This window comes from Argopecten irradians, chromosome 12 (genome assembly GCF_041381155.1).
Source record: "Argopecten irradians isolate NY chromosome 12, Ai_NY, whole genome shotgun sequence".
Lineage (NCBI taxonomy): Eukaryota > Metazoa > Mollusca > Bivalvia > Pectinida > Pectinidae > Argopecten > Argopecten irradians.
In genome coordinates, this window is record NC_091145.1 from 38025457 (window position 1) to 38169635 (window position 144179).

Below are 144179 nucleotides of genomic sequence, written 5' to 3' on the forward strand. Positions count from 1 at the left end.
AGTTTTCCGCATTGTAGAGAAACAAGATGGAAAAAATTGAAATAATCCAGTTGAATATTTCTTTCTGACCTGTATATGACGACTGCTAGACACAAATATTGAAGAATAGCATTTACTAAAAATAAATGATCGGACTACAAGTTAAAACAGTTTTAATCTGAAGTTATAATCCTAACTACATTTACATTTTTATAAGTATTTGTAGCTGCGCTCTTCTGAGGCTTTGCCTTAAATTCAAGTTAACACGTGTGTGTTTCATATATTTTAATTCTATTGGTGCAGATGCAAAAAGATTCAGCTATTAAAACGAGGAAAATGTAGGTAGCCTTGCATAACTTGACTAGAACTCATCACATATTTCATTTCCTAATAAGAGCTCTACTAACCATAACACATGTGTGAGCATAGGGATTCCAATACATTCCAGTTCCCCTTGTACTTTGAAATTGTGTCTCGCGCCTCCATGCAGGCAGCCATGTTTTAATTCTCGTTATCAGCACGACGAGATTTGAAATTTTCTTTACTAGACGAAATGTGTCATCGGGATACACTTTAAAATTACTGTCAGTAGTTTTAATTTACACTTATACAAAAACAACGCAATAAATGTACTGGTCCAATATTATTAGTTACATAGTCATAGTCAGTTACTGACCCCCTATAAAGGCATAGAGGGTCAGTAAGATTTATAGGGGGCGAGGGCGTAGCCCGAGCCTCCTATACTTCTTACTGACCCTCTATGCCTTTATAGGGGGTCAGTAACTGACTATATAACGAATTTATCGCATCGAGGACCATTTATTTGTTTTATTAATTCTTTGTTTCCTATTTGTTTGGTCAAGAATCTGAAATCAAACTTAAATCATACTGGCACGAATGATACCAAACAATCATCAATACGGTTCATCAATTAATAGAAATGTATAATACTATCTGTTGTTCACTTGAACAAAAGAAACATGCCTGTCTTATATTTTGTGATATCTCCAAGGCATTTGATCGAGTATGGCATAAGGGTCTGTTATTTAAATTGAATGCGTATGGCATAAAAGGTAATTTGCTTAATTGGATGAAAAGTTATATATCAGGTAGACAACAGCAGGTAATTGTTAAAAACGAATATTCCAGCACAGGTTGCACCAATGCTGGAGTCCCACAAGGAAGTGTTTTAGGGCCTCTTTTGTTTTTAATATATATTAATGATATAGTTGACAATTTAGATAGTGTATCACGTCTATTTGCTGATGACACTTCTTTGATGTATTCTTCATCCTCTGTTCACGATATTGAATTAAATCTTAATAGAGATTTAGATAGATTAAACAGATGGTCTCTAGATTGGCTCACTAAATTTAATCCTCAAAAAAACGGACGTTTTACTAGTATCCAACTCTGAAAACCTGTATTCCTTGCAACTTTCTTTTGGTGATGAAATTTTAAGGTGCGTTGACAGTCATAGGCACTTGGTGTGACATTTAGTGCAGATGCTAAGTGGTCGTTACACATTTCAGAAATTCAAAAATCGTGTATGAAAAAACTTTCGGCATTACGTAAGTTAAAATTTTTACTCAATAGGAAAACTTTATTAAGGATATATAAAGCATTTGTGTTGCCTGTGTTGGAATATGCGTGCGAAGTATGGGATGGTTGCTCTCTGGGAGATGTTAACAAACTCGAACAAGTGCAGCTTGAGGCGGCAAGAATCATAACGGGTATGCCATCCTTCTCAAGTAAAGACTCACTCTATTTCGAAACCAATCTTGTACCTCTAGTAAAAAGAAGAAAAAAATAAAAAACTTATTCTAATGTATAAACTCCATAATAACCTAACCCCATCTTATCTGACCAATATACTTCCTTCTAAAGTTGGAGAGCGATCCGCCTACAACATGAGAAATAGAAAAACTATGTTATTCCGAAAGTTCGTTTGTCATGTTCACTTGAATCTTTCTTGCCATCTTCTATTAGATTATGGAATGATTTGCCTAGCAATGTCAGAGAGCAGCCATCCGTTCGTACCTTCAAAACATTGATACAATATGATGTAAATTCTTTACCCGTTTATTATTTTACTGGGAAAAGGAAGTTTAATATTTTACATACAAGATTGCGACATTCGTGTAGCAGTCTGAACTATGATTTGTACAGAGTAAATATAATTAACGACCCATCATGCGCATGTGGTAATCAATGTGAAAATGCAACTCATTATTTTTTTGAATGTAGTCTTTATACTAGGCAAAGGAATGTTTTATTCCGTAATGTTTCACAATATGGTAATATTTCAATTAATATTTTGCTTTATGGTGCTCCACACTTGTCCAACATGGAAAACCAAATGATATTTCAATGGGTACAAACCTTTATTAAAGATAGTGCTAGATTTTAGGTAAAGTCTGTAACAACAAACTCATTTTGATTTTTTTTTCTATTTCTTCTTCAATATTTTCTGTATACATACATAATTATATGATTGTATGCTGTCAAAGTATTGTATATATATGTATTATGGAGAAGGCATTATTAAGTTGTGATAACTTGTGCCTAATCCATTATTGTATTTTTGACAATAAAACATATGTTTGAATCGAAAAAACCAAACAATAGCCACCTTTAAAATAATTGGCCTAGGCTAAATACTTATCAATGTATTTCTTTCAAGAATTTTCAAATATACATTGTACTGTATAAGGAACCTACAGAATAATAATGAATATTTCATAAATCAACAACAATAATTTCGACATTTCTATGTGCACAGTAGGCCTACCTCAATACGACACCAGACCGTCTGTTATATCACAGGTGTTCGTTTCTAATATAAGTATAAGTATAATACTGGGTCAAGGTCTATAACTCGGCCGGCCATATAACACTACCCAATTTCAGAAAAAGTATGATTATTAACCAACCGTATAGGATATAATAATAGGAATACTCTCAATCGACAGCCAGATAATTTATCTTTATTTTGGTATATGATACAATATATATCATGCCGTATAAATGTCACTAGGTATCCAAAAACATCGGAAAACAGCCAGATTTCAACTGGTCGGACACTGTGGTGTCCTCCGATGAACACGCCAGGGCTCTGATGGGTAGCTCAAAAACCACTGCATGTCAACACTTCAGCGTCATAAGAATGAAAGTTTGGTAGAAAACAAACTTACCGGTTAGTAAATCCCTGGATAAATACCATCCATTTGCCTAACGTAGCCCTTTGAAATTTCCGATTGAAAAAAATTATGTCTCTAGCCGCCATGTAAGTATGTGTGCAATAGATTTGTTTTGTCGGCGTTGATTGGCTCTCGAAAATTAATTGACCAATCAACGCCGAGAAAACAAATGTACTACACACATATCAACATGACGGCTAGAGACACACATTTTTTCAATCGGAAATTTCAAAAGGCTGTATTGCGCAAATGGATGGTACATAGATAAACACTAACATACCGGTAAGTTTGTTTTTTACCAAACTTTAATTCCTATGAAGCTGAAGTGTTGACATGCAGTGGTTTTTGAACTACCCATTAGAGCCCTAGCGTGTTTATCGGAGGACACCACAGTGTCCGACCAGTTGAAATCTGGCTGTTTTCCGATGTTTCTGGATACCTAGTGACATTTATACGGCATGATATATATTGTATCATATACCAAATTAAAGATAAATTATCTGGCTGTCGATTGAGAGTATTTCTATTATTATATCCTATACGGTTGGATAATAATCATACTTTTTCTGAAATTGGGTAGTGTTATATGGCCGGCCGAGTTATAGACCTTGACCCAGTATTATACTTATACTTATATTAGAAACGAACACCTGTGGTTATATTGAAAGCATCACAAACAAGAGTGACACAAACATCCATCTAACATTTTAAGCACAATCTCCTTGATCATCTGTGCATTCTCGCTGAGATAATCACTTAAAAGTTATGCCGATAAATTGATTGTATAGTGAAGATTGATCTGTAGGTACGAACACCTCCATTTGTTTATAATCACAGTCTAGAAAACGCTTGAATTGTTACGTTTGACTTTCGCCGCGTCATCAACTTTCAAACTGGCGTAGGGGAAGCAACTCGTATTTAAAAAATGCATTTCTTGTAATTTGAAGTATTAAAACGATAAAGTTATTTATACACAAAAATTAACAAGTAATATATAGTTTTACGGTAATGAAGTGGTATATTTAGTTGAAGATAACGTGTTTAAATTTTGAAGTGAGGGCGAGAGCCGCCATATTGCACCATAATAAAATTTACTGACCCCCTATAAAGTGATGGGGGTCACCACGTGACGGCTCTCCGCCAATCATTTAGGGACATTTCTGTCCGAGGTGCGATAAATAATGTTATGTTCTCAACCGAGCGGCACCGTCAGCAGTGACGTCACTAAATCTGACGCCAAAGATGACGGCACAGATCCGCACGTATTTGATAACATGGCATATTGCCAAGTTTTCTATGCATCTGATAAATTAAGATTGTAGTATATTGAACAATTCTATTTGGATTATTTCGAATTCTTTCTAACTATTCATATTATGTGCATGTCAATGAAATATATTTTATTTTTAATCTCGTAGAAATATGTAGACAATATAAAGTTATGATGTTATAATCTTTTACATAAAGCTGCGCTCTTCTGAGGCTTTGCCTTAAATTCATATTAGTTATCTGTAATACCAAAGAATTTGTTTGACCGTTGTTTCCATTTTGAATCGAATCAGCTACTGTTTTTAAAAGTTTGATTTGCCATAATTACGAGATATACTTGAAGCGCGTTTCAAAACAAATCTCATAAAATATAGCTATAGAGACCGAATCGTGCGACGTCATATTTTAATTAAGACTTCAATATTTGTATGTCGATGGTGTCACAATAATGTTACGTTTATGATGTGTTTGTTGAGCACAAATACATGAGGTCATGAGATATATGTTGTGACGTAGCACTTCTTGTGTGCTACGTCACTCAGTTCTTGTCTGATGCGTATTTTTAACGATTTGACTTTTTAATATTTTTAATTATTTTAACAATTTACACGCGGATGAGGGGCTGATAGCGGCGTTATTTATTGTTCATAACAATATTAGCGAAACGAGACCTAATAGTGATTCTGCATTTATGACTTTCATCTGTTTACCAAAATAAGAATAAAAAAGCCATGTCAGGATCCAGTAAGCATATGTTGATCGGTAAACACTTCGAACAATATATCACATGTGACCAAAGGCGGAAATAAAGCCCTGTTTATGACGGACCTGTCATTCGGAATTTCTCGCACCTGTCGGTGTACCAACACGTGTGTCTGATTCCGTCCACTGTCGCCTTCAGGACCCCTCGGTACTGAGAAGTATAGTGCATAAGTATGGTGACTTAGTACACAAGCGGTCCCAACTTCACACTTCAGCGAAATAATTATTGTATTATCACTCTTATAAAACGGCACAATGACAATGGTCTATGGACGTAAAGACCAGATCCCTCACCAAAGATGGCGGCGAAATAACAATATACTGTCATTTTATAGTAATCGTATCATGTATAATAATAAAAAATAACGCACGCTTATAGATTACTCATCGATCAGCATAATAAGATACTAAAGTAAACTGGAAATTAAACAAAGATTAGCCGCCTACACGAGTAATGGTGTATTGTTAACATGCACCTGGATCTCATGGAACAACCCTAATTCGGGATCAAATGTCTAAATAATGAATATCGTTTGCAAGTCTAGAGCGTTTTCTCTTTATTGCTTTATTCTAACAGAAGAGTTCGAGATAAAAGCAGAAAGGAACTAAGTGTCAGCATAAAAGGTGACATTAAAACATCGTTATCTGTTATCTCATTGGCCAATAAATTGATTATCATTTGCATATCGGAACCATGAATTAATCTGTTTCTCGTCATTTTTTTTCCAAATTATTCCTATTCTCTATTTGCATATTACAGAGTTATCTGTCCTTGTGTGAATGAAAGAAATATTACTTCGTGTTTTTATGAGTGTTATATAATATTTTCCCCGGAAAACGTCGTAAGTTTTTGTTCTCAAAGTAATGACGTCATAATATCTACCTACAAGGGAGATAACTTTGTAATATGCAAAGACAGAATATGGAATATGGAATGCAATCCGATTCTCATTTTATATATATTGTTGACTTATAGCGTTTTTAAGATTTATCTCATGTGTTGTCTTTAATGTTGATCCTAAACGACCCTGGCTGTCGATGTTAAATCAAACAAAATACAAATGACAGTCAATGTCATTAGAAAGTAAAAACTATACCTGACATCTCTTCTTAGACGTAAACATAAATTCACAAACTGTAATAAATTTCTATCATTTATAGTTTCTCCGAGAAAACAAATGTCCGTTTGTTGTCGCACATACATGTAGTCCTGGAGATTTATAGCAGTTTTGATCACTACAGAAACACCTCTAGGTTAAAGAGGTACACATGCGTCAGTTCGACGTCGGCAGTTCTCGGAGATAAACAGTTATGGCGATATGTCTACGAGGGTTATGCATTTAAATGTTTTAATACAATGGCATGAAAAAAAATGCAAAACATGAAATATTGGTATGTACTTTCTTTCGTTGCCTGGATCGAGCTTTGATGAATGTCGCGGTTAGAAATATTCATGGTAAGCCAATTGAGCAGCAGTGGTTTTATTGATTTATATTTTCGTTATATCAATATTTGTGGTTCCACAGCAAACTTGAAAACAACAGAAGATAGTACTCATCGACTGTTTCATTTTATACAGTAATGGTATCAATTAACGAATGATGGATCGCACAGTGACTACAAAACATATAGAGTAGTCAGGAAATACAATCATACATTGTAGTTTCGTATACGACTTTAAAGACAGTATTATCTTACCTGGGTAATAGTGTGCCAGTTCTAAAGATCCCGACTGTTGATACCATTTAGTCTCATTCCGTATTCATTGATACCATGAATACATTCACAGTACACGTCCGAGTGGTCAGTTTATTTGAGTGATTGTACGTGTGTACGGTCACTGTCAGCTACGATTGAAATACGTCATACACTTGTCTTTTTGTCCCGTACATTCAAGTGGTGACCGTCTAAATGACGATACACCTGTATGAAGGTAACAAATTAAATACTACCAGTAACACACGTATCGTCGTTATCTGTGGTTGTTCTCCTCCTCTTCGTCGTCAACCTCTTCTTCATCATCGTCATCATCATCATCAACAACAACATTTATTGTTACCAGTACACTTTGTAACTATAATTTCACGACAATAAGATGACATAGTGTTAAGTTTGGTGTTCTGGTGACTATCACCGATAGATTTTATTTTTCTGTTTACCGATCAAACGCATTTTGACGGTCGTGATATGTTAAATAATAGTATTAGTGTCTTGTCTGAAACCTTATTGAATTATGAAAAGATACAGCAAGGATATCCTTTGGTACACTGATGGATCAAATTTCTTTTTTTCAAATTTAAAGATGCTCCACCGCCGACAAATGGTATTTTTTCACTATCAAAAACAGGAGAAGACGATTTATTATTTTTCTTCAGTTACAAAGGTTACTTACTTTACACCATTACCAACATTGAAAAGTATGAGCTTCTAATTTAACTCAAAGTTAAAAATATGAAAAATGATTAATTGCATCCCGAAAAAATTCCGTCGTACTATATCCTTTATGGAATGAAATACTGATAGCGCATGCACCAAAGGCAAAATAAATTATTTTATATTATTTTTTGTGTTGATTAGACATATATATACACGATAATACACCAATCATTGTTCAAATAATGAATATCATTTATTCTATGTCGGCGGTGGAGCATCTTTAAAGATGCTGCACCGCTGACAGACGGTATTTTTTCTTTATAAAAAACAAGAGTAGACGAATTATTATCTTTCTTCAGTTATAAAAGTTTACTTACTTTAACACCATTTCCATTTACTTCAAGACGGAAATATTCAAAAATCATTAATTGCGTCCCGAGAAACTTTCGTGGCACTATGTCCTATATAAAATGAAGTACTGATTAAGCATGCACTGAAAGCAAAATAAATTATCTAATATATTTTTTCTGTCTTAATTAGTCTTTCACATGATTAAACACCGATGCGGCTTTCAATTATAATTTGGTTATTCTACATGCAGAGTATTACCTGATGCTTTAGAGTTCATATTGCGTTATGTAGTCGTCTCATGTTTAATATTATTAAATAGCAAATTCGCAAAATAAATAGCACAGTTGGTGTTTGTCAGGGGGCAGCAATTCAACTAATTATTTTTCGCAACATCCTTTCAAATCATCTATCTATTCCTTGGTATGTCTAATACTGAGCAGGATATTTTATCTAATATTGCAGATTATTTAAAATTAGTAGATATAATGCTGAATATTGTATATACCTCCATTATACCACCTCTCATTGCTCGAAATGGATTCTGACTTGACCTTAATTTCAGGTCATAATATTGCGAACTGACACAAAACATCTACATTCTGTATATGTCACCCGAGGAATTGACACCACCTTGTTTTGATTGCAACAACAGCCATGAAAAATGGAAAGTTATAAATATGAAACCCATTCTTCTGTCTTTGGTTTCACCTTGTTTTTTAATGTGCCTATAGTTGAATGTGTGTGTCTATCGTTACAAAGACAGAAAGTTGTGACAATTTCGAAGCCATAACTATTTTATAAACATGAGAAAGGAATAATTTTATGTGACATCTAATGTTCTTCCTGTACATTCCAGACAGTCTATGCATTTAGATGTGTTCAGATGTTGTTTTAATTATGAGCAAAGCATTGTGTATTATCGTACTTTTAATGTAGATTGTGTTTTGTACTGTCACATTATTCCGTAACTGTGCATATGACTCACTGGACAGTGGTCATCACAGAACATTGTGTGACATGTCTGGACGTCCAGAGGGTCAATTGTCCGCTGTAGGACATTAATCACTTATTCACCTGTCGGATATATACAGTATACATGTACAGGCTAACTGCTATAGCCACGGAATACGTGCACAGAAAACAAACGTTTAGGGAATTATACTTGAAAAGACTTTTGTCATTAATCTATTACGCACCACAATGAGTGGATTCCACATAAACCTCGAATTAACTTAAAAATAAAAATTTTTCTGTTATAATTCAATAACATGGCGTCTATTTGATTTAATCAGTGAATCAAAGACTACATTATACAAACGGATATATTATTTTGTTAACATTATGGGATGATAACGGAGGAAAGGCTAATCAATATCCCCAATGCAAGCAATATTGATTTATAATTTCATCTTGAAACTCCATTTCCATTGACTTAGATTTATCATATAGAGATTTGATAGAAAAAAAAACCTGGCTGGATAAGACAGAATTTTAAATATCAACTTGGATAGATTGATACGCTACTTGTATTACACAAAGTTTGTAGTACCGGATCTGACTCGTATCATTTGGAACCTTATTTAAACGATGGAATTCTCTATACGATATTTCCGGGTTTAAAAGTAGCTAGATAATGTAATGGAGAACCACATACACGTATCATGTTGTTGGATGAACTAGATTGTTGACAGCGGCTCCGGAATAATATAAGGGCGTTATAAATACAAGACAAAGTATCAACAGTTAAGGATTTACTTGGATAGATTGTTTATGTCTTGGATTGTACTCTAAGTAACCAGGAAGCAGTTATGCTGGGAGTTCAATTAAAATTCCATGTAGGTTTTTATCTCCATTACATACAAATCTAAACTAAACTTTATACATGTAATTCCGTTAACTCAAGATCTTCTCTTAAGGATGTACTCCTCTGAGAAGTCAAAATTTTCTTGTTTTAAACTTTTTTTCTCATATAGATTTTTGGAAAGAGGAGTTCATAGCATGAAAGAAAATGGAAGAAAAAACATATGTCCGTGTGCTCGTTTTTGAGCTACAATGTACACTTGTATTGTCACTCAAAGATACCAAAATGACAAAATAGTGGATTTTATTGGAATTTCGCCGTTTTGACCACATACACTAGAATTTAAAGCCATAATTCCCTAATGAGGTGTTTGATATGTATGGATGTTTGTAGACTTTATTTCAAATAGTCTTCATTAAAAATATACCAGTTATGATTAATAAGAGTCATATTTTTTCTCAAAATAACAACATATGCTACCCCTACCCCTTAATTTTGAGCTCCAAAATGCACCATTTTTAGCCATTTTTGTCAAATTTAATCCTTTATAGAAAAAGTTCTGGTATTAAACTTTTGTCAATAGTTTGCATATCAATAGGGAAAGGGTTGTTCTTTCTAAATCAGGCAGAAAAATGAGGGGTCCGTGTGCTTACTTTTTTGCCCCATTTAAATATATGTTATTTTTCAATATTTTTGACTAAAAAATAAAAGTGCTCAAATTACCATTAAATGTAAAAATAAAGTGACAAAAGTGTATCATTTCACACATTAATGTTCAATATTTTAATTAACATGAACCCAGTGAAGATTTACAGCAAAAATTGACTTGATACAGCTGAAAATGCTGACGCGGTGATGATTTAAGTAAAAACAATTTAAGTAAAAAATGGGAAAACGGTGGCTCTTCTCAAAGCCAAAAAAGACACAATTTCAAAATGGCCGCCAAATGGGCCATTTCTAAATAAATAGAAATGTAATTTTTTGACAAAAGCTATAGACCACATGCTACAGATATTGATAAATCGTATTTGAAAATCTCATAACGTTTTTGATCTATGTCGAAACGAGATTTCAACGGGACTGAAACCACAGAAGAATACATCCTTAAGAATTCCAAATTAATTAATTTCATAAAATACACATCCAGTTAAGGAAATATCTTGTTATTTAAAACACAATGACACGTGTAATAATCTATGTAGTAATACTTTTATGATAGGAGTTGAATTTTTATGTTAAAAAATGAATGTCCCTTTAAAACAAAGATGCAACGATAAAAGGATGCGAGTACAACCCAAACTTTCAGTTAATATGGTTGACGAATGTCAGTGTACATGTACATTTATGTCACAAACAGTTCTTCGTTAATTCACTCTGACTCTAAAACAAATATACAGGAAAAACGTTATATAAATATTTCAAGATAGAAACACCGAGAACGGTATTAATATGCTTTGATCTAAGTATAAAACATCAAACATTTATATCTAAGCTAGGTGTATGAAGTAATTTAGCAAATAAAGTCATAGATACGATGGAGGGCGTCATACAACATTACATATGCATTTAAACGGTCGCGAGAAGTCAATTTAAAACCCAACATCTGTTAATAAACGATTGCTGTCATTGGTGGATTTACAAATATCTATGTAGGAATTTGTATTGAGAAGAAAACTAAACCAATGCTCTTTCTAATTGATACAGTAATATCGCCTACACAAATTATGAAGTAAAATGCATGTGAATCCCAAAACATTAATAAATAGAAAATGCAATTACAGTTTACAATCGATACTATTCCAAACCAGAAGAAAATCACATGGGTCAATGTCATATTGTTTTTCTGGAATGTCCAGTGCTGTCCCCAAGGCTTTTACCGCTCTATAATCCTGCATTTGTTTGATAATACATCTTATACATTAACATTTTGTTATGTTGCTTTCACAAGTAGGTAAATAATTTATTCTGACCCATCCAATTGATTTTGTTACTATACTCAAACAGATTAATTGAAATAGCGACATTTTTCCGCGGAAAATGATACTGCAAGGTTAAGTTAGGTAAAAGACGCTCAACCGCTGACAAATGTTTTTTTATCTCTAACAAAAACAGAAGCAGACGAATTAGTATTTTCTTCAGTTACAAAAGTTACTTACTTTACACCATTACCACCATTGAAAAGTTTGAGGTTCTAATTTTACTTAAAGATAAAAATATTATAAATTATTAATTGCATCCCGAAAAAAATCCAAGGGTATTATGTCCTATATGAAATGAGGTTCTGATTGCACATGTACCAAAGGCAAAATGATTTATTTCATATCATTTTTGTGCTAATAAGTCATATATATTCACGATTAAACACCAATTATTGTTCAAATGCTGAGTATCGTTTATGCCCTGTCGGCGGTGGAATATCTTTAACAATGATTATTAGTTTAAGCTAAACCTAGATAAAGATAGGGTATTGTAGATTACAAATATGATCATTGAAGACGTATCTTCATATTATATAATATGCTAAACGAAAGTGTTTTTTTTTTTTGAAAACTCATATTTTTGACTTTCTTAGAAAAATATGGTCCAACGCAACTGTCTTCATAAAAATATAAATGTCAAACACTACTTCCTTTCATGAAATCCCGGTGGTGAGAGTGCTTGTAATGTCCCATACAAGGTTTGTCTATCGGGATCATGTGGTACCACTGGACCTAACTAAAGCCCCATATATAGAATCAAACAAGGAATGTTCTTACCTCTAACACATTTTTTCACATTTATGGTAACTTCATAACCACGAATGGCAGAAAGTCTTAAAAATAACCTCTGCGAGATATTTTTCTTTACGTTCGTGTTAATGTCTGTTTCTTGCTTAAAAATTCAAGTACCTGGGTGGAATGTGTTAAATGTTCATAAATACAAAAGATATTGGGAATAATCATTAAATATTTTTATGTATTTTTGTGTTAATTAGACATATATGTATGCATGCATATAAACGATAAAGCATAAGTAATTGCCCAAATGATAAATAGTGTGTATTGTCTGTCGGCGATCACTCGATCCTGTTGTCCTTATGACGTCACAGGCCAGGTGTCACCGACTAGGAGTGAATGGTTTGGGACTTCAGGTGTGTTTTCGAGAAGTCGCATTATCTCTAATACCATAATCGCTATGAAAATCGGTCTTTCTCAATTCTGCGTTTATCCAATTATTCGACGCATTAATCGAGCATTAATTCATTTTGTTATATGTGAAATCATTCCGTGAAAACTTTAAGACGCATAGCCTCTGGTGTGCTAATGACATTCACAGCTTGGTAGATATCCAAATCTCACCTCTCGATTACACTAACGCACCGTATAATTAACACTATACATGATGTAATACTGCGATTATATGGCTGCCATCGTAAGGAACATAATCTAACAGTTATATTTTACCCTTAAAGGTAACAAATCACAAACTATTTTCATGTCCTCTTCCATAGCCCCTCCCCCTACTCACACATATTAACAGTCGGAGAACAGGTGGCGTTTTTGTAGCCCATTATATAATTTTCAATGATTGACACGAAAGTTGATATTCCAAACACAGACCATTTAAAGATAACAGCAAGATGCAATCGCTTGTCATTTTAGTAAAACTACCACAAATTCATTGCATGACCTGGAGATAAAAAAATCCATGTTCCTTGCGATGACATGCTATAAATCAACAAACAGTATGCTCTTAAGGAAACGTTGTCTAAACTACCAATACACACTAAACAATCTAATTACCGTGATAATATCATCAGCGCTCTCCTGGTAACATTTCGTGGAGTAGTATCACCAAAGTTAAAATATACAGAGAGAATGAAACGTCTGAGGTCAGGAGTTATCGGGTGATGGTTCCGGTTACAGTCATCTGTCTCAGAAATTAACTGTTTCACCAACAGCCAACTAAATACAAAACTACCTAAAAACTTTAAAATAAGACGCGGCCTATCGAAATAGCGTTTTAACAGATATTCTTAGTCCTTTACAACGGTGTGCAGCAAGGAACCTTCTAAGCATAGATAGCGGTGAAATAAAACAAAAACAATAATCATGTTGCATTCTGTTTAATATAATTTTAAAGATATGATTGAAAAAGGAGTATGTTACAGTAAGAATTACGGATAACTATGATAATACATGTATATATTAATTGATATTGGAAAGAAAAACAACGTTTGTCATTGAAGCTGGCCCCTGATGTCAAAGGGCACGGTAGGTATTCGTCTTGGATGACTTCAAGGTGCTGAAATATATACAAAAAAAATGTGAAAGCTACAGCAATATACAACATTTTACCTAGATAAAGTTATAATGACATTAATTATGAATAAGTACGGAAGATCAACTGATGATCTTACAACAATAATTGACAATTTGTCATCGATTATGTTTAGAATATTTAGATATATTCAGAGCACATAATAAAACCATTCACAAACAAATCATACATTAAAAAAATCACAAGAATAACGAGTCAGCAGAGTTTGTACAATTGTACTTACAACAGGTGCCTCTAGTTATTCGAACATTATCAATCGCTATGTCACCATCAGTTGATTCACCCTTCCATCCGACAATGTAAATCTGTAATAAAGGCAGCAAAAACTACAAATGTTTTTAAACCCCGTAAGCAATCCGACTCTGTAACTCTAGATGGCATTTGACTAGAGAGAATAGGACGGGACAGGAAATGGCAGGATAATACTAGATATTACCTTCAGATCAGCATATTTCATCTAGGTTTCGTCCTCTCAATAAAACCCCCCTTTTTCATCACCTGTTAACTGTTAACCTTTTCTAAATCTTCTCTTTTCCTCATCTTCTTCTGTGTGTAAGTGAGTGTATGTGCATTGTAAGATTGGCTTTGTATGTCTCTTACAGTATTGTAATAAATGGATATAAAAATTAGCCGACGTCTGTCAGAGCTTGTGTCATTTATTTGTATTCTTTCATAAACGACTTGCATTAAAAAGCACTACAAGAAAAAAAAGTGTTTTAATGTCATCTAAATATGACGATTCTGTGTTGTCGATTCCATTTTTCTAGTCTAGTAAATGTACTAAAGACATGCTACTAGATTCGCGCCTAATTGGCATACTTAGCAAACATATTGTATTTGTTTGTTTTCCCTAGGTAGTAATTATATATAAGTCCTTTTAACAGCCAGGTGTAAGTGAGGACTACCTCCCGTGTATGTGATGTCTTGCGTGTGTGAAGTACAAGGTGCATGTTTTGGGAGACTGTGGTACATTCGTATTGTGTCTTCTTTTATAGAGCTATATCCCTGAAGCATGCCGCAGTTAATAGAATATATTTTTTCCGATATTTATTTCATATCTGTATCATGATTGATTAAGATTGCAATAGTTATAATGCAAGTTAATTTACAATGTTCGGAATCCGATTTAAAAACAAAGGATATTACTTATATAAGTAAATAAAAATGGCGGGTTTCTTTAAATGCATTTAAAAATTGTGGAAAAATAATCATATTGGTGAATAATAAATCTGATGAATTTCAATGTGAGCAGTGATCTGACGAATTAATGAATTAATTACCGATGTGAAAGCTCCAGCTGGGATAGGGATGGTTGCTGTCCGCCAGTCCTCGCTCTGGAAGTAGGACAACTCCCAAATCAGGGTGACGGGATACGGTCTAGATGCGTATACTTGGAGAAGGTATGGTTCTCCCCGCATCCGGTATTTAAACTCAAGGCACTTTTCAACAACTGCAAAACATTGGGAAAACACCAATGGAGTGCTCTGACATTTTGAGTTAGATTTAAAATAAAGTAACATGTTTTCTAAAAGCTGAGTGAAACCATACACTTCAAAATTCAAAAACGTATTAAAGAAACAATGGCAGTAGCATTATGCCAATTTAACAGGATTGGTAAAATAAATAGGAATAATGATAATATCTGTCTATATCAGGGAGTTACAGTTACCTCCCCTCACCTATAATGAACCCCGCCATGTACATATGTTTCATTTGTATTTTGTTTGTTTGTATCACCCGTATCAGGAGAAGATTAACACTAGTTTGTATCACCCGTATCAGGAGAAGATTAACACGATGGCTGATGTCCAATCCTATTGACAAATTAATATATTGTTATCAATGAAATATTTAACAAATGGATATTGAAATGATGAAATATATTTGATTTGGCAATCAGTAATAATAATGATTTTACAATGAAATAACAGTTCAACATCACTGTCAAAGTGGAATAATTTCGTTTTTAGTATTACTGATACAACGAATATATCCACGAATGTACATATCACATCTTTACTTCAAAATACCGGTAATACCACAAACAATTTGAAAACTAAAATTTGTCAGTGTTTGCAGTATACACATAACACAAATGTTAGAATAAATCTGGTCGACCGCAGTGTTTTTTTCATGACTTTGGGAATGGGGCCCATGGCTTTGAACTTGAGAAAATGTGCGAAGAAACCGATATGCTTTGAGGAAAATAATACAATATAAAAGAAAGCATTATGAATAGGGTTATTAATTTCCAGACTAGTGCAGTTTATGTATTTTTCTGACACAAATACACCAATATATAAAGTCTTACCAACTATGTTCATCAAAATGTTTTAATAGTTTTCGTGTAACTTTAATTTTGGGAAATTCAAAGATAATATTAAGAGATTTTGCCAACGGAAATTGAAAGAAACTCGGCCACAACTCATGCTGAAAAGCCCTGAAGATCGGATCATGTTTATGAAAAAGTATTACATACAAAACACTTAAGCACTATTCTCAATCGTTTATGGAAATTAAAGTAATTCTTTTTTTTGACTTTTACTTGACATGTGTTCTGCTCAAATTATCTCGGAAATAATACTGAAAATCGATTTTAAATAAATCAGTAAGGTTACTTTTTAGATATATAATTTCATTTTATTATTACTTTTACAAGCTAACCGATACTTACATTATATATATAATTGGCTTCTTAGGTAAAATATGTGTTTTCGTTTAAATATCACATACAGTGTATTTAAGGATTAACTTGAATAGATTTTTTATGTTATGGAGATATAACACAAAAATCTGAGTGTACTCTAAATAAACCGCGAAGCGGTTTATGATGAGAGTACACTCAGATTTTTGTGTTATATCTCCATAACATAAAAAATATATTCAAATTAATCCTTATAATTCAATTTACTAAAGATAATCTCTTCAATATTCAAAAATCATTTTGGAACTCTTTTGTCTATGAAATCATTACGCCGTCACCTTAGCCAATCAGAAGCAACGTTATAAACGGCGACGCCATTTTTTCCTTTATGGGCTGATAAAGTAAATTTTTAAGCCAATGAAAATGCTCGTAACAAGCAAAATTGAATTATATAACAATAATGACAATAAAAAAGCTAACCGAATTTTATAACATATATAATTCATTTTTCACAAAAAAATAATACGGGCAGAAACGTTATGATATATACACGTGCATATCAAAAGGTCTCCAATACTTTAAAATGACATACGTATCAAATTACTAGTAAACGTTTCTGTCATAATTTGCGTGCCCCGGTGTTTTGGCTGAGGTGATCAAGATTGCATTTTACGGCCTCGGAATAGCAGTTGAAACTGCTTGTTTTACACATGTTCATAGAAATTTAACTGTCGAAAACAGATATATCTAGATTTAATATCCCATGAAAAGTTACATAATATAAGACCACGATCGAGAGCATCGTGACTAGCGATAGGCCAAGGTCGTCTCCTTGCAGGCGGTGTATGGGATTCGCAAATTATTTAGTCTAGATGAAATAAATGATTATTCTAATTACTGGTTTATGTAAATAATGAATGTACTTGCAATATTTCCAACGTTGGACATTTTTATTTTGCTATAATTAATATCGATGCTGCTATCGTTTTTGCGATGAGATGAGATGAGGAGGTTTTGCAGAGTTATCTCTGTTTTCCCTGTCGACACCAAAATAAAACTTGTATTGTAAGATAGTGACCGTGCATTCTGTTTATCCTGTAACTTTTTCATTATACATACAGAAGATGGTATTCAAAACGAAAGCAAATTGTCTGTTATTTACACGATTTCGCTTAAAGCGGAACGCTTCTTTGATGATCAATAAAAGTTGCATTCACTAAACCGAATGAGTGTGTACTCCTTTTTACTACCGTGGGAAATATGTAAGCGACGTCATTCCGATGATTGTGACGTCACTGTTTGGCGGGACTGACTGCCGTTTCATTCACTCCTACTAAAAGTGACGTCACTGGAATGTTGGGGTTCAAGTCAACAAATTTAGAAATTGAATCAAACGAAAGAAATTAAACATTTAATTACTGAAATCGTAATATTTTCCTATTGCAACTATTACAGGAAATTCTTATTATACGATATCGGGTTTTGTGCCCGACTAATGTCGATATTACAGCTAAAAATGCATTGTTTCTTGATATTATTCCGCTCCTTTTGTTGATTTTAAATTCGTAAAATGAACTTAACCCGCGAAGGGCGTCAGAACGCTTGTTTTCAACGTGAATAAACACCGTAGTGATAAAGACCTTCCAAGTGAAAATTTGCATCAGGGAAATTGGGACACAAAAAGACGATTTTCTCCAAAAGTAAGTAAGTTACACTACATTAATTTTGCTGGAACACTTAAAAAATCGTTCTGATTTCAGAAAAATTGGAATTATGAAGATATCTCTTACAGTATTTTTATTATTATTATTATATATAATGTAAGTTAACAAGCTAACCGATACTTACATTATATATATCATTGGCTTCTTAGGTAAAATATGTGTTTTCGTTCAAATATCACATACAGTATATATAACAATAATGACAATAAAAAAACTAACCGAATTTTATAACATATATATGTATGATTCCTTTTTCACAAAAAAATAATACGGGCAGCCACTTGAAACGTCATGATATACACGTGCATATCAAAAGGTCTCCAATACTTTCAAATGACATACGTATCAACTTACTAGTAAACGTTTCGGTCATATTTTGCGTGCCCCTGTGTTTTGGCTGAGGCGACCAAGATTGCATTCTACGGTCTCTGAATAGCAGTTGAAACTGCTTGTTTTACACATGTTCATCGAAATTTAACTGTCGAAAACAGATATATCTATATTTAATATCCCATGAAAAGTTACATAATATTAAGACCACGATCGAGAGCATCGTGGGTAGCGATAGGCCATGGACGTCTCCATGCAGGCGGGCGGTGTATGGGATTTGTAAATTATTGAGTCTAGATGAAATAAATGATTATTCTAATTACTGGTTTATGTAAATAATGAATGTACGTGCAATATTTCCAACGTTGGACTTTTTTTATTTTGCTATGATTAATATCGATGCTGCTATCGTTTGTGCGATGAGATGAGATTAGGAAGTTTTGCCAAGTCATCTCGGTTTTCCCTGTCGACACCAAAGTAAAACTTGTATTGTTAGATAGTGACCGTGTATTCTGTTTATCCTGCAACTTTTTCATTATACATACAGAAGATGGTATTCAAAACGAAAGCAAATTGCCTGTTATTTACACGATTTCGCTCAAAGCGAAACGCTTCTTTGATGATCAAGAAAACATGCATTCACTAAACCGAATGAGTGTATACCCCTTTTTACTACTGCGGGAAATATGTAAGCGACGTCATTCCGATGATTGTGACGTCACTGTTTGGCGGGACTGACTGCCGTTTCATTCACTCCTACTAAAATGACGTCACTGGAATGTTCGGGATGAAGTCATCAAATTTAGAAATTGAAACAAACGAAAGAAATTTAACATTTATTTACTCATACCGTTATATTTTTCTATCGTAACTATTACAGGAAATTCTTAATATCCGGTATCGAGTTCTGTGCCCGACTAATGTCGATATAAGAGCTGAAAATGCATTGTTTCTTGATATTGTTCCGCTTCTTTTGTTGACTTTAAATTCGTAAAATGAACTTAACCCACGAAGGGCGTCAGAACGCTTGTTTTCAACGGGAATAAACACCGTAGTGATAAAGACCTTCCAAGTATGGCAACAGTGAATATTTGCATCCGGGAAATAGGGACACAAAAAGACGATTTTCTCCAAAAGTAAGTAAGTTACACTAAATAAATTTTGCTGGAACACTTAAAAAATCGTTCTGATCTCCGAACAATTAGAATTATGAAGATATCTCTTACAGTATTTTTATTATTATTATTATATATAATGTAAGTTAATAATTACTTTTATAATAACAACAAATTGGATTCAGCTGTGATTATCTCTTAGTCAGTATTTCTGTTTGGCCACTGACTGTTCCACTTTTAAAAATACTATTTGACGTGCGCTTCTTTCAGACCATGCTAAAATTAAATAATCCCAGATTATAAGAAATAGAAATTAATGTAACATATGAAAATAAAGATATTTTGTTGTAACAATCTACAAAGAATTTATTTGTGACGTACTTGGCAAGTCGCTTCCAATAAGTATAGCGTACGTATAAGAGTCCATCTCACTGGTATCAACGTACACGAATGTGTCACCGTCAGGTCCCATGCTGGTGTTAGGTTTGTCCTCTGGAACCTTTCATACAAAACATACAATAGGTCATCACCACTCATTGTATACACTTTGAAATATCGATTAGAAGTCTTAGCATCCTTACAGAAAAATGTATTGCCTGTAACAGATTCTATAATTCTGACATTTCCAACAAATTGGTCCAAGAAGCTATGATAAATGCATTTCTTATAACATTCACCGTATTTTCACTTGTATTGACCGCCATTTTAAATTTGAATAGGGGTATTGAGGTTTTTTGAAATTTAGGAGTAATCTAAATGTGAACGCAAAACAAGCGGAAAGAAGTAAGCCTCATTTCCATTATGCGTTTCGATAAATATAATTTTTGTGTTTTGTTACGTTTAAACCCAGCGACAAATAACCGGGCGCTGCCAGCAACATGGCGGACATACGGATCTCGTATGAGGTCGCATATCCACCCAATGTAATCAGGTGGGATAAGACCTCATATACCTGTAGAGAACCACGTGACTCTATACCGGGAACTGCTCTTGTGAAAAGTCAGAGTTTTCTGGTAACTAACTCTTTTTCTTCTGATATACATTTTTAGAAATAGGTATTCATAATTCATTAAAATGTAATTATGATAATATATATATGGCTGTGTGCTTCATTTTGAGCTTTTATGAATCAAAGATAGCTATTTGATTTTAATTGAGATTTTACCAGAATTTCACTGTATTGAGCATACACACGACAAACTAAAGCAATATTTTGCAAATTTATTGTCTGATAAGCATATATATTCGTAAAATTGCCAAATCCAATAATATTAATATTAATAAAATAATAATACCACACAGTAAACCTATTATTTCTGCTCAGAACAACTGTATTTGTTAGCCCTACCCCCTTATTTTTGAAGATGAAAATTCCTTTGTTTTTTCACAATTTTTGGCAGAATCAACGCCTGACAGAAAAAATTGTGATGACTAACTTTTTCTAAAATTTTGCAGTTCAAAAGACAATAAGTTGCTGTTTCTTAAACTATCATAAAATATTGGGTCCTTGTGCAATATGCACCTTTTCAAAACATTACTTCTTAATATTTCTCCAAATTTGTGTATAAAAATTTACATAATGTCCCTAAATGGTAGCTTGCTACAAATTGAGACAATTAGTTTTTGAAAATCACAAAAAATCTTTGATTATTGCTGAAACGAGACTTCAATGAGACCGAAACCAGAGCAGAGTAGATAACAACTTATACCCTATTATGGCATGTGAGTGTATTTTATTATAATGCTTTATCGTAACATTATAATGTATCAGTCAGTGGTACTTACAACTGATTGTTCCTCCCAGTCCGCGAAGTCATCAAACGGCCTATGTTCAACACCATCGAAATTCACACCCTGGACTAGCCTGCAGTTCGGCTCATCCGTCTCAAAAGAACAGGTCATAATGTCGAGATCTAACAGAAATAGACTAGTTTAATTAAAATGTATTTGCAACCTATTGAAATACTTTTGTAACACCAAATACACAGTTCTAGTACATAAAAATCTATAATATGGAGCCCAGTTTTATTATTATTCCTATCTAATGCCTCTCCATAATACCAGCTACGTTAGTACATAACATATATCGAACACGTAAAGGACTATATATGAATTTGGTCCATTTTGGCCCCCAAATCCGTCACTTTTTCAAAACTGTTAATCCTCTTTTTAATTGTTAGATTTGACATATTTACTATATCCATAATTCAAAGGTAAAGATAGTTATCCAATGTTGCAGTTTCAGTTAGCATGGTAACCACTCGGAATATGCAAAAATTAATAAGATATGAAAATTTGACAATGTGTGCCATTTTTGCAAAGTATTTAAGTCAGAAATCATTGACGGCATCCCTGAACAAACTTTGTATTTCTTGAACAAACTCGTTATTTCTCCTAAATATGTATTTGACGTGCAAACATATTATCAAGGATAGATGCGCTCTATAGTTTCATAGACAAAATCTTAGCAATATATAAAATACAACAAAATAATCACTAATTTAAATTTTAAAAAGTTCATAAATAATGGGGCCAAAGAGGGCCAAAACTATATATAGTCTTTCAAAAAATGAAAACAAGACTCTTTATTAAGAATGCTGATGTCTTTATATATATATATATAAATGTGTATGTTTGATGTTTGTAATTGACCAAACAGACAGAAATGATAGAATACCATTTCCTATTTAGGATACAAATGACAGAGGTCACCTGCTTCAGTAGCACTACGTTGCGGAGTGATACCAGCTATACTCACCCTCGTTTTCACAGTTGTTTCCTGAGTAACCAGGAGCACACTGGCATGTAAAACTGCCATCAGATTCCGGTTCGCATGTTCCGTCATTTTGACATGTGTCCGGGAAACACGGATCTAAAACACAAATATTTGTCCAGTTGAAACTTTGGGTGTCACGTGTATTAATTTATATAAAAGAAATACCTTATCATAGCTGATAAAACTTATTATGGCTTTATAACCGTAGCACCATCCACATAGATTATACTTCTGAAGAACGTGTGTCGTTATACAATAAATTATCTGAATTAAGATATGTATAACAACATTTAGTATACTAAATATACATATACAATTACAAAGTTTGATAACCATAAAAAACTATATTTTTCTCCAAAGATTCGAAAGGTTTGAAAAACTAATTTATCAAATATAGTGATTCATGTTTCATCTTCACCTAAATATATCAACATACTGACTCAGCCTGCTGTGCTATGTGTTTTGTAATTTTGTTTTGTGTGATATGTAATTTATATGTCATGTCATCTTTGGTGTTTATGTTTTCATGTATTTGTAAATATGTTATATGCAAAAAATGAATAACAAATATACATACAAAGAAAACAATAAAAAAGGTAGTTATACATAACATCTTAAGGGCGATATTTATATCATTCTGTGTTGAGACAATTTTATAATAGAAACATCAAAAATAGTCCCAATATAGGGTACTGTAACGGAACTAATTGCAGAAGCGCCTTGATGTCGTGTTTTTATACTTTTATACATTAAACCTTAATTTCACCATCTAGAATTAAGGAGTTCTATTTTACACGTTTTTGTTTCCGATTGCTCGGACGCAAAAATAAGCTGGTTTAGAGTATTGTGGTACTTACAACACAGAAGGTTCCACTCAAATCGGAAATGGAACCTTAAACCGGAAATGGATAGCTGTAAGTGTGAAGAAGTAATTCCTCGATACTTGGACTTTCTATGTTCAAGATACCTAAAATGTTTTCCCTAATTTTAATTTTGATACAATTTTTCACATAGACTGAAAATGTCCAGATGGTACTTGTGATGCATTGTAAATTGTGGACAAAATCTTAACATGGTAAAATGTGAGATCAAGCAAATATTAAATGTAAGTTTATTATCACAAAAATGTTTTTTTAAATGATTATTTTAAACAAAATGATCGAATTAAATTTTAAAGAAATGACTCCGATACAAAGTGTTTGATCTGTGGAAATGAAATATGGAAAAAAGAGGAGGAGGACTTTAAAGCAAACAATATAATAATACTAACATTAACAAAAGAAAAAGAAACAAAACAGATAAGATGGAGTAGCATTTGATTAATTTTCTCTTTTGAGTCCTAGTCTCTGGTCCGAGGATTTTGACTAACTCATACAAAATTGACCGATCGCAAACTGTCAATCAAACAGCACGTAACGTTGCATTTTGTATTATGTAATTTCATTGCAATCCATGCGAACGTTGCGGATGAGCAGAATTTAAAGATTTTTCTTAGATACGTTCCATATTGGGGGCAGATCCAGACTCATTTATATGACAATTCACGTCAATTTAATAGTTGTGGTATTTATTATTGTTAAGGTGGATTATACTTTTGAATGAAATAGCCTTACACGCGACATTTCAATGTGTTAACTCCTTCAGGGGGCACTGCGTCCATTACGGATTACTAGACCTCTTGAATACTATTATCCTGACAATATTATTATATTCGATATGCCTCAATAAAAACCTGACAATGATTTTTCTGATATTGACGATGCTTTTATTTTTTTTTAATTTGACCTTTTAGGGGAATTACGGCCATCATTGGGTGGGAAGATCAATTATCCATTGCATTTCAACGTTCTATTAGCTGCTAAAATGTGCAATGTCAAAACGGTTGGCATTTTGATAACTACTGCCGGACGAACTTGTGCTTTATCCGTCAATACGAAATGCTTTATCTGTCAATACAATCACATGAATTTTTGAATATATAACGGAACTTTTTCTATCTTGACCAAGAACTTGAACCTTCCGGTGAATGAAACGTTATTCAGTCCCGCTAAACCGTGACGTCACATTGACACGGCAAAGCCACGTCATCTCGGCTTTCCTAAGTCTCGCACCAAAATAAACCAGGTATTGAAAGATACTAAACATGTATTCTCTATACATATATATATGGCCGGGGTGCTCTTATCATTGAATATTTTACACGTCTAAATCTTTAAAGAAATCTAACCACATCGAAACCATTATGTAAATTGAACATTATTGAACGCACAAATGAAACAATATTACCAAAATCATCAATGTAATAATAGAATAATAGAGAAATGTGCATGGTGTTTTAAAGCACAGAAAATATCTAAATCTAAAGTCGAAATTAAAATTACGAAATCAACGTTCTTGACACTGAAACAAAGTTGCATGTATTTTAGGCCCATTGCATCTTAGATAATTTGGTACTATAATAGTCTCAGGAAAAAATAGATAATGTTTTGGGGGAACATGGCCATGATTATACATCAGATATATATTTATGTAAATACTTACCAATTTCAGAACAAGTATCACCCCGGAATCCAGCATAACAGGTACAGGTAAAACTGCGTGTGTTCCCAGTACATAGGCCGTTACTTCCACAGGGAGAGGACGCACACAAATCTGTAGATATGTATATCGTGCTTATTTCAAAACATGGTTTAAAAGGGTGTAAATGTAACATAACCACGAAATATGGATTTACTCCATTTGCGCGAACCATGGGTCGGCACATACGTGTAAGACGACGCACCACTGTTGTGTAATGGCAGGCAAGTAAAACTATTTAACATTAATACACATTACTTCTCTCGATTTCAATTGGAATTGATTTGTTTTTGATACACATGTATATATATACACATTTTAATGTGCTATTAGACTAAGGTTATCAATTTTGCTTTTTGGTCAAAGTATCGTTATTTGCACATGTTTAGTTATCTTTATCAACTGTTGTATTGCAAAGTGATCCGCCTGATTGGCATTAGAGAGTATACTCACTCAGACTGGAGCATGTTCCCAATGTCAGTTGGATATCATCGATTGACACCCTTCTCCATCGTCCTTGATACGCGACAATGGCGATCTGTAATATATGGCATTGGTTCTTCAACTCAAAGATAACGTGATAATGGGATATGCATAAACCTAATATTTGTAGACTTCTTAATAAAGCTATATAAGTAACGTGAAATGACAATTAGATTTGAAAACAATACAGATTTAAAGTATATAATATCTCAGAATTCCAAATGACCGAAGAGAACAAAGTATGACTCGTGTCCTATACAGGCCGCAACAGCACGATCAAGTAATGACAATCACTTAATAGTTCTATACCAAAACTGGATATTGAATGATATGCTACCATTTATGATCTTTCTTGTTATGTTTTTCGTCAATCTCATTTGATGTCACTATCCCACGTGACCTCTTATAATACAATGATCGGCTGCTAAAAGTTGATTGACAAAACGTTGATTGACCAATTTTACAGTACATTACAACATTCAAGTCATTTGGCTTCGTAACGCATAACAACTTTGCTCAAGCGTTTAGAAAATGCCGTTATTAGTATTCTTCAAACCTAGCAAAATGATAGGCAGGCAGCTAGGTATTAAGTTATTTTGCTTTTCTGTCTGGGGTGACCGAGTGGTTAAGATGTCCCGACATATTACCACAAGCCCTCCACCTCTGGGATGCGGGTTCGAATCCCATGTGGGGCAGTTGCCAGGTACTGACCGCTGGCCGGTGGTTTTTTCCGGGTACTCCGGCTTTCCTCCACCAACAAACCTGGCACGTCCTTACATGACCCTGGCTGTTAATAGGACGTAAAACTAAACAAACCAAACCAAACCAAACCAAAGCTTTTCTGTCGCTAGAGCAAAAAGAATCATTTCATTAAGTGAACGCTGCAATTACAAAGACGTAACGATAAGAGCAGTGCAGCCGGTACAGATATTAAGACATCGTATCTTAACTAAAAACTAAAAGACATTCGTCGGACTTTGAAAACTCTCAGTTTTATGATAACATCGCAAACTTCTTTTCCGAAATGAGGAATATATAAGCAATCATATGGTTTGATATTTGTTTGATATTTACATAGTCAATTGCTCGGAAAATATCCTGATACATTTAGCCGCGCTCATCTTAATTTTAGATGTTCAAACTAGACTTTTTTATTATTATTATTTACTACTTATAATGAAAAAGAAAACAAAGTAAAATATTAGACACATTGTATCAATTTGAAATTTTATTTGCAAACTGTATGAAACCGCGTATCGATTTCTCACAAAGGTTTTCGAATGAAATTTATATAGCGGATTCAAAAAGTTTGAAAACAAAATTTCTTTCATAACACGATGAAATTAGAATATAGTGATATCAATGTCTATAATTAATATTATAGACTAGATCTGATAAACAAAATACGTTTACACGCACGATTTTCATCGGTTTTCCAAGTGCTTTTTATCCAATCAATACACAACGTCAATGTTTTGTGTTGACGTTATGATGACGGATTTCAGGGATTTTTCTTCCATTTAAGCGTTGATGCTCAAAATTAATTTTATATTATATTTACATATTAGGACATTCTACTGAAAGGTATATTATAAGAAAATAAAAAATAATACTACCTAAAATAAATTAGATAGATACTCTAAAATAAACAGAGCCAAAATATATATGTCCTTAGTTCTCTTTAGTTGTATTTCTTATAGTTCTTTATTGCTTTATTTTATTATAGCATATTGTAGATAATTGATGCTTCATATGTTAAAAGAATAATTGTTTGCTAGAGATAAATGTAATACATAGGTAATTGCTTGTTTTAAAATAGTTTACTATAAAATGCTGAATCTATAGTTTAACCTTACTTTAAATTTATAGCTTGTTTGTTTATTTGTTTGTTTGATTAATTAACGTCCTATTAACAGCTATGGTCATGTAAAGACGGCCTCCAATGTATGCGGTGTGTTGCGTGCATGTTGTGCGAGGTGCGTGTTTTAGGAGACTGCGGTATATTCATGTTGTGTCTTCTTGTATAGTGGAACTGTTGCCCTTTTTATAGTGCTATATCACTGAAGCATACCGTCGAAGACACCAAGCAATACACTTTATAGCAATTCACATAAAAAAAACTGAAACAATTTTTAAATGCTCTGTGTAAGAAGATGGTAAATGTATCTTTCTCCATTTTGACACTTGCAATATTGTTACCACATTTTCGAAGAAAACAAAATATGCATGTTTATTTAACTCTTCAAGAACCGGTCTTTCACGTATCAAGCTTGCATCCAAGTTGTTCGGCCTTGGTATCGCAAATATTCTGTATTGAGATATTGGAGTTATCTACCCTTGGAAGTACGTATCGGTTCTGACGTCATGTGACATTTTACCTTTCAGATTGACGTGGATAATGACGTCATAATCGAGGTAATTCTGTAATGTGCAAAGACGGAATATAATTGCGAGAGAACGTTACTGTAATACCGAACCTGTAAAGACGCCACATCCACTTCCGCATAGATCCATGTCTGATGCTGGACAGAGGTAGGCGACCTCCACACACGAACAAAGTCGCCGTCGTGAAGCTCGTAAATACTAAGTGAGGCACGTCGTCTTTGGCTCATTTGATAATAAAACGAAAGGCATCTGTCTTCATCTGAAATTGTGATAGAACTTTTAGGGCAACTTCTCTTCACATACAAATAGGTGGAGCGTTTGCATAGGTGTCAGATTTAAAAGATCATATACTCCTTCGATATTAACATGTTCGGCGCCTGTGAGCTACGATATTTTGAACCACTTGGAACACATCTTGGTCAGCCTGGACATATGAAAATATACATAATGCAAATGCAACACATAAAAATAATCCTAAAATTAAAAACAAAAAGAAATAAACAACAACATTTAGTTCGTGTACTTAGGACACATACCAGTAGCCAGATCTGCAACTTGCACAGCAAATCCGTAACGTCTATCTGCTTTCGTAGATAGATAGTAGTCTCCCTCCTTCGCCTCACTTGGTCCGCCCTCTAAACCTCCCTTAATAAATTAACAATGGTTTCCCTATCATTATACATACGTGTAGATATTAATTTTATACAAAGAAATAACACGTTTTTTTAAATAGTACAGCTTTTTTGTCTATTATTTCTATCGTGGTTATGAAACTATCCTGATAATTTCAGTTGGCAGGCCTCCGAACAATATTTCACGACTGTTTCAATACTGTTCCGTTGTATACATATTATAGTTATCTCTCATTGCGGTAGGTATCGAATGTGACATCGTCATTTAATGAGCAAATTATATGTTGTTTGTCATGGAAAAAGTTATGTAGCACTCCCAAAAACATGACGTACATATTTAACAAACAATAGTAGTTACTCTTAGACTGTAATATGATATTACAGAATAGATCAACTTCGATAAATGAAATATGTAGAAAAGCAGTCTTGTGTTCTTCATTACTGTCGGTCTACTGTCGTCATGAGAGTAAACACATAACCATAATTTGTGTTCATTGCATCATATCTGTGTTTACCTTAGAACACACTGATTACATTTGAGAGAGAAAGACATTTCTCAATATCACAACAGATTCTCACTATGATGTTATTTTCGTATCTGACACATTCAAGACTTTATGGCCTATAACACTCTTGTAGAGAATCTATCTTACTCAAATCAAGAGGTATTGGACTTCAGTGTCACGTGGTGATAACTTTGTAGCAATTCCTTTGTTTTTATTTGGTTAAATATTCAAAGTCCTAAACCGTTTGATAAATTAAAGTAAAGGTTTACATGTCAAATAAAGAATCCTGAAACAAGAATTTTTTAAATTATTAAGCCGTTCAAATAAATATGTTATCAAATACTACGCGAGATTTAGTGTGATATTTTTAGATTGATGAAATGACAAATAAACCCACCTGTGCATTTTCCCATTCATAAAGGTAACTGTCATCATTCTCAAACGGGCATTCTTCCCCCTCTTCAAACTGACATCGTATCGTATCGGCATCTGAAATGAGAGAACACATCTTTTCAAACCGATTCTTATAGAATATAATTAATTAAATAATTTCATCTGTCAAAATATTTTTCCCATACAAATATCTGCCATATAAGAGGTAAATTGGCACATAGTTTCATTGAAATGCCTTGTGTGGTTTAGGAGAAATAGCCTTTTAATCGCTTTGAGATTAAAATTCATCCCTCGACATCAAGTGGAGGCATCTTGTTTCGATAGATTACGTAAATTTACGATACTTATTTATCTTAAATATAAGTTTTTGTACCGTTTGTTTCACAAGTAGTTCCTGTAAAGCCGGCCGCACAATTACAGGTGAATGATGACGGCCCCGAGTTGGTACAAGTTCCATCGTTCTTACATGGCGATAGCGAACATTGATCTAATGAAATGGTAAATATTAACAAATTGTTAGAGTATCAAAATACGTGATTGATTTGAATTATAACATAAAACGTTAATCCAAAAGCTAATAAATGTTTTGGTGTTGCTATAAATACCTTACCTGACCCTGAGAAATGAAATTGCTTGCATATAAAGATCTGTACGGTAAATGAGCAGGTTATTCACAAAAATAAAACTCACAAATAAATCATGTACCTTTACATATGTTTTTGTCGATGCAAAAAAATAGATATCAGCTTCTTTAAGTCATATGTTATGATGTTTGTCCCAACTAAATGTCTTTTGTTTAATGAATAATTAGTGCTTGATATTATGATCATGAAGATGCAAAAACGCTGGAAACGGGACAAACTATCTTTTTCAGCTGTTGTAGGCAGAATAGAACATACAACTAGAACTGACGTTACAAAGGCGAATTTTTTCACTTTTTTTACACCAAGACCATGCCTTCATTACGCGAAAAAGTCAAGCAATTTAGATTTACTCGTTCCAAAATAAATTGCACAAATCTTTACTATATCTATGTAATTGTTACCACGTTTCAGTACTGAAATCTCCCATATGAAAGGACCTGTGGTCATATTAAACGTTTTAAGCAGAAGAGCATCACTCAAAGGAAGACGGAATTATTTTATCCTTATCAATAATGCACGTTTACATTATTAACGACTTTTTGCCACCAAGTTTCTTTATAATGCCTTCTGTGGTTCAGGAGGAGTTGCCTTTTAATCATTTTCATATCAAGATGTATCCCTCGACATGTTCCGACAGATTACGCAAATTTACACCACAGAAACAAAACGAATAAATACAAGTTTTTTTACCGTTTGTTTCACAAGTAGTTCCTGTAAAGCCGGCCGCACAATTACAGGTGAATGATGATGGCTCCGAGTTGGTACAAGTTCCATCGTTCTGACATGGCGATAGCGAACATGGATCTAATTAAATAGTAAATATTAACAAATTGTTAGAGTATCAAAATACGTGATTGATTTGAATTATAAAATAAACATTAATCCAAAAGCTAATAAATGTTTTGGTGTTGCTATAAATACCTTACCTGACCTTGAGAAATGAAATTACATGCATATAAAGATCTGTATGGTAAATGATCAGGTTATTCACAAAAATAAAAATCACAAATAAATCATGTACCTTTACATATGTTTTTTGTAGATGCAAAAAAATAGATATCAGCTTCTTTAAGTCATATGTTATGATGTTTGTCCCAACTAAATGTCTTTTGTTTAAGGAATAATTAGTGCCTGATAATATGATCATGAACATGCAAAAACGCTGGAGACGGGACAAACTATCTTTTTCAGCTGTTGTAGGCAGAATAGAACATACAACTAGAACTGACGTTACAGAGGCGAATTTTTTCACTTTTTTTTTACACCAAGACCATGCCTTCATTCAGCGAAAAAGTCAAGCAATTTAGATTTACTCGTTCAAACATCAATTGCACACATCTTTACTATATCTATGTAATTGTTACCACGTTTCAGTACTGAAATATCCCATACGAAAGGACCTGTGGTCATATTAAACGTTTTAAGCAGAAGAGCAGAAAATGCCTTCGGTGGTTCAGGAGGAGTTGTCTTTTAATCTTTTTCATATCAAGATGTATCCCTCGACATGCGGCGGATGTATCTTGTTCCGACAGATTACGCAATTCAAACCACAGAAACAAAACGAATTGATCTTAAATATAATTTTTTTTACCGTTTGTTTCACAAGTATTTCCTGTAAAGCCGGCCGCACAATTACAGGTGAATGATGATGGCCCCGAGTTGGTACAAGTTCCATCGTTCTGACATGGCGATAGCGAACATTGATCTAATGAAATAGTAAATATTAACAAATTGTTAGAGTATCAAAATACGTGATTGATTTGAATTATAAAATAAACATTAATCCAAAAGCTAATAAATGTTTTGGTGTTGCTATAAATACCTTACCTGACCGTGAGAAATGAAATTACTTGCATATAAAGATCTGTATGGTAAATGATCAGGTTATTCACAAAAATAAAACTCACAAATAAATCAGGGACCTTTACATATGTTTTTGTCGATGCAAAAAAATAGATATCAACTTCTTTAAGTCATATGTTATGATGTTTTGTCCCAACTAAATGACTTTTGTTTAAAGAATAAATAGTGCCTGATATTATGATCATGAAGATGCAAAAACGCTGGAGACGGGACAATCTATCTTTTTCAGCTGTTGTAGGCAGAATAGAACATACAACTAGAACTGACGTTAGAGAGGCGATTTGTTTTCACTTTTTTTTACACCAAGACCATGTCTTTATTCCGCAAAAAAGTAAACCAATTTAGATTTTACTCGTTCCAAAATGAATTAAACACATCATTACTATATGTAATTGTTACCACGTTTCAGTACTGAAATCTCCCATATGAAAGGACCTGTGGTCATATTAAACGTTTTAAGCAGAAGAGCATCACTCAAAGGAAGACGGAATTATTGTGTTCCTTATCAATAATGCACGTTTACATTATTAACGGCTTTTTGCCACCAAGTTTCTTTGAAATGCATTCTGTGGTTCAGGAGGAGTTGCCTTTTAATCATTTTCATATCAAGATGTATCCCTGGACATGCGGCGGATGTATCTTGTTCCGACAGATTACGCAAATTTACACCACAGAAACAAAACGAATTTATCTTAAATATAAGTTTTTTTACCGTTTGTTTCACAAGTAGTTCCTGTAAAGCCGGCCGCACAATTACAGGTGAATGATGATGGCCCCGAGTTGGTACAAGTTCCATCGTTCTGACATGGCGATAGCGAACATTGATCTAATGAAATAGTAAATATTAACAAATTGTTAGAGTATCAAAATACGTGATTGATTTGAATTATAAAATAAACATTAATCCAAAAACTAATAAATGTTTTGGTGTTGCTATAAATACCTTACCTGACCTTGAGAAATGAAATTACATGCATATAAAGATCTGTATTGTAAATGATCAGGTTATTCACAAAAATAAAACTCACAAATAAATCATGTACCTTTACATATGTTTTTTGTAGATGCAAAAAAAAAAGATATCGGCTTCTTTAAGTCATATGTTATGATGTTTGTCTCAAGTAAATGTCTTTTGTTTAATGAATAATTAGTGCCTGATATTATGATCATGAAGATGCAAAAACGCTGGAGACGGGACAAACTATCTTTTAGAGCTGTTGTAGGCAGAATAGAACATACAACTAGAACTGACGTTACAGAGGCGAATTTTTTCACTTTTTTTTACACCAAGACCATGCCTTCATTCAGCGAAAAAGTCAAGCAATTTAGATTTACTCGTTCCAAAATAAATTAAACACATCATTACAATATGTAATTGTTACCACGTTTCAGTACTGAAAATCTCCCATATGAAAGGACCTCTGGTCATATTAAACGTTTTAAGCAGAAGAGCATCACTCAAAGGAAGACGGAATTATTGTGTTCCTTATCAATAATGCACGTTTACATTATTAACGACTTTTTGCCACCAAGTTTCTTTATAATGCCTTCTGTGGTTCAGGAGGAGTTGCATTTTAATCTTTTTCATATCAAGATGTATCCCTGGACATGCGGCGGATGTATCTTGTTCCGACAGATTACGCAAATTTACACCACAGAAACAAAACGAATTTATCTTAAATATAAGTTTTTTTTACCGTTTGTTTCACAAGTAGTTCCTGTAAAGCCGGCCGCACAATTACAGGTGAATGATGATGGCCCCGAGTTGGTACAAGTTCCATCGTTCTGACATGGCGATAGCGAACATTGATCTAATGAAATAGTAAATATTAACAAATTGTTAGAGTATCAAAATACGTGATTGATTTGAATTATAAAATAAACATTAATCCAAAAGCTAATAAATGTTTTGGTGTTGCTATAAATACCTTACCTGACCGTGAGAAATAAAATTACTTGCATATAAAGATCTGTTTGGTAAATGATCAGGTTATTCACAAAAATAAAACTCACAAATAAATCAGGGACATTTACATATGTTTTTGTCGATGCAAAAAAATAGATATCAACTTCTTTAAGTCATATGTTATAATGTTTTGTCCCAACTAAATGACTTTTGTTTAAAGAATAAATAGTGCCTGATATTATGATCATGAAGATGCAAAAACACTGGAGACGGGACAATCTACCTTTTTCAGTTTTTGTAGGCAGAATAGAACATACAACTAGAACTGACGTTTCAGAGGCGATTTGTTTTCACTTTTTTTTACACCAAGACCATGCCTTCATTCCGCGAAAAAGTCAAGCAATTTAGATTTACTCGTTCCAAAATGAATTAAACACATCATTACTATATGTAATTGTTACCACGTTTCAGTACTGAAATCTCCCATATGAAAGGACCTGTGGTCATATTAAACGTTTTAAGCAGAAGAGCATCACTCAAAGGAAGACGGAATTATTTTATCCTTATCAATAATGCACGTTTACATTATTAACGGCTTTTTGCCACCAAGTTTCTTTATAATGCCTTCTGTGGTTCAGGAGGAGTTGCCTTTTAATCTTTTTCATATCAAGATGTATCCCTCGACATGCGGCGGATGTATCTTGTTCCGACAGATTACGCAATTCAAACCACAGAAACAAAACGAATTGATCTTAAATATAATTTTTTTTACCGTTTGTTTCACAAGTATTTCCTGTAAAGCCGGCCGCACAATTACAGGTGAATGATGATGGCCCCGAGTTGGTACAAGTTCCATCGTTCTGACATGGCGATAGCGAACATTGATCTAATGAAATAGTAAATATTAACAAATTGTTAGAGTATCAAAATACGTGATTGATTTGAATTATAAAATAAACATTAATCCAAAAGCTAATAAATGTTTTGGTGTTGCTATAAATACCTTACCTGACCGTGAGAAATAAAATTACTTGCATATAAAGATCTGTTTGGTAAATGATCAGGTTATTCACAAAAATAAAACTCACAAATAAATCAGGCACCTTTACATATGTTTTTGTCGATGCAAAAAATAGATATCAACTTCTTTAAGTCATATGTTATGATGTTTTGTCCCAACTAAATGACTTTTGTTTAAAGAATAAATAGTGCCTGATATTATGATCATGAAGATGCAAAAACGCTGGAGACGGGACAATCTATCTTTTTCAGCTGTTGTAGGCAGAATAGAACATACAACTAGAACTGACGTTAGAGAGGCGATTTGTTTTCACTTTTTTTACACCAAGACCATGTCTTTATTCCGCAAAAAAGTAAACCAATTTAGATTTTACTCGTTCCAAAATGAATTAAACACATCATTACTATATGTAATTGTTACCACGTTTCAGTACTGAAATCTCCCATATGAAAGGACCTGTGGTCATATTAAACGTTTTAAGCAGAAGAGCATCACTCAAAGGAAGACGGAATTATTGTGTTCCTTATCAATAATGCACGTTTACATTATTAACGGCTTTTTGCCACCAAGTTTCTTTGAAATGCATTCTGTGGTTCAGGAGGAGTTGCCTTTTAATCATTTTCATATCAAGATGTATCCCTCGACATGCGGTGGATGTATCTTGTTCCGACAGATTACGCAAATTTACACCACAGAAACAATACTAATTTATCTTAAATATAAGTTTTTTTTTTACCGTTTGTTTCACAAGTAGTTCCTGTAAAGCCGGCCGCACACAATTACAGGTGAATGATGATGGCCCCGAGTTGGTACAAGTTCCATCGTTCTGACATGGCGATAGCGAACATTGATCTAATGAAATAGTAAATATTAACAAATTGTTAGAGTATCAAAATACGTGATTGATTTGAATTATAAAATAAACATTAATCCAAAAGCTAATAAATGTTTTGGTGTTGCTATAAATACCTTACCTGACCTTGAGAAATGAAATTACATGCATATAAAGATCTGTATTGTAAATGATCAGGTTATTCACAAAAATAAAACTCACAAATAAATCATGTACCTTTACATATGTTTTTTGTAGATGCAAAAAAAAAAGATATCGGCTTCTTTAAGTCATATGTTATGATGTTTGTCTCAAGTAAATGTCTTTTGTTTAATGAATAATTAGTGCCTGATATTATGATCATGAAGATGCAAAAACGCTGGAGACGGGACAAACTATCTTTTTCAGCTGTTGTAGGCAGAATAGAACATACAACTAAAACTGACGTTACAGAGGCGATTTTTTTCACTATTTTTTTAAACCAAGACCATGCCTTCATTCCGCAAAAAAGTCAAGCAATTTAGATTTTACTCGTTCCAAAATAAATTAAACACATCATTACTATATGTAATTGTTACCACGTTTCAGTACTGAAATCTCCCATATGAAAGGACCTGTGGTCACATTAAACGTTTTTAGCTGAAGAGCATCACTCAAAGGAAGACGGAATTATTGTGTTCCTTATCAATAATGCACGTTTACATTATTAACGGCTTTTTGCCACCAAGTTTCTTTGAAATGCATTCTGTGGTTCAGGAGGAGTTGCATTTTAATCTTTTTCATATCAAGATGTATCCCTGGACATGCGGCGGATGTATCTTGTTCCGACAGATTACGCAAATTTACACCACAGAAACAAAACGAATTTATCTTAAATATAAGTTTTTTTTTTACCGTTTGTTTCACAAGTAGTTCCTGTAAAGCCGGCCGCACAATTACAGGTGAATGATGATGGCCCCGAGTTGGTACAAGTTCCATCGTTCAGACATGGCGATAGCGAACATTGATCTAATGAAATAGTAAATATTAACAAATTGTTAGAGTATCAAAATACGTGATTGATTTGAATTATAAAATAAACATTAATCCAAAAGCTAATAAATGTTTTGGTGTTGCTATAAATACCTTACCTGACCGTGAGAAATGAAATTACTTGCATATAAAGATCTGTATGGTAAATGATCAGGTTATTCACAAAAATAAAACTCACAAATAAATCAGGGACCTTTACATATGTTTTTGTCGATGCAAAAAAATAGATATCAACTTCTTTAAGTCATATGTTATGATGTTTTGTCCCAACTAAATGACTTTTGTTTAAAGAATAAATAGTGCCTGATATTATGATCATGAAGATGCAAAAACGCTGGAGACGGGACAATCTATCTTTTTCAGCTGTTGTAGGCAGAATAGAACATACAACTAGAACTGACGTTACAGAGGCGATTTGTTTTCACTTTTTTTTACACCAAGACCATGTCTTTATTCCGCAAAAAAGTATACCAATTTAGATTTTACTCGTTCCAAAATAAATTAAACACATCATTACTATATGTAATTGTTACCACGTTTCAGTACTGAAATCTCCCATATGAAAGGACCTGTGGTCATATTAAACGTTTTAAGCAGAAGAGCATCACTCAAAGGAAGACGGAATTATTTTATCCTTATCAATAATGCACGTTTACATTATTAACGGCTTTTTGCCACCAAGTTTCTTTGAAATGCATTCTGTGGTTCAGGAGGAGTTGCCTTTTAATCATTTTCATATCAAGATGTATCCCTCGACATGCGGCGGATGTATCTTGTTCCGACAGATTACGCAAATTTACACCACAGAAACAAAACGAATTTATCTTAAATATAAGTTTTTTTTACCGTTTGTTTCACAAGTAGTTCCTGTAAAGCCGGCCGCACAATTACAGGTGAATGATGATGGCCCCGAGTTGGTACAAGTTCCATCGTTCTTACATGGCGATAGCGAACACTGATCTAATGAAATAATAAATATTAACAAATTGTTAGAGTATCAAAATACTTGATTGATTTGAATTATAAAATAAACATTAATCCAAAAGCTAATAAATGTTTTGGTGTTGCTATAAATACCTTACCTGACCGTGAGAAATGAAATTACTTGCATATAAAGATCTGTATGGTAAATAATCAGGTTATTCACAAAATTAAAACTCACAAATAAATCAGGGACCTTTACATATGTTTTTGTCGATGCAAAAAAAATAGATATCAGCTTCTTTAAGTCATATGTTATGATGTTTTACCCCAACTAAATGACGTTTGTTTAAAGAATAAATAGTGGCTGATATTATGATCATGAAGATGCAAAAACACTGGAGACGGGACAATCTACCTTTTTCAGCTGTTGTAGGCAGAATAGAACATACAACTAGAACTGACGTTTCAGAGGCGATTTGTTTTCACTTTTTTTTACACCAAGACCATGTCTTTATTCCGCAAAAAAGTAAAGCAATTTAGATTTTACTCGTTCCAAAATGAATTAAACACATCATTACTATATGTAATTGTTACCACGTTTCAGTACTGAAATATCCCATGTGAAAGGACCTGTGGTCATATTAAACGTTTTAAGCAGAAGAGCATCACTCAAAGGAAGACGGAATTATTGTGTTCCTTATCAATAATGCACGTTTACATTATTAACGGCTTTTTGCCACCAAGTTTCTTTATAATGCATTCTGTGGTTCAGGAGAAGTTGCTTTTTAATCATTTTCATATCAAGATGTATCCCTCGACATGCGGCGGATGTATCTTGTTCCGACAGATTACGCAAATTTACACCACAGAAACAATACTAATTTATCTTAAATATAAGTTTTTTTTACCGTTTGTTTCACAAGTAGTTCCTGTAAAGCCGGCCGCACAATTACAGGTGAATGATGATGGCCCCGAGTTGGTACAAGTTCCATCGTTCAGACATGGCGATAGCGAACATTGATCTAATGAAATAGTAAATATTAACAAATTGTTAGAGTATCAAAATACGTGATTGATTTGAATTATAACATAAAACATTAATCCAAAAGCTAATAAATGTTTTGGTGTTGCTATAAATACCTTACCTGACCGTGAGAAATGAAATTACTTGCATATAAAGATCTGTATGGTAAATGATCAGGTTATTCACAAAAATAAAACTCACAAATAAATCAGGGACCTTTACATATGTTTTTGTCGATGCAAAAAAATAGATATCAACTTCTTTAAGTCATATGTTATGATGTTTTGTCCCAACTAAATGACTTTTGTTTAAAGAATAAATAGTGCCTGATATTATGATCATGAAGATGCAAAAACGCTGGAGACGGGACAATCTATCTTTTTCAGCTGTTGTAGGCAGAATAGAACATACAACTAGAACTGACGTTAGAGAGGCGATTTGTTTTCACTTTTTTTTTCCACCAAGACCATGTCTTTATTCCGCAAAAAAGTATACCAATTTAGATTTTACTCGTTCCAAAATAAATTAAACACATCATTACTATATGTAATTGTTACCACGTTTCAGTACTGAAATCTCCCATATGAAAGGACCTGTGGTCATATTAAACGTTTTAAGCAGAAGAGCATCACTCAAAGGAAGACGGAATTATTGTGTTCCTTATCAATAATGCACGTTTACATTATTAACGGCTTTTTGCCACCAAGTTTCTTTGAAATGCATTCTGTGGTTCAGGAGGAGTTGCCTTTTAATCTTTTTCATATCAAGATGTATCCCTGGACATGCGGCGGATGTATCTTGTTCCGACAGATTACGCAAATTTACACCACAGAAACAAAACGAATTTATCTTAAATATAAGTTTTTTTTACCGTTTGTTTCACAAGTAGTTCCTGTAAAGCCGGCCGCACAATTACAGGTGAATGATGATGGCCCCGAGTTGGTACAAGTTCCATCGTTCTGACATGGCGATAGCGAACATTGATCTAATGAAATAGTAAATATTAACAAATTGTTAGAGTATCAAAATACGTGATTGATTTGAATTATAAAATAAACATTAATCCAAAAGCTAATAAATGTTTTGGTGTTGCTATAAATACCTTACCTGACCGTGAGAAATGAAATTACTTGCATATAAAGATCTGTATGGTAAATGATCAGGTTATTCACAAAAATAAAACTCACAAATAAATCAGGGACATTTACATATGTTTTTGTCGATGCAAAAAATAGATATCAACTTCTTTAAGTCATATGTTATGATGTTTTGTCCCAACTAAATAACTTTTTTTTAAAGAATAAATAGTGCCTGATATTATGATCATGAAGATGCAAAAACGCTGGAGACGGGACAATCTATCTTTTTCAGCTGTTGTATGCAGAATAGAACATACAACTAGAACTGACGTTACAGAGGCGATTTGTTTTCACTTTTTTTTACACCAAGACCATGTCTTTATTCCGCAAAAAAGTATACCAATTTAGATTTTACTCGTTCCAAAATAAATTAAACACATCATTACTATATGTAATTGTTACCACGTTTCAGTACTGAAATCTCCCATATGAAAGGACCTGTGGTCATATTAAACGTTTTAAGCAGAAGAGCATCACTCAAAGGAAGACGGAATTATTTTATCCTTATCAATAATGCACGTTTACATTATTAACGACTTTTTGCCACCAAGTTTCTTTGAAATGCATTCTGTGGTTCAGGAGGAGTTGCCTTTTAATCATTTTCATATCAAGATGTATCCCTCGACATGCGGTGGATGTATCTTGTTCCGACAGATTACGCAAATTTACACCACAGAAACAATACTAATTTATCTTAAATATAAGTTTTTTTTTACCGTTTGTTTCACAAGTAGTTCCTGTAAAGCCGGCCGCACAATTACAGGTGAATGATGATGGCCCCGAGTTGGTACAAGTTCCATCGTTCTTACATGGCGATAGCGAACACTGATCTAATGAAATAATAAATATTAACAAATTGTTAGAGTATCAAAATACTTGATTGATTTGAATTATAAAATAAACATTAATCCAAAAGCTAATAAATGTTTTGGTGTTGCTATAAATACCTTACCTGACCGTGAGAAATGAAATTACTTGCATATAAAGATCTGTATGGTAAATAATCAGGTTATTCACAAAATTAAAACTCACAAATAAATCAGGGACCTTTACATATGTTTTTGTCGATGCAAAAAAAATAGATATCAGCTTCTTTAAGTCATATGTTATGATGTTTTACCCCAACTAAATGACGTTTGTTTAAAGAATAAATAGTGGCTGATATTATGATCATGAAGATGCAAAAACACTGGAGACGGGACAAATCTATCTTTTTCAGCTGTTGTAGGCAGAATAGGACATACAACTAGAACTGACGTTACAGAGGCGAATTTTTTCACTATTGTTTTTACACCAAGACCATGCCTTCATTCCGCAAAAAAGTCAAGCAATTTAGATTTACTCGTTTCAAAATAAATTGCACACATCTTTACTATATCTTTGTAATTGTTACCACGTTTCAGTACTGAAATCTCCCATATGAATGGACCTGTGGTCACATTAAACGTTTTTAGCTGAAGAGCATCACTCAAAGGAAGACGGAATTATTGTGTTCCTTATCAATAATGCACGTTTACATTATTAACGGCTTTTTGCCACCAAGTTTCTTTGAAATGCATTCTGTGGTTCAGGAGGAGTTGCCTTTTAATCATTTTCATATCAAGATGTATCCCTCGACATGCGGCGGATGTATCTTGTTCCGACAGATTACGCAAATTTACACCACAGAAACAATACTAATTTATCTTAAATATAAGTTTTTTTTTTACCGTTTGTTTCACAAGTAGTTCCTGTAAAGCCGGCCGCACAATTACAGGTGAATGATGATGGCCCCGAGTTGGTACAAGTTCCATCGTTCTTACATGGCGATAGCGAACATTGATCTAATGAAATAGTAAATATTAACAAATTGTTAGAGTATCAAAATACGTGATTGATTTGAATTATAACATAAAACATTAATCCAAATGGAAAACTAATAAATGTTTTGGTGTTGCTATAAATACCTTACCTGACCGTGAGAAATGAAATTACTTGCATATAAAGATCTGTATGGTAAATGATCAGGTTATTCACAAAAATAAAACTCACAAATAAATCATGGACCTTTACATATGTTTTTGTCGAAGCAACAAAAAATAGATATCAGCTTCTTTAAGTCATATGTTATGATGTTTTGTCCCAACTAAATGTCTTTTGTTTAAATGAATAATTAGTGCCTGATATTATGATCATGAAGATGCAAAAACGCTGGAGACGGGACAAACTATCTTTTTCAGCTGTTGTAGGCAGAATAGAACATACAACTAGAACTGACGTTACAGAGGCGATTTTTTTTTCACTTTTTTTTACACCAAGACCATGCCTTCATTCGCGCAAAAAAGTCAAGCAATTTAAATTTTACTCGTTCCAAAAAAAATAACACTCATCTTTACTATATGTAATTGTTAACACGTTTCAGTACTGAAATCTCCCATATGAAATGACCTGTGGTCATATTAAACGTTTTAAGCAGAAGAGCAGAAAATGCCTTCTGTGGTTCAGGAGGAGTTGCCTATTAATCATTTTCATATCCAGATGTATCCCTCGACATGCGGCGGATGTATCTTGTTCCGACAGATTATGCAAATTTACACTACAGAAACAATACTTATTTATTTTAAATATAAGTTTTTTTACCGTTTGTTTCACAAGTAGTTCCTGTAAAGCCGGCCGCACAATTACAGGTGAATGATGATGGCCCCGAGTTGGTACAAGTTCCATCGTTCTTACATGGCGATAGCGAACATTGATCTAATGAAATAGTAAATATCAACACATTGTTAGAGTATCAAAATACGTGATTGGTTTGAATTATAACATAAAACATTAATCCAAAAGCTAATAAATGTTTTGGTGTTGCTATAAATACCTTACCTGACCGTGAGAAATGAAATTACTTGCATATAAAGATCGGTATGGTAAATGATCAGGTTATTCACAAAAATAAAACTCACAAATAAATCATGGACCTTTACATATGTTTTTGTCGAAGCAACAAAATAGATATCAACTTCTTTAAGTCATATGTCATGATGTTTTGTCCCAACTAAATGTCTTTTGTTTAATGAATAATTAGTGCCTGATATTATGATCATGAAGGTGCAAAAACGCTGTAGACGGGACAAACTATCTTTTTCAGCTGTTGTAGGCAGAATAGAACATATTACTAGAACTGACGTTACAGATGCGATTTTTTTCACTTTTTTTTACACCAAGACCATGCCTTCATTACGCGAAAAAGTCAAGCAATTTAAATTTACTCGTTCCAAAATAAATTGCACAAATCTTTACTATATGTTATTTTTAACACGTTTCAGTACTGAAATCTCCCATATGAAATGACCTGTGGTCATATTAAACGTTTTAAGCAGAAGATCAGAAAATGCCTTCTGTGGTTCAGGAGGAGTTGCCTATTAATCATTTTCATATCCAGATGTATCCCTCGACATGCGGCGGATGTATCTTGTTCCGACAGATTATGCAAATTTACACTACAGAAACAACACTTATATATTTTAAATATAAGTTTTTTTACCGTTTGTTTCACAAGTAGTTCCTGTAAAGCCGGCCGCACAATTACAGGTGAATGATGATGGCCCCGAGTTGGTACAAGTTCCATCGTTCTTACATGGCGATAGCGAACATTGATCTAATGAAATAGTAAATATTAACAAATTGTTAGAGTATCAAAATACGTGATTTTGAATTATAACATAAAACATTAATCCAAAAGCTAATAAATGTTTTGGTGTTGCTATAAATACCTTACCTGACCTTGAGAAATGAAATTGCTTGCATGTAAAGATCTATATGGGTAAATGATCAGGTTATTCACAAAAATAAAAATCACAAATAAATCATGTACCTTTAGATATGTTTTTGTCGATGCAAAAAAAATAGATATCAACTTCTTTAAGTCATATGTCATGATGTTTTGTCCCAACTAAAAGTCTTTTGTTTAATGAATAATTAGTGCCTGATATTATGATCATGAAGGTGCAAAAACGCTGTAGACGGGACAAACTATCTTTTTCAACTGTTGTCGGCAGAATAGAACATATAACTAGAACTGACGTTACAGAGGCGATTTTTTTTTCACTTTTTTTTACACCAAGACCATGCCTTCATTACGCGAAAAAGTCAAGCAATTTAAATTTACTCGTTCCAAAATAAATTGCACACATCTTTACTATATGTTATTTTTAACACGTTTCAGTACTGAAATCTCCCATATGAAATGACCTGTGGTCATATTAAACGTTTTAAGCAGAAGATCAGAAAATGCCTTCTGTGGTTCAGGAGGAGTTGCCTTTTAATCATTTTCATATCCAGATGTATCCCTCGACATGCGGCGGATGTATCTTGTTCCGACAGATTAGTGCAAATTTACACTACAGAAACAACACTTATTTATTTTAAATATAAGTTTTTTTACCGTTTGTTTCACAAGTAGTTCCTGTAAAGCCGGCCGCACAATTACAGGTGAATGATGATGGCCCCGAGTTGGTACAAGTTCCATCGCGATGCGACATTGATACATGGCGATAGCGAACATTGATCTAAACAAAAAAAGTAAATATACTAACGAGAAAATTGCTTGCATGTAAGATTATATGATGATCAGGTATTACAAAAATAAAAATATCTTAGATTGTTTTTGTCGATGAAACAACTTCTTTAAGTCATATGTATGATGTTTTGTCCCAACTAAATGTCTTTTGTTTAATGAATAATTAGTGCCTATATATGATCTGAAGGTGCAAAAACGCTGTAGACGGGATAAACTAAATCTTTTCGGCTGTTGTAGGCAGAATAGAACATACAACTAGAACTGACGTTACAGAGGCGATTTGTTTTCACTATTATTTTTCACCAACACCATGCCTTCATCCCGCGAAAGAGTCAAGCAATTTAGATTTTACTCGTTCCAAAATAAATTACACACATCGTTACTATATGTAATTGTTAACACGTTTCAGTACTGAAATCTCCCATATGAAATGACCTGTGGTCATATTAAACGTTTTAAGCAGAAGAGCAGAAAATGCCTTCTGTGGTTCAGGAGGAGTTGCCTTTTAATCTTTTTCATATCAAGATGTATCCCTCGACCTGCGGCGGATGTATCTTGTTCCGACAGATTATGCAAATTTACACCACAGAAACAATACTTATTTGTTTTAAATATAAGTTTTTTTTACCGTTTGTTTCACAAGTAGTTCCTGTAAAGCCGGCCGCACAATTACAGGTGAATGATGATGGCCCCGAGTTGGTACAAGTTCCATCGTTCTTACATGGCGATAGCGAACATTGACCTAATGAAATAGTAAATATCAACACATTGTTAGAGTATCAAAATACGTGATTGATTTGAATTATAACATAAAACATTAATCCAAAAGCTAATAAATGTTTTAGTGTTGCTATAAATACCTGACCTGACCTTGAGAAATGAAATTGCTTGCATGTAAAGATCTATATGGTAAATGATCAGGTTATTCACAAAAATAAAAATCACAAATAAATCATGTACCTTTAGATATGTTTTTGTCGATGCAAAAAAAATAGATATCAACTTCTTTAAGTCATATGTCATGATGTTTTGTCCCAACTAAAAGTCTTTTGTTTAATGAATAATTAGTGCCTGATATTATGATCATGAAGGTGCAAAAACGCTGTAGACGGGACAAACTATCTTTTTCAACTGTTGTCGGCAGAATAGAACATATTACTAGAACTGACGTTACAGATGCGATTTTTTTCACTTTTTTTTACACCAAGACCATGCCTTCATTACGCGAAAAAGTCAAGCAATTTAAATTTACTCGTTCCAAAATAAATTGCACACATCTTTACTATATGTTATTTTTAACACGTTTCAGTACTGAAATCTCCCATATGAAATGACCTGTGGTCATATTAAACGTTTTAAGCAGAAGATCAGAAAATGCCTTCTGTGGTTCAGGAGGAGTTGCCTTTTAATCATTTTCATATCCAGATGTATCCCTCGACATGCGGCGGATGTATCTTGTTCCGACAGATTATGCAAATTTACACTACAGAAACAACACTTATTTATTTTAAATATAAGTTTTTTTTACCGTTTGTTTCACAAGTAGTTCCTGTAAAGCCGGCCGCACAATTACAGGTGAATGATGATGGCCCCGAGTTGGTACAAGTTCCATCGTTCTTACATGGCGATAGCGAACATTGATCTAATGAAATAGTAAATATCAACACATTGTTAGAGTATCAAAATACGTGATTGATTTGAATTATAACATAAAACATTAATCCAAAAGCTAATAAATGTTTTAGTGTTGCTATAAATACCTGACCTGACCTTGAGAAATGAAATTGCTTGCATGTAAAGATCTATATGGTAAATGATCAGGTTATTCACAAAAATAAAAATCACAAATAAATCATGTACCTTTAGATATGTTTTTGTCGATGCAAAAAAAAATAGATATCAACTTCTTTAAGTCATATGTAATGATGTTTTGTCCCAACTAAATGTCTTTTGTTTAATGAATAATTAGTGCCTCATATGATGCTGAAGGTGCAAAAACGCTGTAGACGGGACAAACTACCGTATCTTTTTCAGCTGTAGTAGGCAGAATAGGACATACAACTAGAACTGACGTTACAGAGGCGAATTTTTTCACTATTGTTTTTACACCAAGACCATGCCTTCATTCCGCAAAAAAGTCAAGCAATTTAAATTTTACTCGTTCCAAAAAAAATAACACACATCTTTACTATATGTAATTGTTAACACGTTTCAGTACTGAAATCTCCCATATGAAATGACCTGTGGTCATATTAAACTTTTTAGCAGAAGAGCAGAAAATGCCTTCTGTGGTTCAGGAGGAGTTGCCTTTTAATCATTTTCATATCAAGATATATCACTCGACATGCGGTGGATGTATCTTGTTCCGACAGATTACGCAAATTCACACCACAGAAACAATACTAATTTATCTTAAATATAAGTTTTTTTTACCGTTTGTTTCACAAGTAGTTCCTGTAAAGCCGGCCGCACAATTACAGGTGAATGATGATGGCCCCGAGTTGGTACAAGTTCCATCGTTCTTACATGGCGATAGCGAACATTGATCTAATGAAATAGTAAATATTAACAAATTGTTGGCGTATCAAAATACGTGACTCATTTGAATTATAACATAAAACATTAATCCAAAAGCTAATAAATGTTTTGGTGTTGCTATAAATACCTTACCTGACCTGAGAAATGAAATTGCTTGCATATAAAGATCTGTATGGTAAATGATCAGGTTATTCACAAAAATAAAACTCACAAATAAATCATGGACCTTTACATATGTTTTTGTCGAAGCAACAAAATAGATATCAACTTCTTTAAGTCATATGTCATGATGTTTTGTCCCAACGAAATGACTTTTGTTTAATGAATAATTAGTGCCTCATATGATGTCATGAAGGTGCAAAAACGCTGTAGACGGGACAAACTACTATCTTTTTCAGCTGTTGTAGGCAGAATAGAACATACAACTAGAACTGACGTTACAGAGGCGAATTTTTTTCACTATTTTTTTACACCAAGACCATGCCTTCATTACGCGAAAAAGTCAAGCAATTTAAATTTACTCGTTCCAAAATAAATTGCACACATCTTTACTATATGTTATTTTTAACACGTTTCAGTACTGAAATATCCCATATGAAATGACCTGTGGTCATATTAAACGTTTTAAGCAGAAGATCAGAAAATGCCTTCTGTGGTTCAGGAGGAGTTGCCTATTAATCATTTTCATATCCAGATGTATCCCTCGACATGCGGCGGATGTATCTTGTTCCGACAGATTATGCAAATTTACACTACAGAAACAATACTTATTTATTTTAAATATAAGTTTTTTTACCGTTTGTTTCACAAGTAGTTCCTGTAAAGCCGGCCGCACAATTACAGGTGAATGATGATGGCCCCGAGTTGGTACAAGTTCCATCGTTCTTACATGGCGATAGCGAACATTGATCTAATGAAATAGTAAATATTAACAAATTGTTGGCGTATCAAAATACGTGACTCATTTGAATTATAACATAAAACATTAATCCAAAAGCTAATAAATGTTTTGGTGTTGCTATAAATACCTTACCTGACCCTGAAAAATGAAATTACTTGCATATAAAGATCTGTATGGTAAATGATCAGGTTATTCACAAAAATAAAACTCACAAATAAATCATGGACCTTTACATATGTTTTTCTCGAAGCAACAAAATAGATATCAACTTCTTTAAGTCATATGTCATGATGTTTTGTCCCAACTAAATGACTTTTGTTTAATGAATAATTAGTGCCTGATATTATGATCATGAAGGTGCAAAAACGCTGTAGACGGGACAAACTATCTTTTTCAACTGTTGTAGGCAGAATAGAACATATAACTAGAACTGACGTTACAGAGGCGATTTTTTTTTCACTTTTTTTTACACCAAGACCATGCCTTCATTACGCGAAAAAGTCAAGCAATTTAAATTTACTCGTTCCAAAATAAATTGCACACACCTTTACTATATGTTATTTTTAACACGTTTCAGTACTGAAATCTCCCATATGAAATGACCTGTGGTCATATTAAACGTTTTAAGCAGAAGATCAGAAAATGCCTTCTGTGGTTCAGGAGGAGTTGCCTATTAATCATTTTCATATCCAGATGTATCCCTCGACATGCGGCGGATGTATCTTGTTCCGACAGATTATGCAAATTTACACTACAGAAACAATACTTATTTATTTTAAATATAAGTTTTTTTACCGTTTGTTTCACAAGTAGTTCCTGTAAAGCCGGCCGCACAATTACAGGTGAATGATGATGGCCCCGAGTTGGTACAAGTTCCATCGTTCTTACATGGCGATAGCGAACATTGATCTAATGAAATAGTAAATATTAACAAATTGTTGGCGTATCAAAATACGTGACTCATTTGAATTATAACATAAAACATTAATCCAAAAGCTAATAAATGTTTTGGTGTTGCTATAAATACCTTACCTGACCCTGAAAAATGAAATTACTTGCATATAAAGATCTGTATGGTAAATGATCAGGTTATTCACAAAAATAAAACTCACAAATAAATCATGGACCTTTACATATGTTTTTGTCGATGCAAAAAAAATAGATATCAACTTCTTTAAGTCATATGTCATGATGTTTTGTCCCAACTAAAAGTCTTTTGTTTAATGAATAATTAGTGCCTGATATTATGATCATGAAGATGCAAAAACGCTGTAGACGGGACAAACTATCTTTTTCAGCTGTTGTAGGCAGAATAGAACATACAACTAAAACTGACGTTACAGAGGCGATTTTTTTCACTATTTTTTTAAACCAAGACCATGCCTTCATTCCGCAAAAAAGTCAAGCAATTTAAATTTTACTCGTTCCAAAAAAAATAACACTCATCTTTACTATATGTAATTGTTAACACGTTTCAGTACTGAAATCTCCCATATGAAATGACCTGTGGTCATATTAAACGTTTTAAGCAGAAGAGCAGAAAATGCCTTCTGTGGTTCAGGAGGAGTTGCCTTTTAATCATTTTCATATCAAGATATATCACTCGACATGCGGTGGATGTATCTTGTTCCGACAGATTACGCAAATTCACACCACAGAAACAATACTAATTTATCTTAAATATAAGTTTTTTTTACCGTTTGTTTCACAAGTAGTTCCTGTAAAGCCGGCCGCACAATTACAGGTGAATGATGATGGCCCCGAGTTGGTACAAGTTCCATCGTTCTTACATGGCGATAGCGAACATTGATCTAATGAAATAGTAAATATTAACAAATTGTTAGAGTTTCAAAATACGTGATTGATTTGAATTATAACATAAAACATTAATCCAAAAGCTAATAAATGTTTTGGTGTTGCTATAAATACCTTACCTGACCGTGAGAAATGAAATTACTTGCATATAAAGATCGGTATGGTAAATGATCAGGTTATTCACAAAAATAAAACTCACAAATAAATCATGGACCTTTACATATGTTTTTGTCGAAGCAACAAAATAGATATCAACTTCTTTAAGTCATATGTCATGATGTTTTGTCCCAACTAAATGACTTTTGTTTAATGAATAATTAGTGCCTGATATTATGATCATGAAGGTGCAAAAACGCTGTAGACGGGACAAACTATCTTTTTCAACTGTTGTAGGCAGAATAGAACATATAACTAGAACTGACGTTACAGAGGCGATTTTTTTCACTTTTTTTACACCAAGACCATGCCTTCATTACGCGAAAAAGTCAAGCAATTTAAATTTACTCGTTCCAAAATAAATTGCACACATCTTTACTATATGTTATTTTTAACACGTTTCAGTACTGAAATCTCCCATATGAAATGACCTGTGGTCATATTAAACGTTTTAAGCAGAAGATCAGAAAATGCCTTCTGTGGTTCAGGAGGAGTTGCCTATTAATCATTTTCATATCCAGATGTATCCCTCGACATGCGGCGGATGTATCTTGTTCCGACAGATTATGCAAATTTACACTACAGAAACAATACTTATTTATTTTAAATATAAGTTTTTTTACCGTTTGTTTCACAAGTAGTTCCTGTAAAGCCGGCCGCACAATTACAGGTGAATGATGATGGCCCCGAGTTGGTACAAGTTCCATCGTTCTTACATGGCGATAGCGAACATTGATCTAATGAAATAGTAAATATCAACACATTGTTAGAGTATCAAAATACGTGATTGATTTGAATTATAACATAAAACATTAATCCAAAAGCTAATAAATGTTTTAGTGTTGCTATAAATACCTGACCTGACCTTGAGAAATGAAATTGCTTGCATGTAAAGATCTATATGGTAAATGATCAGGTTATTCACAAAAATAAAAATCACAAATAAATCATGTACCTTTAGATATGTTTTTGTCGATGCAAAAAAAAATAGATATCAACTTCTTTAAGTCATATGTAATGATGTTTTGTCCCAACTAAATGTCTTTTGTTTAATGAATAATTAGTGCCTCATATGATGCTGAAGGTGCAAAAACGCTGTAGACGGGACAAACTACCGTATCTTTTTCAGCTGTAGTAGGCAGAATAGGACATACAACTAGAACTGACGTTACAGAGGCGAATTTTTTCACTATTGTTTTTACACCAAGACCATGCCTTCATTCCGCAAAAAAGTCAAGCAATTTAAATTTACTCGTTTCAAAATAAATTGCACACATCTTTACTACATCTATGTAATTGTTACCATGTTTAAGTACTGAAATCTCCCATATGAAATGACCTGTGGTCATATTAAACTTTTTAAGCAGAAGAGCAGAAAATGCCTTCTGTGGTTCAGGAGGAGTTGCCTTTTAATCATTTTCATATCAAGATATATCACTCGACATGCGGTGGATGTATCTTGTTCCGACAGATTACGCAAATTTACACCACAGAAACAATACTAATTTATCTTAAATATAAGTTTTTTTTACCGTTTGTTTCACAAGTAGTTCCTGTAAAGCCGGCCGCACAATTACAGGTGAATGATGATGGCCCCGAGTTGGTACAAGTTCCATCGTTCTTACATGGCGATAGCGAACATTGATCTAATGAAATAGTAAATATTAACAAATTGTTAGAGTATCAAAATACGTGATTGATTTGAATTATAACATAAAACATTAATCCAAAAGCTAATAAATGTTTTGGTGTTGCTATAAATACCTTACCTGACCCTGAAAAATGAAATTACTTGCATATAAAGATCTGTATGGTAAATGATCAGGTTATTCACAAAAATAAAACTCACAAATAAATCATGGACCTTTACATATGTTTTTGTCGTCGATGGAAAACTTCTTTAAGTGATATGTTATGATATTTTGTCCCAACTAAATGTCTTTTGTTTAATGAATAATTAGTGCCTCATATGATGCTGAAGGTGCAAAAACGCTGTAGACGGGACAAACTACCGTATCTTTTTCAGCTGTTGTAGGCAGAATAGAACATATAACTAGAACTGACGTTACAGAGGCGAGTTTTTTCACTATTGTTTTTACACCAAGACCATGCCTTCATTCCGCAAAAAAGTCAAGCAATTTAAATTTACTCGTTCCAAAATAAATTGCACAAATCTTTACTATATGTTATTTTTAACACGTTTCAGTACTGAAATCTCCCATATGAAATGACCTGTGGTCATATTAAACGTTTTAAGCAGAAGATCAGAAAATGCCTTCTGTGGTTCAGGAGGAGTTGCCTTTTAATCATTTTCATATCCAGATGTATCCCTCGACATGCGGCGGATGTATCTTGTTCCGACAGATTATGCAAATTTACACTACAGAAACAACACTTATATATTTTAAATATAAGTTTTTTTACCGTTTGTTTCACAAGTAGTTCCTGTAAAGCCGGCCGCACAATTACAGGTGAATGATGATGGCCCCGAGTTGGTACAAGTTCCATCGTTCTTACATGGCGATAGCGAACATTGATCTAATGAAATAGTAAATATTAACAAATTGTTAGAGTATCAAAATACGTGATTGATTTGAATTATATATTAACCATATTGACATTAATCCAAAATAAAACATTAATCCATTTTGTCGATGGAAAACTTCTTTAAGTAATATGTTATGATGTTTTGTCCCAACTAAATGTCTTTTGTTTAATGAATAATTAGTGCCTCATATGATCCTGAAGGTGCAAAAGCGCTGTAGATGGCACAAACTAAATTTTCGGCTGTTGTAGGCAGAATAGAACATACAACTAGAACTGACGTTACAGAGGCGATTTTTTTCACTATTATTTTTCACCAACACCATGCCTTCATCCCGCGAAAGAGTCAAGCAATTTAGATTTTACTCGTTCCAAAATAAATTACACACATCATTACTATATGTAATTGTTACCACGTTTCAGTACTGAAATCTCCCATATGAAATGACCTGTGGTCATATTAAACGTTTTAAGCAGAAGAGCAGAAAATGCCTTCTGTGGTTCAGGAGGAGTTGCCTTTTAATCATTTTCATATCAAGATGTATCCCTCGACATGCGGCGGATGTATCTTGTTCCGACAGATTATGCAAATTTACACTACAGAAACAATACTTATTTATTTTAAATATAAGTTTTTTTACCGTTTGTTTCACAAGTAGTTCCTGTAAAGCCGGGCGCACAATTACAGGTGAATGATGATGGCCCCGAGTTGGTACAAGTTCCATCGTTCTTACATGGCGATAGCGAACATTGATCTAATGAAATAGTAAATATTAACAAATTGTTAGAGTATCAAAATACGTGATTGATTTGAATTATAACATAAAACATTAATCCAAAAGCTAATAAATGTTTTAGTGTTGCTATAAATACCTGACCTGACCTTGAGAAATGAAATTGCTTGCATGTAAAGATCTATATGGTAAATGATCAGGTTATTCACAAAAATAAAAATCACAAATAAATCATGTACCTTTAGATATGTTTTTGTCGATGCAAAAAAAATAGATATCAACTTCTTTAAGTCATATGTAATGATGTTTTGTCCCAACTAAATGTCTTTTGTTTAATGAATAATTAGTGCCTCATATGATGCTGAAGGTGCAAAAACGCTGTAGACGGGACAAACTACCGTATCTTTTTCAGCTGTTGTAGGCAGAATAGGACATACAACTAGAACTGACGTTACAGAGGCGAATTTTTTCACTATTGTTTTTACACCAAGACCATGCCTTCATTCCGCAAAAAAGTCAAGCAATTTAGATTTACTCGTTTCAAAATAAATTGCACACATCTTTACTACATCTATGTAATTGTTACCATGTTTCAGTACTGAAATCTCTCATATGAATGGACCTGTGGTCACATTAAACGTTTTAAGCAGAAGAGCATCACTCAAAGGAAGACGGAATTATTGTGTTCCATATGAATAATACACATTTGCATTATAAACCGCTTATTGCCACCAAGTTTCTTTGAAATGTCTTCTGTGATTCAGGAGGAGTTGCCTTTTCAATCAAAGATGTATCCCTCGACATGCGGCGGATGTATCTTGTTCCGACAGATTAAGCAAATTTACACCACAGAAACAATACTAATTTATCTTAAATATAAGTTGTTTTTTTATCGTTTGTTTCACAAGTAGTTCCTGTAAAGCCGGGCGCACAATTACAGGTGAATGATGATGGCCCCGAGTTGGTACAAGTTCCATCGTTCTTACATGGCGATAGCGAACATTGATCTAATGAAATAGTAAATATTAACAAATTGTTAGAGTATCAAAATACGTGATTGATTTGAATTGTAACATAAAACATTAATCCAAAAGCTAATAAATGTTTTGGTGTTGCTATAAATACCTGACCTGACCTTGAGAAATGAAATTGCTTGCATAAAAATCATAATCAGGTTATTCAAAAAATAAAAATCACAAATAAATCATGGACCTTTACATATGTTTTTGTCGATGCAAAAAAAGATATCAGTTTCTTAAGTCAGATGTTATGATGTTTTGTCCCAACTAAATGTCTTTTGTTTAATGAATAATTAGTGCCTCATATTATGATCTAAAGGTGCAAAAGCGCTGTAGACGGGACAAACTATCTTTTTCGGCTGTTGTAGGCAAAATAGAACATACAACTAGAACTGACGTTACAGAGGCGATTTTTTTCACTATTTTTTTTTTACACCAACACCATGCCTTCATCCCGCGAAAGAGTCAAGCAATTTAGATTTTACTCGTTCCAAATAAATTACACACATCTTTACTATATGTAATTGTTACCACGTTTCAGTACTGAAATCTCCCATATGAAATGATCTGTGGTCATATTAAACGTTTTAAGCAGAAGAGCAGAAAATGCCTTCTGTAGTTCAGGAGGAGTTGCCTTTTAATCATTTTCATATCAAGATGTATCCCTCGACATGCGGCGGATATATCTTGTTCCGACAGATTATGCAAATTTAGACTACAGAAACAATACTTATTTTATTTTAAATATAAGTTTTTTTACCGTTTGTTTCACAAGTAGTTCCTGTAAAGCCGGGCGCACAATTACAGGTGAATGATGATGGCCCCGAGTTGGTACAAGTTCCATCGTTCTTACATGGCGATAGTGAACATTGATCTAATGAAATAGTAAATATCAACAAACTGTTAGAGTATTAAAATACGTGATTGATATGAATTATAACATAAAACATTTATCCAAAAGCTAATAAATGTTTTGGTGTTGCTATAAATACCTTACCTGACCTTGAGAAATGAAATTGCTTGGATATAAAGATCTGTATGGTAAATGATCAGGTTATTCACAAAAATAAAACTCACAAATAAATCATAGACCTTTACATATGTTTTTGTCGATGCAGAAAAATGGATATAAACTTCTTTAAGCCAGATGTTATGATGTTTTGTCCCAACTAAATGTCTTTTGTTTAATGAATAAATAGTGCCTCATATTATGATCATGAAGGTGCAAAAACGCTGTAGACGGGACAAACTATCTTTTTCAGCTGTTGTAGGCAGAATAGAACATACAACTAGAACTGACGTTGCAGAGGCGAATTTTTTCACTTTTTTTACACCAAGACCATGCTTTCATCCGGGAAAAAAGTAAAGCAATTTAGATTTACTCGTTCCAAAATAAATTGCACACATCTTTACTATATCTATGTAATTGTTACCACGTTTCAGTACTGAAATATCCCATATGAAAGGACTTGTGGTCATATTAATCGTTTTAAGCAGAAGAGCATCACTCAGAGGAAGACGGAATTATTGTGTTCCATATGAATAATACACATTTGCATTATAAACCGCTTATTGCCACTCGAAATGCCTTGTATGATTCAGGAGGAGTGTTGCCTTTTAATCAAGATGTATCCCTCGACATGCGGCGGATGTATCTTGTTCCGACAGATTACGCAAATTTACACCACAGAAACAATACTAATTTAATCTTAAATATAAGTCTTCTTACCGTTTGTTTCACAATTAGTTCCGGTAAAGCCGGGCGCACAATTACAGGTGAATGATGATGGCCCCGAGTTGGTACAAGTTCCATCGTTCTGACATGGCGATAGTGAACATTGATCTAATGAAATAGTAAATATCAACAAACTGTTAGAGTATTAAAATACGTGATTGATATGAATTGTAACATAAAACATTAATCCAAAAGCTAATAAATGTTTTGGTGTTGCTATAAATACCTTACCTGACCTTGAGAAATGAAATATTGCTTGCATATAACGATCGATACGGTATATAATCAGGTTATTCATAAAAATAAAAATCACAAGTAAATCATGGACCTTTACATATGTTTTTGTCGATGCAAAAAAATAGATATCAGTTTCTTAAGTCAGATGTTATGATGTTTTGTCCCAACTAAATGTCTTTTGTTTAATGAATAATTAGTGCCTCATATTATGATCATGAAGGTGCAAAAACGCTGTAGACGGGACAAACTATCTTTTTCAGCTGTTGTAGGCAGAATAGAACATACAACTAGAACTGACGTTTGCAGAGGCGAATTTTTTCACTTTTTTTACACCAATACTATGCCTTCATCCGGCAAAAAAGGGTCAAGCAATTTAGATTTACTCGTTCCAAAATAAATTGCACACATCTTTACTATATCTATGTAATTGTTACCACGTTTCAGTACTGAAATCTCCCATATGAAATGACCTGTGGTCATATTAATCGTTTTAAGCAGAAGAGTATCACTCAAAGGAAGACGGAATTATTGTGTTCCATATGAATAATACACATTTGCATTATAAACCGCTTATTGCCACCAAGTTTCTTTGAAATGTCTTCTGTGATTCAGGAGGAGTTGCCTTTTAATCAAGATGTATCCCTCGACATGCGGCGGATGTATCTTGTTCCGACAGATTACGCAATATTATACCCCAGAAACAATACTAATTAATCTTAAATATAAGTCTTCTTACCGTTTGTTTCACAATTAGTTCCGGTAAAGCCGGGCGCACAATTACAGGTGTATGATGATGGCTCCGAGTTGGTACAAGTTCCATCGTTCTGACATGGCGATAGTGAACATTGATCTAATGAAATAGTAAATATCAACAAACTGTTAGAGTATTAAAATACGTGATTGATATGAATTATAACATAAAACATTTATCCAAAAGCTAATAAATGTTTTGGTGTTGCTATAAATACCTTACCTGACCTTGAGAAATGAAATTGCTTGGATATAAAGATCGATACGGTATATAATCAGGTTATTCATAAAAATAAAAATCACAAGTAAATCATGGACCTTTACATATGTTTTTGTCGATGCAAAAAAATAGATATCAGTTTCTTTAAGTCAGATGTTATGATGTTTTGTCCCAACTAAATGTCTTTTGTTTAATGAATAAATAGTGCCTCATATTATGATCATGAAGGTGCAAAAACGCTGTAGACGGGACAAACTATCTTTTTCAGCTGTTGTAGGCAGAATAGAACATACAACTAGAACTGACGTTGCAGAGGCGAATTTTTTCACTTTTTTTACACCAAGACCATGCTTTCATCCGGGAAAAAAGTAAAGCAATTTAGATTTACTCGTTCCAAAATAAATTGCACACATCTTTACTATATCTATGTAATTGTTACCACGTTTCAGTACTGAAATATCCCATATGAAAGGACTTGTGGTCATATTAATCGTTTTAAGCAGAAGAGCATCACTCAGAGGAAGACGGAATTATTGTGTTCCATATGAATAATACACATTTGCATTATAAACGGCTTATTGCCACCAAGTTTCTTTGAAATGCCTTCTGTGATTCAGGAGGAGTTGCCTTTTAATCAAGATGTATCCCTCAACATGCAGCAGATGTATCTTGTTCCGACAGATTACGCAATATTATACCCCAGAAACAATACTAATTAATCTTAAATATAAGTCTTCTTACCGTTTGTTTCACAATTAGTTCCGGTAAAGCCGGGCGCACAATTACAGGTGTATGATGATGGCTCCGAGTTGGTACAAGTTCCATCGTTCTGACATGGCGATAGTGAACATTGATCTAATGAAATAGTAAATATCAACAAACTGTTAGAGTATTAAAATACGTGATTGATATGAATTATAACATAAAACATTTATCCAAAAGCTAATAAATGTTTTGGTGTTGCTATAAATACCTTACCTGACCTTGAGAAATGAAATTGCTTGGATATAAAGATCTGTATGGTAAATGATCAGGTTATTCACAAAAATAAAACTCACAAATAAATGATAGACCTTTACATATGTTTTTGTCGATGCAGAAAAATGGATATAAACTTCTTTAAGCCAGATGTTATGATGTTTTGTCCCAACTAAATGTCTTTTGTTTAATGAATAAATAGTGCCTCATATTATGATCATGAAGGTGCAAAAACGCTGTAGACGGGACAAACTATCTTTTTCAGCTGTTGTAGGCAGAATAGAACATACAACTAGAACTGACGTTGCAGAGGCGAATTTTTTCACTTTTTTTACACCAAGACCATGCTTTCATCCGGGAAAAAAGTAAAGCAATTTAGATTTACTCGTTCCAAAATAAATTGCACACATCTTTACTATATCTATGTAATTGTTACCACGTTTCAGTACTGAAATATCCCATATGAAAGGACTTGTGGTCATATTAATCGTTTTAAGCAGAAGAGCATCACTCAGAGGAAGACGGAATTATTGTGTTCCATATGAATAATACACATTTGCATTATAAACGGCTTATTGCCACCAAGTTTCTTTGAAATGTCTTCTGTGATTCAGGAGGAGTTGCCTTTTAATCAAAATGTATCCCTCGACATGCGGCGGATGTATCTTGTTCTGACATATTACGCAAATTTACACCACAGAAACAATACTAATTAATCTTAAATATAAGTCTTCATACTGTTTGTTTCACAATTAGTTCCGGTAAAGCCGGGCGCACAATTACAGGTGTATGATGATGGCTCCGAGTTGGTACAAGTTCCATCGTTCTGACATGGCGATAGTGAACATTGATCTAATGAAATAGTAAATATCAACAAACTGTTAGAGTATTAAAATACGTGATTGATATGAATTGTAACATAAAACATTAATCCAAAAGCTAATAAATGTTTTGGTGTTGCTATAAATACCTTACCTGACATTGAGAAATGAAATTGCTTGCATATAACGATCGATACGGTATATAATCAGGTTATTCATAAAAATAAAAATCACAAGTAAATCATGGACCTTTACATATGTTTTTGTCGATGCAAAAAATAGATATCAGTTTCTTAAGTCAGATGTTATGATGTTTTGTCCCAACTAAATGTCTTTTGTTTAATGAATAAATAGTGCCTCATATTATGATCATGAAGGTGCAAAAACGCTGTAGACGGGACAAACTATCTTTTTCAGCTGTTGTAGGCAGAATAGAACATACAACTAGAACTGACGTTGCAGAGGCGAATTTTTTCACTTTTTTTACACCAAGACCATGCTTTCATCCGGGAAAAAAAGTAAAGCAATTTAGATTTACTCGTTCCAAAATAAATTGCACACATCTTTACTATATCTATGTAATTGTTACCACGTTTCAGTACTGAAATCTCCCATATGAAAGGACCTGTGGCCATATTAATCGTTTTAAGCAGAAGAGCATCACTCAGAGGAAGACGGAATTATTGTGTTCCTTTTCAATAATGCACATTTGCATTATAAACAGCTTATTGTCACTCGAAATGCCTTGTATGATTCAGGAGGAGTGTTGCCTTTTAATCAAGATGTATCCCTCGACATGCGGCGGATGTATCTTGTTCCGACAGATTACGCAAATTTACACCACAGAAACAATACTAATTAATCTTAAATATAAGTCTTCTTACTGTTTGTTTCACAATTAGTTCCGGTAAAGCCGGGCGCACAATTACAGGTGTATGATGATGGCTCCGAGTTGGTACAAGTTCCATCGTTCTGACATGGCGATAGTGAACATTGATCTAATGAAATAGTAAATATCAACAAACTGTTAGAGTATTAAAATACGTGATTGATATGAATTGTAACATAAAACATTAATCCAAAAGCAAATAAATGTTTTTGTATTGCTATAAATACCTTACCTGACCTTGAGAAATGAAATATTGCTTGCATATAACGATCGATACGGTATATAATCAGGTTATTCATAAAAATAAAAATCACAAGTAAATCATGGACCTTTACATATGTTTTTGTCGATGCAAAAAAATAGATATCAGTTTCTTTAAGTCAGATGTTATGATGTTTTGTCCCAACTAAATGTCTTTTGTTTAATGAATAATTAGTGCCTCATATTATGATCATGAAGGTGCAAAAACGCTGTAGACAGGACAAACTATATTTTTTCAGCTGTTGTAGGCAGAATAGAACAAACAACTAGAACTGACGTTCAACAGACGAATTTTGTCATTTTTACACCAATACTATGCCTTCATCCGGCAAAAAAGTCAAGCAATTTAGATTTAATCGTTCCAAAATAAATTGCACACATCTTTACTACATCTATGTAATTGTTACCACGTTTCAGTACTGAAATCTCCCATATGAAATGAGCTGTAGTCATATTAATCGTTTTAAGCAGAAGAGCATCACTCAGAGAAAGACGGAATTATTGTGTTCCATATGAATAATACACATTTGCATTATAAACGGCTTATTGCCACCAAGTTTCTTTGAAATGCCTTCTGTGATTCAGGAGGAGTTGCCTTTTAATCAAGATGTATCCCTCGACATGCGGCGGATGTATCTTTTAAGCTTGTTCCTACAGATTACGCAAATTTACACCACAGAAACGATACTAATTTTTCTTACATATAAGTTTTTTTATCGTTTGTTTCACAATTAGTTCCTGTAAAGCGGGTGCAAAATTACAGATGTATGATGATGGCTCCGAGTTGATAAAAGTTCCTTCGTTCTGACATGGCGATAGCGAACATTGATCTAATGAAATAGTAAATATTAACAATTGAATGTTTTAATTTACCTCAAATTATTAGAGTATTAGAATACGTGATAGATATGAATTATGATAGAAATTAATAATCCAAAAGCAAATAAATGTTTCGATGTTGCTATAAATACCTTACCTAACCTTGTGAAATGGTAATTGCATGCATGTTAAGATCGATAATTAAATAATAAGATTATTCATAGAAATAAAAATCACAAACAAACCACGGACCTTTTTCTCTATACAAAAGCCAGATATCAACGTCTTTTACTCAGATGTTATAATGTTTTGACTCAACTGAATGTCTTTGGTCAATATATATATAGTTCCTTATGTTATGATCCCGAAAATGCAACAAGCGCTGTGCACATGACACACTCTCGTTTTCAGCTGATGTAGGCATATAAAGAACATACAACTAGAACTGACGCTACAATGGTGAAATTAATCACTTTTTGCACCAAAACCCTTATTTATTCCCGCATTAAATGTCAAATATTTTAGATTTACTCATTCAAAAATAAATTGCACTCTTCTTTACTATATACATGTAATTGTCACCACGTTTCAGTAATAAAATCTCTCATAAATAAGGACCTGTGGTCATATCAATTGTGTTGAAACAGAACGGAATCATTCAGTGAAAGATGGAATTATTGTGTTCTAGATATCATTATTCATATTTGCATTGTAAACGGGTTATTTCCAGCAAGTTTCAATGAGGTTTAGCAGGAGTAGCCTTTAAATCGCAATGAGATTAAAAGTCAATCCCCGACATAAGGTGCAGGTATCTTGTTGTGATGAAGATTACGCAAATTTACACCACAGGAACAATACTAATTTATTGTTTCACAATTAACAGATTATGATGATGACCCCGAGTTGGTACAATTCCATCGTTCTGACATAGCGATTGCAAACATTGATCTAATAACATATTAGATATTATTAAAGAAAGGTTTTAATCAAATTATCTGAGCTTTAGTATACGTCATTGATATGACTTATTACATAAAAGAATAAATCAAAAGTTAATAACTGTATCGGTTCCCGCATAAATACTTTAAGTGGAGTTGTAAAATGATCAGGGCTTGCATATATAGTTCGTTACGTGGAATACATTTGGTTATTCGCAAAAAATAAAAATCATATACATATCAAATATCTTTACACCTGTAATGTCCAGAATTATGTTTTTATATTGATATTAAGTCAGTTTATATAATATTTGTTCTGAATGTTTAAAAAAATGTCATCTGTAATCGCGCTCCATTGAAGTTTGTAAATATCTAAAAGTTTGGATTGAAAAAAAGAGATACGGTGGCCTTAGGAGAAATCTTTAGCTCTGGTTTACATAACAGTTATACCAGATTAACACCTGATTAAAGGTAAAACAGAAGTAATTGAATTGAATATTATAAGTATTTCTTAAGCATCACTTCATCTCTGTTTGTCGTGTATGATGTGTACGGAGACGGTCTGACAGTTGTTTAGATTTTGGGACATGCAACATGTATCTATGGTAATGGTATATTCTCTGTTGCGTTAGGCCTAAACTTACAATTAACACATTATATTACCGTCCGAACGATTTTCAACATTTTCGATGATAAACAGATTATTAAAATCTTCATTGTAAATGCCCTCCACCCGTTCCAAACCACAGCTTCAACATATCGGATATATAATAGCCATGTACATGTACTATAATAGTATACCTACGTGTATACGTGTTAATCTGAATAATCCCGCAAGCTCAAAAAGCACGGAAAAACATAGTAAATCTCGAAAACGATAGTTACAACACATACTGAATGGTTTGTTTGTTTTGTTACATTTCTCATGTTTTAAACAAGTTGTAGAATTATTCTGCTACCTATCAATTGTTGTGTGAAGACCGATGTTAACCTGGTATGAACATTTGAAACTTTTCATATTTTCATAAAAGTCCAATCTGAAATATTCGTATAATAAAACAATGAATGCCCCAGTGATGGAGGGACTTGACGATTTGCCGAACCTCGAGTATCGCCCGAGACTCTTGCGTGGTCAAATCGTCATCACTCCATCACGGTGGGATCAATTGTATAGTTGTAAAATCTTTCACATGATGTCTAATTTTTAAAGAAGCTGTCACGACAATTTATATTCTGATCAATTACATGCATGTAGTTAATTCAGTATTGAAATAATTGTCTTATTTTTTTGGACATGCAAAACACGAAAATTAAAATTAAAAACAATCTTTTCCCTTCCGGAGGAGGAGGGTGTTATACAATATAGGCAAATATACATCACAACGGTATTTCCGGTAATTGTAATATTTTCCTTGTCACGGTATAAAATACAAAGACGTTGACTAGTTGTCCAATTACGAATTTATTACATTATTTTCTATCAGTCGGAAGGCGATTTCCGGAGTGTCCGAAAATCGGCTCGTAGAGACCGAGCTCTAGATCCTAACTAATGACAAAATATGAGACGTGGAATTGAATGTACAATTGATACAATGGCTGACACCTGGCATGTATATGGCTCTATTATGGCTGGTCGGTACTCGGACAGGTGAGATAATTAAATTAGCTCATCTACTGTCCGAGTCGTAAGTGCCATAGTACTAGTAAGACCAGACGGGATAATTAACTTTAAAGGGTAGATGAGCTATATAAACATAATGAATAAATTACAATTAAACATATATTATATATAGAGTAATTAACTGAAACAGACATGAATAGATACATGTAAAAAATGTAGCTTTAAATTATAACATGTCACTAGACGAAAAAAAAGTTACGAAAGTTTGTGGAAATCATATTAAATAATACAGAATTAAAATATTAACCAATGTTCACAAATACCATATGAAGCACTAAGATCATAAAATTCTTCATGATATATATACAACGAAAATATATAGTATTGACTTAAACACGTATGACTGTTCATAGGCAACAAAAAAAAACGGATTCTCTAAGTAATTTGAATGTCAATAAAAATATATATGATTGTGCGTGTGATCAATTTAATGCTATGCCTATATATCAATTACATTCGTCAGACACTATTGTTGGAGAAACAAAGAAAATCAGCTGATAAAAATATCAAAACCAAATCTCAATAGGCCATATTAGAAAATTGCGCAACTTCATATTATTGTTTTGTAAACGTGTGTACCTTGTGACGTCACGCTATTTGTGACGTCAGTAATTTGTTCTGTAAAAAATAAACATTTACATTCCTGAAGAGCCATTATGAAATGGCGAAAGTACTAGAGGAAGGTCGTTGCGTTTTTTGAAGAAAAATCTTTATGGACGAAATTTATAAGAAAGAATAAAAACGATAACGACTGAGTTGTGGGCGCTTTCGCCCCATTCAATGTAGCTCTTCAGACTGAAGAGCTCCCTTGAGGCTGTATCTCCATTTGCCAACCTTTTATTATCTGATAATTAGTAGAATGTTTTGACAAAGATTAGAGTCTATTTCAGAGAAGTTAACCTAGATTTACCTGTGCTTTACGTGTGAATTTCACCTGTACTACAGTACTTTTTCCATAAGGGTATTGTTTAAGGATTAAAGTCTCTTTCTGGTGGTTCTATAGAAGGATAAAGTTGAGTAGGGTTTCGGTATTTGAAATGGACCTTCTATTTACAGTCTTAACTATTCTTTTCATAGCTCAAAATTTACACTAATAGTGTTTATGGTATTTATAAGGCTAAAATTGGATTATATCGTTTGGTTCCGACAGGCATTTGGAACAGCCACTCGAAGTGACGGAAATTCCCGCCAATTTATCAATGAACATACAAATAAAATGAGTTCCGTCTGATGAAGCATATATCTGGGGTTTTCCCGGTATGAAACTATAAATCGTTTTATTTATCTGTTGTTAAAACACCATGGTGCAAAGCACTTTGGTTTTAATCTTTTACTTCGTATGATTACACACGCTTACACAAGTCATAACGTGGCAGGATATTTAACGTAGTTTTGACGCGGCGTCCGATTCAAACCGCCTGTGTCAAGTAGGTGTGACAAACAGATAATTTCTTCAATTTTGTGATCACTTGCGTTCTACTTAATCAGTTCACGTTTGAAATTACTTGAATACATGGATGTTTACATAGTTCTATATCATTATTTCCGGATTTTGGAAATTTTCAAATGTATCGGACGTCGATTCGAGGAACATGTACAAACACAGGTAGGCCAACTACTGTAAACATTTACCGCTCTCAAAATGTTAGCTAATATTTATATTGTTGTTTCAACCACTTCAATAAATATTAGAGATATCTATTACAAGTATTATAAAGCTACAATTGTAGGATTCCGTTTCATTGCTCTTTCGAAACACCCAAACGTACATTGTGTATGTAAGGCCTAGTAGATAACGTACATGACTTGTCTGTCCCCCGAGGTGAACAAAAATGCATTGTCGTGCTAGGTCGTTTTGGTTAAACTTATCCAACTCAAAGACTGATGTTGTCCTGACATACATGTATCTTATCCATTTGCGTACAACCAAAGATGTTGAAAATACAAATAGGATGTAGATCTACATGTTGTAGCGAACAACACAGACTCACCGACACACAACATGTAAACATTGCGACGTCATCGGAATGTGCAAAACTGTATATTGTACAACATTGTTTATTTATCATACGCACGGAAGCATTGCTCAAAGAGGTACGATAGTAACATAAACAATGTAACTTTTCTACATTTGTCTTTACACACGTACATGTATATATATGTTCAAACTAATTTTGATGCATGTACATGTTCATCGAACGTACGTACGGTACTGAAAACACCAAAAGTTTCTGATTTGGACCATCATAAATTCATCCGCGCGGCTCCAAATTGCGCGTGACATACTCAATCTATCGAGAAATAAAGTTGAGTAGCCTTTGGTTGAAATCAACGGGGTTTATACTATCAATTCACCACTGACTGTAAATATTTATGTATAACACGTATATGTATGATAACTATATTACATGGGAAAATCTTTTAATTTGTTACTTTTTTGTGATGTCAGTTATGTTCTTGTGTTTTTTATATGAACTAATTGAACACATCGAACGTAAAATCCTTATTTGGTCCTAACTTAAAAAGTCCTTTCTCTTTTTTGACAAACATATATATGTACATATGAACACATAAATGATAACTAGTTGTTAGTTGTAGTTCAATCAAAATAGACCTTCTTGGATATAGAGCTATAGGTATTGAGGTACATACATGTATAAACGTTAGTGGCATAAATAAGAAAATCAACATCCCACGTTTTTACAAAATAGTTTAAGGTAATATGTAATCATACAGTTTATGTTTACGCCTTTTCATTAGAAATCTTACTTTTATACATGTTCATAAGTTGACCTGTTCAAACTATCCGAAATAGGATATATTAAAAAAAGTCAGTCTTCGAACTATCACTAGCTAATACTGTTATTGCAATAACATATGCATTCTCTCAAATAATTTGCAATATGCAGAAGTCTATAACATAATACAATTATTCTGTAGAATTGGTTTTTTTTTATAAAAGTGACGCGCATTGATAATGATGTTTTAGCGACCATCTGGATTTTTCCAAAAAATGCGAAAATATCCTTGATGAAAAATAGTTGGATATTCTCAATGTCTAACATACAAATATATAAACAATAGGTTTGACTTTATTGTCACTGTAGAATTGGAATTTCGGGACATTGATCAATACAGTTTGGTAAATGTGGTATACAACTGTATATGATATAATTAATTAGATACATGTACATATTCATCCTGTAGAGTTGAACAGTATATTATATTCTATATATCGATCTGTAGCTAAATAAGTGCAAATGCCAACATTACAAACATTGTTTTATTTAAGTTTTTATAGTAGTGAAAATGATAGTGGAATGTGTGTATTACTAAACATCACATACTGTATTTGTTTTTAATTGATTCTTGAAATTGCAATTGGCCCTTTTTCGGACACTAAAAACATGGATGCAATTTTGTTCTTTATTCTTATTCCAATTGCGAAATTTATAAAGATGTAACATATAAAATATTATGAATATTTATCTGTCAAAATGCATTAAATATCATATTGTTCTGTACTGTATATATTGATTGGTAGCTCAGTTAAACGAACACATGTAAGCGCGGGTAAAAATTCATATGGAACTGACTATAATTGGTTTTCCTTTGTTCTCTTATACTCACACTTTTCTTTGTTCTCTAAAAAGTGGGCAAATGGAGAACACACCTCCCTTGAATGGGGCGAAAGCGCTCACTAGTCAATCGTTATCGTTTTTATTTCTTATATATATTTATATATGTTTCTACTTTCACCCCAGGAAATTTCAATATTTTTCCTATATATATATATATAGTATAGAGATAATATAGTTAGTAGTTAGGGCGCATTAAAGATGGCCAGGAGGGCTGAAAACGTTAGCGACAAAATACTTAGTATGAATTTTCCATTGCTGACCAGCTTTTTCATCGCGCTAGTATCACGTTGTTATGGGTCAAAATTTATAACGGATAACGTCATCGACAATGCACATCAAGGTTACGCCACCTGTATTGACGTCATGTGATTGTCTAGCTTATGCGTTGTCTTACACACCTATGTGTAAGTCTATAGAGTTGTTTTCCCTAGCACCACGGTATACCCCTGTAAAATATGAGAGATATCTTTCTCACCTCCTGATTCGCAATTATCTCCTGAAAAACCGTCTAGACAGGTACATGTGAATGACGATCCCGATGCGGAACATATCCCTCCATTTTGGCATGGCGAAGGCTCACACGGCTCTAAAAATACAAAATACGTTGCTAATCACTACCGTAGTTTACTGAAATTGTAAATAAAAAGCCATAAATATTAAATTTATCAGTGTATAATGTATTTCCTCTTCTGGAAAAAAGACTATATCAACATAGGATTATATCATGTAGCATGGAATTCATTATCGTTCAATAAATAAAGTCTTATCATGACTTTTAATTTACCTTAATATGTCACTACAAAATTGGAATACTTCCCAAAATGGAATACTTTTAAAACGTGTGATACAGAATTTTCAGTTCACAAAAAGTGTTGTGAAAAAAAATTAGAGTTCTGAATAGTAACTATCGTAATTTTTTATATGTCATGTTTTAGATGTCATCTCTAGTTCCTTATTATCTTTATTTAAACATAAAAACAACGAAATCGTGAAAAACAATTGCTGAATGGGATATATTTGACAGATATTGAAATTTTCTTACAGGTCTGGCCAGATTGAACATTTAGGTACACGAACATGCTGAAACACAGAGCTTGACCGGGTATACTCTCTATTTATAGACATATAATGTTTACACTGCAGACATGCAAAAAGGTATATACGTGTGGAAGAATTGTGTTAGAAAATTACATTTATCTTCAAAACATTTCGATAGCGTCACGTTATATATGTAGTCAATCATTTTCGCGGGGATGAAATTTCGTGACATGATCGTTAAATTTTGTTCGGTGAAATACTTAAGAATTAACTTTAATTGATGTTTTAATGTTGTGGATATGTAAAACAAACATATACGCGTACTCTAAATAAACCATGAAGCAGCTTATGATGAAAGTACACTCGTAGTTTTGTGTGATGTCTCCAAATCATCAAATGCATATTCAAATTAATCCTTTAAAATCAATTTGCATAATGTATATAAATGTACCATAAGTAAATATCTTTCGAAATTCCAAAATTATTTTAAATTCAAATTTTTTATGGAATCATACCCCCGCTATCTCAGCAATTCACAGACGACATTACAGGACGACGCCATTTTTTCCATTATGGGCTGAGCTTAGTTTCATGTACTTCCTTAACTTAAAATTTTGAAAAAAGCAAAGCATTACGGATGTTGAGAATAATTTGGAGCCAGGAGCCTTTCTTAAAAATCCACCAGTTCGTTAAATTAAAGGAATGTTCATGAAACTGGGCCAAGATGAAGTGAAGTAAGTTTTGAACCAATGAAAATGCTCGTTACGAGCAAATTGAATTATGTTGAACTGGTTGAATTCTATTATATATTCACTTGAATGACAATATTCAATCCCTTTATACTCACGTAGTTCACATAGTAATCCTGTAAACCCACTGAGGCAGTCACATGAGAAAGAATCTGCGTTTCCCGAGCAAGAGCCACCGTTTTGACAAGGATTTGTTCGGCAAACTGGGATTTCTTGAAAAAAAGGAACCGAATCAGAATTTTAATAACAAAGACATGTACAAGACTGTCATTACAGACCAAACAAAGGATCAAGAAAAGTGAACTTATAGGCAGGTAGTGGTGAAACAGAAATGGTCACTAAGGCAGCTTTAATTGTATACAACATTACTCGGCTAAAAATCTGAAACAAGTTACATAAAACCCTATCAATATTTGTTTTGTTCAGCTTTATTCGAGAAATGCGAGTTCTTGTTAGAGGGATTATCCTGTATATGTACAATTCTGTATGTGATAATAATTAAATCAAGAACAAATAAGGGGAACAGGAACACAATTTTATTTTATTTGTAAAACGAAAGATACATCCAAATTGTACATCATGAATGTAACTGTAAGGATACCTTGTTAATAATAATAAAACATGCTGTTCGGTACACTTCTATCCACTATTACAACTAGGACCAGCTGGTCTCTTATAAATACTAACAAAATACTATCAGCAAGCGTTCAGTCCACGTAATCTGATTTGACGTGATGGGTTAGATATCAAATTAACAGCTATGGTTATTTATGCACTAGGTTTAAAAAGTTGGAGTACCCGAAGACAAATCACCGACCTGAGGCCAGTACTTGGCAACTATAACCAAAGTGGGTTAGAACACATTAATCAATCCGCAACCGAGACTTTTCTGGGTAATCACTATCATACGTACCTTCAGAGCATATGGATCCTGTGAAACCACTCGCACAAGTGCAGATAAATCCGGAATTTTGCAAGGCACACGTACCACCGTTTTGACAAGGGTTTGGTTTACAAATATCTGAAATAATGATAATTATAATAATAGCTGACCAGGTGAATATGCCTGAAATTATTCAACCATCAACATTATGATAATTATAAGTCCCTCAAACACCATTACACGTGGTACTATTGATTCTGTATCCCCCAAAACTCTTTATACTAATTTTCTTTGAAATCAGTGCAAATTTCAATTTGATCAATGGGTCAAATTGAAATTTGCACTGATTTCAAAGAAAATTAGTATAAAGAGTTTAAAGAAGCCTCTATTTCATTACTATTGTAACATATGTATTCGATAGTATCACTATTTAATCCGCAGTGTTCAAAATTCCCACATAATCACTTTTTGCGTAAATCGGACAATATTTAAATTTCTGCTAATGTAATACAAAATGCACATGTATAGTGATTTTATTTTTAATTCGCAAATGTGATCTGTATTGATGCTTTTGGATTAGTCTGAGTAATATGATTTAGATTGGAATAAATGTGATATGGGAACAACAATGTTATTCTTGCCTAATTATGGACCGATCTTGCAATTCATGGTATCGATGCGCCTAATTGCCACACTAAATGATGTCTATGTATTAAAATGACATTTTAACAGCATGATAAATCAATGTTTAATGATAGAAATTTTAGCAGCTGAATCGTGTTGACATTGTGATGTCGTGTGTTAACAGCATGACCCATTTAGCGGAATGTTCCGGATGTGCCAAGTTGGAACGGGTTCGTCAAATGGTACACTCACGGTCCGTTCATTTCTAAGCATGCGAAATCCAACATGGCGGACAACGGCCTTGTATCATAGGAGTAGTATACACATGATATTGGAAATGCTATGCATCATATTTAAATGGTAACAACGATAGTTACACACTATGCAGTCATTTTTGTTGTGTTTATTGATAAGCAAGAGGTCCAAGGGCCTAGACGGTCATATGACTACCTCAGGAATAGTCGTATAGGAAATTAATTAGACATTGTGGCACGGTAGCTATCTTCGATTTGGAATCAACCAGATATTCGGGATCATTTCATGATCGGGCAAGTTTCAGCCAAAACGCAAATGTAGAATTTGAGAAGAAGTTCAAAATGTGTTTTCAAGATGGCGGCTTTGGCAGTCATCTTGGATTTGGGATCGACCCAAAAAAAATACAATACTTGGTAAGGACCATAGTAGGATTTTTTCATTCAAGCTTCAGCTGAATCGTATGGGTAGAACTTGAGTAGAAGTTCAAAATGTGTTTTCAAGATGGCAGCTGTGGCGGCAAACTTGGATTGGGGAAGATATCCGTTAGAAATAAAAGTAAAGTTGCGAATGTTAAATTTTTGGAACAACATTTTGTTAAATGAAAATAAATAAAGTAATATTTTATATAGACTAATGGCGAGTTTAAGTAGCAATGAACACATCTGGTTTAAATGGTTAGATTGCGTAAAATAGATATTTAATGATACAGGATTCACATACATATTCGATAGTGAAATATCTATGAATGCAAATTTTTATAAGCATGAAGTTACACAACGTCTACGTGACAATTTTATACAAAAATGGTTTGCAGACATAGAATCCTCGTTCAAAGGTTGGTTTTTCAAAATACCACAAATATAAAGTTCCCTATTGCAACTGGGCGATGGCTTGGTATCGCAAAGGAGAATAGAATATGTAATTTATGTCATGTTGATATCGGAGATAAATTTCACTGTCTTTTCAAATGTCAAAAAAGGGAAATTAAAACTATAAGGGAAAGATATTTTGCTCAGTACTACATCAAATATCCTAGTTTTTTTTTTAAATTAAAGCGTCTACTGAATGTTTGCTGTATCCAAGTCATGAACAAATTTGCTATTTTTTTTAAAGAAAGGTTATGATATTACTACGAAAGCCGATAAGGGTCATTTTGGTAGAAGAAAATAAATATCGCGTAATTACGCGAAACTTTCGGGCGATTACGCGAAACTATGGCGTTATTACGCGATTTTTTTACGCGAAACATACTATATATAGCAACTGTTCTGATGACGGTTGGCCTAGCCATCCGAAACATGTAAACCAAATGAAAGTTTTGTGCGGAACCCTTGGTGTTGATGGTCCATCCAATTTATTGTTGATATTCACTATCGTCTATGAGGCGCTGTTGTTGAATACTTTTAGTATTCACATTGGATTCCTCCACCGAATCTTCGCCGACCAGCACCCTCAGGACGTTGGATACCTCCGCCACCCCCTTCATTTACATGCTATATATAATTACATTGTTTGAACTCTCGGAAGCCACATGTTGATTCCAGCAGCCACAATTAATATGGACGAGCAAGAACTTTATCATCTATAAGCATGACGTTGTCCGGAACGCTGAAGTTCGCTCAAAATAATACTGAAACATCGTTTAAATCTGAAAACTGTTTCCATCTTGTTAACTGCAATGGGTTTAGATACCGCTTTAGAGTTGACGTGCTTTCAATAACTTTCAGGCGCTAAGCTACACTATACGAGGGGTGTTCCAAAAATAATGTGATCTGGCTTAGCTACCATATACTTCCGTACTCACGTGCATCCACATAATTTTCATGTTCATTTAAGAAAATATTCTGATAATCATTATACACATACTTTATAAGAAGCAAAATTTCTCTTTGCTCGTATCTATACTATTGCTAAAATAACTCCCATGAGTATACATTCTAACAATGTACAATGGATTTTATTTAAACGTTAGCGTTACTGCTTATGACATTTCATTGTTGGAAATCCAAATGTATTAAAATTATTAGAAAGCATCTATATAAGACAAAAAATTCTACTAATCCCATGGTCAAGCGGAGGTCGATGTATAGCATATGCACTCGGATTAAGTGTTGTGACGTCATAGTCGCGTCTATATTCCTGTATCCCACACATTGAGTTTATCAGGGTAGTGTCTTATAGTCATCCTTTTTCTTACTAATAAGCACCTCAAATATGGTGTTATACTGCCCCGTTATTTATAAAATAAAGACCTTCGATTATTTAAATCGGGATGGTATAACATCATCAAACAAATATTTATTGTTTTAAAGTTTCGCGTAATGACGCAAAAAGTTTCGCGTAATAAAACTAAAGTTTCTCATCATAACGCCACAGTTTCGCGTAATTACGATTTTTTTTTTCTCTTCTGCCAAAATGAGCCCAATCGGCTTTCGTATATTGCTTTTAATCAAGCACCACACAATGATAACTTTATGTATTCTATACCCTGTACATGTAGATTTTGTATCCATCTTGTCATGTATATGTTTATGTATATTTTTATGTCTTCGTGTAACACACTTTCATGTGTCTGAGAGTATCAATTAAAATATTGAAATCTTGAAATCTTGGGATCGACCCGAAAATAACAAAATTTTGTCGGGACGAGGTAAGAATCATCTCATGCAAGTTTTAGCTAAATTGCATTGGTAGAACTTATGAAAAGTTTAGGCATAGCGGACGGCGGACGACGAGAGACGAAATATGATGGCATAGGGAAACGGTCAAGGTGATCTAAAAACACAATTCGCCCTTATATAACCTGACCTGGCAAAGTAGTATGTTCATGAACAACAAGAAGCTCATGAAAGAGACTTTCAAGGCCACCTGTGTTCAAATACACTATATAAACTACATCAAACATATTGAGTATTGCTGAAGCAACACATGTCCCCTGCTTAGGTTATTAGCAAATGTTTTTTGTCCTATTTTTTATGTCTTGGAATTTATCTGAGCAAGTTCTTTTTTTGTATTTTAGAGGCAGAGTTTTGGTAATTCCAAATCATGTTTTTCACTACAAAATGTAGCCTTTGTTTAAAATGTATAATACTATGCCTTTACTTAGTTAGTTTCATATTTTATGTTTATTTGAAGTTCCATTGACCTTAAATGAGAAGCTCAATAGTTTTATCTTGTCCAAGATATCCTAACTCTCTACGTAAAGAAATCAAACTGTTAGATTGTTGACCTAATAACCCTAAATTTAAAGATATCATGATAGCAGTATCTGATGAACCTGAAGCCCAACCAATTAAGATTTGTTTCTATAAATTATGAAAATTAGAGATTATGACAAAATAATGTAATAAAAGCACAGAAAATTATTATCTTAAATATTAAAGAGTCCTGTGGCGACAACTATCAGGCCACTCGGGGTCAGTCATATACGGTATCATACAACATATCAAAGTCATTCTATACCTATAATATCAATGAAGTATTCACCAATTCCTTAATACAATAAATTACAAAAGAAAATGCTCAAAAGTTTACTTGTCATTTACAAAGCATACTAAACTTGACCCACTCCATGAGGAAAACGTGAGACCCCAGGAAAATGAAATAAATAAACTTTGTTAAGAACCACCTAAGACCCTTGCATCTTTGAATAACATTTGAGTATCTATATATAATGTTTATGTCTGGATCTTGAGAAAAACGTTTTAAGGAATGTGGCCACTTTTGGCCCCGCTCGCAGGCCTTGGGGAGTTTAGATCATATAACGAACAACTACATCTGTACTTCATCTTTGACAATGGAAGGTTCAAAATTTCAAGGGAGTTAGTGCAAATGGTTTGAAGTAGTCAATGATGTGGATTGTTTATGACTGACGACGGTCAAAAGGCGATCGCAATAGATTGAACCAGAGACTTCGTCTCAGTTAGGTGAACTTATATTAAATACATTGTGGGTACAACACTTACCACATTCACCGGCGTAGGTACGGATATCATCGAGTGCGATGTATCCAGAGTTATCCAAAGATGTTACAGTGGCTATGAACGCTACCTGCAATGTAGATATTATTTTCATCATGAAATTCAATACAAGCATTGGATGGAATATTATGTTAAGGAATATCAGTGATAAACGTATTCTCAGTTCAGCGAAAAAGAGAAATATACTTCAATGCCAAAAATAATAATTTAATGTTAGTCCCAAATAACTTCGTTGACATTCTGCTTACAAATTCATTTATCTTACAAACTATAACGGTACTTACACGTATGCTTATTGAACAATATATATCATATCCTTGTTAAGCTGAAATTGATAAATACAATCAAATAACAATACCGTTGGAAGGCCTGCTGGTATCTCTAATTGCACCAGTTTATAATCTTGGAATGATTCCCCTGATCTAAACCATCTTGAAGAGAGACTCGTTGAACTTGCTGGCGCAGCATAAAACCCAATATTTCCGATGGCACCGTTCATAATGTAGTAGAAAGTCAAACAGTAAGCATCAGCTAAATTAAATAACAAAAATATTATTCACATGACCATAAAAATCAATATGCATATGCACATCACGATATCTAAACAAGTGAAAGTCACCCAAACTGAATTTTTTTAATTAATATATTTTATCATCATTTTGGAAAACATGAACTGTCATGAAATAGTATCGATGACAATTTGATACGCCTTGTTCTGCCAAGATGCATAATTGCTCTAATTTGATATGAAATTTACTATATTCGTGGAAAAAAATTCGAAAAGACACCTTAACATAAAAAATATATATATCTTACAAAAAATCACGATGCTGTTCAGTTAGGTGTTTTTACAGATATATAACTAAAACCAATGCCAAATAATTAATCTGTTTCATTATTGGAATATCAGGGAAATGCAACCAAGTAACTGCAGAAAAGTGGGAAGTAGACAGTGAGTGCGATATCGCGAAGCGCAGATAAAAGAGTTATTTGTTAATCGAGACGAAAGGGTACATACATGTATACTCTCGCATGTATATGAAAAAAAGTGTTAGACAAGTTGTAGCAAGATCTAGTAATCCATGTCAAATTTCTATGTGATTGTATTTATACAACAGTAGTGCGCCGAAATCGATATCGATTATCAATCTCCGAATTTTATTTTAAAAATCCCATCTCTTTAATGCTTTAATGTACGTAAGCCGCCTAGTCAGTAGTCTGATAACAATGGCGGTGAACACACCGTGCTGACGTCACACATGAAAGGATCACGTCCTGGTTACATAACAAAATCATACTAAGAAACACATTAAGAAATTTAAAAAATATTCACTATTGTCCATCAGAAATAATTTTTAGGAAATTTTTGTTCGCAATTATCACTATAAAATATCTAATTTGCAAAGTGTGTTTTCTATGGAAATGATTTTACAGGCGTGGTTATCCTTCAACAGTCATGGTTAATTGAAACTGTTAACAGGTCATCATAAAACACATAATAGGTTTTCATTAGTCTTTTGGATATGATTCAATGGTGGATGCGATCATCTTATGTCAGTAGATATGATTCATTGGTGGTTGCGATAATCTTATGTCAATAGATATGATTCAATGGTGGTTGCGATCATCTAATGTCACTCGATATGATTCAATGGTGGTTGCGATAATCTAATGTCAATACATATGATTCAATGGTGGTTGCGATCATCTTATGTCAGTAGATATGATTCAATGGTGGTTGTGATCATCTTATGTCAGTAGATATGATTCAATGGTGGTTGCGATCATCTTATGTCAGTAGATATGATTCAATGGTGGTTGCGATCATCTTATGTCAGTAGATATGATTCAATGGTGGTTGCGATCATCTTATGTCAGTAGATATGATTCAATGGTGGTTGCGATCATCTTATGTCAGTAAATATGCGACTGATTTTTCGTGCTTAAATACATTTATATAATTATCCTATCGCTATATACCTGGTTTAAAACGGCTAAACGTGATAACAAAAGAACATGTAATAATAAGGCAAATCCCATTGACATTTTATGTACATGCACGCACATCGTAGATTGGAGTCAAATAGCCATGCCGCCTGCGATAGTTGTCGATCGCTGTTAGTAACTAAGGCATATCTTTTTCCATGGTATGCACTGGAAGGTCCCCCTGTGTCAGTAAGTGACCAATCAAATTGGTCAAACATCACGTCATTCAAAGGACACGCCTGGCCGTCTTCAAAGGAACAACCTATACCTGGAGTAAAAACATCGACAATTAGAAACAGTCACAATGTAACAAAGTAACGATCATTCCGGCGATAGGACATATAAAATGGGCATAACTTGGCACTAAATTGTAGCTATTTAAAAAATGATTTTTATTTTTGTTGATTACTGGTGTGTTAAATGCATTTGTTGGACAGCTATTTTAAATGACGCGCGTAAAGATTAAAATATCTGTCCAGCAAATGCAGTTTACACACCAGCACATAACAAAAAAATACAAATCATTCCTTATGTTTACATTTCAACCGACTATTTCTTTTAAATTAAGTATTCCGATAAAATAAATCATCGTTTTCTCAACGTCAATGTAACAGCCAGTCAAATAATAGAATCCCGGAATTGCTGGCTCCCATTTGGCGGGAAATGTTGTCAAGTTCAGAAAGTACACAAAATATAGTTATACAATTAAACTATCGTTTTCATTCCATTGATGCAATATTTCTCAAATTTTATTTTTTAAAATATAATTTAGGATATTCATTACCCTCAAATTGTTAAATTGAAGAATCAAAAATACAGAAAACTATATATGCCAAATCAGATACGCATTTACACCACTTCCGAAAGTCAGTGCTCTGGTGTATGTATTCTTACGCGACAACCGACTGCTTTTACACACGTGTTTACGATTCCCATTTGTAAGGTTATAAAGCAAAGAAAAACGGAAACGCAAATATTATTTTTATCATTTTATGATTTTAAAGAAATTGGCCACTCCCTGGCCACTCAATAACATTTTCTTTACCATTTATGATGTTACCTACTATTATTCATAATATAGATTATTTAATAATTTTAAATCTTACAAAATCGAAACACTGAATGATCGAGACAGCAGAAAAAACTTGTATAATATTAATTTTACCTATTTTTTCTCTATTAATAATAAATATCAAGAAAATGAAAAAATGTAAAAATGAACTGATGATATCAATTTTTACATACAGTATGGCATGGCATGTATGTTAGAGCAGATATAACATACCGTCTTCGGAACAGAGATCACCAATTGTGTTAGATGTGCAGGCACAATAAAAATCAGAACTTCCAACAGCATTACAGCTACCACCAGCTCCACATGGTTGGTTTGCAGTACATATATCTGAAATTAAAAATAAGTTTCAGTAGACCAACTTGCTTACATGACCACTAATTTTCAAGATTTCCATTTCAAAATAAGTTCGCAAGGATTAACTTTCACGAATTAAAACATTGAATGAAAATTCCTATTAATACAATATCTTTGATATTCAGTCGCGGAAATAAATCAAACGCGAAAGGAAATTGGTTTACAGTCCATTATTTTTCTAGGATATTTATTATATTAATAACACTAAGAATTTATTAAAGATATCTAATACAAATCAAATTCCATAGCGAAAGACACCAGTAATGTGGATACAACAAGTGACAGCGGAATAAGGGATTCCACATATAGTTACTGAAAACGATTTTATTTTCGTAAATGCAATATTTCGCATCTTCATTTTTGGATATATTCGTGAATACCTAAATTCCCAATAAAATGGTCTTACTGACTCTTAGACATTCGTATAATCATACGATTTATGCGATTATTTGCAAATTATATGTATAGATATTTTTCATTTTATTATCTTCCGAAAACAAAGTGGATTGCAGTATTACAGCATTAGATGAAGTTAAGCTATAGACAGATTACATGAAAATGTTGCATATGTGTTCTTGTCGTGACCAGCCCTAATAATGTTTATTTACATCACTTGTTACTTCTACTGTATAAACTACCCACGCAAATTGTAAGCATAAATGAGACCCCAAGCCTAACCATTATGACGTCACTAACGTTACCATCGTAACGTCAACTGATCCCTGTCAATTTTTGTTCCGTCTTGTGTAGTTTTCTTAAGTAAACAATTCCAATGCAGAAAAAACATGAATTGTATATCTGTGGTCTATATTGTTGCCAGAAGTATACAGAAAACAATCTACGTTAGCGCGCTTTATAAAAATTTATGCAAAGCAGTAGCATCTGTATTGATTATAGATTATAAAGATGGTTTAATGCTTTTAACTTATGTCTTTGTGAGTGTTATTATTGTAAATAACATAATTTCCAAAAGCACCATACCATTATACAACCAGAGAGAGTATCCTCACTTACTCATCGCGTAGTTGTATATTACAGAGTTATCAGTCCCTGTAGGTAGGTATTGATTGTTCATATATCGAGGTTTTGAGTGGTCAACAGATGATTTTTAATTTCTATTTGTATCGAATTATTTTACTTCTCTTAATGTTTGCTTGGCTGTTTCTGAAGACTCGCGATAACGTTACCGAAGATGAAGCATAAGAAAAGGTAGAATTTTCTTTAATATCTTACCTGTGTATTCACACAAGGTTCCAAACAAAGCGAAGATGTAGCATAAGAAAAGGTAGTATTTCTTTAATATCTTACCTGTTTGTTCACATAAGGTTCTAAACAAACCGAAGATGTAGCATAAGAAAAGGTAGAATTTTCTTTAATATCTTACCTGTTTGTTCACATAAGGTTCTAAACAAACCGAAGATGTAGCATAAGAAAAGGTAGAATTTTCTTTAATATCTTACCTGTTTGTTCACATAAGGTTCTAAACAAACCGAAGATGTAGCATAAGAAAAGGTAGAATTTTCTTTAATATCTTACCTGTTTGTTCACATAAGGTTCCAAACAAACCGAAGATGTAGCATACGAAAAGGTAGAATTTTCTTTAATATCTTACCTGTTTGTTCACATAAGGTTCCAAACAAACCGAAGATGTAGCATAAGAAAAGATAGAATTTTCTTTAATATCTTACCTGTTTGTTCACATAAGGTTCCAAACAAACCGAAGATGAAGCATAAGAAAAGGTAGAATTTTCTTTAATATCTTACCTGTGTATTCACACAAGGTTCCAAACAAACCGAAGATGTAGCATAAGAAAAGGTAGAATTTTCTTTAATATCTTACCTGTTTGTTCACATAAGGTTCCAAACAAACCGAAGATGTAGCATAAGAAAAGGTAGAATTTTCTTTAATATCTTACCTGTTTGTTCACATAAGGTTCCAAACAAACCGAAGATGTAGCATACGAAAAGGTAGAATTTTCTTTAATATCTTACCTGTTTGTTCACATAAGGTTCCAAACAAACCGAAGATGTAGCATAAGAAAAGGTAGAATTTTCTTTAATATCTTACCTGTTTGTTCACATAAGGTTCCAAACAAACCGAAGATGTAGCATAAGAAAAGGTAGAATTTTCTTTAATATCTTACCTGTTTGTTCACATAAGTTCCAAACAAACCGAAGATGTAGCATAAGAAAAGGTAGAATTTTCTTTAATATCTTACCTGTTTGTTCACATAAGGTTCCAAACAAACCGAAGATGTAGCATAAGAAAAGGTAGAATTTTCTTTAATATCTTACCTGTTTGTTCACATAAGGTTCCAAACAAGCCATTGTTACAGTTACAGAAAAACGCCGTACTGCCTGTCTGTATACAGTTTCCATTCACGCAGCCCGTATTTGTTAAACAGATGTCTACAATTACACAAATTAAAATATGTCAATACTATGAACATGGATATTGAGTACATCATAATTATTAATGCATATAATAAAATGATGTAAAGAATTATTACTTGAAAGTGTAATTTGCTTTCTATCCAAAACCTTGGTAGTTTAGATTAGTATGACCATGCACATGCATATAAATATAGATATTATTTTTATACTACCTTTCGTTTGTAAGAATCATTATATTTATGATTAAATATAATTTTAAATCTGGGTCAACTCATCAACCATTACATCTAAATAACTGTATTTGATGTCCATCTGATGTTACTTCCATATAATGACAGGTCCTATAGTTCTTGGCAGCATATCTTTACATATATTTTCGCGATTTTCGCTTCGTTACAAAAAGTACATATAACGAAAGATGGCGAACAAACCACTATCATCACAAGTAGTTCCCCAGAATCCAGTCGCGCAGGTGCAGGTAAATATATCGTCCGTCTGAGAGCAAACACCGCCATTATTACAGGGATTGGAGGGAGAACAGAGATCTATTGACAAACATAGAGACAAGATTAAGTCACAGATACATGTCCAACCATATATACCAATTTTTATTTTGTTATAACTTATTTTACAAGCACTTATAAGTTTTACGTGTGACTAATATTAATGATAGATGAAATCGGAGCTGAGTCTTTTATCCCAAATGGAATGCCATACGATCTTAAGACACTCACATGCACACATTTTTGTTATAGAAATATTTTAACAAATGCAAATTGTTATTTTATGAATATATCAACAACTATCTTAACGGCTTCAACCTTCAAGACAGATGACATTGATTTTAAAATTTCAACACGATGATCAAAGATCGCAAAGGTCGAGCTGGATGGTCAAATCTTTTAAAAGTCAAACAATATGTTACTGGATCTCAACAGTCAACCGATATTATCACATATCTCGTTCTTTCATATCTTCATTTCTCCATCATTAAATAGTGACATGACAACTATACATGTAAGAGTATGATCAACTGTAAGAGTAATAAGAGCGCGGCTCTTCGATGCCCTTCGGGCCAGGAGTGAAGCCCTACAAAGGTAGCACGTGTGTGTGAACAAATGTAGTCATGGTAACGTTGAAATAATATGCTCTGAAAAACCTTCTTCAGTGGCAGGCATGCGTTGCCGCGGTCCTGAAACTAATTTTTGAATACTAAAGAAGTAGTTGATCTTAAGTGAGCGTTTACCAAGAAACATTGCTGTTTGAATGCGTATAATATAATTGAAATTGAAGTAGTTTCCGAATTTCCCTTCGTCGGTTACAAGTAGAAGTAGAAATAAACATTAAAACCGACCTGAAATCTAGATACATTATTGAGAGATTCTTACCTGGTTTAAAACCAAGCAATGTTTTTTAAAGTAAATGAACAAAACCCATTGAGTGTTGTCAACACCGTAATTTATTTTCTTGCGACAAGGAGATTGTGAACCGTCGGCATTTTCCGTAATTGGTGACGTCACGCGTTACGTCATGAATCGACTTCAAATGATATGTCACCGATTCCCGCGTGCATATCTGACAGCACCTTGTTTGAGAAAGGCGACTCAAATGAAAGTTGTTTATACGGAAAATAAGTTAGCCTTTATTACGATCATTTAGCAATTTACACTTATGGTCAGTTAGTAAGCTTGACAATAAGTTGTAACTAGCCTATATCAGCAATGTCAACACATAAAGCTGTAAATTAGACATACGCCTGTTCAAGATTTTACATGTATAACCTGAGGACGGAAGAAACGTCATACTTTACTATAGGGTTGGTTTCATGCATCAGTGAGTAATTTTCAATTGTTTTTAATTGTGTAATCCTTTTTCAGCGACCGTTTTTAAATTTGATGAGAACACAGAAATATTGATAGATTTCGAAGATAATAATTAATTGTATAGTTTTCCGTAGCCTATTTTTATAGATGATTTATGCTTTATCATTTCATAAAGTACACTGCAAGTTATCGTCTATTATCACAGACATATAATAATATATATGTCTCTACTATTATACGAAAACTTAATAAAGGTGACATCTTTCACATATACCCAAATATAGAGCAAGTACTTTAGTTTCTATTTTTTTTGTTTGTTGCAATTTCAAGTTAATCTGATGAAAAATATCACTATAATGCCTGCATGTATGTGTTACAAATCATAAAACGAGAAACACATATGTTTTTAATAAAACATATATTTAATTATGTTTATTTTTTGTTGAGGAAGAAAGTATTTCCAATAATATTCTGTAGCGAGATTGGACTGTGTCGATCATCGGTGACCAGGTATCTCATAGTCCGGTGGCTTAAGCATAAAATCGTGCATTTTGTGATACAAGTTTAAAATTTTGTACACCATTAATATGACCTAATACAAGAATGGGATCCAATGCGGATCTTGCTGCTGACGGCTATGGCAGCCATTTTTTTCAAAACGGCCACCATATAAATATTTAAAGTCTAAACCTGAAGTTTGTTCTTTACCTATATTTTCTGGGTTACTGAATGCAAATAACTACATTAGTAATTGGAAAAAGCCGTCGCAAAATGTTAGCAATGTTCAAAATTACAATATCTTGAAAACTACTTGATATAGAACATTACAATATCTTGAAAACTACTTGATATAGAACATTACAATATCTTGAAAACTACTTGATATAGAACATTACAATATCTTGAAAACTAATTGATATATAACCATAATGTTTATTTTCTAACTATATTTTCAAGTTCCTGAATGCTTATTTGAAGGTTAGTAATGGGTAAAACTATTGTCGACCATCTTGGTTATCAAAATGACCGACATAAAAATGTTTAAATTCTAATATTTTGATAACGCATTGATATAGAACCCTAACTATTGTTCTAATGCTATATTTTTATAATACGAAAGTTAGTAATTGGTAAAAAGTGGTTGTCAACCATCTTGTTATTAAAAACGGCCGCCGTAGATATACTTAAAAATTCTATTATCTTCAAATTAATTGATGTAAAATCCTAACGTTTGCGACGATACCTTTATTGTTTCCCATCAGGCATATTGCTGAACCAGTTTCGAGTTACGTTTTATTAAAACGAAACTCGGAAATGGATGTTAATTGAAAACGTATTTAAACTGACTCTATCAAAAATTATCCAAGACAAAATATAACAGACAATATTTGTAATATGTTTCAATCGCATGAATTGAATTTCTTTAATTCTATTCTAAAAACAAAATCCTTACACGGAACTCGGAACTGGTTCCGAGTTCCGTTTTACTTAAACGGAACTAGGAATTGGGATTTGATCGAAATTTTAATTTAAGTTGATTCATCACTAGTAACCGGTCACCCTTAATAGCGACAACAAACGCCAACAAACAACAAGAAACGACAACAAACGACAAGAAACGACAACAAACGACAACATCTTAAATACGCAGAAAAGGTATTTAATTTTGGCGGGAAATCCATTGGTCTGATAGTCGACACAGGACGTCACGTGCCCCTATCCGTAATTGGGATTTAGGCTTCAGATTTATTATCATGATAATTATGATGATTTCTCAGTTGAACTTTTTGCAATACGTTTTGTGAAATCTTGTTTACCGGCAGGACGGGATTCAAAATTTTGAAAGTTAAAAATCCATATTTTTTTTAAATGCATGCAGTATGTGCCAGTGAAAATAATATAACATAAAGCGTCAAATAAAGAGTAAAATATAAAAGTTTAGTATTTGTAAGCATCCCGAAATTAAAAGTTATCGGCAATAGACAGCCAACATATATATATATAAGGGATCTGGAGTCGAACAACGTCTACGTTCGTAGTGTCTCGAAATTTACTTGTATATTGAGTATTGCCGAGAGTTCTATAATAATATAATGTTTACACAACAATGCTTTGACAAACAGAAGCGAGACCCTATACACTCGTTCACACGAGTGTACATGCGGGTGACAGTCAACGATCGGTCTTTTTTAACCCACACTTAATGAAATTTTGCACATAGATGCATTATGGTGTGACAAACAACATATCTTCTGTTGTCGTTAGGTTGATCAAATATTTTCGATATTACAATGTGTTGTCGGTATACCGTCACAGCACACCTCTGTCACTTGACCTATCATTGACCAGTGGCCGATTTCAGAATATTCAAATCGCTCTATTTACTTCATTTCTGCATCAATCATCATAAAACTTGGTAGAAATGTTCATTTCAATGTACTGAATAACATATCCTGTGTTGTCACTAACTTTTCCTCGTATTTTAGGTATTGTCGTTTGTTGCCGTTTCTTGCCACTTGTTGTCGTTATTAAGGGAGATCCCTTATAACCCATGGAAACCACAACAGGCAGCATTTCCAATATGTCCAAAGCACAGTGAATGATGCTATCTAAAACGATAAAACATTTCCATAAACGGAACCCGAAACTAGTATCGAGTTCCCTTTTACTGAAATGGAAATCGGAAATGGGAGTTGATCGAAAACTAAAGTAAAGTTGATTTATCATTACTAACCCATGGAAAAAGACAACAGACATCATTTTTAGTATGTCTAATTTTTGTCTCATTTTAGTGTGACTGTTATTATCTAAAATGATAGAAAATGTTCTTAAACAGAATTCGGAACTGGTTCCGAGTTCCGTTTTACTTAAACAAGACTCTAAAATGGGAGCCAACTTCAGCCCCCAAATCATATAGTTATAGATCTGAACACACAAAACATATGGTTAGAGATCTGAACATAAAATACAGATATTTAGAGATTTGAACATACAAAAACAGATAGTTATAGATATTAACACACAAAACCAGATTTTTAGAGATCTGAACACACAAAACAAATGGTTACAGATCTGAACACAAAAAATAGATGGTTATAGATCCAAATACGCAAAACAGATGGTTAGAGATCTGAACACACAAAACAGATGGTTATAGATCTGAAAACACAAAACAAATGGTTCTAGATCTGAACACACAAAACAAATGGTTCTAGATCTGAACACACAAAACAAATGGTTCTAGATCTGAACACACAAAACAAATGGTTATAGATCTGAATACGCAAAACAGATGGTTAGAGATCTGAACTCACAAAACTGATGGTTAGAGTTATAGAAACACAAAAGAGATGGTTATAGATCTGAATACGCAAAACGGATGGTTAGAGATCTGAACACACAAAACAGATGGTTAGAGATATAGAAACACAAAACAGACAGTTATAGATATTAACACACAAAAAATAGAGTTATAGATATTAACACACAAAACAGATAGTTATAGATATTAATACACAAAACCAGATGGTTAGAGATCTGAACACACAAAACAAATGGTTCTAGATCTGAACACACAAAACAAATGATTCTAGATCTGAACACACAAAACAAATAGTTCTAGATCTGAACACACAAAACAAATGGATCTAGATCTGAACACACAAAACAAATGGTTCTAGATCTGAACACACAAAACAAATGGTTCTAGATCTGAACACACAAAACAGATGGTTATGACATAACACACAATGTTCGGTCACTTTTACGTCACGCCGGAATTTCATTGGAAAAAAGCATTGAACAGTAAAGTAATATAAGCGCAATACTATTTTTTTTTAATTGAAAAACAGAAAGGATATATTTATTCAATTATGGGAGGACTTTTATCAAAATTTCTGCAATATTTTTTTTTCTATTGATGCGCTTTTGTTGAGCAAATGACGTTTTTTGGCGCGACAGATGAAACACGCATCTGTATGCGATTTCAGTTAAAGTGTCACTGTGGTCATACTGAACACCACATGTCGGTAAAATTTGAGACAGATTCCCCGAAAACGCACTATCATGACGTCATTTCGTTATAATAAAGTGTGACGTCATACTTCAAAATGGTGGACGTTGTTTGTAGACTTGCCGATCGACTGATCTGAAGAGAAAAGATTCAAAAGTGAAAAACCACAAATACAGACAGTATAAAACGGTACTAATTCATGACATAGAGTCATGAATTGTTAATATGAAAATACATTTTCCTTCTTTTTTAATAACTTGTCAGAAAATATAGACTGCGACGTCGTTCTACTCGTTTATCGAACAGCACCTTTGTCTTGCAGAAATGACACAAAATGAAATGTTTAGATTGACTGTTCTGTCACGCAAGTTCACGACGTTGAAAAATGACTTTATATTAGGAATTATGTTTTCTATTCAGAATAAAAAAATATGTTTTTGCTTCAATATACGTGAGCGAAATCTCTACAGAAAATTTAAAAAAAAAATATTCGAAAAATTGCGTTTTTCTTTGTCTTGCAGGTTTGCCGAATGTCGGAAATGACGTCAATTGCGCTCGTCATGTTATAAAATAATGACGTCTTTTACATTCAATGACGTTACATAAAAGTGACCGAACATTGTGCGCGACGTCTTTAGATCTGAACACACAAAACAGATGGTTACAGATCTGAACATACTAAACAGATGGTTACAGATCTGAACATACTAAACAGATGGTTAGAGATCTGAACACACAAAACAGATGGTTAAAGATCTGAACACACAAGACAGATGGTTACAGATCTAAACATACTAAACAGATGGTTACAGATCTGAACATACTAAACAGATGGTTACAGATCTGGACATACTAAACAGATGGTTACAGATCTGAACATACTAAACAGATGGTTACAGATCTGGACATACTAAACAGATGGTTAGAGATCTGAACACACATAAAAGATGGTTAGAGATCTGAACACACAAGACAGATGGTTACAGATCTAAACATACTAAACAGATGGTTACAGATCTGAACATATTAAACAGATGGTTAGAGATATGAACACACAAAACAGATGGTTACAGATCTGGACATACTAAACAGATGGTTACAGATCTGAACATACTAAACAGATGGTTACAGATCTGGACATACTAAACAGATGGTTACAGATCTGAACATACTTAACAGATGGTTACAGATCTGGACATACTAAACAGATGGTTACAGATCTAAACATACTAAACAGATGGTTACAGATCTAAACATACTAAACAGATGGTTACAGATCTGAACATACTAAACAGATGGTTACAGATCTGGACATACTAAACAGATGGTTACAGATCTGGACACACAAAACAGATGGTTAGAGATCTGAACACACAAAACAGATGGTTAGAGATCTGAACACACAAGACAGATGGTTACAGATCTAAACATACTAAACAGATGGTTACAGATCTGAACATATTAAACAGATGGTTACAGATCTGAACAAACTAAACAGATGGTTAGAGATATGAACACACAAAACAGATGGTTACAGATCTGGACATACTAAACAGATGGTTACAGATCTGAACATACTAAACAGATGGTTACAGATCTGGACACACAAAACAAATGGTTAGAGATCTGAACATACTAAACAGATGGTTACAGATCTGGACATACTAAACAGATGGTTACAGATCTGAACATACTAAACAGATGGTTACAGATCTGGACATACTAAACAGATGGTTACAGATCTGGACACACAAAACAAATGGTTAGAGATATGAACACACAAAACAAATGGTTACAGATCTGGACATACTAAACAGATGGTTACAGATCTGAACATACTAAACAGATGGTTACAGATCTGAACATACTAAACAGATGGTTACAGATCTGAACATACTAAACAGATGGTTACAGATCTGAACATACTAAACAGATGGTTACAGATCTGAACACACAAGACAGATGGTTACAGATCTAAACATACTAAACAGATGGTTACAGATCTGAACATACTAAACAGATGGTTACAGATCTGAACATACTAAACAGATGGTTACAGATCTGGACATACTAAACAGATGGTTACAGATCTGAACATACTAAACAGATGGTTACAGATCTGAACATACTAAACAGATGGTTACAGATCTGGACATACTAAACAGATGGTTACAGATCTGGACATACTAAACAGATGGTTACAGATCTGGACATACTAAACAGATGGTTACAGATCTGAACATACTAAACAGATGTTTACAGATCTGAACATACTAAACAGATGGTTACAGATCTGGACATACTAAACAGATGGTTACAGATCTGAACATACTAAACAGATGGTTACAGATCTGAACATACTAAACAGATGGTTACAGATCTGGACATACTAAACAGATGGTTACAGATCTGGACATACTAAACAGATGGTTACAGATCTGGACATACTAAACAGATGGTTACAGATCTGGACATACTAAACAGATGGTTACAGATCTGGACATACTAAACAGATGGTTACAGATCTAAACATACTAAACAGATGGTTACAGATCTGAACATACTAAACAGATGGTTACAGATCTGGACATACTAAACAGATGGTTACAGATCTGAACATACTAAACAGATGGTTACAGATCTGGACATACTAAACAGATGGTTAGAGATCTGAACACACAAAACAGATGGTTAAAGATCTGAACACACAAGACAGATGGTTACAGATCTAAACATACTAAACAGATGGTTAGAGATCTGGACATACTAAACAGATGGTTACAGATCTGGACATACTAAACAGATGGTTACAGATCTGGACACACCAAACAGATGGTTAGAGATCTGAACACACAAAATAGATGGTTAGATATCTGAACACACAAAACAGATGGTTAGAGATCTGAACATACTAAACAGATGGTTACAGATCTGAACATACTAAACAGATGGTTACAGATCTGGACACACAAAACAAATGGTTACAGATCTGGACACACAAAACAAATGGTTACAGATCTGAATAAAAACACATGGTTAAAGACCTAAACAAACAAAACAGATGGTTATAAATCGGAACACACATAAGAGATGGTTACAGATCTGACACAGAAAACAGATAGTTATAGATCTGAACACATGAAACAGAATGTTAAAGACTTGAACAAACAAAATAGCTGATTTTTGATTCTGAATAAACAAAACAGATGGTTATGGATCTAGACACACAAAACAGATGGTTTAGATCTGAACACACAAAACAGATAGTTATAGATCTGTACACATAAAACAGATTGTTAAAGACTTGAACAAACAAAATAGCTGATTTTTGATTCTGAATAAACAAAACAGATGGTTATGGATCTAGACACACAAAACAGATGGTTTATATCTGGACACACAATACAGGTGGTTATAGATATGAACAAACAAAACAGATGGTTATAGATCTAGACACATAAAAACGGATGGTTATAGATCTAAACAGACATTCAAGACTTCAAATATATATCTTAACAGTAAAAAATCTGGCTTTCTACCCGATCGGAAAGAAATATTTAAAATTACGGTGAGGGTACGATTTCTTTTCTCTGTCTAAACCGTAGAATATAATCGCATGATATACCGGAAGTTATAAAACGTTTATGAAATAAACGTCAACCTGTGCACAATCAGTATCACCTATGACCCCGAACTCCTGCTTCACGGGCGCGTTGAACTTTGATCTAATGATCATCGAAATCGGAAGTCCACACGCTTTCACATATTTCGTTGATGTATACCAGGTTAAATGACTTTTTAAATGGTTTTGATGCAATTATATGTGTTAATCGGGTGTGGGTTGTTTTTCTTATATATATTTTTAGGAGGATGGGGTGGGAATTACAAGGACAGAACAAAAAAGATTTTTCCCTACCTTGAGAGTAGGACTGGCAAATCTTTACCCGAAGAGGAGATTCACGACTGTCTACCCCGAGGCATTTCCCTGTCCTACACTCAAGGTAGCGAAAGATCCTATTAATCTTACCTTTAGATTCACATCTATCTCCTACATAGCCCGGGTTACAGCTACATACTCGTACACCATTTGTTACAAGGCATGTACCTCTTCCATTACAGGTGTCAGGCTGACACGTTACTAAAACAGATATATCATGTATATCATAGATATCAAGGGTGACAAGCTATTAAAACAGTTGTATATTGTATATTATATATGATCATAAGAGAAAAAAAGTATGAGGTATGGCTTTTTCCAGGAATAACTATAAACGTAATATAGGACTTCGGCACATGGAACGGAACGATATAGGTCTAACAGAAACTTGATATGACTGATCAGAGAGACGAGACGGACTGAAGAGGGCGAAAAAGTGTAAACAGACTTGCACTCCCAATTGTTAAAAAGTGAGAGTTTTAATGTGAATATTTATACAACCAAAAATTATCATTTTATTAACAAAACTTATACTCACTTATAGTTTCACACGTACTCCCTTCGAAGCCATTTGCACAGGCACAACTAAACTCATTTCCAGTTTGTGTACAGGTTCCTCCGTTATCGCAAGGAATAGAGCTACATAAGTCTGTAACAGACGATACTTATAGGTTAAAGTTTTATAATGAAAAATAACGTCCACGTCCACAAAACATTGATACGTTTACAGCTTATGCCATATTAACCATTCTTTGATTATTTTTTACTTTATATCTGTTATTTTCAACGCTGCAGAGAAAATGACGTTACCATTTTTTAAAAATATATTGGTAATTAACTTAGACCGTGTTTTCTGTGACGTCATAATGTTGTTAAGTCGCTATCCGGGTCCCGGTAAACATTGCAACGTAACCTATCTATTTTAACTCACTTCTGACATCAGTATTTGGGCAAATATTTGGTTGGAAGCTTTCTGTGTGTTAACCTGACGTGTACTAATCTGAAAGGTGTGGTAATTGGTAAATATAGTAAGATTATTTTGAAGATTCATCTATGAAATTTAATTCCAAGAATCACAAAACAATCACACGGAATACACGTGTATTGACGAGGACACAAAATGAAAATATAAAAACTTCTCTGAAGACAAATAACAACCACTATTCTATGAAATTATTTCACCACACCTCTGAAATTATTTCACCCACTCCTCTGTGAAAATATTTCGCCTACTGCTCTGTCAATACTATTTCATCCACATTTCTGGAAATACTATTTCATCCACTGCTCTGGGAATATTATTTCATCCACTGCTCTTGGAATATTATTTCACCCGCTGCTCTGGCAATACTGTTTCACCCACTGCTCTGAGAACACTATCTTATCCATGGCTTTGGAAATAATATTTCATCCACTGCTCTGGGAATACTATTTCATCCACTGATCAGAAAAATCATTTCACACACTGCTCAGAAAATACTATTTTATTCACTGCTCAGAAAATACTATTTCATCCACTGCTCAGAAAATATTATTTCATCCAATGCTTTGGGAATACTATTTCATTCACTGCTCTGGGAATACTATTTCATCTACAGATTGGGAATACTATTTTACCCACTGCTCTCGGAATGATTTTTAACCCACTGCTCTGGGAATATTTTTTAACCACTGCTCTAGGAATATTTTTCACCCAACCGACTGAGAATACTATTTCATCCACTGTTCTGGGATTACTGTTTCATCCACTGTTTGAGAAATATTATTTTACCTACTAGTCTCGGAATGTTATTTTATCCTCTGTTTTGGGAATATTTTTATCCACTGCCCTTGGAATATTTTTTCACCCACTCTCGTCTGGGAATATTTTTTCACCCACTCCACTCTGGGAATATTTGTTCACCCACTCTCGTCTGGGAATTTTTTTCACCAACTCTCGTCTGGGAATACTATTTTTACGAACTGTTCTGGGAATACTTTTTACCCATTGCTGTAGGATTATTATCTTACCCACTGCTGTAGGATTATTATCTTACCCATTGCTCTTGGATTGTTATCTTACCAACTACTTAGGGAATACTGTATTTCCCACTGCTGTAAAAAACATTATTTCGCCCACTGCTTTGGGAATACTATTGTACGCACTGTTCTGGGATTTTTTTTTACCCGCTGCTGTAGGAATGCTATTTCACCCGCTGCTTTTGGAATACCATTTTACCCACTCGTCTTGGAATACTATTTCACTCACTGCTCATCGAATACTATTTTACCCAGTGCTCTGAGAATTATAGTTTACCCAATGCTCTGGGGATACTATTTTACCCAATACTCTGGAAATACTTTTTCGACCACTGCTCTGGGAATACTAATTTTCCCACTGATCTGGGAATACTATTTTACCCAGTGCTTTGAAAAATATATTTTACGCACTGCACTGGGAATGCTATTTTACCCATTGCTCTTGAAATAATACTTTCTTCCACTGCTTTACCCACATACGTTTTTATATCAACTATTTTGTATCGTTGCCAATGCGACAGTACGACATTTATTTGTGCACGATCTCTCAAACGATTCCTTGGCAATTTTGATTCAACGGCCTGAATCTGTTGTGGCTGATACTGGCCACGTACAACTGTCACAATGCGACAATGCCCCATGCGACAGTGCGATATTGCGGCAAGAAACAGTGCGCCAATACGACAGTGCGCTATGCGACAATCCGCCAAGCGACAATGCGCAAAGTGAAGAACGACAGTACAACAGTTTGGTAAGCGAAGAGTTACAATGTGCCATGCGGCAATGCGCGACGCAAAGAGCGACAATGCGATTATCATGCCAAACTGTCGCACTGCCGGTTGCTTCACTGTCGCATACCGCATGACGCACTGTCACTTAGTATTCTGCTGCACTGCCGCTTTGCGTAGGCGCCAATACCACAGTGCAACATAGCCGATACCAGCCAACATATTTTACACCAAAAATCCCGGATTATGTTTACCCATCAATGACAATTTAAACCTTTTTATTTAGAAAAAGTGTTTATGAAAAGTCTCAGACGCAACCGTGCAGGCTAATCACGTGAATTGTTGACGATGTATGTTGTCTATTGTACGGACTACTCTAAAAGACTGCTAAGTATTTATCTGAATACTCACCGCACATTCCTGGAAAAACTGAGATATCATCAAGGAAAACTTCCCCAGAGTTGTGGTAGCTGGCCGTCAGGTAGATCTATTAAAAATGTTTTAGCTTGCATTGTCAGCTTTAAGGAAATGATAAAATACCTTCAATGCAAATCGAAGCATATACCTATAAACTTACTTGATATTGACAAAATACAGAATAAAACTCTTTCGGTATTCTTAATAAATGTTTCTCTTGAAATTATAATCTCTGATATAAAACTAATAACTTACCTTCCTGTTTGTAGCAGGCGCGATCTGGTAAGTATAAGGTATCCAGGCGTTGAGGTCTGTGGGATCCACATTTAAAACGGACAGAGGATTCGTGTTACTGGCATCGCTCACCTGGAGGGTCAGCTTTATACCCCGGGTTTCAGGGTCATAGACTATAGCTTTAAACCGCACACACAGTGGTTCGTTATCTGGGTACAAAATATGAAAATACATAAAGGCAGACATATGCAACATCGGTGTACAAATAAGCTGCATGGCATCTGTGTACAGATGAGCTTTACGACATCTGATTACAAATAAGCTGCACGACATCTGTGTACAAATTAGCTGTACGACATCATTATTGTTAAATGATGGGTTTCATTTATGCTCTGTCGGTGGTGGAGCATCTTTAAGGGAGCTTATTTTTTGATATATTTTAATTTAACTGCTGTTTATGTCAGAAGCAGACCATTTACTTGGAAAAACTTGTCGGAAATTCACGAGATATGGAGGAATACTATGGAAACGTATGAATTTTGAACATACCGCTCTACTTTATAAAATGAAGTGCAGAAGCAATAACAACAGTTAAAGAATATGATTGGTCCTTTTAAAACCATAAGATCAATTACCAAAGACTTAGTGAATTCTATGGAATTCAATGAGAATGACAAAGTGATAAAAGAGAGCTTTCAGGATGAGGATATATCTGCTTATTTCTTTCAAATATGTTTATTAGGATTTGTGTGGTCTTGGGTAAGGAATTATACCGAAAGTATTCGATTTACTTTATGAGTCCCAAAATGGATTTTAATATTGGAGATTATATTTAGTGTTCATGAACCGCCTCTTGATGTAATACATGAAAGAAGCACCAAACTTATACATTGTATTTATACTCAAACAAACCATCCTTCATACAGTGTTACTAGATAGCATTTGAGATAACTGTTTTGTTTTTTTTTGTATTTATTTAAGATCTACAAACCTGGAAAGTTGACCTCAGAGGTCAGGGCGCCGTCAACCAAAGAGTTACTTATTGTGAATCGGTCCAAGGAGTAAAATGTCGAGGTATCCGCAGGCGGCGGGGGCTCAACTTCACCGGCTATACTCTATATAAGAAAATTTGGCTTCATATAATCTTCATAGCATTAACCTACTCCTCCACCTCCTCCACCTCCTCCTCCTCATTCTACTATTCAATAATAATTATCAACATCTTCATCGTCGTCGTCATCCTCATCAGCATCATCATCGTACTACGACTACTACTTCTACTCATCACCAGAATCATTATCACCATCATCATTATTGCTACCACCACCACCACTATCATCATCCTCATCATCATTACCACTGCTATCACCACCATCATTGTCATCAGCATCATCATCAGCAGCATAACCTCATCATCATCATCAACATCATAATAATCATCATTCTTCATCATCAAAAAAATACTACGATTAAAAGAAACCATGTGTAATAGTACATAAGGTATTATCATGATAACGTGTCCATATGTGTACATTATCGTTATTTCCAAGTGTGCAGATTTTGCGAGGTTGTTATTTTCGCGACTATCACCATCATTATTATCACCATCGTCATCCTCATCATCATTATCACTGCCACCAACACCACTACCAACACCCCCATCATCAGTAGCATCAGCAACAGCACCACCACATGTCATCATCATCATTATCACCATCATCATCAAAAAATATGTTGATAAAAAGAAATCATTTGTAAAAGTAAATTAGGTATTATCATGTTAACGTGTCCATATTTGTACATTATTGTTATTTCCAAGTGTGCAGATTTTGCGAGGTTGTTATTTTCGCGATAAATACAATTGCTAATGTTTGCATCATTGTTCCTTATATGCACACAATATCATGCTTGCGTGACTCTAAAATCAAACATAACTATCACCGCACTGCCCACTTACAGACTCCTATAGTGTGAGTTAGCCTGGCGAAATATGTTCAGAATGCATCCTATCGCATTCGGAAGATGCTATCGAATATTAGTACATGTTTTATTTTGTAAGATTAACTGTGAACAGTTAGTGCTATAAGTATAAGCATATTTGATACAAATTATTGTTTACATTATTCAGGTTTGCTTTTTGTATTCGCAGTTCCTAATTGAGCGATTTCCCTCTGACTATGATTGAGTGAGTTGCGTGAATAGAATTGTTCAAATCATCATTACAAAAAATCAGGCTTTTCAGGAAATCGGTTGTTTTCATACAAAACTTACGATAATATAACTGTATTTGAAACTAAATCCCTTACATTGAAGTCTTCGTTGCTAAGAGAAAACCAGTGGTGGGCATATTGACATGTTGTAGTATATTTCAATATGTGATTGTCAGGAAAGCGAATGAAGACCTCAAATGACATTTCTTAAAAATAATTTTGTCAAAACATGTGTTTGCCTATCGTATCGTGACTGTTCTTATTTAAATATCATCATACATACTGTTATTATCTTCTCTACCCAAAACGTTTGACCAATCGTTCCCTGCTCTAAAAAACAAGTTCCGTCAATATCCTGATCCTCTCCGTCATTACAGGACACAGTGCCTACAACAGTCAAGAAAATACACTTATATCTATAACAAAAACTATTTTGGATATAGAGGTTACTCAACGAGTGATTGTTGTCTATGGAATTTATTCCACTTATTCCACTTACGAGTGTGGAGTAAATTCCATATCCAATAACCACGAGTCGTGTGACTTGTTTCTACCACACTTATATCAACAATTAGTCGATAGAAATCGACGAGGATAAGGAAACGTGTTTGGCGAGATATGCAAATAAGATGTAATGATATTTTTATTAGCAAAAAAGAACTAATTAATATTCAAAAGTTATATTTGTATAAAAAATTCATTTATACAAATGTCTTCTTATTCTTGATTTTCCAAAGTTGGATTACAACAATATAACACATATTGTTGAACAATAGAAAAACATGTGTATGGCTGAGCCTCGCCGTTTACTTCCAGCCAAATCATCATTAAGCCATTGTCATCAAGTTCTAGTCCGTTTCCTACTTGTTTAATCTACCATTTCCAACAGTAAGATCCATTTTTTCGTCAAAACGAGTTACACAGATGATTATATTACACAGAAAACGCCATGTTTTAACACAATGACCACGTCACATTCTGTACGCAACAACAGTTTTGACGTCAAGCGGCGATCACAACATAGCATGACGTCAGTTATTGATGACTTGACAAATGATGACATTGCACTGAGAAACAAGTGGTGCGGACAAAGTTCACCGTGTCAGCCGATCAGAATGCCTACAGAGTACATATCACGTATCGTATAAACAAAATGTTAAACAACAGCTGCATCGTTTATTTGATACCCTGAGAGTTGAGTTACACCGCCTATTGTGGTAGAACAAAAATATAATCAATGGCATGCTTCAGAGACGCAGGAAAACTTGAACATCGAGTTTTTAATTCCTGTCCGTTGTAAAACTGACCATTCTAAAATAAACCCGCTTAGCCAGAATTTGCTGCTATCTATTTTGACAGTATCTATTTTAACGACCAGTAAATCGCATTATGAATTGAATCTTAAGGTTTAAAATTATTAGAATAATTACTTTTTTGTTATGGTATGACAATTTTAATATCGAACCGTTTATCAGCCCTTGACTTCATCTCAGCTTTCGGTTCTGCGGCCCTTGGGCTGATATGGCAGTCTCGGGATGATAACGGGTTTCACAGCGCACAGAATAAAGTGTCCATTTATCATATGTGGTAGTGTAGATAATACGTACCAATCACTGTGCCACAGTCATGACCACTGAGTCCCGGGGGGCAATTACACACAAATCCTCCCGCATTGTCTTCTGAGCACGTCCCCCCGCTTTTACAAGGTCGACTTAAACACCCTAAAACGTACAAACACGCATATATATATATATACAATGCAGGTATACAGATATGATGTCATCCAAAATTGTAATAATTCTAGATTCCTTTTATAAACATAAGACATAACAATATGAGGCGATTTCAAACCTAAGTCACGCATTAAGGAGGGATAATAATGGTCTGAACAGAATTTGGCTGACTCAGTTATTATCTTTAGAGAGATTTCATTTAGTTTTTCTTTTTCGCTTAAATCTGCGAATTATAAGTACCAGTGAACAATTCAGAAAATACCTGACATCATGAAGACCAATAGTATATAGTTTACCTGCTTTTTACCCATTATACATAAAATAAGCTTCAGATCTGCTAATTTATAAACATTAACATTTTTTGTATCTGTAAGAATAACAGAAAAAGAGCATGTAATGACACCGCTATGGCTTATCACCACTAGATAAACTCTAGTGGAAATGTTGTGAGTAACCTACAATCTGTGAGACTACAAACGTAACTATATCTATAACGTTGGCCTTATTAACGTAACACACAGTTAAAGGATTCTTACATTCACAATATTTCCACGATTGTATTTGCCATTTGTTTTTTTATGTAGATACGGAATAATGATCGACAGTCAATTTTGCAGTAAACTCGCAAATATATAATGGAATGCTGACCATTATTGTAGATCTTTATGAAGGTCACGTGCATGACCTTTCGATAACTATAATGCCAAACACTTTACAGAGAATCATAAAGCAGTAACAAGTACATAATGACGAACGACGTATGGACAGATATCTATGACGTAAACGTGGATCCTTGTGATCTAAGTTCAAATGGATATTTTTATTATTTATTCACACTATTTTGTTGTCTTGTGTCATAGAAGATATTTACCTGAAACAAAGGCTGTGACCCTCATACTCCATTTATTCCCCGCAGAGGAAGATCCCGCCGCGGTAGCGTCCCATATCACTGTCGCTAAATGGGACTCTGAGTTAGCCCGACTATACCAGGTTTTTGTCACATCGAAAGATCCACACAACCTTCAAGAATGATATGTGATTATTCATGGAGACCAAATGTTTTTGATTTACTGTCAAATGTTTAAAAAGTTTTATTTAGAAGAGAAAAAAAGAACACAAGCCGAATGCGCAAGGCATAGTTTGATGACATAATACCAATACTAAGTCAAATGCATAGCATGATCAATTCTAAGTCAAAGGCATAGCTAGATGGCATAATACCAATACTAAGTCAAAGGCATAGCTAGATGGCATAATACCAATACTAAGTCAAATGTGAAATACAATGACGTTATAGCAATTCATCAAAGTCTGAAGTCTTAATTAGATGATAGAAATAACATGACATGATATCGGTGATAAATCAAAGGTATAGTTAGATTACATGGTATCGGTGATATAAATCAATGGTATAGTTAGATTACATGGTATCAGTGATATAAATCAATGGTATAGTTAGATTACATGGTATCGGTGATATAAATCAATGGTATAGTTAGATTACATGGTATCGGTGATATAAATCGATGGTATAGTTAGATTACATAATATCGGTGATATAAATCGATGGTATAGTTAGATTACATGATATCGGTGATAAATCAAAGGTATAGTTAGATTACATGTTATCGGTGATATAAATCAATGGTATAGTTAGATTACATGATATCGGTGATATAAATCAATGGTATAGTTAGATTACATGATATCGGTGATATAAATCAATGGTATAGTTAGATTACATGATATCGGTGATATAAATCGATGGTATAGTTAGATTACATGATATCGGTGATATAAATCAATGGTATAGTTAGATTACATGATATCGGCGATATAACTCAATGGTATAGTTAGATTACATGGTATCGGTGATATAAATCAAAAGTATAGTTAGATTACATGTTATCGGTGATATAAATCGATGGTATAGTTAGATTACATGGTATCGGTGATATAAATCAAAAGTATAGTTAGATTACATGTTATCGGTGATATAAATCGATGGTATAGTTAGATTACATGATATCGGTGATATAAATCAATGGTATAGTTAGATTACATGATATCGGCGATATAAATCAATGGTATAGTTAGATTACATGATATCGGCGATATAACTCAATGGTATAGTTAGATTACATGGTATCGGTGATATAAATCAAAAGTATAGTTAGATTACATGTTATCGGTGATATAAATCAAATGTATAATTAGATTACATGGTATCGGTGATAAATCAAAGGTATAGTTAGATTACATGATTTCAGTGATAATTCAAAGGTTTAGTTACACAATGCCAATTAGTCAAAGTCGGAGTTAGAGAACATAAACCAAAGGTCAATTCTTCCCTTTGTATTTGCTTTATATTGCAAATATTTTTAACAATCAAATATCTGTCTCCTATGGATTTAATTGAACTAGCTGATGAAAACTAGCACATAATATGCCAAAATTGATAACTTCGTAATGGAATCACAATGTTTTGATATACTTTGTATATGTCTTTCATCTCCCACATTGAATTTGTACTGGCTGCCAATGTCTATTGCCGATACATCATTGAACAAAGTATTCGGAAATAATCGCAAAACGTGCGAGCGACCTCATGTGTTTATTGATATCACTATGACCTCTAAACCCAGTATGCTATAGGATATTGAACAATTTGTTGTTTCACTTTTGATAAATAAAACGGTTATTTGGAAGATATTTTACAAAGGTGTTGTTTAAATAATAATAACACGCTACATTTGTATTTGAAAAATACCCCAGAAGAATGAGTTTTACAAAGTTCCTCTTCTTCTCCTACAAGGTCCCGCACTTCAGTCATTGGGGCTAAAAGCCCGCGTGAAGCAAAATGAGACATTTTTTATGACTTTGTTAAATAAATTCCATGTACCCTCCATTAGGCTTTTCTTTCGTTATTTTCTTATGTTTGAAAACAGTTAATTACCCGCATATGACCTTTTTTGATAACTGTGACTGGGACCCTCCTAGCCCATGGCCTATTGGTGCTGTTGGAATTTACAATAAGTAACATGTGTGGCGACAATATTGAAAAATAACCACCACGACGTCATAGGCTATTTTTGGAAATAGCCTAGTCCCATTGGTTGTATTCTTGATGTCAAATTGATAGATAAATGATATATTTAAATCTTAATGAATTTTGATGACTATAACTTGATATGTGATAAGAAAAAAATGTGTGGCGGCCACATTGGAAAATGGCTCATATGACGTCATAGGCTATTTTTTTTAAATGACTCCTAACCTAGCTTGATGTGGTTGTATTATTGATGTAAAATTAATTTAATCGTATTTAAATCTTCACATGAATTTTGATAAGTTGAACTTGATGCTAGATGTAAGATATGTTATATGTAAAATGTGTGTGGCGGTCATATTGGAAAATTGCCGATATGACATTATAGGCTATTTTTTTTAAATGACCCAGATTCTAAAAAAGTTGTTGGTTGTATTCGTGATTTCAAATCAAATCAATTATATTTAAATCTTAAATGAGTTTTGATAACTATAACTTAATGTTGTTGGAATGCAATAAGTCATAGGCTATTTATGAAAATGGCCCGGGTACTCAAACGTTTTCTTTGAGTGTATTCTTGAAATGTGCCAAGTTATATGCTTTCATCAAAAAGTGCACAGTTTGACCAAATTTCTGCACGAATCCGCTGGATTAGATCTACTGTTACCAAATTTGAATAAATATCTAATTTGATTTGACACCAAGATTTCAACCAAATGAAACTTTTTAGAATGTGTGCCATTAACAAAATGGCCTATGACGTTACATGTACATCGGCCATTTCATATATTAACAGCATCAAGTTAAAGCTTTCAAAATTCATTTACAGATTGAAATATAATTGATTATATCACCTAGCGTTCAGGAAACTTTTTAGGACCCGGGCCATTTTCCAAAAATACATTATGTAACTGATGACCGCCACAAACATTACTTATTGCAGGAAAAATCAAAGTTATCATAACTCAATTAATTCCAATAATAAATAATTAAACTAATTCAAATTAGTTTTTAATTCTTACAGCATTTATCTTTTAAAATATGTTATTGTTCGCGTAGAGCGAAGCTCTACTAACCAGAACACATGTGTGAGCATTTAGATTTTAATACGTTCCAGTAACCCCTGGACTTAGAAATTGTGTCCCGCGGGAAAAGTCTCGCGCCTCCATGTAGGCAGCCATGTTTTAATTATCGTTATCAGCATGACGATATTTGGAATTTCTGTACTAGACTAAATGTGTCATCAGTATACGCTTTAAAATACTGTAAGTAGTTTTAATTTACACATATACAGGACAACGCAATAAATGTACTGGTCCAATATATACTGTGTATGTTCTCAAGCGCACGGCACCGTCAGCAGTGACGTTACAAAACCTGACGCCAAAGATGACGGTACAGATTCGCGCGTATTTTTGATAGCATGGCATGTTGCCAATTAAGTTTTCTCTGCATCTGATAAAAACAAGATTGAAGTATATTGAACTATTTCATTTGGATTATTTTGAATTCTTTCTAACTATCGATAGTATGTGCATATCAGTAAAATATTTTATTGTTAATTTCGTAGAAAAATATAGACAATATAGTTATGATGTTATAGTCTTTCATATCTTGCTTCGCTCTTCTGGGGCTTTGCCTTCAATTCATATTAATTCTGATGTTTGAAAATTAATGTAACCATTTTGTGGATAGGACCGATTTAATAATATTAATTAACTATTTATAGGTATAGCTAAGATCATGACTGTTTTTTAACTTGCTCTAAGTTTTCCATAAATCGACCAAAATTGTTGTTTTTTTGTGTGATATTTTGACAAAATATTTATCTTGAAGTACTTAAAATCGTACATCCAGTTGCTGAGATTTAAAGCAAATGTTGACAGATGATAGACATATACATTATGTACGTAGGTAGATATTATGTAGGTGTGGTGAACGGGTTTATAAACGTGTACGAGTATAGCACGTGGTCAAATAGTGCCAATAGGACGAAAAACATTCATGGGATAAATATTACATATTTCAGTAAAAATAAGAACCCATGGCAAGTAATTGTCATCAACGATAAAGATGTATATACTGATGTTACTTACTTGGGGCCCATATCTCCTATCAGATCGAATCGAACTTCCAAAGTGTCCTCACACTCCCCGGCCTTGGTGATAATATTAATATTATCAACGTCGAATCTGATCCTTGAACCGACCGCCGCCTGAAATAAGTGTGCAAATTACAAGTCACCTTATAGAAGCCTTAGCGTTAACAAAATCATACTTACAAATGTATTTAATTTAAAACCACCAATTGCGTAATCAGTTGAATGTTTGGCATTCCAAAACAACATCTTAATGTCGTGGTGAAGTTTTGCTTTCAATGCTACGAATTCATGTTATGAAATTTGATTGGAGCTACTTTATAGATATCAAATCGCCAGTATAATGTCATCGACTGAGAAATAGGTTGGTTGCACGGTAGGTATGCCACACCAAGGGTTTGTTTACGAAGGAAAGCCGCCGTGTTGATTTTTTATCTCATCTGCTGTCCCTGGTAACAATCGCACAATTGTGTAATTTACATTTGGGTTCATGAATAATCCACCAACATTTTGATTGGCGGGAACCCTGAGCAATTAAAGTTACTGTTTGAACACTTGTTTTCGAATCTAATAAGATTTTATTTAGTTTCCGCGGGGATATTTTCGCAATACAATACTATGATTACGAAAATGTTTTCCTTGGATCATTAAGAAAATGGCTGTATCATAATAACATATCTTTGAAGTCAAATTGCGTACATTTAAAACCGTTATACACATGCATCGGTGTGTATATGGATATCTGGGCCTGTAACCCGTGCGTTCCTTTTCGTACCACCGCCTAAACGAACGCGCTTGAATTTTTCCGTCTGGTGGTACCAATATGAAGGATACGTTTCGAATATAAATGCGAAACAATTTCTGTATTAATGATAAAATGTAGATAAAAGTAATACCTTAATAGTTTCAGCATACATTGAAATAAATAATCTAAGCAATTTTTATAAAGATTACAAGGACAGAAATAGGACCATTCCCTATCTCGAGAGTAGGACAGGGATCTCACTACATTTGGGGGAAAACTCACGACAGTTTAACCCTCGGTGTGGCAATCGCGAATCTCCTCCTCGGGTAAAGAGTGTTCCGTCCTACCTTCAACTATCCTATCATTCTCTTACCCCAGACTGTCATATTCACATTTTTACCGGTGTGAGATTTTTCTAACACCTAGGTAAAGACAAGCGTCACAAGATTCATGCTCACATAGACATTTTTTCGGATAAAGAAAAAGACTCATTCAACCTCTTTGAAGTGGGGCAGGAAGTGTCAACCTTTGGGGTAAGATTATAAAGCTGTCAAACACTTAGCAAAGCCTATTGTTTGACAACGTTAGAATCATTCTTCTAGGGATTACATTTTCCTGTCTCACCCAAAAATAATGAGAGATTCTGTGGATCCTACCTTGATGAGATAAACACATTTTTCGCCCTTCTTGTAAGCATCTGGATAATTTGGAGATTGGATAACATCATTACCGTTAGCTCCCAGAATAATAATTCTACCACACTCTGAAACACAAATTACAGATGCTATGTGTTATTCTACTACACGAATTTAAAACGCAAACCATAAATATACTCAATTAGAAAGTAGATACTTACCCGGCCTACTATACCTTTTGGCCGGTTACGAAATTGTGCCTATGTGTCCTTGTGGAGCAATGCCTTAGAAAATCACTCGGGCATAATTTTCTAAACTTTTTTGTAGGTTTCAAATTATTTTTTATGCATATACATGTATTTATATATTGCTTTTGCCCAAAACAAACACAACGACCATTCTAAATATCTACCGTACTGCTAACAAGACGTCAAGTTCACAATCTGTAGACTTGCCGTATACATTCTCTTCGAAAATATCTTAAATATGTATATGTAAAGCAAATAATGTCTCGCTATGAATTTAAAATTTTCTACGGTTCAGTAATAAAAATGCGATAAAAATATACAAACGTGAATAATGCTTTCCATGATCATGAATTTGCTTCATTAGCAGTAATAGGCGCCAAATGTTTTAAAGACGACACCATTTCCTATCTTAAGTCTTTTGAGATACAATATTGAAGCTTAACCGTATAAAATTTTGTGAACCTTTATGGGTCCGTCTATTTGTCCGTTTGTCGGTGTGTCTGTCTATTAGCCAATCTGTCTATTGGTCGATTAGTTATTTCTATCTGTCAGGCGGTTAATCTGTAGGTCGATTTGCGATTTCTGTTTGTCCGTTAATCTGTATGTCGGTTTGCTATTTCTGTGTATCCGTTGGTCTGTATGTCGGTGTGCTATTTCTTTTTGGCCGTTGGTCTGTAGGTCGGTTTGCTATTTCTGTGTATCCGTTGGTCTGTAGGTCGGTTTGCTTTTTCTGTTTGTCCGTTGGTCTCTAGGTCGGTTTGCTATTTCTGTGTATCCGTTGGTCTGTAGGTCGGTTTTCTATTTCTGTGTATCCGTTGGTCTGTAGGTCGGTTTGCTATTTCTGTGTATCCGTTGATCTGTAGGTCGGTTTGCTATTTCTGTGTATCCGTTGGTCTGTAGGTCGGTTTGCTATTTCTGTTTGGCCGTTGGTCTGTACATGTAGGTTGGTTTGCTATTTCTGTGTATCCGTTGGTCTGTAGGTCGGTTTGCTATTTCTGTGTATCCGTTGGTCTGTAGGTCGGTTTGCTATATCTGTGTATCCGTTGGTCTGTTTGTCGGTTTGCTATTTCTGTGTATCCGTTGGTCTTTGTGTTGGTTTGCTATTTCTGTGTATCCGTTGGTCTGTAGGTTGGTTTGCTATTTCTGTGTATCTGTTGGTCTGTAGGTTGGTTTGCTATTTCTGTTTGTCCCTTGGTCTGTAGGTTGGTTTGCTATTTCTGTTTGTCCCTTGCTCTGTAGGTCGGTTTGCTATTTCTATTTGTCCGTTGGTTTATAGGTTGGTTTGCTATTTCTGTTTGTCCGTTGGTCTGTAGGTCGGTTTGCTATTTCTATTTAACCGTTGGTTTGTAGGTTGGTTTGCTATTTCTGTTTGTCCGTAGGTCTGTAGGTCGGTTTGCTATTTCTATTTGTCCGTTGGTTTGTAGGTTGGTTTGCTATTTCTGTTTGTCCGTTGGTCTGTAGGTCGGTTTGCTATTTCTATGTATTCGTTGGTCTGTAGGTCGGTTTGCTATTTCTGTTTGTCCCTTGCTCTCTAGGTCGGTTTGCTATTTCTGTTTGTCCGTTTCTCTGAAGGTCGGTGTGCTATTTCTGTTTGGCTGTTGGTCTGTAGGTCGGTTTGCTATTTCTGTGTATCCGTTGGTCTGTAGGTCGGTTTGCTATTTCTGTGTATCCGTTGGTCTGTAGGTCGGTTTGCTATTTCTATGTAGGTCGGTTTGCTATTTCTGTGTATCCGTTGGTCTGTAGGTCGGTTTGCTATTTCTGTGTATCCGTTGGTCTGTAGGTCGGTTTGCTATTTCTGTGTATCCGTTGGTCTGTAGGTCGGTTTGCTATTTCTGTGTATCCGTTGGTCTGTAGGTCGGTTTGCTATTTCTGTTTGTCCGTTGGTCTCTAGGTCGGTTTGCTATTTCTGTTTGTCCGTTTCTCTGAAGGTCGGTGTGCTATTTCTGTTTGGCCGTTGGTCTGTAGGTCGGTTTGCTATTTCTGTGTATCCGTTGGTCTGTAGGTCGGTTTGCTATTTCTGTGTATCCGTTGGTCTGTAGGTCGGTTTGCTATTTCTGTGTATCCGTTGGTCTGTAGGTCGGTTTGCTATTTCTGTGTATCCGTTGGTCTGTAGGTCGGTTTGCTATTTCTGTGTATCCGTTGGTCTGGGTTCGGTTTGCTATTTCTGTTTGTCCGTTGGTCTGTAGGTCGGTTTGCTATTTCTGTGTAGCCGTTGGTCTGTAGGTAGGTTTGCTATTTCTGTGTATCCGTTGGTCTGTAGGTCGGTTTGCTATTTCTGTGTATCCGTTGGTCTGTAGGTCGGTTTGCTATTTCTGTGTATCCGTTGGTCTGTAGGTCGGTTTGCTATTTCTGTTTGTCCGTTGGTCTCTAGGTCGGTTTGCTATTTCTGTGTATCCGTTGGTCTGTAGGTTGGTTTGCTATTTCTGTGTATCCGTTGGTCTGTAGGTCGGTTTGCTATTTCTGTGTATCCGTTGGTCTGTAGGTCGGTTTGCTATTTCTGTTTGTCCGTTGGTCTGTAGGTCGGTTTGCTATTTCTGTGTGTCCGTTGGTCTGTAGGTCGGTTTGCTATTTCTGTGTATCCGTTGGTCTGTAGGTCGGTTTGCTATTTCTGTTTGTCCGTTGGTCTGTAGGTCGGTTTGCTATTTCTGTGTATCCGTTTGTCTGTAGGTCGGTTTGCTATTTCTGTGTATCCGTTGGTCTGTAGGTCGGTTTGCTATTTCTGTGTATCCGTTGGTCTGTAGGTCGGTTTGCTATTTCTGTTTGTCCGTTGGTCTGTAGGTCGGTTTGCTATTTCTGTTGTTGTGCTAGGTGCCGTTGGTCTGTAGGTCGGTTTGCTATTTCTGTGTATCCGTTGGTCTGTAGGTGGTTTGCTTTTCTGTCGTTGTATCGTTGTCTGTAGGTCGGTTTGCTATTTCTGTGTATCCGTTGGTCTGTAGGTCGGTTTGCTATTTCTGTTTTCCGTTGGTCTGTAGGTCGGTTTGCTATTTCTGTGTTTGTCCGTTGGTCTGTAGGTCGGTTTGCTATTTCTGTGTATCCGTTGTCTGTAGGTCGGTTTGCTATTTCTTTTATCCGTTGGTCTGTAGGTCGGTTTGCTATTTCTGTTTGTCCGTTGGTCTGTAGGTCGGTTTGCTATTTCTGTTTGTCCGTTGGTCTGTAGGTCGGTTTGCTATTTCTGTGTATCCGTTGGTCTGTAGGTCGGTTTGCTATTTCTGTTTGTCCGTTGGTCTGTAGGTCGGTTTGCTATTTCTGTGTATCCGTTGGTCTGTAGGTCGGTTTGCTATTTCTGTGTATCCGTTGGTCTGTAGGTCGGTTTGCTATTTCTGTGTATCCGTTGGTCTGTAGGTCGGTTTGCTATTTCTGTTTCCGTTGGTCTGTAGGTCGGTTTGCTATTTCTGTTGTCCGTTGGTCTGTAGGTCGGTTTGCTATTTCTGTTTCCGTTTGTCTGTAGGTCGGTTTGCTATTTCTGTGTATCCGTTGGTCTGTAGGTCGTTGCTATTTCTGTGTATCTGTTGTCTTGGTCTTAGGTCGGTTTGCTATTTCTGTTTGTCCGTTGGTCTGTAGGTCGGTTTGCTATTTCTGTGTATCCGTTGGTCTGTAGGTCGGTTTGCTATTTCTTTGTATCCGTTGGTCTGTAGGTCGGTTTGCTATTTCTGTTTGTCCGTTGGTCTGTAGGTCGGTTTGTTTCTTTGCGTTCTAGTCGTGTGCTATTTCTGTTTGGCCGTTGGTCTGTAGGTCGGTTTGCTATTTCTGTGTATCCGTTGGTCTGTAGGTCGGTTTGCTATTTCTGTGTATCCGTTGGTCTGTAGGTCGGTTTGCTATTTCTGTGTATCCGTTGGTCTGTAGGTCGGTTTGCTATTTCTGTGTATCCGTTGGTCTGTAGGTCGGTTTGCTATTTCTGTTTGTCCGTTGGTCTGTAGGTCGGTTTGCTATTTCTGTTGTCCGTTGGTCTGTAGGTCGGTTTGCTATTTCTGTGTATCCGTTGGTCTGTAGGTCGGTTTGCTATTTCTGTTTGTCCGTTGGTCTGTAGGTCGGTTTGCTATTTCTGTGTAGCCGTTGGTCTGTAGGTCGGTTTGCTATTTCTGTGTATCCGTTGGTCTGTAGGTCGGTTTGCTATTTCTGTGTATCCGTTGGTCTGTAGGTCGGTTTGCTATTTTCTGTTTGTCCGTTGGTCTGTAGGTCGGTTTGCTATTTCTGTGTATCCGTTGGTCTGTAGGTCGGTTTGCTATTTCTGTTTATCCGTTGGTCTGTAGGTCGGTTTGCTATTTCTGTTTGTCCGTTGGTCTGTAGGTCGGTTTGCTATTTCTGTGTATCCGTTGGTCTGTAGGTCGGTTTGCTATTTCTGTTGTATCCGTTGGTCTGTAGGTCGGTTTGCTATTTCTGTGTATCCGTTGGTCTGTAGGTCGGTTTGCTTTTTCTGTTTGTCCGTTGGTCTGTAGGTCGGTTTGCTATTTCTGTGTATCCGTTGGTCTGTAGGTTGGTTTGCTATTTCTGTTTGTCCGTTGGTCTGTAGGTCGGTTTGCTATTTCTGTGTATCCGTTGGTCTGTAGGTCGGTTTGCTATTTCTGTGTATCCGTTGGTCTGTAGGTCGGTTTGCTATTTCTGTGTATCCGTTGGTCTGTAGGTCGGTTTGCTATTTCTGTTTGTCCGTTGGTCTGTAGGTCGGTTTGCTATTTCTGTTTGTCCGTTGGTCTGTAGGTCGGTTTGCTATTTCTGTGTATCCGTTGGTCTGTAGGTCGGTTTGCTATTTCTGTTTGTCCGTTGGTCTGTAGGTCGGTTTGCTATTTCTGTGTATCCGTTGGTCTGTAGGTCGGTTTGCTATTTCTGTGTATCCGTTGGTCTGTAGGTCGGTTTGCTATTTCTGTGTATCCGTTGGTCTGTAGGTCGGTTTGCTATTTCTGTGTATCCGTTGGTCTGTAGGTCGGTTTGCTATTTCTGTTTGTCCGTTGGTCTGTAGGTCGGTTTGCTATTTCTGTGTATCCGTTGGTCTGTAGGTCGGTTTGCTATTTCTGTGTATCCGTTGGTCTGTAGGTCGGTTTGCTATTTCTGTTTATCCGTTGGTCTGTAGGTCGGTTTGCTATTTCTGTGTAGCCGTTGGTCTGTAGGTAGGTTTGCTATTTCTGTTTGTCCGTTGGTCTGTAGGTCGGTTTGCTATTTCTGTGTATCCGTTGGTCTGTAGGTCGGTTTGCTATTTCTGTTTGTCCGTTGGTCTGTAGGTCGGTTTGCTATTTCTGTGTATCCGTTGGTCTGTAAGTCGGTTTGCTTTTTCTGTTTGTCCGTTGGTCTCTAGGTCGGTTTGCTATTTCTGTGTATCCGTTGGTCTGTAGGTTGGTTTGCTATTTCTGTTTGTCCGTTGGTCTGTAGGTCGGTTTGCTATTTCTGTGTATCCGTTGGTCTGTAGGTCGGTTTGCTATTTCTGTGTATCCGTTGGTCTGTAGGTCGGTTTGCTATTTCTGTGTATCCGTTGGTCTGTAGGTCGGTTTGCTATTTCTGTTTGTCCGTTGGTCTGTAGGTCGGTTTGCTATTTCTGTGTAGCCGTTGGTCTGTAGGTAGGTTTGCTATTTCTGTGTTTCCGTTGGTCTGAGGTCGTTTAGCTATTTCTGTTTGTTTGTTGGTCTGAAAGTCGGTTTGCTATTTCTGTTTGTCCCTGCTCTCTAGGTCGGTTTGCTATTTCTGTGTATTCGTTCGTCTGTAGGTCGGTTTGCTATTTATCCGTTGGTCTGTAGGTCGGTTGGCTATTTCTGTTTGTCCGTTGGTCTGTAGGTCGGTTTGCTATTTCTGTTTGTCCGTTGGTCTGTAGGTCGGTTTGCTATATCTGTGTATCCGTTGCTCTGTAGGTCAGTTTGCTATTTCTGTTTGTCCGTTGGTCTGTAGGTCGGTTAGCTATTTCTGTGTATCCGTTGGTCTGTAGGTCGGTTTGCTATTTCTGTGTATTCGTTGGTCTGTAGGTCGGTTTGCTATTTCTGTTTGTCCGTTGGTCTGTAGGTCGGTTTGCTATTTCTGTTTGTTGTTTGGTCTGTAGGTCGGTTTGCTATTTCTGTTTGTCCGTTTGTCTGTAGGCCGGTTTGCTATTTCTGTGTATCCGTTGGTCTGTAGGTCGGTCTGCTATTTCTGTGTATCTGTTGGTCTGTAATTTCTGTTTGTCCGTTAATCTGTAGGCCGGTTTGCTATTTCTGTTTGTCCGTTGGTCTGAAGGTCGGTTTTCTATTTCTGTGTATCCGTTTCTCTGTAGGTCGGTTTGCCATTTTTTCTGTCGGCCAGTTGGTTTTTCGGTGGGTGTGTTTATTCGATCGGTTGGTCTATGGGTCTTTTTGTTATTTTTGTCTGTTGGTTTTTGAGTCAGTTTTTTTTTATATTTGTGTGTCGGTCCATTCATCCGTGAGTCGATTTTTATGTATGTATGTATGTATGTATGTATGTATGTAAGGGTTTGTGAGGGTGTGGTTGGGTGTGTGTGTGTGTGTGTGTGTGTGTGTGTGTGTGTGTGTGTGTGTGTGTGTGTGTGTGTGTGTGTGTGTGTTTGTGTGTGTGTGTGTGTGTGTGTGTGTGTGTGTGTGTGTGTGTGTGTGTGTGTGTGTGTGTGTGTGTGTGTGTGTGTGTGTGTGTGTGTGTGTGTGTGTAAATGTCTATGAATTATGAAATACAGCTAAGATACGAAAAGTTCGGTACAATAACAGAAACGTTTCCATACTAAACACTCTTTTCTCTTAATACCCTGATAAAACACTTTTTGATACTTGCCATCGCCTGTAAGCGCATCACAAGAGGCTCCAGTCAGATGTTCCGGGCATACACATGTACACTCCGGGTTGTTAACAGTTTTTGTAGCGAATCCACCGTTATTGCACACGGTATTACCGCAATCTGAAAAGTTCCAATTTCGGCAAGTATGTATATTGTTACTAAATAAGTCGGTAATGGAAACAAGATTAACAGAGTATGCATTTAACGTCAATCGCGCAATGTTTCATAAATTTCCTCACAGATTTGATATATTACTAATCATATTGCTTCATGAATCAAATTACCTTATCGATTTTATCTGTGATAGAACCGCTATATTACTCTACTTGCCCAAAATGTATAGAAACGCTTTCCTAACACATCGCTATAAAATTTTCTATTAAATAGAGGAGGTATATCCCTATCGACACCGGAATCAACGAACCTTCACCACATTTGTAGACCTCCGAAATATCCTTCCGATCGTAAAATGAAAAGTCATTCTTCGTTATCTCAGTTAGAAATTCCAGGTCACTGTTTTTAACAGTAAATGTTTCCTTTCCACTCCCTCCATTAAATATCTACAAAATAAGTATCGCTATCGCTTGTTAAAGCTGACAATGCAAGTTAAAAAGATACATTTATATACATATACATCAATATTTTTTTTCTTTCAAAATTCATTCCTGAGAAAGCCCCATGCTTGGATACAATACTCCTACTGACCCTATTTAAAGCGCGTGAATCGACACACGTTCGCGCAGTCATGTGATATTACTTACTAATTCGTAAACAGGCCGGCCCCTTATATAATTACCTGTAAATCTGTGTAGAGCTCTTATTTTAGCAAGAAAACATGTCAACTCCTCTATGCTGTCATTTGGATGTTTCACAAAATGAACTTTCTACACAAATGAATAGAAATCCTATTAAAAACCCGTCCACATGTCTCCATTATGCTATCGTACCCGGTGTACTCGACTGGCCACGTGGACGTGAACTCCTGTCCAGAACAAGTGACGCTTCCATATATAAACTACCAAAGGCACACACGTGTACATGTGTGTGTAGCCCGAAATACTCTGACTCTGACACCAGACTTAGACATTATGACAGATAGATGTCTGGTTTAGGGCCAGAGCGCAGTAGTACTCGAAAACCTGAAATAAGCCGACACCGTTTGGTATCGGCCCAGGTATTCTCCGATTCTCAGGGTCAGAGTATCTCGGGCTAATGTGTGTGTAGTATCTAATGTATACTAAAGGTTTTTTTTAGCTCAAATTAACATATTTTGGGATCTAGCTGACAATATTTCTTCAATGAAACCTTGTCAGGTGAGTGCAGTGTTTATTTTTAGTTTGACAATGTTATCTGCTATTAGAATTTTTGAGTTTATTTACTTTATAATAAAAATGGATCTCCAACGTGGAAAGAAGGTTTGAATTCATTTAATACTTTTTATTCAACTGTATAGATCTATGTATGGTTCTTAGAAACTTAACTTGAGAAAACATTGAACGTACTAACTATTTTATTCTTATGGCACGGCCTCAGGTTACTCGTAAATACGTTTGGGGTATATACAATGTAGTACAGTAGATCTAGAGCCGGTCAGGTATAAATTGTTACACCTTGAACAGCGAGCGTTCGACTGATTGCACGTGTGTGTGTGTGGTTCACGCGCTTTATACAGGTTCACGCGCTTTATATAGGGGTCGGTACCCGGTGTTGTTTCCAAGCAGAGTTAAAACAAAATGGCGACCCCCCGTCCTTAGAAACGCAAGGGGTTATCTCAGAAATTAATTTTGAAAAAAAAAATGAAAAAAAAACCTTTTGTTTTTTAATCTCAAATGTATACTTCTTAACTTGCATTGCCAGCTTTGATATAAGCACTTGGCTTTTCCATACATTACTGTTCTTCGTGTAAGTATCCTCAACGTAATAATTGTCAGGATTTATGTACCCCGAAATTAAAAGCTCTGATCTTTCATAAGCTTATTTAAACAGTCAAAACCAAATTATGTTCATGAAAACTGCAAAGTCAACTTCCAAGATTGGTACATGATTGATTTCGAAATCTTAATCGGTATTCGAAATATTCCAAGTGTTGTTAACCCGACGTAAGGTACTGGCTAAATTGATAAACAATTGGCAAACTTGTGGAAAATGTCTTCGGAGTATATGTACTCTAAATACAGAGTAATTGAAATTAAACTTAGTTTTGAAATCCCAGTATACTCACAAAACGGGAGTACATTAATATTGATGATAGAGAAAAAGGGATGTCTGATTGTTGGTAAACATCTTCTTTGCTTGTAAAATAATTGAAGGCTGCTCCAGCTTGAAGGATATCCCAGTTCATAGTTAGATAATCGTTTCTGTCCCTACGTTCTTGTTCGTGGTATCCATTGATAGCGTGCATCAATTCATGTAAAACGACAAAGAGCTAGAGAAGAGAAAAGTACGCATCATGATATACAAAGACTTCAGTAAGGAAAGAAAAACAAACATCGTATGGTATAGTGAAATAGAGCTAGAAAAGAAAATAACTAGAAAAAACATCCACACAACCAATTAAGACATTGCCGTAAAACATTGTGTGTATCAAATATTGTAATGTGCGATCATTGTTTTCTTTGTATATCCAGTCTGATCAGGTCAACTGCGTGTTTTGGTTATGAAAAATTGTTGACATTTTCTCTTGGTTTCACAACTCTTAGTTATTTCAAGATTGTCGCGACGATGTTCGGAAGAGTTTGGAATAATTCGGAATCTTTCGAACCTATTTGTCACGTGTACACGTTAAAAAGATTTCTTACTTTTATAATTAAAAATACTTCCAGTGCTGCAACTTTATAAAAAGTGGTAAAAAAAGAAAGTTTCAACCTCAGGCGGACGGAGAAAGATGTGTATAACACTTAAACAGTTTTCACTATGACAAAAAAAGGCGAAAGTTATAAACCATACAACTTTAAAGAAGTAAACATGTAAGAATATATGTACACTATTATTTTTCATACATGTAACACACTAAAATGTACCATATCAACGCAAAGTGAAATAGTAAAATATTTTTCAAAGTGGGTCGTAACAAAGTGGCGGGTGGTCACTTTTGTCGTTTTTAACCCTCGCCAAACTACAGCTTACATTTAAAGACACACTCAATGCATGTTCTATATAAATGTAACTACAAATATGTTTGTCGAATCGAAAAACTTCCCTGGCTACCGTTGTAAGTATCATGCTGAGGGTTATAACACGCAAAAACATTTATTATGTATATAACATTTTCAAAATTAATCAAATTGCCAAAATCTACTAGAAAACTAAGATATGAATAATGTTTTTGATGATTTGTTCGTCACATAAAACGAAACAATGTAACTTTAACGGTTTCAATGTTCAGGATCTAGTTCTCAGGTTTGGCAACTTCTCAATATTTCTCCAATCTAATGTTAGCAAATTGGTTCCGCTCCATTCCCTCCCTCTGGTACTTATCCCACGCACAATTAACCCTCCTTATCACTCTCCACTGAACACTCTCCCGATCGTTCCTCTTTATCCCACATTTATCATCCTCATAAACAACTCCCACACTCCCCTGTCAAATCATCTCCCTTCTTCTATCACTTCTACACTCATTCCCTCCTAAATAACACCCACATCCCCACTGCCCTATCCCTCCCACAATTCTCCTCCTCCCAGACACTTTGCATTCTCCATCCAATCACTCCAATAGTCATCCCATCCCCAATAACTCACACACTCATCCCCATTCACTCCCATACTCCTCCCCATTACTCCCATACTCCTCCCAAATAACTACCACGATCCTCCCCATTCACTCCCATACTCCTCCCCAATAACTCCCACGCTCCTCCCCATTCACTCCCATACTCCTCCCAAATAACTCTCGCGCTCCTCCCCATTCGCTTCCACACTCCTTCTCCCCTATCACTTTTAAACTTCTCCCCTCCCCATTCACTTCCATACTCCTCCCCAATAACTCCTACACTCCTCCTAATTCACTCCCATACTTCTCTCCAATAACTCCCAAACCCCTGCTCTCCCCAATAACTCCCACACACCTACCCTCCCCAATCACTCTCATACTCCTCCCCAATAACTCCAACACCCCTACCCTCCTAAATAACTCCCACACGCCTACCCTCCCCAATCACTCCCATACTCCTCCCAAATAACTCCCATACCCCTACCCTCCCAAATCACTCCCATACTCCTCCCAAATAACTCCCACACCCCTACCCTCCCCAATCACTCCCATACTCCTCCCAAATAACCCCCACATCCCTACCCTCCCCAATCACTCCCATACTCCTCCCAAATAACTCCCACACGCCTACCCTCCCCAATCACTCCCATACTCCTCCCAAATAACTCCCACACCCCTACCCTCCCCAATCACTCCCATACTCCTCCCTAATAACTCCTACAGTCCTCCTAATTCACTCCCACACTCCTTCCAATTCACCCCCATACTCCTCTCCAATTCACCCCCATACTCCTCTCCAATTCACTCCCATATTCCTCCCAAATAACTCCTACACGCCTACCCTCCCCAATCACTCTCATACTCCTCCCCAATAACTCCAACACCCCTACCCTCCTAAATAACTCCCACACGCCTACCCTCCCCAATCACTCTCATACTCCTCCCCAATAACTCCCACACCCCTACCCTCCCCAATCACTCCCATACTCCTCCCCAATAACTCCCACACCCCTACCCTCCCCAATCACTCCCATACTCCTCCCCAATCACTCTCATACTCCTACTAAATAACCCCACACGCCTACCCTCCCCAATCACTCCCATACTCCTCCCCAATCACTCTCATACTCCTCCTAAATAACTCCCACACGCCTACCCTCCCCAATCACTCCCATACTCCTCCCCAATAACTCCCACACCCCTACCCTCCCCAAATCACTCCCCATACTCCATACTCCTCCCCAATAACTCCCACACGCCTACCCTCCCCAATCACTCCCATACTCCTCCCTAATAACTCCTACACTCCTCCTAATTCACTCCCATACTCCTCCCCAATAACTCCTACAGTCCTCCTAATTCACCCCCATACTCCTCTCCAATTCACTCCCATACTCCTCCTAATTCACTCCCACACTCCTCCTAATTCACTATCACACTCTTCCTAATTCACTCCTACACTCCTCCTAATTCACTCCCACACTCTTCCAATTCACTCCCATACTCCTCTCCAATTCACTCCCATACTCCTCCCCAATAACTCCTACACTCCTCCTAATTCACTCCCACACCCCTTCCAATTCACTCCCACACTCCTCCCTAATAACTCCAATACGCCTACCCTCCCCAATCACTCCCATACTCCTTCCCAATAACTCCCACACCCCTACCCTCCCTAATCACTCCCATACTCCTCCCCAATAATTTCCACACGCCTACCCTCCCCAATAACTCCCACACTCCTTCCAATTCACTCCCATACTCCTTCCCAATAACTCCCACACCCCTACTCTCCCCAATCACTCCCATACTCCTTCCCAATAACTCCCACAACCCTAGCCTCACCATTCACTCCCATACTCCTACCCTCCAATAACTCCCACACACCCCTACTCTCACCAATCACTCCCATATTCCTCCCCAATAACTCCCACATGCCTACCCTCCCTAATCACTCCCATACTCCTCCCTAATAACTCCCACACCCCTACCCTCCTCAATCACTCCCATACTCCTCCCCAATAACTCCCACACGCCTACCCTCCCCAATAACTCCCATACTAATCCCCAATAACTCCCACACCCCTACCCTCCCCAATCACTCCCTCTCCTCCCATATCCCAATCCTCTCCAATAACTCCCATACCCCTACTCTACCCCAATCACTTCCATTCTCTCCTCACCAATAACTCCTACACCCCTACCCTCCCCATTCACTCCCATACTCCTCCCCAATAACTCCTAAACTCCTCCCCAATTCACTCCCATAATCCTCCCCAATTCACTCCCACACTCCTCCACATTCACTCCCACACTCCTCCTAATTCACTCCCACACTCCTCCTAATTCACTCCCATTCTCCTCCCATATATCTCCTACACTCCTCCTAATTTACTCCCATACTCCTTCCTAATATCTCCTACACACTCCTCCTAATTCACTCCCAAACTCCTCCTGATTCACTCCCACACTCCTCCTAATTCACCTCCCATACTCCTCATCGATAACTCCTACACTCCTCCTACAATCATCCCACACTCCTCCAATTCACCCATACTCCTCCCCAATATCTCCTACACTCCTCCTAATTCACTCCCATACTCCTCCCATATATCTCCTACACTCCTCCTAATTCACTCCCAAACTCCTCCTGATTCACTCCCTACACACTCCTCCTAATTCACTCCCATACTCCTCCCATATCAATAACTCCTGACACTCCTCCTAATTCACTCCCACACTCCTTCCAATTCACTCCCATACTCCTCTCCCCAATAACTCCCCACACCCCTACCCTCCCCATTCACTCCCATACTCCTCCCCAATAACTCCTACACTCCTCCTAATTCACTCCCCACACTCCTTCCAATTCACTCCCATCTACTCCCATAACCTCCTACCTCCTCCTAATACACTCCCAAACACCTCCAACTCTACCCCACCCCTCCTCCTTATTCACGATCCCATACTGAACCTCAAACGATACCCCCTACACTCCTCCACACTTTTCCACAACCCTCCCCATTTCACTCCCATACTCCTCCCCAATAACTCCCACACCCCTACCCTCCCCAATCACTCCCATACTCCTCCCCAATAACTCCCACACCCCTACCCTCCCCATTCACTCCCATACTCCTCCCCAATAACTCCCACACCCCTACTCCTCCGAATTCACTCCCATACTCCTCCCCAAAACTCCACACCCCTACCTCACTCCCATACCCAATAACTCCCACACCCCTACCCTCCCCATTCACTCCCATACTCCTCCCCAATAACTCCCACACCCCTACTCTCACCCATTCACTCCCATACTCCTCCCCAATAACTCCCACACCCCTACCCTCCCCATTCACTCCCATACTCCTCCCCAATAACTCCCACACCCCTACTCTCACCAATCACTCCCATACTCCTACCCCCAATAACTCCCACACCCCTACTCTCTCCCAATCACTCCCATACTCCTCCCCAATAACTCCCACACCCCTACTCTCACCAATCACTCCCATACTCCTCCCCATAACTCCCATACTCCTACCCTCCAATCACTCCCATACTCCTCCCCAATAACTCCCACACCCCTACCCTCCCCAATCACTCCCATAAACTCCTCCCCAATAACTCCCACACCCCTACCTCTCCACCAATCACTCCCATACTCCTCCCAATAACTCCTCCCTCAATAACTCCCACACGCCTACCCCTCACCAATCACTCCCATACTCCTCCCCAATAACTCCCACACCCCTACTCCTCCCCAATCACTCCCATACTCCTCCCCTCCCACACCTCCTACTCCCAATCACTCCCATACTCCCCAATAACTCCCATACACCCCTACCCTCCCCAATCACTCCCCATACTCCTCTAATAACTCCCTATTCACTCCCAATAAACCTCCCATTCAACGTACTCCTCCCATTCACTCCCACACTCCTCCTAATTCACTCCCACACTCCTCCCTAATTCACTCCCATACTCCTCCCCACTCCTCCCAATTCTTCACTCCCCACACTCCTCCCTAATTCACTCCCACACTCCTCCAATAACTCCTACACTCCTCCCTAATTCACTCCCTACACTCCTTCCAATTCACTCCCATACTCACTCCCCAATAACTCCCACACCACACTCCTCCCCAATTCACTCCCATACTCCTCCCCAATAACTCCCATTCCTCCTACACTCCACTCCTCCATTCACTCCCATACTCCTCCCCAATAACTCCCACACCCCCTACCCTCCCCATTCACTCCCATACTCCTCCCAATAACTCCCACACCCCTACTCTCCCCAATTCACTCCCATACTCCTCTCCCAATTCACTCCCCAATAATTCCTACACTTCCTCCTAATTCACTCCCGACCACTCTTTCCAATTCACGCATAATTTCTACCCCAATAACTCCCACACGCCCTCCCTAATTCACGGTCCCATACTCCTCCCCAATAACTCCTACACACCACCTATTCTCTCCACACTCCTTCACTCCCATACTCCTCCCCAATAACTCCCACACCCCTACCTCCCCAATCACTCCCCATACTCCTCCCCAATAACTCCCATACCCAACTACTCTCCCCATTCACTCCCATACTCCTCCCCAATAACTCCATCACACCCTCCTACCCCTATTCTCCCAACTCCTCCCAATAACTCCATACACTCCTCCCAATAACTCCCACACTCCTCCCAATTCACTCAAACTCTCCCAATTCACTCCCTACTCCTCCCCCAATAACTCCACACTCCTCCCAAAACTCCCACTCCCCACACCCCTTCCTCCCCATTCACTCCCATACTCCTCCCCAATAAACACCCACACCCCTTACTCTCCCCATCACTCCCTACAATAATCCTCCTCTTCCCAAAACTCCCACAACCCCTAGCCTCCCCATTCACATACCCATTACCCTCCCCAATAACTCCCCACACCCTACCCTCCCCAATCACTCCCATACTCCTCCCCAATAACTCCCACATACCCTACTCTCGCCCAATCACTCCCATACTCCTCCCCAATAACTCCCACACCCCTACTCTCACCAATCACTCCCATACTCCTCCCCAATAACTCCCACACCCCTACTCTCACCAATCACTCCCATACTCCTCCCCAATAACTCCTACACTCCTCCCAATCACTCCCATACTCCTCCCCAATCACTCCCACACTCCTCTCCCAATAACTCCACACCCATACTCCTCCCCAATCACTCCCATACTCCTCCCCAATCACTCCCACACCTACCTCCCCAATAATCCCAACCCATACCTCCCTAATCACTCCCATACCCTACCCCTCCCAATAATCCCCCTAACTCCTCCCACAATCACTCCCATACTCCTCCCCAATAACTCCCACACTCCCACTCCTCCCAATCACTCCCACACTCCTCGCAATAATCCCATACATCCCTACACTCCTCCCAATCACTCCCATACTCCTCTCCAATAACTCCTACACCCCTACCCTCCCCATTCACTCCCATACTCCTCCCCAATAACTCCTAAACTCCTCCCCAATTCACTCCCATAATCCTCCCCAATTCACTCCCACACTCCTCCACATTCACTCCCACACTCCTCCTAATTCACTCCCACTCACTCCTTCCTTAAATTCACTCCCATACTCCTCCCATATAACTCCTACACTCCATCCTAATTCACTCCCAAACTCCTCCTAATCACTCCCACACTCCTCCTTATTCACCCCATAACTCCTCATCAATAACTCCCTACTTATCCTCCTAATTCACTCCCACACTCCTTCCAATTCACTCCCATACTCCTCCCCAATAACTCCCACACCCCTACCTTCCCCATTCACTCCCATACTCCTCCCCAATAACTCCTACACTCCTCCTAATTCACTCCCACACTCCTTCCAATTCACTCCCATATTCCTCCCCAATAACTCCCACACCCCTACCCTCCCCATTCACTCCCATACTCCTCCCCAATAACTCCCACACCCCTACCCTCCCCATTCACTCCCATACTCCTCCCCAATAACTCCCATACCCCTACTCTCACCAATCACTCCCATACTCCTCTCCAATAACTCCCACACCCCTACTCTCCCCAATCACTCCCATACTCCTCCCAAATAACTTCCTACACTTCTTCTAATTCCCTCCCACACTCCTTCCAATTCACTCCCATACTCCTCCCCAATAACTCCCACACCCCTACCCTCCCCAATCACTCCCATACTCCTCCCCAATAACTCGAACACCCCTACCTTCCCCAATCACTCCCATACTCCTCCCCAATAACTCCCACATCCTCCCTCCATCACCCCTACCCTCCTAAATAACTCCCATACTCCCTCCCCAATAACTCCCCACACCCCTACCCTCCCCAATCACTCCCATACTCCTCGCCAGTAACTCCCATACCCCTACTCTCCCCAATCATCACTCCATTCTCCTCGCCAATAACTCCCATACACCCCTACTCTCCCCAATCACTCCATACTCCTCCACCAATAACTCCTACAACCCTCCCCATTCACTCCCATACTCCTCCCCAATAACATCCTACACTCCTCCCCAATTCACTCCCATAATCCTCCCAATTCACTCCCACACTCCTCCACATTCACTCCCACACTCCTCCTAATTCACTCCCATACTCCTCATCAATAACTCCCACACTCCTCCTAATTCACTCCCACACTCCTCCTAATTCACTCCCACACTCCTCCTAATTCACTCCCACACTCTCTCCTAATTCACTCCACTCCTCCCATTCCAATCACTCCCACTCCTCAATCAACCTCCTTCCCATTCACTCCCATACTCCTCCCAATAACTCCTACACTCCTCCTAATTCAGTCCCACACTCCTTCCAATTCACTCCCATACTCCTCCCCAATAACTCCCACCACCCTACTCCCCCTCCCCAATCACTCCCATAATCCTCCCCAATAACTCCCATACCCCTACTCTCACCAATCACTCCCATACTCCTCTCCAATAACTCCCACACCCCTACTCTCCCCAATCACTCCCATACTCCTCCCAAATAACTCCTACACTTCTTCTAATTCACTCCCACACTCCTTCTAATTCACTCCCATACTCCTCCCCAATAACTCCCACACCCCTACCCTCCCCAATCACTCCCATACTCCTCCCCAATAACTCGAACACCCCTACCTTCCCCAATCACTCCCATACTCCTCCCCAATAACTCCCACACGCCTACCCTCCTAAATAACTCCCATACTCCTCCCCAATAACTCCCACACCCCTACCCTCCCCAATCACTCCCATACTCCTCGCCAATAACTCCCATACCCCTACTCTCCCCAATCACTTCCATTCTCCTCACCAATAACTCCTACACCCCTACCCTCCCCATTCACTCCCATACTCCTCCCCAATAACTCCTACACTCCTCCCCAATTCACTCCCATAATCCTCCCCAATTCACTCGCACACTCCTCCACATTCACTCCCACACTCCTCCTAATTCACTCCCATACTCCTCATCAATAACTCCTACACTCCTCCTAATTCACTCCCAAACTCCTCCTAATTCACTCCCACACTCCTCCTAATTCACTCCCACACTCCTCCTAATTCACTCCCACACTCCTCCTAATTCACTCCCACACTCCTCCTAATTCACTCCCATACTCCTCATCAATAACTCCTACACTCCTCCTAATTCACTCCCACACTCCTTCCAATTCACTCCCATACTCCTCCCCAATAACTCCCACACGCCTACCCTCCCCAATCACTCCCATAATCCTCCCCAATAACTCCCATACCCCTACTCTCCCCAATCACTCCCATACTCCTTCCCAATAACTCCCACACCCCTACCCTCCCCAGTCACTCCCAAAATCCTACCCAATAACTCCTACACTCCTCCCAATTTACTCCCACACTCCTCCCAATTCACTCCCACACTCCTTCCAATTCACTCCCACACTCCTTCCAATTCACTCGCATACTAACTCTACCTCTACAACTTATTATATTATAGATGAACACATGGCTACAAATTTTGAATGGGCGATTTTTCTGTCGCCAAAAAAATCGCCAAAGTCATAATTTTATCGGCAATGATTTTTTTTTCGCAAAATGCGGCATTCGCGATCGCTGACGTGAACCCTGACTCCCCTCCCTAATCATTCCCACATTCCTCCCCCACCCCTTGCACTCTCTCTCCTTATCATTCCCACATTCCTCCCCCACCCCTTGCACTCTCTCCTAATCATTTCCACATTCCTCCTTCACCCCTTTCACTCCCCTCCCTAATCGTTCCCACATTCCTCCCGCATCCCTTTCGCTCCCCTATCCAATCATTGCCACATTCCTCCTATACCCCAATCACTCCCCTCCCTAATCACTCCCACACTCCCTCTTCCCAAAAACTCCCATACTTCTTCCCCTTTCCATCACTTCCACACTCCACCCCTCCTTAATCACCCCCACACTGACTCCTCTCTTCATTCCTCCTCCCCAACCCCTTCCCGACAATTTTTTGGACTAGTGATATGATCACACATAAGAAAGTTGCAGTGATTAGCAACCATCTTAATAGATACATTTAGAAAACCGTGTTACTTACGCTATTGCACCCTGTCTTCAAATTAAAGTGGACACCGGTTGAACGGCCGGAAAGCCTCCCCAAAAAGGCTGAACAACTAAACACATAAAATAAATTAATCTAGTGATATCAGGAATACGATAATTCCATTTTTCGTATTCCGAACATGCGTGAACTGTGATTGCTTCCAGAGTAAATTGAATATCTGTTTATACTTTCACTTAAAAAAATCTGCTGATAAAAGACGTTACAAATACATATATTGATGACAGCGGATGTTTTCATTATTTTGATGAAACAATTTGTCCTATGATGATACTTACCCACCGGTATCTGAACCGTCGATATCGACATACTGAACTCCGTCCGTTGACTCCCTCTCTCTCCACCTTAGGCAAGTTTTGTCAGCGAACAATTGGAAAGCCTGGGTTAGGAATGCTGGTATTCCACTCCCTCTAACATCAGAATCCGGACTATTTTCAAAGAAAGTATCTGTTTTGAAAAATGAGTAAATATGTAAATGATAATTATTATTCTTTACACTTTATTCATGTATCATAAAATCGACGTCAGTACAAATGTGATTAACCTCTTGGTGTCGATATTCGTATATACTCAAAAGGGAAACAATCACAAAATTTCCTTGGCACTTCGGCTTATTCGCGCCCTTCCTTCCACATAAAAAACAGCGTCAATCTCACGAGTGGTTGTTGGGTATGTAGTTTATTTAACACCATCGAGTTAGTATAAAATGTTACAAAAGATAGGAGCCAAACCTGTTTCTACAACAATAGGCGTTGTTATACAACTCTCAGGTTATCAGATAAATGATGCAGCTGTTGATTAACAATTTATTTATACCACAAGTGTGTAATCTCTGTAAGCAATCTGATTGGCTGAAAAGGTGACCGAACTACTTATTTCTCAATGCAACGTCGTCATTTGTTATCGTCATCAAAAATCGAGTGACCTCAAGCTACATTGGATGTTGTGATCGCCTCCTGACATTAAAACTGCTGTTGGAAAGCGCACAATATGCGTCGAGGTTGTTGTATGTGTCAAAAACGTGACGTCTTTATGTGACGTAAAATAATCAGTGTAACCTACTTTGACGGAAAAGGATCTTAATCTTACTGGTGGATTTGGTATAGTAAATTAATCTGAAACGGACTTGAACTTTTAAGTAACCTTGAAAAAAATAGCATTAATAAAGTTGTTCCAAAATCAATTAATGGATTCTTTATCAAAATACGACTTTTGAATATTAATTAGTACCTTCTTGGTGATGAAAATATCACTACATCTTACTTGCATATCTCAGCAAACACACGTTACTTATCCTCATCGTATTTATATCAGCTAAAAACGGATATAATTGTGGTAGAAACATGTCACACGACTCAAGGTTATTGGATTTGAATTTATTCCACACTCGTAAGTTATTTTTTAACAGTTACAAAACACACTCGCTAAAGCTCTTGTCTTTTGTAACTTTTAAAAAATAACTCACTCGTGTGGAATAAATTCTATATCCAACAACCACTCGTTGTGTAACCTCCTCTTCTACCACGATTAAGTTAGCTACCAGAAGGCCATACTAAGATAAACACTATTTAAAAAAGGCCTTCATTAACATTAAAAAATATTAATAATGTAGTAATGCATTTTGAACCATTCAGCAAATCGAATAAGTTATCAATGAATCAAGTAAGTAATGGACCCGTAATGAGTTATCAATAGGACAAATGCATTATTGTGATTACAATAATGCATTTTAAATAATTTACGAAATAAATCAGTTGCTAAAAATCGAATAAGCAATCAGAGATTCGAATAAGTAATCAAAGGATCGAACAATTAATAAGTTATGAAATGATCATTGTGATAATAATGCATTTTGAACCAATTACATGTAGGATGTGAATAAATACCTAATAATCGCATACATTATGTCCATTATAGGGATTCGTTATCAGGGAATCGAATTAGTAATGTAATTAGGAACTTGGAACTACAGTCAGTGCCATAACATAGTACGCAAAAGATTTTTTACTTTATATTATTAGTAATTTTACATTTTTAAAAACTCTCCAAAACAATTGCAAACGTAAAGACTTCAAAGATGACAACATATTAAAAGCTAGTTATCTAGCGCTTATTTTCAAAAGATGTACGTTTTTCCGTCGCACATGTCTGAGTTGTGAACGAATATATCTAAACAGTATTTGATAACGCCGCCATTTCCATCTTTGTCTGTAGTAAAATGCCGTCATAAAAAATACATGTCTACACTTAAGATCAATTTAAAGGCACGGAATATATTTTAGATAAATTAAATAGGAGACCAAAAAAATCTTAGTCAGTATAATTGTTTTACTAAATAAATTAAGGTCACACACCGCGACAATTATACACAAATGCTACTAACACTACAACGTTATGTTATGTGATACAATATGTTGGCGTATGACTAGCGATCATAAGACCATAACTGTACTGATGACTAGCGGTCATAAGGCTCTAATGTTCTTATGACTAGCAGTCATAAGGTTCTAATTGTATATATAGCTAGCAGTCATAAGGTTCTAATTGTATATATAGCTAGCAGTCATAAGGTTCTAATTGTATATATAGCTAGCAGTCATAAGGTTCTAATTGTATATATAGCTAGCAGTCATAAGGTTCTAATTGTATATATAGCTAGCAGTCATAAGGTTCTAATTGTATATATAGCTAGCAGCCATAAGGTTCTAATTGTATATATAGCTAGCAGTCATAAGGTTCTAATTGTTCTTAGGACTAGCAGTCATAAGGTTCTAATTGTATGTATAGCTAGCAGTCATAAGGTTCTAATTGTATATATAGCTAACAGTCATAAGGTTCTAATTGAACTTAGGACTAGCAGTCATAAAGTTCTAATTGTACATATAGCTAGCAGTCATAAGGCTATAATTGTACTTATGACTAGCGGTCATAAGGTTCCAATTGTACTTATAACTAGCAGTCATAAGGCTCTAATTGTACATATGACAAGCTGTCATAAGTTTCAAATTGCACTTATAACTAGCAGTCATAAGCTTCGAATTGTACTAATAACTTGCCGTCACAAGACTTTAATTGTTTTTTATAACTTGCCGTCATAAGCCTCTAATGTTACTTATTGCAATTTCTTATGTAAGTAGTTCGTTATATAGATAGATTAAATTGAAATATTAGATCATTATGGTCTAGTGATACATGATTTTATTCCGCAAAATGAAACACGTTCTAAAAGTAATAGTCACATAGTATTGTTTTCACGAGCAAACAACATTTCCATTCTCTAGAAAAAATAACAACAAGTGCTTATGTTTGTTAAAATTGTGTTAAGTTATCTTTCTTTTACAATTCATCAGACAGGTAACGTTTCTTCATTTTTTAAAACAAGTTAATTATATCGTTTTAAAGCGATAATTATCGCGTTGCAAAGCGTTAATTTTTTCTTGTATAACTATACAGACTAGTTCTGTTAACTACGGCAATGAAACGTTGATAGATATAATTACAATCATGTAAGTATCTAAACCATCGTTTTACCGTGGATATATTGTATCGTTGCAATAAACGTGATGTTGCAATTGATGTCATAATTGCATGTATTTTTACTTATTCGAAGAGGACCTACATAATATGTAATTACATAGATAACTATATGTTGTTTTATTTGAACGATACTGTTCATGAAAATGTTAAAAGGCATAACAAATGTTTGTCATACAAACTGTATTGTATATTATTTTACTATTAAAATTAAGAATCTGACATAACACGTGTCTTTTTCTCTCGTTATTCTCTACACTCTAGTAACAGATAAACTGTAACATACCAACAGACTGAGAGAACTTTTATTATAGGGAACCTCGTTATTCTGTCACATACGTACCCAGATAACTTTTATAATAGGGAACCTCTTTATTCTGTCACATACGTACCGAAATAACTTCTATCATAGAGAACTTCTTTATTCTGTCATATACGTACCGAAATAACTTTTATCATATAGAACAACTTTATTCTGTCATATACGTACCGAAATAACTTCTATCATAGAGAACTTCTTTATTCTGTCATATACGTACCGAAATAACTTTTATGATAGGGAACATATTTATTCTGTCACATACGTACCGAAATAACTTTTATAATAGGGAACATATTTATTCGGTCACATACGTACCGAAATAACTTTTATAATAGGGAACATATTTATTCTGTCACATACGTACCGAAATAACTTTTATAATAGGGAACATATTTATTCTGTCACATACGTACCGAAATAACTTTTATAATAGGGAACATATTTATTCTGTCACATACGTACCGAAATAACTTTTATAATAGGGAACCTCTTTATTCTGTCATAACTTCTATCATAGAGAACTTCTTTATTCTGTCATATACGTACCGAAATAACTTTTATGATAGGGAACATATTTATTCTGTCACATACGTACCGAAATAACTTTTATAATAGGGAACATATTTATTCGGTCACATACGTACCGAAATAACTTTTATAATAGGGAACATATTTATTCTGTCACATACGTACCGAAATAACTTTTATAATAGGGAACATATTTATTCGGTCACATACGTACCGAAATAACTTTTATAATAGGGAACATATTTATTCTGTCACATACGTACCGAAATAACTTTTATAATAGGGAACATTTTTATTCTGTTACATACGTACCGAAATAACTTTTATAATAGGGAACCTCTTTATTCTGTCATAACTTCTATCATAGAGAACTTCTTTATTCTGTCATATGCGTACCGAAATAACTTCTATCATAAAGAACTTCTTTATTCTGTCATATACGTGCCGAAATCACTTTTATCATAGAGAACTTCTTTATTCTGTCATATACGTACCGAAATAACTTTTATAATAGGGAACATATTTATTCGGTCACATACGTACCGAAATAACTTTTATAATAGGGAACATATTTATATTGTCACATACGTACCGAAATAACTTTTATAATAGGGAACATATTTATTCCGTCATATACGTACCGAAATAACTTCTATCATAGATAACTTCTTTATTCTGTCATATATACGTACATGTACCGAAATAACTTCTATCATAGAGAACTTCTGTCACATACGTACCGAAATATTCTGTCATTTACGTACCGAGAGAACATTTATTACAGGATACCGCTTTATTCTGTCATATACGTTCCGAGAGAACTTTTATTACGGGATACCGCTTTATTCTGTCATATACTACTGAGAGAACTTCTATCATAAGGAACCGCTTTATTCCGTCACATACTCCCGAGGGAACTTCTATTACGGGGAACCTCATTATGCTGTCACATACGTACGGAAAGAACTTCGGTCATAGGGAACCTCATTATGCTGTCACATACGTACCGAGAGAACTCCGATCATAGGGAACCTGTTTATCCGGCCACAATCCAACTGTGTCTTCTCTGGTTATAAAGCGTTTATTTTCTCTGTGTAATCGATCCTGTCCAAAAAGTCACGAAAAATATTGCTGATAAGTCGTCTAACCGATCAATCCAAAAATATTGGTCAATCCACCATAAAACAGTTTAATGAAGCCATTTAAAAATGAAAATATGATAATTCATTTTGAAAATAATACAACGTTGACGTTTATGAATACTTTGAACATATCGAAAAGGTTAATTTGGTTAACTTTGTGTTGAAACAAAACTTCCTTTCTGTTAAAATCATCTAGCTTGAAGGAAAGACATCGTTTTGAATTTAACAGCTCAACATACAGCATCGTGTTATACAATAAGTATCATCATTATGACATTCTCGATTTACTTTGTACTTACCTTAACAATTCTATGAACATCGTTCCACTCTTCCAGCGGTTCGAACCCCCTTCCTGCCGCCTTTAAAATATCTTTATTTGTTTAAGCATGTATAGCAGCATGTAATTGTAATAGACACAATTGGAAGGTCCATATTTCCACAATTTTAGGCACGTCCATCAATGGATCAAGGTAGGACTAATTGTATCACTATTTTTCGCTTGAATTCACTCTCTATACCACTTACACGTGACCTATCTCATTCCTCCCCATAAATGCTTATCTCGCAAACGCTTACACCACGCACTACTCAGTAAATAGGTCTAGTATGATATTTTTGAATAATACGATACATTAGTTATAATCATAGCGCTGACATACTAACCGTTTTGCAGCCGGTTTTGTCACATTTCAATTCACTCTTCATCATATTGATTTCCTCCGCAGTCAACTACCAAATGATAATTAATAAAATATGAAAGTTCAGAATTAATATGCATGAACTATATATATGTATGTATATATCTGAATACATACCGTACAAATGTATGCACATTTTTTGTAGGATAGGATAAAGGTGAGTGAAGAGTGGAGTTGATAAAATACTGAGATTAGATATAGGTGAGTGAAGTTTGGAGTTGATAAAATACTGAGATTTGATATACAGATAAGTGAAGGGTGGAGTTGATAAAATGCTGGGATTGGATATAGTTGAGTGAAGGGTGGAGTTGATAAAATGCTGGGATAGTAAGTAGATAAGTGGAGGGTGGAGTAGATGAAATGCTGGGATTGGATATAGGTGAATGAAGTTTTGAGATTATAAAATGCTTGGATTAGATAAAGTTGAGTGAAGGGTTGAGTAGATAAAATGCTGGGATTAGCTAAAGGTGAGTGAAGGTTGGAGTTGATAAAATGCTGGAATTAACTAAAGGTGAGTGAAGGTTGGAGTTGATAAAATGCTGGGATTAGGTAAAGGTGAGTGAAGGTTGGAGTTGATAAAATGCTGGGATTAGGTAAAGGTGAGTGAAGGTTGGAGTTGATAAAATGCTGGGATTAGGTAAAGGTGAGTGAAGGTTGGAGTTGATAAAATGTTGTGAAGATGTTATTTATACCTAAAGCAGTTTTTCTACCTTGCTTAAATGAAAATTTACATGTAGGATCGACTGTATATATAGGAATGCCACAGAACAAATGTAACTTGAAATGCACTAGACCCTCTGTTAACATCACCAACACTCTCCTCGATAATCAATGGGTTAAGATCGCATACGATCTCTACCCCTCCCCCCATTCTCATATTGATGACTGAGGCACCAGAACAGAACAGGTAATTCAGCAGTCCTTTGATGGACACCAAAAGAGCTTTATAACAGTACACTGCAGTTGGCTAAGTGGCTTTGTAGGGACCGCAGTGTCAAACCAAAAATAGATTCCTGGAAATCCCAAGAGAGGTGAATATTTCGGAGCCTGCTGATTGGATATTCAGGGCACAGCAGTTTCAAATGTTTAATGTGTAGGTTGGGCAAAACATGTAGATGTAACATATGTAATCAATATTGTAATTTCATGAATATTTTGGTCATTTTTGGTGCGGAATTCAACATAAGATGGCACCCCCCCCCTCATAAAAGTTTAGCAAGATGATAGATCTGAATTTCCTTTTATTCACAGGTATGCGAGATGCTATTATTCAAATTAAGTGACAGATGACCAGACTTGAAAACTCCATTTAACCTGGTCAGTGGCAAACTTTAACATTGTCGAAAATCATTTGGTTCTGTGGTCTCTTATAGTAGTATGGCGTCGCTTTCTCTGAAATTTTCAATGTAATTTTTTGCTGGCTTGTGATTGGTTCAGATTTGGTCATCTGAGCTGTCTTCAGTTTTACTGTGAGATAGTCAAAATTCATACCTATGGTCAATGTTACTACCGTACCCCTTTGACTACCATACCTATGGTCAATGTTACTACCGTACCCCTTTGACTACTGTACCTATGATCAATGTTACTACCGTACCCCTTTGACTATCGTACCTATGATCAATGTTACTACCGTACCCCTTTGACTACCATACCGTACCGTACCCCTTTGACTACCATACCTATGATCAATGTTACTACCGTACCCCTTTGACTACCATACCTATGATCAATGTTACTACCGTACCCCTTTGACTACCATACCTATGATCAATGTTACTACCGTACCCCTTTGACTACCATACCTATGATCAATGTTACTACCGTACCCCTTTGACTACCATACCTATGATCAATGTTACTACCGTACCCCTTTGACTACCATACCTATGATCAATGTTACTACCGTACCCCTTTGACTACCATACCTATGATCAATGTTACTACCGTACCCCTTTGACTACCATACCTATGATCAATGTTACTACCGTACCCCTTTGACTACCATACCTATGATCAATGTTACTACCGTACCCCTTTGACTACCATACCTATGATCAATGTTACTACCGTACCCCTTTGACTACCATACCTATGATCAATGTTACTACCGTACCCCTTTGACTACCATACCTATGATCAATGTTACTACCGTACCCCTTTGACTACCGTACCTATGATCAATGTTACTACCGTACCCCTTTGACTATCATACCTATGGTCAATGTTACTACCGTACCCCTTTGACTACCATACCTATGGTCAATGTTACTACCGTACCCCTTTGACTACCATACCTATGATCAATGTTACTACCGTACCCCTTTGACTACCGTACCTATGGTCAATGTTACTACCGTACCCCTTTGACTACCGTACCTATGATCAATGTTACTACCGTACCCCTTTGACTACCATACCTATGATCAATGTTACTACCGTACCCCTTTGACTACCGTACCTATGATCAATGTTACTACCGTACCCCTTTGACTATCGTACCTATGATCAATGTTACTACCGTACCCCTTTGACTACCATACCTATGATCAATGTTACTACCGTACCCCTTTGACTACCGTACCTATGATCAATGTTACTACCGTACCCCTTTGACTACCATACCTATGATCAATGTTACTACCGTACCCCTTTGACTACCGTACCTATGATCAATGTTACTACCGTACCCCTTTGACTACCATACCTATGATCAATGTTACTACCGTACCCCTTTGACTACCGTACCTATGATCAATGTTACTACCGTACCCCTTTGACTACCATACCTATGATCAATGTTACTACTGTACCCCTTTGACTACCATACCTATGATCAATGTTACTACCGTACCCCTTTGACTACCATACCTATGATCAATGTTACTACCGTACCCCTTTGACTACCATACCTATGATCAATGTTACTACCGTACCCCTTTGACTACCGTACCTATGATCAATGTTACTACCGTACCCCTTTGACTACCATACCTATGATCAATGTTACTACCGTACCCCTTTGACTACCATACCTATGATCAATGTTACTACCGTACCCCTTTGACTATCATACCTACATGTATGGTCAATGTTACTACCGTACCCCTTTGACTACCATACCTATGGTCAATGTTACTACCGTACCCCTTTGACTACCGTACCTATGATCAATGTTACTACCGTACCCCTTTGACTACCATACCTATGATCAATGTTACTACCGTACCCCTTTGACTACCATACCTATGATCAATGTTACTACCGTACCCCTTTGACTACCATACCTATGATCAATGTTACTACCGTACCCCTTTGACTACCATACCTATGATCAATGTTACTACCGTACCCCTTTGACTACTGTACCTATGGTCAATGTTACTACCGTACCTCTTTGACTACCGTACCTATGATCAATGTTACTACCGTACCTCTTTGACTACCATACCTATGGTCAATGTTACTACCGTACCCCTTTGACTACCATACCTATGATCAATGTTACTACCGTACCCCTTTGACTACCATACCTATGATCAATGTTACTACCGTACCCCTTTGACTACCATACCTATGATCAATGTTTACTACCGTACCCCTTTGACTACCGTACCTATGATCAATGTTACTACCGTACCCCTTTGACTACCGTACCTATGATCAATGTTACTACCGTACCCCTTTGACTACCATACCTATGATCAATGTTACTACCGTACCCCTTTGACTACCATACCTATGATCAATGTTACTACCGTACCCCTTTGACTACCGTACCTATGATCAATGTTACTACCGTACCCCTTTGACTACCGTACCTATGATCAATGTTACTACCGTACCCCTTTGACTACCGTACCTATGATCAATGTTACTACCGTACCCCTTTGACTACCGTACCTATGATCAATGTTACTACCGTACCCCTTTGACTACCATACCTATGATCAATGTTACTACCGTACCCCTTTGACTATCATACCTATGATCAATGTTACTACCGTACCCCTTTGACTATCATACCTATGATCAATGTTACTACCGTACCCCTTTGACTACCGTACCTATGATCAATGTTACTACCGTACCCCTTTGACTACCATACCTATGATCAATGTTACTACCGTACCCCTTTGACTACCATACCTATGGTCAATGTTACTACCGTACCCCTTTGACTACCATACCTATGGTCAATGTTACTACCGTACCCCTTTGACTACCGTACCTATGATCAATGTTACTACCGTACCCCTTTGACTACCGTACCTATGATCAATGTTACTACCGTACCCCTTTGACTACCATACCTATGGTCAATGTTACTACCGTACCCCTTTGACTACCGTACCTATGATCAATGTTACTACCGTACCCCTTTGACTACCATACCTATGATCAATGTTACTACCGTACCCCTTTGACTACCATACCTATGGTCAATGTTACTACCGTACCCCTTTGACTACCATACCTATGATCAATGTTACTACCGTACCCCTTTGACTACCATACCTATGATCAATGTTACTACCGTACCCCTTTGACTACCATACCTATGATCAATGTTACTACCGTACCCCTTTGACTACCGTACCTATGATCAATGTTACTACCGTACCCCTTTGACTACCATACCTATGATCAATGTTACTACCGTACCCCTTTGACTACCATACCTATGATCAATGTTACTACCGTACCCCTTTGACTACCATACCTATGATCAATGTTACTACCGTACCCCTTTGACTACCGTACCTATGATCAATGTTACTACCGTACCCTTTGACTACCATACCTATGATCAATGTTTACTACCGTACCCCTTTGACTACCGTACCTATGATCAATGTTACTACCGTACCCCTTTGACTACCGTACCTATGATCAATGTTACTACCGTACCCCTTTGACTACCATACCTATGGTCAATGTTACTACCGTACCCCTTTGACTACCATACCTATGATCAATGTTACTACCGTACCCCTTTGACTACCATACCTATGATCAATGTTACTACCGTACCCCTTTGACTACCGTACCTATGATCAATGTTACTACCGTACCCCTTTGACTACCATACCTATGATCAATGTTACTACCGTACCCCTTTGACTACCATACCTATGATCAATGTTACTACCGTACCCCTTTGACTACCGTACCTATGGTCAATGTTACTACCGTACCCCTTTGACTACCGTACCTATTCAATGTTACTACCGTACCCCTTTGACTACCATACCTATGGTCAATGTTACTACCGTACCCCTTTGACTACCATACCTATGATCAATGTTACTACCGTACCCCTTTGACTACCGTACCTATGATCAATGTTACTACCGTACCCCTTTGACTACCATACCTATGATCAATGTTACTACCGTACCCCTTTGACTACCGTACCTATGATCAATGTTACTACCGTACCCCTTTGACTACCATACCTATGATCAATGTTACTACCGTACCCCTTTGACTACCGTACCTATGATCAATGTTACTACCGTACCCCTTTGACTACCATACCTATGATCAATGTTACTACCGTACCCCTTTGACTACCATACCTATGGTCAATGTTACTACCGTACCCCTTTGACTACCATACCTATGGTCAATGTTACTACCGTACCCCTTTGACTACCGTACCTATGATCAATGTTACTACCGTACCCCTTTGACTACCGTACCTATGATCAATGTTACTACCGTACCCCTTTGACTACCATACCTATGATCAATGTTACTACCGTACCCCTTTGACTACCATACCTATGATCAATGTTACTACCGTACCCCTTTGACTACCATACCTATGATCAATGTTACTACCGTACCCCTTTGACTACCGTACCTATGATCAATGTTACTACCGTACCCCTTTGACTACCATACCTATGATCAATGTTACTACCGTACCCCTTTGACTACCATACCTATGGTCAATGTTACTACCGTACCTCTTTGACTACCGTACCTATGATCAATGTTACTACCGTACCCCTTTGACTACCATACCTATGATCAATGTTACTACCGTACCCCTTTGACTACCGTACCTATGATCAATGTTACTACCGTACCCCTTTGACTACCATACCTATGGTCAATGTTACTACCGTACCCTTTGACTACCATACCTATGATCAATGTTACTACCGTACCCCTTTGACTACCATACCTATGGTCAATGTTACTACCGTACCCCTTTGACTACCGTACCTATGATCAATGTTACTACCGTACCCCTTTGACTATCGTACCTATGGTCAATGTTACTACCGTACCCCTTTGACTACCATACCTATGATCAATGTTACTACCGTACCCCTTTGACTACCGTACCTATGATCAATGTTACTACCGTACCCCTTTGACTACCATACCTATGGTCAATGTTACTACCGTACCCCTTTGACTACCATACCTATGATCAATGTTACTACCGTACCCCTTTGACTACCGTACCTATGATCAATGTTACTACCGTACCCCTTTGACTACCATACCTATGATCAATGTTACTACCGTACCCCTTTGACTACCATACCTATGATCAATGTTACTACCGTACCCCTTTGACTACCATACCTATGATCAATGTTACTACCGTACCCCTTTGACTACCGTACCTATGATCAATGTTACTACCGTACCCCTTTGACTACCATACCTATGGTCAATGTTACTACCGTACCCCTTTGACTACCATACCTATGATCAATGTTACTACCGTACCCCTTTGACTACCATACCTATGATCAATGTTACTACCGTACCCCTTTGACTACCGTACCTATGATCAATGTTACTACCGTACCCCTTTTACTACCATACCTATGATCAATGTTACTACTGTACCTCTTTGACTACCATACCTATGATCAATGTTACTACCGTACCCCTTTGACTATCGTATCTATGGTCAATGTTACTACCGTACCCCTTTGACTACCGTACCTATGATCAATGTTACTACCGTACCCCTTTGACTACCATACCTATGATCAATGTTACTACCGTACCCCTTTGACTACCGTACCTATGATCAATGTTACTACCGTACCGTACCCCTTTGACTACCGTACCTATGATCAATGTTACTACCGTACCCCTTTGACTACCGTACCTATGATCAATGTTACTACCGTACCCCTTTGACTACCGTACCTATGATCAATGTTACTACCGTACCCCTTTGACTACCGTACCTATGATCAATGTTACTACCGTACCCCTTTGACTACCGTACCTATGATCAATGTTACTACCGTACCCCTTTGACTACCATACCTATGGTCAATGTTACTACCGTACCCCTTTGACTACCATACCTATGATCAATGTTACTACCGTACCCCTTTGACTACCGTACCTATGATCAATGTTACTACCGTACCTCTTTGACTACCATACCTATGATCAATGTTACTACCGTACCCCTTTGACTACCGTACCTATGGTCAATGTTACTACCGTACCCCTTTGACTACCGTACCTATGATCAATGTTACTACCGTACCCCTTTGACTACCATACCTATGATCAATGTTACTACCGTACCCCTTTGACTACCATACCTATGATCAATGTTACTACCGTACCCCTTTGACTACCATACCTATGATCAATGTTACTACCGTACCCCTTTGACTACCATACCTATGATCAATGTTACTACCGTACCCCTTTGACTATCATACCTATGATCAATGTTACTACCGTACCCCTTTGACTACCGTACCTATGATCAATGTTACTACCGTACCCCTTTGACTATCATACCTATGGTCAATGTTACTACCGTACCCCTTTGACTACCGTACCTATGATCAATGTTACTACCGTACCCCTTTGACTACCGTACCTATGATCAATGTTACTACCGTACCTCTTTGACTACCGTACCTATGATCAATGTTACTACCGTACCTCTTTGACTACCATACCTATGTCAATTATACCGTACCTTGCTACTACCTATGTCAATGTTACTACCGTACCCCTTTGACTACCATACCTATGATCAATGTTACTACCGTACCCCTTTGACTACCATACCTATGTCAATGTTACTACCGTACCCCTTTGACTACCGTACCTATGATCAATGTTACTACCGTACCCCTTTGACTACCATACCTATGGTCAATGTTACTACCGTACCCCTTTGACTACCGTACCTATGATCAATGTTACTACCGTACCCCTTTGACTACCGTACCTATGATCAATGTTACTACCGTACCCCTTTGACTATCATACCTATGATCAATGTTACTACCGTACCCCTTTGACTACCATACCTATGATCAATGTTACTACCGTACCCCTTTGACTACCGTACCTATGATCAATGTTACTACCGTACCCCTTTGACTATCATACCTATGGTCAATGTTACTACCGTACCCCTTTGACTACCGTACCTATGATCAATGTTACTACCGTACCCCTTTGACTACCATACCTATGATCAATGTTACTACCGTACCCCTTTGACTACCATACCTATGGTCAATGTTACTACCGTACCCCTTTGACTACTACCTATGATCAATGTTACTACCGTACCCCTTTGACTACCATACCTATGATCAATGTTACTACCGTACCCCTTTGACTACCATACCTATGATCAATGTTACTACCGTACCCCTTTGACTACCATACCTATGATCAATGTTACTACCGTACCCCTTTGACTACCGTACCTATGATCAATGTTACTACCGTACCCCTTTGACTATCATACCTACATGTATGTATGGTCAATGTTACTACCGTACCCCTTTGACTACCATACCTATGATCAATGTTACTACCGTACCTCTTTGACTACCGTACCTATGATCAATGTTACTACCGTACCCCTTTGACTACCATACCTATGGTCAATGTTACTACCGTACCCCTTTGACTACCATACCTATGATCAATGTTACTACCGTACCCCTTTGACTACCATACCTATGATCAATGTTACTACCGTACCCCTTTGACTACCATACCTATGGTCAATGTTACTACCGTACCCCTTTGACTACCGTACCTATGATCAATGTTACTACCGTACCCCTTTGACTACCATACCTATGATCAATGTTACTACCGTACCCCTTTGACTACCGTACCTATGATCAATGTTACTACCGTACCCCTTTGACTACCATACCTATGATCAATGTTACTACCGTACCCCTTTGACTACCGTACCTATGATCAATGTTACTACCGTACCCCTTTGACTACCATACCTATGGTCAATGTTACTACCGTACCCCTTTGACTACCGTACCTATGATCAATGTTACTATCGTACCCCTTTGACTATCATACCTATGGTCAATGTTACTACCGTACCCCTTTGACTACCGTACCTATGATCAATGTTACTACCGTACCCCTTTGACTACCATACCTATGATCAATGTTACTACCGTACCCCTTTGACTACCATACCTATGATCAATGTTACTACCGTACCCCTTTGACTACCGTACCTATGATCAATGTTACTACCGTACCCCTTTGACTACCATACCTATGATCAATGTTACTACCGTACCCCTTTGACTACCATACCTATGATCAATGTTACTACCGTACCCCTTTGACTACCATACCTATGATCAATGTTACTACCGTACCCCTTTGACTACCATACCTATGATCAATGTTACTACCGTACCCCTTTGACTACCATACCTATGGTCAATGTTACTACCGTACCCCTTTGACTACCGTACCTATGATCAATGTTACTACCGTACCCCTTTGACTACCATACCTATGGTCAATGTTACTACCGTACCCCTTTGACTACCGTACCTATGATCAATGTTACTACCGTACCCCTTTGACTACCATACCTATGATCAATGTTACTACCGTACCCCTTTGACTACCATACCTATGTCAATGTTACTACGTACCCTTTGACTACATACCTATGGTCAATGTTACTACCGTACCCCTTTGACTACCGTACCTATATGGTCAATGTTACTACCGTACCCCTTTGACTACCGTACCTATGATCAATGTTACTACCGTACCCCTTTGACTACCGTACCTATGGTCAATGTTACTACCGTACCCCTTTGACTACCATACCTATGATCAATGTTACTACCGTACCCCTTTGACTACCGTACCTATGATCAATGTTACTACCGTACCCCTTTGACTATCATACCTATGATCAATGTTACTACCGTACCCCTTTGACTACCGTACCTATGATCAATGTTACTACCGTACCCCTTTGACTACCATACCTATGATCAATGTTACTACCGTACCCCTTTGACTACCGTACCTATGATCAATGTTACTACCGTACCTCTTTTACTATCATACCTATGATCAATGTTACTACCGTACCGCTTTTACTATCATACCTATGATCAATGTTACTACCGTACCCCTTTGACTACCATACCTATGATCAATGTTACTACCGTACCCCTTTGACTACCATACCTATGATCAATGTTACTACCGTACCCCTTTGACTACCATACCTATGATCAATGTTACTACCGTACCCCTTTGACTACCGTACCTATGATCAATGTTACTACCGTACCCCTTTGACTACCGTACCTATGATCAATGTTACTACCGTACCCCTTTGACTACCGTACCTATGATCAATGTTACTACCGTACCCCTTTGACTATCATACCTATGATCAATGTTACTACCGTACCCCTTTGACTACCATACCTATGGTCAATGTTACTACCGTACCCCTTTGACTACCGTACCTATGATCAATGTTACTACCGTACCCCTTTGACTATCATACCTATGATCAATGTTACTACCGTACCCCTTTGACTACCATACCTATGGTCAATGTTACTACCGTACCCTTTGACTACTACCTATGATCAATGTTACTACCGTACCCTTTGACTATCTACTATGTCAATGTTACTACCGTACCCTTTGACTACGTACCTATGTCAATGTTACTACCGTACCCCTTTGACTACCATACCTATGATCAATGTTACTACCGTACCCCTTTGACTACCGTACCTATGATCAATGTTACTACCGTACCCCTTTGACTACCGTACCTATGATCAATGTTACTACCGTACCCCTTTGACTACCGTACCTATGATCAATGTTACTACCGTACCCCTTTGACTACCGTACCTATGATCAATGTTACTACCGTACCCCTTTGACTACCATACCTATGATCAATGTTACTACCGTACCCCTTTGACTACCATACCTATGATCAATGTTACTACCGTACCCCTTTGACTACCATACCTATGATCAATGTTACTACCGTACCCCTTTGACTACCGTACCTATGATCAATGTTACTACCGTACCCCTTTGACTACCATACCTATGATCAATGTTACTACCGTACCCCTTTGACTACCGTACCTATGATCAATGTTACTACCGTACCCCTTTGACTACCGTCTTTGTTACTACCGTACCCCTTTGACTACCATACCTATGATCAATGTTACTACCGTACCCCTTTGACTACCGTACCTATGATCAATGTTACTACCGTACCCCTTTGACTACCGTACCTATGATCAATGTTACTACCGTACCCCTTTGACTACCATACCTATGATCAATGTTACTACCGTACCCCTTTGACTATCATACCTATGATCAATGTTACTACCGTACCCCTTTGACTACCATACCTATGATCAATGTTACTACCGTACCTCTTTGACTACCGTACCTATGATCAATGTTACTACTGTACCCCTTTGACTACCGTACCTATGGTCAATGTTACTACCGTACCCCTTTGACTATCATACCTATGGTCAATGTTACTACCGTACCCCTTTGACTACCATACCTATGGTCAATGTTACTACCGTACCCCTTTGACTACCGTACCTATGATCAATGTTACTACCGTACCCCTTTGACTACCATACCTATGATCAATGTTACTACCGTACCCCTTTGACTACCATACCTATAATCAATGTTACTACCGTACCCCTTTGACTACCGTACCTATGATCAATGTTACTACCGTACCCCTTTGACTACCATACCTATGATCAATGTTACTACCGTACCCCTTTGACTACCGTACCTATGATCAATGTTACTACCGTACCCTTTGACTACCGTACCTATGATCAATGTTACTACCGTACCCCTTTGACTACCTACCTATGATCAATGTTACTACCGTACCCCTTTGACTACCATACCTATGATCAATGTTACTACCGTACCCCTTTGACTACCGTACCTATGATCAATGTTACTACCGTACCCCTTTGACTACCATACCTATGATCAATGTTACTACCGTACCCCTTTGACTACCATACCTATGATCAATGTTACTACCGTACCCCTTTGACTACCGTACCTATGATCAATGTTACTACCGTACCCCTTTGACTACCATACCTATGATCAATGTTACTACCGTACCCCTTTGACTACCATACCTATGGTCAATGTTACTACCGTACCCCTTTGACTACCATACCTATGGTCAATGTTACTACCGTACCCCTTTGACTACCGTACCTATGATCAATGTTACTACCGTACCCCTTTGACTACCGTACCTATGATCAATGTTACTACCGTACCCCTTTGACTACCATACCTATGATCAATGTTACTACCGTACCCCTTTGACTATCATACCTATGATCAATGTTACTACCGTACCCCTTTGACTACCATACCTATGATCAATGTTACTACCGTACCCCTTTGACTACCATACCTATGATCAATGTTACTACCGTACCCCTTTGACTACCATACCTATGATCAATGTTACTACCGTACCCCTTTGACTACCATACCTATGATCAATGTTACTACCGTACCTCTTTGACTACCATACCTATGGTCAATGTTACTACCGTACCCTTTGACTACCATACCTATGGTCAATGTTACTACCGTACCCCTTTGACTACCGTACCTATGATCAATGTTACTACCGTACCCCTTTGACTACCGTACCTATGATCAATGTTACTACCGTACCCCTTTGACTACCGTACCTATGATCAATGTTACTACCGTACCCCTTTGACTACCATACCTATGATCAATGTTACTACCGTACCCCTTTGACTACCGTACCTATGATCAATGTTACTACCGTACTCCTTTGACTACTGTACCTATGGTCAATGTTACTACCGTACCCCTTTGACTACCATACCTATGATCAATGTTACTACCGTACCCCTTTGACTACTGTACCTATGATCAATGTTACTACCGTACCCCTTTGACTATCATACCTATGGTCAATGTTACTACCGTACCCCTTTGACTATCATACCTATGATCAATGTTACTACCGTACCCCTTTGACTACCATACCTATGATCAATGTTACTACCGTACCCCTTTGACTACCATACCTATGATCAATGTTACTACCGTACCCCTTTGACTACCGTACCTATGATCAATGTTACTACCGTACCCCTTTGACTACCGTACCTATGATCAATGTTACTACCGTACCCCTTTGACTACCGTACCTATGATCAATGTTACTACCGTACCCCTTTGACTACCATACCTATGATCAATGTTACTACCGTACCCCTTTGACTACCGTACCTATGATCAATGTTACTACCGTACCCCTTTGACTACCATACCTATGATCAATGTTACTACCGTACCCCTTTGACTACCATACCTATGATCAATGTTACTACCGTACCCTTTGACTACCTACCTATGATCAATGTTACTACCGTACCCCTTTGACTACCATACCTATGATCAATGTTACTACCGTACCCCTTTGACTACCGTACCTATGATCAATGTTACTACCGTACCCCTTTGACTACCATACCTATGATCAATGTTACTACCGTACCCCTTTGACTACCATACCTATGATCAATGTTACTACCGTACCCCTTTGACTACCGTACCTATGATCAATGTTACTACCGTACCCCTTTGACTATCATACCTATGATCAATGTTACTACCGTACCCCTTTGACTACCATACCTATGATCAATGTTACTACCGTACCTCTTTGACTACCGTACCTATGATCAATGTTACTACCGTACCTCTTTGACTACCATACCTATGGTCAATGTTACTACCGTACCCCTTTGACTACAGTACCTATGATCAATGTTACTACCGTACCCCTTTGACTACCATACCTATGATCAATGTTACTACCGTACCCCTTTGACTACCATACCTATGATCAATGTTACTACCGTACCCCTTTGACTACCATACCTATGATCAATGTTACTACCGTACCCCTTTGACTACCATACCTATGATCAATGTTACTACCGTACCCCTTTGACTACCATACCTATGATCAATGTTACTACCGTACCCCTTTGACTACCGTACCTATGAT

The 144179-nt window shown here is 36.1% G+C and overlaps 1 protein-coding gene and 1 long non-coding RNA gene across 2 annotated transcripts; both read right to left on the reverse strand.

The window, feature by feature from the left end:
• Positions 1–13827: 13827 nt before the first annotated feature.
• On the reverse strand, positions 13828–94969 carry LOC138336495 (fibropellin-1-like). The gene is made up of 35 exons (XM_069285993.1): positions 94737–94969; positions 93767–93954; positions 93506–93581; positions 90886–90996; positions 90438–90548; positions 81007–81120; positions 80477–80590; positions 78038–78154; positions 76832–77020; positions 75125–75297; positions 74752–74836; positions 69938–70045; positions 69123–69236; positions 67713–67823; positions 59893–60006; positions 57951–58064; positions 56976–57089; positions 46089–46202; positions 45189–45302; positions 43526–43639; positions 42628–42741; positions 41718–41831; positions 40725–40838; positions 29997–30110; positions 29628–29719; positions 28629–28737; positions 28185–28351; positions 25678–25762; positions 25189–25299; positions 22630–22743; positions 21657–21784; positions 20253–20370; positions 15339–15508; positions 14282–14363; positions 13828–14022 (listed from the first exon to the last, which is right to left on the reverse strand). Exons 3-35 carry the CDS (start codon positions 93510–93512, stop codon positions 14015–14017), a joined length of 3678 nt encoding a protein of 1225 aa, XP_069142094.1. The 5' UTR covers positions 93513–93581; positions 93767–93954; positions 94737–94969; the 3' UTR covers positions 13828–14014.
• Positions 94970–123820: 28851 nt separating this feature from the next.
• Positions 123821–129408, reverse strand: LOC138304914 (uncharacterized). The gene is made up of 3 exons (XR_011205647.1): positions 129362–129408; positions 128928–129024; positions 123821–123983 (listed from the first exon to the last, which is right to left on the reverse strand). It is a non-coding gene; the product is annotated as an uncharacterized lncRNA (long non-coding RNA).
• Between the last annotated feature and the right edge of the window lie 14771 nt (positions 129409–144179).

What these genes read in the sequence shown, in the direction of transcription:
- LOC138336495 (XM_069285993.1), bottom strand. An exon ending in AGATAGATGTGAATCTAAAG is followed by an intron (nt 81,121 to 90,437) that starts GTAAGATTAATA and finishes GTTTGTCAATAG; the next exon opens with ATCTCTGTTCTCCCTCCAAT. An exon ending in CAGCTGGAGCTTTCACATCG is followed by an intron (nt 14,364 to 15,338) that starts GTAATTAATTCA and finishes CCTTTATTACAG; the next exon opens with ATTTACATTGTCGGATGGAA.